General features: G+C 53.8%; 3 protein-coding genes across 3 annotated transcripts in view; 2 read left to right on the top strand and 1 right to left on the bottom strand.

The window, feature by feature from the left end:
• Positions 1–7,344, bottom strand: part of ALAS1 (5'-aminolevulinate synthase 1) — a 14,028-nt gene extending 6,684 nt beyond the window's left edge. Inside the window, exons 1-5 of the mRNA XM_052636887.1 lie at positions 7,216–7,344; positions 5,993–6,211; positions 2,002–2,250; positions 1,090–1,239; positions 58–280 (exon numbers count right to left, since the gene is read on the bottom strand). Coding sequence (XP_052492847.1) covers positions 58–280; positions 1,090–1,239; positions 2,002–2,250; positions 5,993–6,191 — 821 coding nt within the window. The 5' untranslated portion in view covers positions 6,192–6,211; positions 7,216–7,344. The remainder of the gene's footprint in view (positions 1–57; positions 281–1,089; positions 1,240–2,001; positions 2,251–5,992; positions 6,212–7,215) is intronic.
• A 27,594-nt stretch (positions 7,345–34,938) lies between these two features.
• On the top strand, positions 34,939–111,621 carry POC1A (POC1 centriolar protein A). The gene is made up of 11 exons (XM_052638970.1): positions 34,939–34,956; positions 43,265–43,349; positions 44,293–44,464; positions 44,848–45,027; positions 46,406–46,513; positions 47,508–47,623; positions 57,693–57,826; positions 67,563–67,631; positions 70,172–70,270; positions 92,937–93,080; positions 110,910–111,621. The coding sequence occupies exons 1-11, from the start codon at positions 34,939–34,941 to the stop codon at positions 111,006–111,008; spliced, it is 1,224 nt and encodes a 407-aa protein (XP_052494930.1). The 3' UTR covers positions 111,009–111,621.
• A 20,252-nt stretch (positions 111,622–131,873) lies between these two features.
• DUSP7 (dual specificity phosphatase 7) lies at positions 131,874–138,947 on the top strand. The gene is made up of 3 exons (XM_052638341.1): positions 131,874–132,390; positions 133,851–134,285; positions 136,917–138,947. Exons 1-3 carry the CDS (start codon positions 131,874–131,876, stop codon positions 137,222–137,224), a joined length of 1,260 nt encoding a protein of 419 aa, XP_052494301.1. The 3' UTR covers positions 137,225–138,947.
• Positions 138,948–139,628: the final 681 nt, after the last annotated feature.

Below are 139,628 nucleotides of genomic sequence, written 5' to 3'. Positions count from 1 at the left end.
AATGTCTTGCTAAGTCATGCTTATGCCAGTGGTATCTGAAAGCTGAGAGCTACTTACATGACGGCTCCACACACCCGTGGGTGGCGACTCATTCCTAGGTAGTCATTGCTACACCAGACAGACACTTGCTTTTTGCTGATGAGAGAGTCCGAGTAGTCATCTGCCATGGGGAAGGACTGCGCCTTCCGGTTCACAGTTTTGAAAACTCGATAGCTATGGTCATTTTTTTTCTCATCAATTTTCTTCTCAAAGAAATGATCATACTGAAAAGTGCAAACAGCTAAAAACCAAACAAAAGATGGTACAGTCTGATGGTTAAAAAGCACATCTAGGCTTTGGTGAAGACCTGGGTTCCCATCTCAGCTCAGTCACTTGGCAGTAGGGAGGTTCTGGACAAATGAAAGAAGTACTCATCTGGGCAAGTTTCTTGACGCCCTCATCTTAAGACTGTATATCTCAAAGGACACTGTATGTGCCAAGCATTTAACATAACCCCCACCCTGATAGCTCAGTTGGTAAAGAATCCTCCTGCAATGCAGGAGACCCCAGTTTAATTCATGGCTCAGGAAGATCCCCTGGAGAAGGGAAAGGCTACCCACTCTAGTAAAATGGTCTGGAGAATTCCATGGACTGTATACTCCATGGGGTTGCTAAGAGGCGGACATGACTGAGCAACTTTCACTTTTCACTTTCCGTGAGCAGACAGTAGGTGCTAAGAGAGAGGAGGCAGGCTCTCAACAGGACTGGCATTTACTATAGACAAGAGCACCAACCTGCATCAAGCAAGGGGCATGTTTTTTTTTAAATTAATTTGGCTGCACTGGGTCTTATTAATAGTTGCAGCATGTAGAATCTTCTGTTAGTTGTGGTATGAGGGATCTTTAGTTGTGGCGTGTGGGATCTAGTTACCTTACCCGGGATGCAACTCGGGTCCCCTGCCTTGGGAGTGCTGTCTTAACCGCTGGACCACCAGGGAAGTCCCAGGGACATGGTTTTTAATCCTCAACTCACCATGCAATGATATGTTTAATCTGATGTATGTTTAAGTTATAAACGGTCTTCCACTGGGCAAATATCAAGGAGACTTACATTTTGGCAAGTTATCTTGAAGAAGGTGGGACACTCCTTCTGGTCGTTGCTTTCGCATGATATCCTGAAAGTTCTTCAACAGTCCATTCAGCTCCCCTCCTTCGGTCTTCACGTTAATCACACTGGGATTCACTGAGGTTTGGACAACCTCTGGAATACAAGTAACAAGAGGCACAGGGGATCAGTGTTCTATTCTGAGTCCACAATGCCTTCCAGACATATTGTCAAAAATGGCTTACTGCCTAGTTCATAAAAATAGCCCATCATAACCAAAGTGAGATGTAACTGAATATATGAAGCCTCTCTTCTTTAGTTACTGTTTGGTTTTCAGAGCTACCAACCAGCTTTGAGGAACATTATAAACTCTGAAGCTTTTTTTTTTCCCCCTGGCTGGTTAGGATGCCTTCCCCATTGCACCCCCCAACCCTAACTGAGACAATTTTCTTTATAGAAAACAATTCCAGCCATTTGATCATTTCTGCTGGTGAGGTTTCTTGGGGACCTTGTGTGTTCCACGGATACAGCCACAAATGGAATAAAGGCTACTACACAGCTACCACCACTAAGACAGCTTGGGAGTCCTAAGACCAGCACTAACTGCAGTAACACTGTTTTTTCCCTTTTATCCCACCAGATGATGGGAAAGAAACACAGGGCAACCAGTTAACAGTTTATGCCTACGGGGCATTTTCAGAAATTAGTTACTGTAAAAGCTGGTCACACCCTACACAACACAGAGAAAAGAAACTCCCACATTTTACCACACAGTCCCCTATCTGGATGACCGCTCTCCTTGGCCCTAAAGAGGAAGACACGGTCAGAAATACTCCCCTAGTAATAGCTCAGACAAATCTGAGGGTCTGGAGAAGCTGAAGGACTTCTTCACCCTAGTGAGGGTCCCTGGCAGTTTACCTTCCCTCACGGCATGCATCTCCTGCACATCTTCCTGAAGCGCCAGGCTGGCTTTGCGGAAGACGCTGCTGCCCCCCTGGCTCATCTCGGCTGCCAGGAAAGGGCACTTGCTCCCAGTGCCCTGGCTTGAGGCGAGGGAAGGGTGTCCAGACGGAAGCTGTGTGCCATCTGCAGTCTGATGGGATCCGTCAGGAGCCTGCTGCGATCCGTCAGGAACCTGCTGCACTTCGGCTTTGGCGGTTTTATCCTCTGAGGGGGGAAACGGAAAAACTGAAGCATCGGATCTGGCTGCTCAGGACACGGAGGCCCACTTGTTTCTTTCTCTTGTTGCCTCAAAGACACACTTTATACTTCCTCTACCTCAGGATCTAGACACCAGTTTATTCTTACTGGGTTCTGCAAATTCAATTGCTTTCCCATCTGTCTCACTGGAAACAATGCTCCTGTGAAGAGTTAACTGGCACAGTCCACCTACTGCTCAAACCCACAGTACCTCTCACTTATCAATCCCCAAAGTAGTACTTTCGAGTTCTAGATGGCCCTGCATTCTTGAGTTGGATTATTTTCAGTAAATCTGCCCCAAGTACACGCAGCATATTTCATGAGAGGACACACTCTTGAAGGTATTTGGAAATGGTCATACAACTTTTTCTCTGCTAATATTTTCTAGACCAAAAACATTCACTGGTTTAGATTCTTGACCAAAAAAAGCATGCTGTTGCTTAACATATAAACTATCAGTTTTCTCTAAATGGCTCAAAGAAGTTCATGACTTAACATAGTTGGCTGGGAATTAATTTCCTAGACTTTCCTCTCCCCTTGAGCAAAGGTGGTCATCTTCCTTCTGGAAGTCTTTCATCATCCTGGGATACTCCTGTGAGTCACAGGCCACGCTCTCCTATAACTTGGGTAAGATGTCTCCATACAGTAATACAGTTTTTATTAAAATCTTCTAAAAGGAAAGTTAAAAAAAAACCCAGAAATGGGACTTTCCTGGCAGTCCAATGGTTGCTGCTGCTGCTGCTGCTAAGTCGCTTCAGTCGTGTCCGACTCTGTGCGACCCCAGAGATGGCAGCCCACCAGGCTCCCCTGTCCCTGTTAGGACTCTGCATTTCCATTACAGGAGGGCACAGGTTCAATCCCTGATCAGGGAACTATGATCTCATATGCCATGTGTCATGGCCAAAAAAATTGCTTTCATTTTTCATTCACTATACAAGTCATTAAATACATATTCAGTGTGGGAAGTCTGGAAAAATAGAGTTCTATCATTCAAAACATAACCATTAAAAAAAAAAAAAATAAACATTTCAGGACTTCCCTGGTGGTCTAGTGGCTGAGACTCCAGAATTCCACTACTGGGGCACAGGTTCAGTTCCTGGCTGGGGACGTTGCACATGCTGTGCGGTGTGCCAAAACAAAGATACCAGAAAGCCAACAGCCCCCCGCCATAACCACTGCAGACAGCTCGGCATATTAACTGTCTTTTCCCTTTTTGTGTGCGTTTAGAAAAAGTTTTACTTATTCTGTATGTTGTTGAAGTGAAAGTCGCCTAGTCATGTCTGACTCTTTGTGACCCCATGAACTACGCAGTCCATGGAATTCTGGCCAGAATACTGAAGTGGGTAGCTGTTCCCTTCTCCAGGGGATCTTCCCAACCCAGGGGGCAAACTCAGGTCTCCCCCACTGCGGGCAGATTCTTGAGCAGCTGAGCCACCTGTATGCTTGTTTTAATATGCCCTTTTCATTATCAAGATCTATATAAGCTAGTAAATATTTTGAGTATCATTTGGGATGGTTACATGATGGTCTATCAAGTGGACAAGTCACATTTTACTCAACCAGGAATATAAGAGGAATCTATTGCTAGGACAGACTGGTAAAACAGGGTTTTGATTGTTCAGTTAAAAAAAGCCATAACTAATTCCTAAACAATGGTACGGAGGAAAAAAGAATTCTACAAAGGATTAAATCCTTTCTACTAAAAGAAAAAACATTCCTTTCTTACAAGTTCACACCCAAAGAACATACCTAACAAACCTCTAGGGTAAATTATTCCCCAGAATTAAGTGGAATCTGAAAAGTTCAATTCTCTCCTGGAAAAGACTAGAACTAAATCTCTGATCTCTTTATGAAAAACAAAATTTTAAAATTAATATACAAAGATATATGTGTTAAAAAAAGTTACTACTTTGACAAATTCTGTATGATTCCATTTAAGTGACATTTCTAGAGTAGTCAGAGAGAGATTCTGTTCAATCATGTCTGCCAGGGCCTGGGGGAGGAAAATGGGAGGGGGGAGTTAGGATTGAGTTGCCACAGAGTTTCATTCTGGGACAATGAAAAGAGTTCTGGACATTGCATGGTGGTGATGGCTGCAGAACAATATGAATATACTTAATACCACTGTATAATTAAAAGTGGTTGCAATGGGAAGTTTTATATTATATGTACTTTGCCACAGTAAAAAAAAAAAAAATGTACAAAAGAGAATAAGGACAGCATGCTTGCATTTAGTTGGAGCTGTGTTACTAGTTCTGGCCAACAGCTGTTATGTGTTGCTCCCTGGCTAAAATACCCAAGAGCTGGTGGGGATCAGTGAGTATCTGATGATATTAGGAAGCTGCATCATCTTTTAGACGTGATAATGGTACTGTGATGGTGGTTTTAGAACTCGTGTCTTTTAAAGGTACAATACTGGTATTTACAGAGATTTCTGGAACCAGTTTCAAAACAGCACAGTGGGAGTAGACACGGTAAATGGGGACACAAGTGAAACAAAGCTGGCCCTCACTGATTACTGTTGTTCAAAATCGAATTCACTGTTATGAAAAGTTTTTAAAAGATGAGCTGATGTGAGACCTTCTCACTTTCCCGTCATGCAGTAGTGACCCAAAAGCCATTGATTTCAGAGGTAAAGCTGTAGGACACCAAAGTGTGAACCCCAGGTCACTGCTTAGAAGAAAATGGCCCTGATGACCCCAAGTGTGAACAACATGACCTACCTTGAATGAACAAGGTAGAAATCTTTTGTGTGTTAAGCCCGTGAGATTCAGGGGTTGCTGGATACCTCAGTGTAGCCTAACGTAACTGAAAAGCACACAGGCACAGTTGACTTTCTGGGTTTTCCTGGTGGCTCAGATGGTACAGAACCTGCCTGGAGAAGGAAATGGCAAGCCACTCCAGTACTCTTGCCTGGAGAATCCTGTGGACAGAGGAGAGTGACAGGCTACATAGCCCATGGGGTCGCGAAGCGTTGGACCCAACTGAGCAACTAACAGAGTTGACTTTGAAGATGGTTTAGTCTGGAATAGCCCACGTGGCCTGGAGCCAGACAAAAAGATGAAAGTATAAGATAAGTGACTGTCTGAGACTTCCCTTATGGTCTAGTGGCTGAGACTCTGCTCCCCAATGCTGGAGGCTTGGGATTGATCCCTGGTCAGGGAACTAGATTTCACATGTTGCAACTAAGACCTTGGTATAGCCAAATAAACAAGTGATTAAAAAAAAAAAAAAGGTGTGACTGCCTAAGTAATTAGCAGGAATTTGGGACGGTATAGCACAGAGAAAGCAGTTGAGGGCAAAAGACACAGATCAGGCAACATAGCAAAGGGAAGGAAAAAAAAGAAGAAAAAAAAAATCACAACTTTAGAAGTTACAGGCTTCCAGATTCCATCTTTACAGAAAGATTCCACATTCTTAGGCTTATATGAATGAGGCACTGACAAACTCCCAACAGATACCAACATGCAATCCATCAGGTGGAACACTGGCCACTGTTTCACCTTTAAAGATGTGAAAACTGAAAGTGCCTACTTTGTGGAGTTAGGATGATGATTCCATGAGATGATCTATGCAGAGAACTGAGCCTGGCACAGAGTAACCCCCTCAGCATGACCCTCATCAGCACTGTGCACAAGAACTGCTTCCAGGGTCTTGTAATGAACGCAGACATCCCACCACCCTCTGCTTCATTGCTAAGGACACTTACTCTCATTAGCTGGAGGGGTTTCTGTGACCTGCTGGCAGAGGACTGCTGAAGTGGACAGGGCCCGAGGGGCTGGCTTGGCCCCAATTTCCATCATCTTAGGGCAGTTTTGGGCATAGAACAATAGAGATTTGCCTGCCTTCTGCAGAAAGGCTTGAGGCACTCGGGATAAGAATGGGCAGCGACGAACAACAGTCTCCATCTCCCGGAGGTACACTGATCCTGCACAAAGATGAGGAGTGACACCAACACTTGTTAATACTCGTGCAAATACCACCCCAAGGTGACTGGATTGTCACCTGAAGTTTGTAGCAAGGGTACCCTGGGATACTAACGAGTCTCACTCAAAAATGTCTAAGGGCAGCACTGATGAGGGACTAAGAAGTGGTGATCACACGCAACCCAGATCACCATCTCCTTCATTCCCCAGCGCCCTACAAAGGCACCTGCAAAGCTACTTTACCAAATACCATAAATAACGATGATTAATAACCAAGGGGTTGGGACATTAGGGACAAGTCAGGAACAGGTCTGGGAAGTCAGAGGCTCCTTGAGGAAGATGCACAGTGCAGATAAGACACCTTGGCACCCAGGGGGTGAAGTGAGGCCAGGGAAGAAGCTACTGTCATCCATCCAGGCAGAGAGGACTCTTAGGGATCCTGATCTTCTCCTGGTCCCCACACACTCCCAAACCTCTCAAGAAGGCATCCAGTCCAGCCCTGGGTTCCTGAGGCCAGGATTTCCCCGAGGGTATGCCCCTACCGTTCCATGAACTGGGCATAACACAAAGGAGAGGCGTACAGAAGGCCAAGGGTACAAGGGGAAGTGCAGCTTGAACTAACTGGGAAGAAGCAAGGGTTAAAAAACCAGGGCCTTGGATCTGGCGGAAAGCGGTGGTCCTGGGCAGGGGAGGTCAGAAGTTACGGGTAGAGGTGGGGGAGGAAATGTCTAGGACTTGAGATTAACGAGGTGTCTGAGACAGAAATTCGAGAGTGGTTAGGGTTAGGGTTAAATGGGGAATGGCCATTCGAAAGCGGTCAGTTAAATGGGGAATGGCGGAAGGGGCCGATGTGGTAGGAGATCGGCCACAAAAAAAGTTGACCCTGAGGTGGTGGGTGATTAGTGCGGTGGGGGATGGGGTCCCAACGGCTAGGGCAGCGGCAGGCAGGGCACGCGGGGGTCGGGTTGCCCCCGGCTGCGCCGCAAGAGGAGCGCGGGGCCCTCACCTGCGCGGGGAACTCGGCGGAGGTGGCGGAGGCCGCAGGTACCCAAGTGGAAGCGTCGCACCAAGCCTTGCCCTTGTCTGCGAGGACCCTCAGGCCGCGATCCCTGTCGTCCTAATATACACCCGGGCGGGCAGCTGCGCTTGCGCCGTGGGGCGAGTGCGGCCTCTGCGCAGGCGTGCCACGGAAAGGGCGGGGCGAGGCGAGGAGGCGCTCCTCCTCGGACTTTGACTTGGTAGAGAGGGGTTTACCGGGACTGCCTGTAGCGGGGATGAAGTGCAGTGTTGTGGGCGGATACCTTCATCCCGCACCACCTTGCCGCTTCCCCCACCAAGTACCCCTATGCTTCAGAACCATTTGTGGGGCATAAAAGGGCAGGGGGCGGGGGGGCGGGGGAAAGCACCTCTAGGGGAACTGAGGGGTTCAGTTCAGTTCAGTCGCTCAGTCGTGTCCGACTCTTTGCGACCCCATGAATCGCAGCACGCCAGCCCTCCCTGTCCATCACCAACTCCCGGAGTTCACTCAGATTCACGTCCATCGAATCCGTGATGCCATCCAGCCATCTCATCCTCCGTCGTCCCTTTCTCCTACTGCCCCCAATCCCTCCCAGCATCAGAGTCTTTTCCAATGAGTCAACTCTTCGCATGAGGTGGCCAAAGTACTGGCGTTTCAGCTTTAGCATCATTCCTTCCAAAGAAATCCCAGGGCTGATCTCCTTCAGAATGGACTGGTTGGATCTCCTTGCAGTCCAAGGGACTCTCAAGAGTCTTCTCCAACACCACAGTTCAAAAGCATCAATTCTTCAGCGCTCAGCCTTCTTCACAGTCCAACTCTCACATCCATACATGGCTACTGGAAAAACCATAGCCTTGACTAGATGGACCTTAGTGGGCAAAGTAATGTCTCTGCTTTTGAATATGCTATCTAGGTTGGTCATAACTTTTCTTCCAAGAAGTAAAGTGAAAGTGAAAGTGAAGTCGCTCGGTCGTGTCCGACTCTTTGGCAACCCCATGGACTGTAGCCTATCAGGTTCCTCCGTCCATGGGATTTTCCAGGCAAGAGTGCTGGAGTGGATTGCCATTTCCTTCTCCAGGGGGTCTTCCCCACCCAGGAATTGAACCCGGGTCTCCTGTGTCATCTGCATATCTGAGGTTATTGATATTTCTCCTGGCAATCTTGATTCCAGCTTGTGTTTCTTCCAGTCCAGCGTTTCTCATGATGTACTCTGCATGTATACGCCTCTAAAAATAGGTACTATGGGAATAGAGGAGAGAGGGGAAACTAGGAGTTCCAGACCAGGGTCTTAAGCAGTATCTGACCCACCCAGGCTTATTTTTATGTGGGTGGGAGTGGGGGAAAGGGAGGGACAAAGGAGGCTTCCGGGAGGAGATGAGACTGGACTGATTTAAGCATGGTGTGGTCCTGCGTCCTGGGGGTGATTTCCAGGGACCTGGAGCGAGGGATTCTAGGAGCAGAAGTGCAAGGAGACCTATCCGTCGCACTTTGTGGTCTGAGATAAAGGGACTTAACCTGATGCAGAGAAGGAGCACAAGGAACAGGGCTGGATGGAACCCACGCACTACACACTCGGGGGCCGGCGGTGGAAGCATGGGGTCTGACCGGTAGCTGGGGTTTGGTACATATTGATTATTTTTATTTTCCATTGTGGGCTGTCCAAAGTCCCTTGCTGGCTGCCTGGTCTGGGCACCAACTGAGTGACTCAGGGCTTTCTCCCAGAGTTGAACTGGCCCTACCTCCTTCGAGTCTCTTCCAGACCACACCTGTAGGGTACAGCTTGATGCAGCCCTGTCAGGAACGCCAGCGTGGCCTCCTTGCTCCACACCCTTCCCAGCTTAACTTGGGCTTGGTTGAGCTGGGCCTGCACCAGGCTCAGGGGTGCTCTCCCCTTGTCCTGAGGAAAGGGCTGCCCAGGTAGCTCCTTCCTCAGGTGGGTGTTAATTAGAGGGACAAAGTCTAGAGTGATGGTGGTCAAGGTGGGTCCAGTACCTCCCAGTTGCCTCTCTCCGAGTCTCCAGCCAGCTGCCAGACAAGTGAAGGAAGTCAACCTGCAGAGGAGGCACCAGGGTCTGAAGTGGCACTGGGGCCAGTTCAGGGGTCCAAGATGAGGGCTTTGCCTGGGGATCTAGGGCTCAACTCTGCCCCATCCTGCTGAGGGGCCCTGTGCAGTGCCCAACAGCTGGAGAGAATGTAAGTGAAAAGATCAGACTCAAGTGCAGCCAGAACAGAGTAAACATGGCACTGGGCACTTTGCCCATCCCTACCTGAACAATGGGATCATAAACCCCATTCTGCCTACCTTGCGGGGCTGTTTGAGTGATCAGAGGCAAAGCAGAAGCTGGAAGAACAGGATATCAGAGCTGGACATGGGTTCTAACCTCAGCTCGATCTTTTTTGATCTCAGGTAGGCCACAACCACTCGAAGGCTCTGTTCTTCCTTGTAAAGCTCTCCAGCCTTGCCACTTGTGTTTGGCAGAGGGTCAGGTGAAGTCATGGATTTCAGAGGCCAATTGTTTAAACCAACAAGTTTCCAGCCCTCTGGGAATTTCCTGTTTAATAGAAGGAAAGGTTAGGAAACAGAAGACTCCCACAGAAAGTGAAATAGAATGTTGTAAATAATTCCAGATGGAGGAAGAGGCCATTACTCCAATAGGCACTGAGGAGAGGGGAATCCCAGCTACAAGGAAGGCTTCCAGAAGAAAGGTACTGGCTGGAGGGGTGGGTGTCTGTGGGACTGCGAGACTGATGGGTGAGGCATAGAGTGGGAAAACCCAGCTCTGTCCTGGAGGGCAGTGTGAGTCAGCTTGAATAGCTGGGCTGCAGGAATGCAGCTAGGTAGTTAGATGAGAAAGGTTACAACAGAGCTACATAGCTTCCCGGTATGGGGAAATAATCAGACCTAGGAATCTGCGTCTTAACCAGGCCTCCCTCCTGGTCATGTGGGGATAGGGTAGTTTGAGGCCACATCTTGGGAAATGCTGCATGAGTGGTTTCCAGATTGAGATCTTGCTTTTTTTTTCTTTTAAAGAACTTTATGTATTTACTTTTAAAAGTTTTGATGGCATTAAGTCTTCATTGCAGCATGCAGGCTTAGTTGTCCTGTGTCATGTGGGATCTTAGTTCCCCGACCAGGGGTTGAACCCATGTCCTCTGCATTGGAAGGCAGATGCTTACTTACTTGTTGGCTGTGCTGGGTCGTCCCTGCTGCGTGGGCTTTCTCTAGTGGTGGCGCGTAAGGTCTCCTCTCTAGTTGTGGAGCGTGGGCTTCTCGTTGCAGTGGCTTTTCTTGTTGTAGAGCACAGGCTCTAGGGCGTGCAGGTTTCAGAGGTTGTACTACATGGGCTCGGCCTTTGCAGCTCCTGGGTGGTGGCGCACGGGCTTAGTTGCTCCAAGGCATGTGGGATCTTCCCAGACCAGGGATTGAACCTACATCTCTTGCATTGGCCGGCAGATTCTTTACCACTTAGCCACCAGGGAAGGAAGCCCTGGAAGATGGGTTTTTAACCACTAGACCCCCATGGAAGTCCCTGAGGCCTTGCTAGAAGGGCAAAGGCTAAAGCCATGAATTCTAATCTTGAATGTGCTACATTTTGATTTTGGAGTCTTGGGCAAATTACCCCATGCCCTAAGCCTCAGTTTTTGCATCTGTGAAGTGAGAGTGCCCCTCTGTCTCAGTGGGTGGGCCCCATTTTGACAGAGTTGAGATCCCTCTCCTGAGTTCAGCCTTCTTGCTCTCCCCTCCCTCCCTCTGCTTTTTCCTTCCCTCTCTTTTCTCCCCCTCACTGCTGTCTTGCCTCCCTCCTCAGAGCTGTGGTGTAAAACACTCATCTTCTCACCCTGGTCCTGAGCAGGGGAGCCCAAGCCTCCGTAGTTCAGGCAAGGTCAGGCTCCATTCTGGGAATGACGCCAGGACCCAGCCTCCCCGACTCCCCTGTCTGTGTCATCTTCACCGTCAGGGGCCGTTTCATTGTTTTCCACTCTGTGTCCGAGGAGCTATTTTTAGCAGGGATCACGAAGCCCGGGGACCTTGAGCAAGCTTCGTGCTTTCCTCTGGGCCTCAGTTTCCACATCTGCCAGCCAGGTGAGAAATCTTACCAGTCTTCCTGGAGACCCCAGTGGACGTGGAACAGTTTTGAAGACAGGCAAAACCTTCAGCCTGTGCTACTGATGCTCAGTGTGGCCTTGGGCCCACAGTGCCCATTGGGGTGTCGGTACCTATATGAAGAATGGTGGGTGAGGGGCCAGCCTCGTAGAAGGGCTAGAGGTCCTGGAAACAGCTCTGCTCTGCTCTGGAGGGTTGGAAACATGAGCTCCAGGGTTTATAGTGATCGGGCCCAGGAGTTATGATAGGAATTTGGGGGTTGGCTGGGACAGGAAGGTTCTGAAACACCCACCACTTGCCTTGTTCTGGTCCTTCCAGGCTCTGGCTTACCTGGGGCAGGCCTGGGCCTGGGTTCGTGAAGCCATCTGTGGGGCAGGGGTGGGCTCCTATTGACTAGGGGGAGAAGGGGCCACAGTGGAGCAAAGCCATCAAATGCTCCAGGAGGCAGGTCTAGGGTGGTCCACAAGGAACAACACCCCGCACTCTTGTTGAAAGAGAGCAAGAAATGCCCCCAAAAGCAAACACTGATCTTTCCAGAGAGCCCCAGAGGAGCCCAGAATCTAACCTTCCAGCCTAGCACCCACAAACTGTGGCCCAGACAAGTTCTGTTTGACCTACACGGTGCTTTTAAAAATGTGAGTTAGTTGGCAAGATGTAGCAATCCGGAGATTGTTAAATTGAAACTCGGATTTTTAGCTTCTCTTGAGCACCCTGCAGGCCTGGAACCCCTGGGCTGGCCCAGGCAGGACCTGCTGTCTCCACTTTTCCACCAGTGCTCCCTCTAGGGATTTCCCAACCCTGAGGACACGTGATGTCTGACCTTGCAGACATCTGAGTGTGTGTCTGTAGCTCTAACCCATTTTAGAGCCCAGGTGACTAAGACCCAGAGAGGGGAGAGGACTTGCTCAGGGCCACACAGCAGATGAGGTTTGGGTTGCAAAGGGAACCAGATGTAATGGTTCTCTGCTCTCTAGCCCACATGCTGGGCTCTTTTGCCCTCAGCCTCTGGAGGAGGGTCTGGGGTGGGGGGCTAGGGGAAGGATCGGACTGGTCCAGAGGTGGTTCCCCTGAGCTTGTCCTCAGCTCCCAGCCCCGGCCTGCAGGTCAGGCCTGAGCAGGCCTGCTAAGGTGATGGAGCAGTGATGGGGTGATGACATAGGGTGGAGCGAAGGGACCTGACTGAGCCCACCTCCTCTGGCCAGTGCTGGATGCACAGTGCGAAGGAGCCTCTCTCCCTGCCCTGAGCTGCTGAGGACACACCCTAGGAAAGGGACCGCTACAGACTGTGACCAGCGTGGACAGGGTACAGGGATGGATGATGGCGGGAAGGAGGGGACCCACCTGGGAGCTGGGACCTGGTGTCAAGAAGATACTGCTCTGATGGAACAGCCAGGCTAAGGGCCTCGCAGAGAAGGCTGGAGGAGCCTAGTGTGGAGGAGGAAACTGGGGGGCGAGGGAGGCTAGAGGCAAGAGGAAGACAAGGGAAGTATGTGGGGTGGGGGTCAGAGTCCCAGCTGACCGTTACCAGAATCCCACTGTTACCAACTATGTGATTATCCTTCATTTCTCCCTGGCTGTGCAGGCATTTAAAGGCCTGTTTTGCTGCACTCTGACCAGAGGCGGGAGAAGCTGGGACAATGGAGGGAGGAGGAGAGAGTGAGTGAGCAAGGCTGAGAGCAGTGGGGTTGGGTGGACTGGGGCAGTAAGAAGGCTGGGAGGATGACACTACCATGAGCAAGTAGCAGCTCTGTTCAGATGTAGGCCCTGGTCCCCACGAGGAAGCCGTCTAGGCCAGGCAGTGATTAGCCACATACGCTGGATAGAAATTCAGGATGGTGAAGGAACTCGCCCAGGTCACACAGCCAGCAGGTGAACAGGGCTGACCTGCTGGCCTCTGATCCAGTGCCCCACCCCAGGGAGATTAAAGGAGCTGGGAGGAACGAGGCTGGGACTATGTCTAAGGGTTTTAGCTCTCCGTGGAAGCCTTTCTCTACTTCTGGGTGTTGGTCCACTTTGGTTGGGCAGATGGGAGTGCCCAGCCAAGGAGATGGCCCAGCCAAGGAGACGGCCCAGCCTGACCCTTAGAGGAAATCATCCACTTCCAGAAACCTCTGGGCAGCCAGCCACAGGCTCAGGAGGCGAGACTTCATTCTGACCCCACGCACCGGCAACACTGTGCCCCTTCTCTGTTCCCCGCACTTGGGTCAGAGGCTCTGGACTTGGCTGCCTGGTGCTGGGACTTTCGGCCTGCTGGAGGCTGCCTTCTACCCCACTCTCCTTGCTCCTTGAGGACCCTGGAGGCTGTAGGTTCTCTGCCCTTGACTCTAGAGCCCATCTCTGATGGGGAGAAGCAATACTCCTCTCTGCCTCTTCTCCCTGTTCCCGCACCATTCCATCCATCCTTTCTCAGGACTAACAGTGATTCCCTAAGACCAACCACCGCCCGTCTGAATTCTGGTCACAGGCAGTTCTGTGCCTTTTCCTATCTAATTCTAAGACGTGGAGTAGCCATCTGCCGCCCCGTTCTCAGAGCGAAGGCAGACTCTTGTTTGTGTTCAACCCCCAGCTCCATCCCTCCATGGGTTCCTTAGCCTTAAGCAATTGCCACAGCCTCTCTGAGATTCAGCTTCCTTATGCACAGAAGGAAGTAATACATTACGTGGTGATTAAATGTTATGTATCAGCCCGGCTAGGTGATATTGCTTGTTTGTTTAAACACCAATCTAGACGTGGCTGTGACGTACTTTGTACATATGATTAACGTCTGCAATAGGCTGACTAAGTAAGGGAGGTTGTCCACAGTAACGTGACTGGGCCTAACACAGTCAGCTGAAGGCTTTGAGAGGAAAACCTGAGGTTTCCTGGAGCTGGACTTTTGTTGCAAGCAGTAATATAGAAATTCTGCCTGAGTTTCCAGCCTCCTGGCCTGCCCTCCATATTTCAGTTTTGCCAGCCCTCACAGTCATGTGAGCCAGTTCCTTAAAATGAAATAAACCTCTCTTTCTCTCCCTCTCCATCTATGCTAAATATGTATCTTAGTGGTTCTCCAAGGGTGACAGGAGGACTCCCTGAAACACCACCCCCACCTGGAAACAGCATACAGTGTGAGCTACGAACAAGGGAATCGAGGTGTGGAGAGGTGACTTGTCTAGAGTTTCAGAGCTGGAGTCAGGAGTCGAGCAAGGCCTGTCTTCCCAGCTCTCTCAATGTGTCCTTGTCTTGTCACCCATCTCCTTGCCATGATCCTCAAGTCAAGGTGCCCAAGGGCCTCCGGTGACTCCCTCTCTCCTGGGGTTCCCTTTGGGTTTAATTAGAGCCCTCAAGTCCCAGTTGGGGGTGAGACCAGAGGCATTGTTGGGGCCTGTCTGGTACTGAGTTAACTGATTCTTGTGCAAGACTAGCAGTCTTGTGACACGTCAGCCATCACCAGCCTTTGAACTGTGGTAGCGCTGCTGTGGCTTTTAGAGTCGTTAGCAGTGAAATCAATCAGGGGTGATGGCTAAATACTCACCCCTTCACCTTGGGGAAGACTTCTCTGCCCCACTCCATACTCTGCAGACCTCCGTTCACCTCTTTGCAGCATGGACCTGGGTTAGCAGCACAGAGCCCCACAGGGGCCTGATGGGGTGGGGCAGTATGGGCCCTGTCCCCCCTGGGCTTAGGGACAGCTCCATCTCAGCTACAGCTGTTGTCATGCTCAAGAACACAGCCCTCTGTGGCCAGGCCTTCTTCCCATTTTTTCAAGAAAAGCCTCATATCCATATTTTGACATGAGCACTCTGAATTCTTGTCTTTTTTTTTTTTAATAGCAAAACCCTATTTATTTGAATAGATAATATTTGCATATGCCGAAAGTGCAAATAGCATGGTTCAGGGTAAACAAGGAAAATTCCCCTCATCCGGGTCTTTCCGCAGACACTGCCACTGCTCCTAGGTCCTCATGGGTCCTTCCAGAAAGATTCCACTCATTTATTCACATTATCCGTTGATCGTCTACTGCGTGTCCAGTGCTGCACTTACGGAACATAGTCCTTTTTGCTCTTTGTACTTAACACTAATAGCTTGGAGAGAGCCCTGTCAGTGATCAGGGAGTGCCCATCCTTTTCCACAACTGCGTGATAATACTCCACCGCACTGTTGCTCATCGTTTACCCACATAGCTCTTACCAACCGTTTGGTGGTTTTCAGTAGGTTGCACTTTCAGACATCCTCATATAGGGTGAGGGCGTCTGTGGGATATTTAGAAATGAAATCACTAGTTGATTTAGAATGCTGTGTTAGTTTTAGGTGTAAGCAAAGTGAGTGAGTTATACATATATATGTATTATTCTTTTTCAGATTCTTTTCTCATGTAACTTATTACGGAGTGTTGAATAGAGTTCCCTGCTTTCTACATCAGGTCCTTGTTGGTTATTATATGAATTATTATATTAATGTGTATATGTTAATCCCAACCCTCTAACTTATCCCTCCTCCACTTTCCTCTTTGGTAGCCATAAGTTTGTTTTCTTTCTTTCTTTTTTTTTATGATTTTATTTACTTATTTATTTTTGGCTGTGCTGGACCTTCATTGCTGTGCTTGGGCTTTCTTTAGTTGTGATACGCAGGCTTCTCATTGTAGTGGCTTCTCTGTTGCAGAAATAGGCTCTAAGGTGTGTGAGCACCAGTGGTGGCGGTTCCTGGGCTCTGGAGCGCAGGCTCAATGCTTGTGGCCCTTGGGCTAAGTTGCTCTGCAGCACGTGAGATCTTCCCAGACCAGGGACTGAGCCCGTGTCCCCTGCATCAGCAGCGGATTCTTTACCACTGAGCCTCCAGGGAAGCCCTCATATGTTCGTTTTCTGAGTCTAGCAGTCTGTTTCTGTTTTGTGAATTAGTTTATATGTATTGATTTATTTTTTTAGATTTCACATAAAAGTGTTATCATATGATATTTGTCTTTTTCACTTAGTATGATCATCTGTAGGTCCATCTGTGCTGCTGCAAACGGCATCGCTCCATTTTTTATGGCAGAGAAATATCCCATTGTACCACATATATGTATGTAGTATACACTTAGATATGTACCACATTTTATTTCCATTCATCTGTTGATGGACATTTAGGTTGCTTCCACGTTTTGGCTACTGTAAATAGTACTGCAATGAACATTAGGGTGCATGTATTTTATAGTTTTCTCTGGATATATGCCCAGGAGTGGGATTGTTAGGTCAAATGGTAGCTCTATGTTTCATTTTTTAAGGAGGCTCTGTACCGTTCCCCATAGTGGGTACACCAATTTACATTCCTACTAATAGTGTAGAATGGTTCCCTTTTCTCCACACCCTCTCCAGCATTTATTGTCTATCAGTTCAGTTCAGTTCAGTTCAGTCACTCAGTCGTGTCTGACTCTTTGCGACCCCATGAATCGCAGTACGCCAGGCCTCCCTGTCCATCACCAACTCCCGGAGTTCACTCAGACTCATGTCCATTGAGTCCGTGATGCCATCCAGCCATCTCATCCTCTGTCGTCCCCTTCTCCTCCTGCTTCCAATCCCTCCCAGCATCAGAGTCTTTTCCAATGAGTCAACTTTTCGCATGAGGTGGCCAGAGTACTGGAGTTTCAGCTTTAGCATCATTCCTTCCAAAAAAATCCCAGGGCTGATCTCCTTTAGAATGGACTGGTTGGATCTCCTTGCAGTCCAAGGGACTCTCAAGAGTCTTCTCCAACACCACAGTTCAAAAGCATCAATTCTTCAGCGCTCAGCCTTCTTCACAGTCCAACTCTCACATCCATACATGACCACAGGAAAAAACCATAGCCTTGACTAGATGGACCTTAATTGGCAAAGTTATGTCTCTGCTTTTGAATATGCTATCTAGGTTGGCCATAACTTTTCTTCCAAGGAGTAAGCATCTTTTAATTTCATGGCTGCAGTCACCATCTGCAGTGATTTTGGAGCCCCCCAAAATAAAGTCAGCCACTGTTTCCACTGTTTCCCCATCTATTTCCCATAAAGAAGGTCAAAATCTTTGATTCCAACTTTGCTTTTTCTCTCATATAGAATTGTATGCCCTGTTATAAACAACCTCAGATGCTTGATGGAACGAGGTAGTTTTCAGGAAATAGATATATAGGTTTACTTATTCAGTAAATACTTATTGTGCACCTATTGTTTACTGGGCATTGAGCTAGGTTCCAGGGAAGCAGCCCAGCTCTCATGGAGCAGGCAGTCTAGCAGGGGAGACAGATGTAAACATAAGCCCATCCAAACACATGATCAAATGAGAGTGAGAGCTCACACGGGTGGTCTGAGTGGCCAGAACAGGGGCTGCTTTATCTGGGGATTTGGAAAAGCGTCATGAGGATGGGCCATTCCGTGTAAGTCGTGAGGAATGGGAAGAGCCGGCCAGGTGATGGCTGGGGTGGAGCAGGCCCGACTGGGGGTCCACGACCTTGGTTGTCTCCGGCTCTAGTCCCTGCGCTTCACGATATTGTTGTTGTTCAGTTGCTAAGCCGTGTCCGACCATTTGCGACCCGAAGGACGGCAGCATGCTGGGCTTCCCTGTCCTTCACCATCTCCTGGAGCTTGCTCAAACTCCTGTCCATCAAATCGGTGATGCCATCCAACCATCTCATTCTGTGTCACCCGCTTCTCCTCCTGCCTTCAGTCTTTCCCAGCATCAGGGTCTTTTCCAGTGAGTCGACTCTTCCCATCATTATATGGGCAATCACCTGTTGATTGAAATATCACCTGTTGGTGAAAATATCACCCGTTGTGTCAGGCACCAAGGAGGTGTTGGATACGTCTCATCATATTACTGTTATTATAGTAAAATGTGAATGAGAAGGCATGGATGAGAAGTTGGGGCTAGTGGGCAGTGCTCAGAAGATGGCCTTGGACCCTTTAAGGCTTTGAGGACCCTGAGGAAGGTGGATGGGGAGGAGCTTGAAGGCCTCTAAGCCCTCGCTGAAGTCATAGAGGTGGGGTTGCTGGTGGGATGTGGCGTGGGGGGCAGCAGAGGCCATCCAGGCCCCAACTGAGAGGGTCCCCAGAGCTGGCTGAGAGGTGGACCTCTTCCCAGGGGGCCTGGGGTTAGGAAACAGCTGTGAAGCCTTGGGGTCAATCCTAGGTGAGACACACCCTGGTGTTCAGGCAGCATGAAGTGCCAGACCCCCAGGCAGGGGATTCTGGGGTCAGAGGAGGGCAGTCTTAACATCTACCCAACCTCCAGATCCCATCTGACTTGATGCTGAGGCCTGGTTGTGACACCAGCTTAGCGCTTCCCTCCAGCTAACGGCCACCATCCTACCCAGCCCGAGTTCCTCTTTTCTGAGCCCCTACATCAGGGTCCGTTGGGACTTTGCCTTCATTGCTTTGACTTGGGCGGTCTAGGGGGGCTAGAGGGGCTCAGCAGAGCTGTTGGCTCAGAGGAGGTCCTCCGTGAGCATTTGATGAATGAATGGATGAGTGAATGAATGAATGAATGAATGGAGTGGGTAAACAGATCTTCTCTGTGAGCTCTGTGAGTGCTTGTGTATGGTGAGTTCTCAGGCCCCAGAGCTGGGGGGAGTTTGTGGGCAGGTTGTGTCACCAAAGAGGCAAACGTGAAAAGTGGGAAGCTGATGGCTTGGCAGGAGAATCTGAACAAGGTCATTACTAGGCACCCGGTCGCTCAGGCATTTGTGCGAGTCTGCCCCTGGGGAGATCTGCAGGCACCCTGCCGTCGCACCCCTTTTTGTTCACACACGGGTCACAGGCCCCTCCCTGGGGTCCATGCCATCCTCTGTGCTCACCCTGGGCTGGCCGTCTCTGATCCTGGTCTGTAGACCATGAGAGGGCTCAGGAAACCAGCTGAGGCCCCGTGGAGCTGGGCAGGGTAGGGAGCTGCAGGACAGATGGGCACAGGGCAGGTGGCGTGTCTCCCCATCCCAGGCCCTGAGCCTTTCTCCTGGCCCTTGTCCCGCTGCCTCTGGCCAGCACATCAGGTAACCATGGCTCTGCGTGGGAGGGCTCCCACATTATGTCTGGGTAACTACATTGAGAAAGTAGTTTTTCCACCGCCTGCTCATGTCTTAGCAGACAGGAAGCTGCTGGCAGCTCTGAAGTCACAGTTTAGGTTTGGGAATTCTCCAGGCCAGAGCAGCCTGGTGGTCATTCTCAGGTGTACACACCGGATGTCTCTGAGATGCACACTTGGCCCAGGACCCACAGGTGCCAGAGTCACTAACACCCCCTGGTGCACAGCCACATGCCCAGCCGCTCTAGTCACGGGCTGGCACACTCACACTAGCAGCCACGTGTAGCTGCAGAGTCACATTTGCTACAGGCAGACAAGCAGGGACGGGCCGCTGTGCGCCACGGTTGTGGCGTGGTGCGCACTGTTGCACACACGGCCAGGCGGTGTGGCGCCACAGGGTTGCGCACTGCTGCTTCGCCCCCCACCGAGTGCCCACTAGCTCCCCGGAATGCGACATCACTGTTCCCCCACCTGCATTTCTGGTGAGGTCAGGGCTGTGAGGTCAGTAAGCACCCCCTTGGGAGCTTGGGAAAGGACAGTGGGTTTGTAAATCACCCGAGTCCAGTCGGGGTCATCTTGGGACATTCGTGCGCTTTCCAGAGTGTGTGGGTATTATTAGGCACTGGCAGGAGTCCAGAGAGGATACATCAAAGGACGCCACAGAGGTGGTACTGGTCAGTGTTCGGGCTGTTGAACAGGTGTTCTCTGGAAAAATGTCCTGTGGTCACATAGGTTAGGAATGTGTATTATAATTCAGCCGGGCTGAACAAAGGTGAACTGGTTTCTTGTTTGTAGGTTTTGGCAGAGCCGTGTGCTGCCAGAGCTCTTGGGAATGGAGTGGGATGGGTGGGGAAGCCATAGCGTGAGTCTCGTTGCCCAACCACACTGCCTTCTCAGGGCCTCAGGTGGGCTGGGGGCACCGGAGCAAGACTGCTTGGCAACACCAGCAATCCCTGGACCCTTCTGCACCCACCGAGGGGTTGTGGATACAGCCGTGCGCCCTAGAGTCTGCATTTCTGCCAGTTCTCAGGTGTTGCTGGGGCTACACGTGGAAAACCACAGACCTCAGAGGAGGCAGAGGGAGCTTTTCAAAGCAAAACTTGCCTGGGGTTGCGCCTCTGCTCAGAGCTCCCCCCCCACTCAGTGGAAGGCACGTCCTCACCATCTGCAAGGCCCACCCACTAGATGACCCCCCAGCTAGTTATTCTGTCCCTTAAGCCCACCCAGCAAATCCCTACCTCGGGCCTTTGTGTTGCTGCCCCTTCTGCCCTGAAACGCTCCTTCCTCAGATCTTGGTGGGGACCGGCCCTCCCCGCCATCCCTTCCTTCTTGCTCCTCCAGCCCCATGCTTGTACCCCAAGGCCTGCCAGGACTGCAACAGCACCTGTGGCCGTCTGCGTCCACGCCTGGAGGCCAAGGGCATGCCGTCGTGTTCTTGGCTCCATTCCCAGCACCAAACGTGGTGCTGGGGAAGGGGAGGGTCGGAAGGGGAGGAACAGAGCTGGAGGGGCCAGCGGGGCTAGAACTCCTCTGTCAGCCAGGCCTGAGCACCTGGAGCCCCCACACAGGAGGGCCCCAGGGGGACTCCCTGGTCTGATGCCAGCTCTGCTGCCCTGGGAGGGGGTGGGGAGGAGAGGACAGGTGCTCTGGCCAGGGCAGTGGGAAGTGGCCCTGAGGGCAGCCAGGCTCTGTCACCAGTAACATGTTCCTTATCAGCACTGACCTGTGTCCTCTCCTTGGAGCACTCGGTATCCTGACGTATCTCCCCAGGGGTCATGGCAGTGTGGATAAACTCCACTCACCTGCAGCGCACAGTGATGTGGGTGAGGTCAGAGGGTGTCCTGTGGCAGAAACCAGAAGGTTCTGGGGAGCTGGGGCCAGGCTTGTTTTCCCCCTGACACACCCTCTACTGGGTCTGGCCTGCCCTAGGGGTGTGGCCAGATGGAAGAGGGCAACCGGCAGAAGAGGAGTTAGCCCGGCCTGACTGCGAGTGCGGGTGACTGATGGGGAGAGGCTGGGGGGCAGAGCCCCTCTGATCTAGTCCTCCGTGGGGTCTGTGGGGTGGCCGCCCGGAATCTGCACCGGCGTCCCTGGGGCCTGTCTGATTGTGTCCTGCCTCCTTCCCGAAGCAGCTGTAGCCCTCCCCCAGCATGTCAAGGCTGTAGGTTGAAGCAGCCTTGGGTGTCGGGATAGTCCGTGAAATTGCTCATGATGTCAGTGGTGGCCTTGCTCGGGGCTCTCAAGGAATCCTCTGACAAGCAAGGCTTTTTAAATTTATTACTTTATATTTATCATTGTTTCTGGCTGCACTGCAAAGCGTTTGGGATCTTAGTTCCGTGACCGGGGATAGAACCCGTGCCGCCTGCAGTGAAGCACAGAGTCTTCAGCACCGGACCACCAGGGAAGTCCCTGACAAGCAAGGCTTTGACTTTAGGGTCCTCCTGCTCAGGGAGCGCATCAGGCCCTGAGGCTTGCTGAGTGGCTGTGCCTGGCGGATGGACTGCAGGCTGAGCTCTCCCGGGTGTAACTGTGAGCAGTGTCCTGCTTCCCACGTACCTGTGTCTGTCCATACACACACGTGTGCATGCGCAGCAAAGTCTGCAGTCTGCGTTCCTGCACTCCCAACCCCCACCCCTGCCTGCCTCTCCCCTAAGTTGACAAAACATCAAATTAATGTCAGGTGTACAGTGTAATGATTCAATATTTGTATGTATTGCAAAACAATCACCACAGTGAGTCGGTTGACATCCATCACCGTGATACACGGTTACATAAAAATTATTTTCCTTGTGATGAGAACTTTCCAGATCCACTCTCCTAGCTATGTTCAAATATGCAGGATATAGTATTATTACCTATGGTCACCATGCTGTACATTTCTTCACCATGAATTATTCATTTTACAATTGAAAATTTTTTTCAGGGAGCTTACTGTACGCCAAGCCTGTGGTTTCATCCTCCTGCAGCCCGATGCCATAGGGTTGTGTCTCCCCAAAGGTATGTTGAAGTCATAACGCACTGTATACCTGTGAATGGAACTTTGCTAGAAAATAGGCTTCCCTGGTAGCTCAGCCGGTAAAGAGTCCGCCCGCAATGCAGGAGGCCCCGGTTCAACTCCTGCATCTGGAAGATCCACTGGAGAAAGGATAGGCTATGCACTCCAGTATTCTTGGGTTTTCCTGGTGGCTCAGCTGGTAAAGCATCCATCTGCAATGCGGGAGACCTGGGTTCGATCCCTGGGGTGGGAAGATCCCCTGGAGAAGGGAACGGCTACCCACTCCAGTATTCTGGCCTGGAGAATTCCATGGACTACATAGCCCGTGGGGTCACAAAGAGTCAGACACGACTGAGCAACTTTCACTTTCAGGGTTGTTAAAAACATAATGAAGTTAAAATGAGGTCCTACTGGATGAGAGCATGCTCTAATGCTACTACTGGTGTCCTTTATAAGAAGGCCAGAGGCACATAGAGAGGAAGGCATGTGAGGAAGGAGGTGGAGATTGGAGTTGTGCTCCACAAGAGCTGAGAAACTCCTGAGGCAGAAACAAGGCGGGCGTCCTTCCCCAGAGGCTTTGGGAGGAGCATGGCCCTGCCAGCACCTCGATTTCTGACTTCTAACCTCCAAAAGCAGGAGGGAATAAATTTCCCTTGTTTTTAGCCACTGGGTTTGTGGTGTCTTGTTACAACAACCCTAGGAAACTAATACGTTTAGTTTCTGTTAGGATCTCTATTGTGCAGGAAGAAATAAGATTCAGAGATGTTAAGCTGTCGCCTACCCGTACACACCAAGTCAGTGTAACACCTGGGATTGGAGCCAGATCTGCACAACTCCACGCCTGTGAGCTCAGCCTCTCCCCATTGGACCTCCTTTGGCTCCATTCCTTGACCCACTACAGCATCCCACTCCCTGCAGCCTCAGGGGAGACCCCATCCCCTCCCTGTTGGGGGCCTCCAATGTTCTTCACTAGCTCCTAAAACTCTTCCATGTCCTGGCTTCCCCAAGCTCCCGTCTGACCTCCTTCCTTCCCTTCCCCAGCAGGCTTCAGGGGTGCCCCTCACCATCCCCCAGACCCTGCATGGCCTCGGTCCTTAGTTCTGCTGTCAGTTGTCCGCATGGGAGTTCTGGTACCCCCACAGCCTGGACCCCCGTGCTCCCGTGCATCTCTGTGCAGTCATCATCTCCCTGTAGTTGTACCCCTCCTTCCTGTTGCTCCCACGTCTCCATACCAGGACTCTGTCCCCAGACCTCTCCCCTTCCAGCCCTGCTCAGGATGGACCCTCTGTAGGGGAGCCCCGACCATACCCCCTCCCTGGCACCCCAAGCTTCCAACATGCCCCATTGCCCCCAAAGTGGCATTTGAGACCACTGTCCAGGCTCCTATGGACCATGAGGTTCAGACAGAGGAGGCCCCAGTTGCCTCCTCTGCAGAGGGCCTCCCCCATCTCCCTGCCCACAACCCATTTTGACCCCCAGCCTCTACCCTGGCCCAAGGGTGGAAGCTGCCACTGCCCAAAGTGGGTCCAGGTCTGTTCAGCCAAAGTTGGAGGCCCAGCATGATTTGTCAAATCCTGAGCCAGCCTGTTCAGGGAAGGGGAGGAGGGCAAGGCCAGAGCTCGTTTGATGTTGTGATGACCTTCTGTTGGTCCAGCAGAGGTTTGCACAAGGAAGGGTCGCTGGAGTCCGTGTGTCCATGTGATGTAACGGGGCATCAGCTTGTACACCGGTACATTGGCACGTGAGGTAACAGCTGTGGTTGGCACTCTGCCTGCTCCCTCCCACTTACCGTTTGGGGTACACAAACCTGAGCTCTTACTGCCAGAGACCCCTGCAGAGGGCCTTCTGTGTCCCAGAAACCCCTAGGCCTGATGTATAAGTGACTGAAGGTGCCAGGCTCTGAAGTGTGGGTGGCTAGGCCCTCACCCCAGGTGAGGTGACCCTGAGGAATGTCCTGTACTGGGTCCGGGCTCTCTAGCGACATCAGGCTCCAGTTGCCCAAGGTGGTAACTTGCTTAATAATACCCTTCATGGTTCTCCCTCCTCTGTCTCACGCTCACACTCCCTCCTGGTGTTCTCTCAAACACACGAATTAGCCTTAGTCCTTTCTCAGCTTCTGGAAGAAGCCAAACCAAGACATACAGGTAGACACATCAAAGTTATCCCGTAAGCGTGCAGGAAGTGCAGCAGACACACAATCCCATGCAAGAACTCAGAGGCACAGGTGGGTGCACACACAGTCACACACCTTCCTCCATTCCATGTGCTCTCGAGAGGGGCCTGGATGAACTGACAGGACCCTCCATCTAGAAGCACTTGGACCCTCATCCTGCTTGGCCTTCAGGTCCCCACCCCTGCCTTTTCCTGGAAGCCTTCTCCCTATCTTGCCAACAGAGGGACACGCTCAGTGCTGGGCCAGCAGCCCTAAAAGGACATTCAGAGGGCTCAGCCTGCTTGGTGGCCCTTTCCCTGTCTGATTCCTCTGGAGCCGAGGCTAGTTCATCTCCTGCCACCCCCACTGAGGGGTGCAGGGGCAGCTGTATACCTGACCCTCCATAATGCCCAGGGACCACGGAACAGAGTGGGGCATGCAGCTGGCATTCCACAGATGCTTGTGGAATAGAACTGTCTGCTCCCGCCTCTATAGCAAGCCCTTCTCTGAGCCCCAGCATCACAGGGACCCCTGGGAGGGATTTCCTAGTGTTCCTCAGGCCCAGTGGTTCCAGGGAGTGAATTGTCCAAAAATTTCGGCGACTATTCCTTGTGTCAAGCCAGGGCTGAATGCCCAGGACCCTCCTGTGATTAGCAGGGAGTGGTCGTCGCTGTCACGGAGTCATAGCCTAGGGGGAGATAGATGAGAAAACTCCAGCATATAAGGAGTGAGGGGTATGGAGGCATGAGGGATGCCTGGGGTGGGGCCAGCGGAAGTGGCTCCTCAAAAGGCAGGGGCAGGCTATCCAGGCCCTCCTGGTGCCCAGTGTTTATCAGTTCCCCAGACCACTACATCAGATTCACCAGAGGGGAGGAATTCCCTGGCAGTTCTGTGGTTAAGACTCCATGCTTCCAATACATGGGGCATGGGTTTGATGCCCGGTCAGCGAACTAAGATCCCACATGCCCATGGGTGTGGCCAAAAAAAAAAAAAGAATCACCAGAGGGTTTATTATAAATATGGGCTCCCAGCTCCACACGGCTCTATGGCTGGTCTGGGAACTGGCATTTAAACCAGCTGCACCCTAGATTCTGGAAAACCCCAGGTAGGCCTGGCCTTGGCAATCTCACTCCATTTAATGACCAGCTGAGTGACAGTTCTTTAGCCCTGCTTCTCAAACTGAGGGTGGGATGGTGGTGGTCATGAAACCACGGGGTAAACGGGTATATTTCTGAATATCAGTGTGACTTGGAGTTAACTGATCAATCATTAAAACACTAATTTGATATTTAAAAGATATTAAAAGGGAGTATTTGCTAAAATTCATGGTTTAAGATAAAATGAGACAACAAAGGACTTTGTAGTGTGGGATTGGACACCTTGGGACAGTTTCAGTCCCCATCTCTGTTGTTGGGGGTGAAATCTTGAGGCCCCCTTTTCTCTCCACCAGGGCCTGAACTGTTTAAGGGTTTTTATTCTTCTTCCTGTATACATTAGGATTAAGGGTCCAGGCTGTACAGACAGACTTGGGTTCAAATCCTGGTTTCCTACATATCGATACTAACTCTGTGCCTCAGTTTTCCCATCAGTAAAACACCGTACTGCTCCTGGCCTTGTAGTTAAAACTTCACATGGATCTTGCTGTACTCCTTCAGTTCAGTTCAGTCTCTCAGTCATGTCTGACTCTTTGCAACCCCATGTACTGCAGCACACCAGGCTTCCCTGTCCATTGCCAACTCCCAGAGTTTGCTCAGACTCATGTGTATCGAGTCAATGATGCCATCCAACCATCTCATCCTTTGTCGTCCCCTTCTCCTCCTGCCCTCAATCTTTCCCAGCATCAGGGTATTTTCCAAGGAGTCAGTTCTTCACATCAGATGGCCAAAGTATTGGAGTTTCAGCTTCAGCATCAGTTCTTCCAATAGATATTCAGGACTGAGTTCCTTTAGGATGGACTGGTTGGATCTCCTTGCAGTCCAAGGGAGTCTTCTCCAGCACCACAGGTCAAGAGCATCAACTCTTTGGCACTCAGCTTTCCTTATGGTCCAACTCTCACAACTATACATGACTACTGGAAAAACCATAGCTCTGACTAGGCAGACCTTTGTCAGCAAAGTAATGTCTCTGCTTTTTAAAATGCTGTCTAGCCTGGTCATAGCTTTTCTTTGAACGGGCAAGCGTCTTTTAATTTCATGGCTGCAGTAATCATCTGCAGTGATTTTGGAGCCCAAGAAAATAAAGTCTGTCACTGTTTCCACTGTTTTCCCATCTATTTGCCATGAAGTTATGGGACTGGATGCCATGATCTTTGTGTTTTGAATGTTGAGTTTTAAGCCAGCTTTTTCACTCTCCTCTTTCACTTTCATCAAGAGGCTCTTTAGTTCTTCTTCACTTTCTGCCATAAGGGTGGTGTCATCTGTATATCTGAGGTTATTGATATTTCTCCCTGCAATCTTGATTCCAGCTTGTGCTTCATCCAGCCTGGCATTTCATATGGTGTACTCTGCGTATAAGTTAAATGAGTGGGGTGACAATATACAGTCTTGACATACTCCTTTCCCAATTTGGAACCAGTCTGTTGTTCCATATCCAGTTCTAACTGTTCCTTCTTGACCTGCATACAGATTTCTCAGGAGTATTTCTGGTATTCCCATCTCTTGAAGAATTTTCCACAGTTTGTTGTGATCTACGGTCAAAGGCTTTCATGTAATCAATAAAGCAGAAAAACATGTTTTTTTGGAACTCTCTTGCTTTTTTGGTGATCCAAAGAATGTTGGCAATTTGATCTCTGGTTCCTCTGCCTTTTCTAAATCCAGCTTGAACATCTGGAAGTTCACGGTTCATGTACTGTTGAAGCCTGGCTTGGAGAATTTTGAGCATTACTTAGCTAGCATGTGAGATGAGGGCAATTGTGTGGTAGTTTGAACATTCTTTGGCATTGCTCTTCTTTGGGATTGGAATGAAAACTGACCTTTTCCAGTCCTGTGGCCACTGTTGAGTTTTCCAAATTTGCTGGCATATAGAGTGCAGCACTTTCACACCATCATCTTTCAGGATTTGAAATAGCTCAGCTGGAATTCTACCACCTCCACAAGCCTTGTTTGTAGTGATGCTTACTTGACTTCACACTCCAGGATGTCTGGCTCTAGGTGAGTTATCACACCATCGTGGTTATCTGGGTCATGAACATCTTTTTTGTATAGTTCTTCTGTGTATTCTAGCCACCTCGTCTTAATCTCTTCTGCTTCTGTTAGGTCCATACCATTTCTGTCCATTATTGTGCCCATCTTTGTATGAAATCTTCCCTTGGTATCTCTAATTTTCTTGAAGAGATCGCTAGTCTTTCCTATTCTATTGTTTTCCTCTATTTCTTTGCATCGTTCACATAAGAAGGCTTTCTTATCTCTCCTTGCTATTCTTTGGCACTCTGCATTCAAATGGGTATATCTTTCCTTTTCTCCTTTGCCTTTAGCTTCTCTTCTTTTCTCAGCTGTTTTGCCTTTTTGCTTTTCTTTTTCTTGGGAATGGTCTTGATCACTGCCTCCTGTACAATGTCACAGACCTCCATCCAGAGTTCTTCAGGCACTCTGTCTATCAGATTTAAGCCCTTGAATCTATTTCTCACTTCCACTGTGTAATTGTAAGGGATTTGACGTAGGTCATACCTGAATGGTCTAGTGGTTTTCCCTACTTTCTTCAGTTTAAGTCTGAATTTTCCCGTAAGGAGTTCATGATCTGAGCCACAGTCAGCTCCCAGTCTTATTTTTGCTGTACTCCTTGATAAATGAAAATTGTCCACACAGTTCAGTTCAGTCACTCAGTCGTGTCCGACTCTTTGTGACCCCATGAATCGCAGCACACCAGGCCTCCCTGTTCATCACCATCTCCCGGAGTTCACCCAGACTCACGTCCATCGAGTCCGTGATGCCATCCAGCCATCTCATCCTTGGTCATCCCCTTCTCCTCCTGCCCCTAATCCCTCCCAGCATCAGAGTCTTTTCCAATGAGTCAACTCTTCTCATGAGGTGGCCAAAGTACTGGAGTTTCAGCTTTAGCATCATTCCTTCCAAAGAAATCCCAGGGTTGATCTCCTTCAGAATGGACTGGTTGGATCTCCTTGCAGTCCAAGGGACTCTCAAGAGTCTGCTGGTGCTATACCACACCACAGTTTAGGGCTGAGAGTATTCTAATTTCTTGGGTATCTAGCCCTGTGTTCCCACCCCAGGTGCTTGGAAGGGCAGCCAGCAAAGATTTGTGAGGGGACCTGAGGAGCTGTGACCTGGCATCCTTCCATCTTGCCCAAGTCCCCTGGGTTTGGGTTGGTGTCTCCAAACCTCAGGCTTCCCAGGTGGTGCTAGTGGTAAGGAATCTGCCTACCAATGCAGGAAACATGAGATGCAGGTCCGATCCCTGCGTTGGGAAGATCCCCTGAAGTAGAAAATGGCAACCCACTGCAGTATTCTTGCCTGGAAAACTCCATGAACAGAGGAGCCTGACTGGCTAAAGTCCTTGGGGTTGCAACGAGTTGAACCAACTGGGCAACTGAGCACTCCAAACCCTCCTCGGCTGGGCAGTGGGACTTGGGGACAATGAATTGCTCTGGCTACTGTGGACTGGACACTGTGCCCCTCCCCCCGGCCTCACCAGGAGACCAAAGTCTAAGAGGCTCTGTGACTTGCCCAGGGCCATAGAGCCAGTCCCTATTTTAGGGCTGTGCAGTCCAGTATCGTAGCCACTAGCCACATACTGCTGCTTACATTTAAATTCATTAAAATTGAACAAAATTTAAAATCCCATTTCTTAGGCACAGTAGCCACATTTCAAGTGTTTGACAGTCACATGTGACCAGTGCTACCTTGTGGAACAGTGTGCATACAGAACATTTTCATCATCACAGAAAGATCTCTTGGTTCCACTCATCTCAAGAAGAAGTTCTCAGCTGTGGCTGCCCACTAGACTCACCTGGAGAGCTTTTAAAAAACACCGGTGCCTGGCCCCACTTGCAGAGGTTCTAAATGGCAGCCAGGGCTGAGAACCAGTGCTCTGAAGCCCTGTTCAAATTGTCTACTGGAAAGCTTTCTCTAGTGGAAAGGGTTCAAGTTGAATTTATACCTTTTGTGAATGTCTGCATCCCTCTCCCAGCTCATGTGTGCATAGGCAGGGTTGGGGGTTGAGCCTGAGTTTTGTGGAATTCCCTTTCCACATAGTTGGGCTGCCTGGCCCATTCCCCTCTCTCTGGACAATGTGAAATGGAGGTCCAGCATCTCTCTTGGCGTTTCTTGAGGCTATGGGAGAGAGGTCATGCTTCATGCTTGTCATGCTTATGGGGTGTGGGTAGAAGTACTCAGAGGCATCCCTATCTGGCTTGAGTGGATGGTGAGGAATGTGGCTACCGGCCAGCTCTGTCTTTCTGAAAACTGGCCCCAGAGTCCCCTGGGTCCACTGACCTTATTGTCCCAGGAATTGCCGTGGTGACTCTAGTCATGCTGCCCACTGTTTGCAACGTGCAGGGGCAGGCCGAAGCTGTGTGCATACCCAGAGTGGCCACTGCTGCTGGATGGTTGAGCAGAGCTAGGTGAGGTTGAAGGCTGGGGACTCCATGGATCCTCTCCCCACTTTGGGGTGGGCCTCCCCTATAAGAAGGCTGACCTGCAGGGGCATGCCAGTTTCACAATGGGTTCCCCTGGGGCTCAGGATTGCAATGGGTCTTCCTAGGGGGGATCATCCTGCAGGGGTCACTCCCACAACAGGGAGACCTGCTACCAGAGCGCCATCTTGGTTCATCCCTACCCTAGGAGGGCCACATGTCCCTTGTGGCAGGGGGTCTGGGAGTGATGACAGGGTGAAAGGCCCTTGCAAGGGGCCCTGTGTGGGGGCTGTGTACCAGGACAGAGACATGTCTGCCACAGGGGAACTTGGAAAAGAAGGTCTCTCCGAGCCTCCTCAACATGGAGATCCCCCCAACAACATTAAAGCTCTTCCAACGCTGAGCATCCCCTGCTCCCATGGAGTTCCCAGTCAGAAATGGGGTTCAGTCTGCTCCAGCAGAACATGGAACGTGGAGCCGCCAGTCTTGGTTTATGGAGACTGTGCTTGTGGTGGATCCTAGGTTGTCTGTGTGGTTTTCTCAGACCTCTGTGTTTTTATGGTGAATAAATGAGCAAGAGCCAGTGGGGTCATCCTCAGTTCCTCCTTCCTGAGGGGTAAGAATCGCAGACAGTGGGAGCCGGAAAGACCAGAGAGGATGAGTAAAATCTTCCACTGCCTCTCACTTTGAGCAAGCCTGACATTTAAAAATCATTTTACCGAAGGATTTTATAAATGCAGTTTTGTAGATTATGAACTCTTGTAGACCAGAGGTGTTCTCTAACTACAACTGACAAAAATAAAGCCAAAACTACCACCCAACAACAAGAATGAATGAATCTGTATGTGTAATAGATATGGTTTTCTGTATTTGTTTCTTTTTTAGTGTTTTCATTTTAAGTATTTGGCCAGTGGGCAAGAGAATAGCTGAGTAAGATGCAGATGTTGATGGAAAAGCTTGAAAACTGTCGTTTGAACAGTGCTGAACAATTTTGGGATGTGTGTAAGTGATACTATACATGTTTTAAGGAGAATTTCATAGTGTATAACTTAAGTGAGCCTGAACATTTCTAACATAGGAAGCCCCTTCTAACATACAGGAACCAATTTGAAGCCAAATCACAGTGAAGTTAGGTTAAAAAAAGTGAAAGTGAAAAGTGAAGTCGCTCAGTCCTGCGGACTCCTTGCAACTGGATGAACTGTAACCTACCAGGCTCCTCTGTCCGTGGGATTCTCCAGGCAAGAGTACTGGAGTGGGTTGCCATTTCCTTCTTAGGGTTAAAATATATCTATTTCTTGTGTCTGGCCCCAGACCTTCCAAGTCCAAAGAAGAGACTCATTCCTCCACATGCCAACTCCACCCCCCACCCCCTCACCACCCCCCACCTCCCCAGCCCCAACCCTGCCCCCTGACCCACTGTCAGTCTTTGAGTTCACTGCATTGGGCTCTGGTTTGCAGGTCCAGGCACACACCATCTTAGATACTTGGATATCATGAGAAACCTCAGGGGCCTGGCCAAATCTTAATCAGTGTTTGTTTTGTTTACGTTCATTTTCTCAGTTGTGTCTCACTCTTTGTGACCCCATGGAATGCAGCATGCCAGGCTTCCCTGTCCTTCACAATCTCCTGGAGTTTGCTCAAACTCATGTCCATTGGATGGCATCGGTGATGCCATACAACCATCTCATCCTCTGTCGTCCCCTTCTCCTCCTGCCCTCAATCTTTCCCAGCATCAAGGTCTTTTCCAGTGAGTCAGCTCTTCATGTCAGGTGGCCAAACTATTGGAGCTTCAACTTCAGTGTACATCCTTCCAGTGAATATTCAGGGTTGATTTCCTTTAAGATTGACTGGTTTGATCTCCTTGCTGTCCAAGGGACTTTCAAGAGTTCTCCAGCAGCACAGTTCAAAAGCATCAATTCTTTAGTGCTCAGCCTTCTTTGTGGTCCAACTCTCACATCCATACATTACTACTAGAAAAACTATAGCTTTGACTATATGAAGTGATGTCTCTGCTTTTTAATACACTGTCTAGGTTTGTCATTGCTTTTTTTCCCAAGGAGCAGGTGTCTTTTAATTTCATGGCTGCAGTCACCATCTGCAGTGATTTTGGAGCCCAAGAAAATAAAGTCTGTCAATGTTTGCATTTTTTCCCCATCTATTTGCCATGAAGTGATGGGACCAGATGCCATGATCTTCGTTTTTTGAATGTTGAATTTTAAGCCAGCTTTTTCACTCTTCTGTTTCACCTTCTTCAAGAGGCTCTTTAGTTCCCCTTTGCTTTCTGCCATTAGAGTGGTGTCATCTGCATATTTGAGGTTATTGATATTTCTCCCTGCAATCTTGATTCCAGCTTGTGCTTCATCCAGCCCATCATGTCACATGATGTACTCTGCATATAAGTTAAATAAGCAGGGTGACAATATACAGCCTTGACATACTCCTTTCCCAATTTGGAACCAGTCTATTGTTCCATGTCTGGTTCTGACTGTTGCTTCCTGACCTGCATACAGGTATCTCAGGAGGCAGGTAAGGTGGTCTGATATTCCTATCTCTTGAAGAATTTTTCACAGTTTGTTGTGATCCATACAGTCAAAGGCTTTAGTGAAGTCAACGAAGCAGAAGTTGATGTTTTTGTGGAATTCCCTGGCTCTTTCTATGATCCAGCGAATATTGGCAATTTGATCTCTGGTTTCTCTGCCTTTTCTAAATCCATCTTGTACATCTGGAAGTTCTTGATTCATGTATTGCTGAAACCAACTTGAAGGATTTTGAGCATTACCTTCTAGCATGTGAAATGGGTACAATTGTGTAGCAGTTTCAACATTCTTTGGCATTACCCTTCTTTGACTGGAATGAAAACTGACCTTTTCCAGTCCTGTGGCCACTGCTGAGTTTTCCAAATTTGCTGGCATATTGAGTGCAACATTTTAACAGCATTATTTTTAAAGATTTGAAATAGTTCAGCTGGATTCCATCACCTCCACTAGCTTTGTTCGTAGTGCTATGCTTCCTAAGGCCCACTTGACTTCACACTCCAGGATTCTGGCCCTAGGTGAGTGATCACACCATCGTGGTTATTTGGGTCATGAAGATCTTTTTTGTATAGTTCTTCTGCGTATTCTTGCCACCTCATCTTAATCTCTTCTGCTTCTGTTAGGTCCATACCATTTCTGTCCTTTAGTATGCCCATCTTTGCATGAAATTTTCCCTTGGTATCTCTAATTTTCTTGAAGAGATCTCTAGTCTTTCCTAGTCTATTGTTTCCTTTATTTCTTTGCATTGTTCACGTAAGGCTTTCTTATCTCTCCTTGCTATTCTTTGGAATGCTGCATTCAGATGGGTATATCTTTTCTCCTTTGCCTTTAGCTTCTCTTCTTTTCTCAGCTGTTTTGCCTTTTTTGCATTTCTTTTTCTTGGGGATGGTTTTGATCACCGCCTCCTGTACAATGTCATGAACCTCCATCCATATTTGTTCTGGCACTCTGTCAGATCTAACCCCTTAAATCTATGTCTCACTTCCACTGTATAATCATAAGGGATTTGATTTAGGTCATACCCGAATGGCCTAGTGGTTTTTCCTGCTTTCTTCTATTTAAATCTGAATTTTGCAATATGGAGTTCATGATCTGAGTTACAGTCAGCTCCCGGTCTTTTTTTTTTTTTTGCTGACTGTATAGAGCTTCTCCATCTTTGGCTGCAAAGAATATAGTCAATCTGATTTCGGTATTGACCATCTGATGATGTCCATGTGTCGAGTCCTCTCGTGTTGTGGGAGGAGGGTGTTTGCTATGACCAGTATGTTTTCTTGACAATAGTTAGCCTTTGCCCTGCTTCATTTTAAGTATTGACCAATCCATACTTCACCAGAAGAGGTGTTGGAAAGATTTCACAAATCTTGAAAAATGCCCAGTCTAGGTCAGGCCCAGCTTGGGGTGGGGGTGGGGGCGCGCGTCTAAGGACAGCAGAAAGTGAGCAAGGACGGCCTCTGGTGGACAGGTCCCGGCAGTTTCCTCTTTTAAACTGGTATTGTAATTTACATCGGGTACTCAGCGCTGAGGGTCCTGAGAGGGCCGGGCTGCGAAATACCCTCTCATATCGCAAACTGGGAAACTGAGGTCCACAGAGCAGGGTTACTTTTTCCCCGAGGTCACACAGCGAATCAGGGCAAGAACTGAGAATATATCCCAGGCCTTTCGACTCCACGGATGTGATTCCGGGTGACTAGTGTTCTTTTAAACAGACACTTGTTTTAAGCGCGTTCGGAGGAGCGAACCACTTAAAGAATTCATGAAGGGCCAATAATTGGCTCTGAATGGGGTAGAAAAGCCGGCCTCGCGGGCGCTTTTAGAGAACACAAGCACATCGAACCACACCCTCTACTTCCGGGATCCTTAAAGTGTTGGCTTCGGGTGGTTAATCCCGGCCCCACCCTCGTGGCATCATGGGAAATGTAGTCCTGGTACCCTCCAGACACAAGGATGAGGACCGTCTTGGAACTGCAATCCCAGAAGGCTCTGTACATGGTCTTTTTAGCCTGGCTACGGGTCGGTGGGGGAACCCTTTATTCCTGGACTTTTCAATTTCTCAGGGGGAATGTGTGACGGTGGACAGAGGCATTTGGCGCCGCCGTCCGTAGGTTGACTGGCCAAGTGGCGCTAGATGCAGAGACCGTGGACCCGGCCCTACAGCTTTCTTTCCGGTCGACGGGCAAAAACTTGAGGCACCGCGTCTCCTTTAACCGCGGTGGGCGGGGCGAGGTGCAGAGACCCGCGTTGCTATTGGCGGCGGTTGGGGGCGCGGAAACTGAACGCGCCGCAACGGCAGCCGCCGCTCCTTCACGCTCCTCCGGCGCCTTGGGCGTCCCCGGCCCCGCCATGACCGCGCACTGCCCGGTAAGTTTCTGTCAGCGGCGGCCGCCCGAGCTGTAGTCTCTCCGCGGGGACAGTGGGACGCGGGGTTCCGAGCAGGTCCTCTCTGGCCCCAGATTTCGGTCGGTGCAGGCGGTGCTGAGTTCGGGCACCTGGTGAACGCCTCTTGCGAGCCAGGCCCTGTTCGCGCTGCCGGGGCTAACAAACCAGTAGCCTCTGCCCTCGGGATTTGCTTCCTAGCTGGGCAGACACTAGCACGGCCTGACTGGAGGGAGGTGTGACTTGGGGTCAGTGCCGGGCCTCTCTAGTTTCAGTCTCCGTTTCCCTGAGCAGTGGGTGGCTGAACGGGGGGCTTGTTGAGACTGTATCCTGTTCCCTGTGTGGGAACAGCTAGGCCCCCGGGACGCCTGCGTCAGTGTGACAGGCTGCCTCTCCGCCCCAGGTCCTTCCAGAGGCCAGTGGGGAGCACTCCAAAGCCCCTATTTTTGAGAGGTTGTTTTGAAAACTCAACCTGCCTGGTACTCTCTGGCTGGGTTGTGAAAGTCAGTGACGCTGAGTGGTGGCTTGTTGGCTTTCTTAGGTGTCTGGGCACGTGAGCCAAGGGCCCGGACTGGGAAGCAGGCCTTTTGACCCCCTAATGGTGTTCCCCATCTTTGGGGGAAACGAGGAACCAGGAAGCCTGTGGCATTGGAAAAGAGGGTGCTGGGAGATTTCAGGGGCCCGCTGGCTCGGGGCAGATCTGACCGTGCCCTCGAGGGGGTACTGTTTTACCCTAGTTCTTTCTAAGAAGCTCAGGTGGAGCCGTTTCTGCTCTGTGCCCCGCCCTCCCCCAGCTGCCGTTCCCTCTCTAGGTGAAAGGCAGGTGTGTTGGGGGTGGAGCGGGGCATGGGGAACGGGAACCTTTGTTCTGGTTACAACTCCTTGGGGTCCTTCCTCTGCACCAAGGACGGGTTTTCCCCAAGAGGAGGTTTTGCTGGGCTCTCTGGTCCCCCCAAAATGCTTCGTTGAGGTTACTGATATTTGGGATAAGGAGAGATTTTGCGTGGCTGGGGTGTAACTCTCTAACACGAATTACTGTTGGATGGAGAAGTCTCTGGAATATTATCTCCATGTCTTCCTAAGCTACAGCTTCTCTGATGTTGGGTGGAGTGGAGGTGGTGGTAAAGCCTCAAGGGCTTGTTCAGGGTGGACCTTCGGTTTTACTAGTCAGTCCACAGTGGGATGGAGGGTATGGGATCCAATTCCTGAGATGGTGGTTGCTGAAAGTCCCCATTTTCTCTCCTTGGTCTTTGAAAAAATGATTTTGATGAGATGTTACTCACATACCATAAAATTCACCCTTCTGAAATGTAAAATTCAGTGGTTTTTAGTACTCTCACAGTATTGTGTTAGCATTATTGTGTTTCCAGAACATTTTGATCACCCCAAAGGGAAACCTGTACCCATTTAGCAGTTGCTTCCCTTCTTCCCCACTTCCCCTGCGTCCCCTCCCTTCGGCCCCTTCAGTCCCTGTCAGCCACGAATCTATTTTCTGTCTTTATTCTGGACACTTCATATACATGGACTCAGACAAAATGTGGCCTTTGGTGTCTTTCACTTATAGCATAATGTTTTCAAAGCTGTACCTGTTTCCAGTTCATGGCTGAATAAATATCCTGTTGTACAGATGTACCACATGTCGTTTATGCATTTATCTGTTGATGAACAGTAAGGTTTTCCCACGTGGTGCTATTATGATTAATACTGCTGTGAAAGTTTTTGTACAAGCCTTAGTGTGAGAATGCTCTCAATTCTTACGGGTATTTACCTACAGTTGCTGGGTCATTTGATAACTCTGTGTTTAAGTTTTTAAAAAATGATTTGTTTCTTTTTATCTTTAGCAGCACTGGGTGTTAATGGCTTTAGTTGTGGTGAGCGAGAGCTGTTCTTGTTTCATTGTGCGGGCTTCTCAATTTGGTGGCTTCTCGTGGCTGAGCATAGGGTGGGCTTGACTGGTTGGAGCACGTGTGCTCAGTAATTGGGGCTCAAGGGCTCTAGAGCTCAGGGGTTGTAGCACACAGGCTTATTTGCTCTGTGGCATGTGGAATCTAGGGGTCAAACCCATGTCCCTTGCATTTGTAGGCAGATTCTCAACCACTGGAGCACCAGGGAAGTACTATGTTTAACTTTTGGAGAAACTACCAGATTATTTTCTATAGTGAGTGCCCCCCCCCCCCTTTTTTTTTTTTAAGATTTATTTATTTTTGTCTGTGCTGGATCTTCGTTGTTGCGCGCAGGCTTTCTTCAGTTTCCGAGATCGGGGGTGGTTGGTCTTCTCATTGTATGGCTTCTCTTGTTGCAGGGCACGGGCTCCAGGGCACATGAGCTTCAGTAGTTGCAGCAAGCAGGGTCAGGAGCAGGTTCCTGGGCTCTAGACTACAGAATCGGTAGTTGTGGCGCGTGGGCTTAGTTGCTTCTCCGTGTGTGGGATCTTTCCGGAGCAGGGATCACACCCGTGCTGCCTCCACTGCAGGGTAGACTCTTCACCGCTGACCACCAGGGAAGCACCCCTCTGTTTTTATACGTTATTTTTACTTTAAAGCCTTTATTAATTTAACCGAGTAACGTATTTTGGGTTGTGCTGTGTCTTAGTGCTGCACATGCGCTTTCTCCAGTTGCTGTGCGCAGGGGCTGCTCTAGTTGCGTTGCGCAGGCCTCTCACTGCGGTGGCTTCTCCTGTTGCTTAGGTCCGTGGTGGGCTCGGTAGTTGTGGTGGTAGTTGTGGTGCATCGGCTTAGTTGCCCTGCAGGATGTAGGATCTTACCGGACTAGGGATTGAGCTTTTGTCCCTGCTTTGGTAGGCAGATTCTTCATTGGATCACGAGAGAAGTCCTTTTTTTTTTTTTTTTAATATTTTGTCTATTCTGGCTGTCTTATATTTTATATGCATTTTAGGATTAGCTTGTGAATTTCTGCAAAAAAAAAGTACCTGAGATTTTTATGAGATTCTATTGACTCTCTTTAGATCAACTTGAGTATTGCATCTTAATATTAAGTTATCCAAACTATGGACATGGGATGTCTTTCCATTTATCTGTATCTTTTTTAAAAATTAATTTATTTTTAAATGAAACAAGGATGAATATTTTTAATGATGAAAGGTATGATTCACAAACAAGATAGACATCATAAACCATTACACACCTAATAACAAGAAGCAAACATAAAGCAAAAATCGAAGAAATAAAGGAAAAAGAAAAAATATATATAATCATTGTGAGATATATTAACATTTGTCTGAGACTATTTTATCAAGGGCAGAAAAAATAGCATCTTGAATGATGTCATTAATAATTTAAATATAGATTTCTATTTATATTAATTTAATCTTACATCCTACACAAATATATTAAAAATTTTGTATCTCATACATAGGACAATTTCAAAAAATAGAATTCTTTTTTTGTGTGTGTGATTCAGTTATACATATACACATACTATTTTTGAAATTATTTTTATTATGTTATTACAAAATATTGATTATAATTCCCTGTAGAGTACTATACAATAAACCTTTGTTGCTTGTTGCATATCTTTTTAAAAAATTAGATATATTGCGTTACATTTCATACTAAGTCAAACAAGTGGAATCAAAATGTCATAAATTTTTTAGTTAGGCAAAAATTCCTAAGTTTTCTAAAATATATATATTATTTATTATATGTATACAAGAGCTTTTCTACTACACCTGATAACTTGATAAAATCTTGAGAAAAACATCAAAAAATGAAAGAGTTGGAAAAGTCGGAAAACGTAATCTAAATGACATGGGAGCACTGAATATGAAATAGAATAAGTGAAACAAACTAGAAAAAATTCGTAAGTTTTCTTCAATATATATATTATACATTTGTATATATTTATATATGTATATAAAAGATTTTTTACTATACCTGATAAAGGCTTCAGAAAGAACATCAAAAAAAAAGAGATGGAGAAACTGGAAAACATAAACTGAATGAAATGGGAGCACTGAATATGAAATAGAAAAATGAGACAAACCAGATAGAAATAATATATCATCGTATAGTTCAGTTCAGTCGTGTCCGACTCTTTGCGACCCCATGGACTGCAGCACACAGGCTTCCCTGTCCATCACCAACTCCTGGAGCTTGCTCAAAGTCATGTCCATCGAGTCGGTGATGCCATCTAACCACCTCATCCTGTGTCACCCACTTCTCCTCCTGCCCTCAGTGTTTCCCAGCATCAGGGTATTTTCCAAGGAGTCAGTTCTTCGCATCAGGTGACCAAAATATTGGAGTTTCAACTTCAGCATCAGTCCCTCCAATGAATATTCAGGACTGATCTCCTTTAGGATGGATTGGTTGGATTGCCTCGCAGTCCAAAGGACTCTCAAGAGTCTTCTCCAACACCACAGTTCAAAAGCATCGATTCTTCAGTGCTCAGCTTTCTTTATAGCCCAGCTCTCACATCCATACATGACTACTGGAAAAACCATAGCTTTGACTAGATGGACTTTTGTCAGCAAAGTAATGTGTCTGCTTTTTATTTTTTATTTTATTTTTTTTGTGTGTCTGCTTTTTAAAACGTTGTCTAGGTTGGTCATAGGTTTTCTTCGAAGGAGCAAGTGTCTTTTAATCATGGCTGCAGTCACCATCAGCAGTGATTTTGGAGCCCAAGAAAATAAAGTCTGTCACTGTTTCCATTGTTTTCCCACCTATTTGCCATGAAGTGATGGAAATGGATGCCATGATCTTTGTTTTTTTGAATGTTGAGTTTTAAGCCAGCTTTTTCACTTCCTCTTCCACTTTCATCAAGAGGCTCTTTAGTTCTTCACTTTCTGCCGTAAGGGTGGTATCATCCGTGTATCTGAGGTTATTGCTATTTCTCCCTGCAATCTTGATTCCAGCTTGTGCTTCATTGAGCTTGACATGTCACATGATGTACTCTGCATATCAGTTGAATCAGCAGGGTGACAGCATACAGCCTTGACGTACGTCACGTATGTACTGACGTTTCCCAGTTTGGAACCAGTCTGTTGTTCCATGTCCGGTTCTAACTCTTCCTTCTTGACCTGCATACAGATTTCTCAGGAGGTAGGTAAGGTGGTCTGGTATTCCCATCTCTTGAAACACACTTTGCTGTGATCTACATAGTCAAAGGCTTTCATGTAATCAATAAAGCAGAAGTAGATGTTTTTCTGGAATTCTCTTGCTTTTTCTATGATCCAGTGGATGTTGGCAATTTGATCTCTGATTCCTCTGCCTTTTCAAAATCCAGCTTGAACATCTGGAAATTCACGGTTCACGTACTGTTGAATCTTGGCTTGGAGAATTTGGAGCATTACTTTGCTAGCATGTGAGATGAATGCAATTGTGCAGTAGTTTGAACATTCTTTGGCATTGCGTGTCTTTGGGATCAGAATGAAAACTGACAAAACAAGGTCATATAGTCCAGTTATTTTTAAACATGACTGCTCATTAGAAACATCTGGAGCTGGAGAAAAAAAGCACTACCTGAACATTTGTGTTTTTCAAAAAATTTCAAAGTAATTCTGATATGCATCTGGACTTTAAAAAGTGGATTTTACAGGTTTTTCTATTAGATCCTAACTTGGTGGTAATGTTCTGTTATTTTTCTGTTGACCAGTCGTGATACAATGGTATTGGAAGTGCATACATGGCCTTGTTTTCATCCACCCAGCCAGTCTGTGTCTTTTGGTTGGTGCATTTAATCCATTTACATTTAAGGTAATTATCAATGTGTATGATCCTATTACCATTTTCTTACTTATTTTGGGTTTACTTTTGGTAGGTCTTTTCCTTTCCTTGAGTTCCCTGCCTAGAGAAGTTCCTTTAACATTTGCTGTGAAGGTGGTTTAATGGTACTGAAGTCTCTTCACTTTCGTTTGTTGGGAAAGCTTTTGATTGCTCCATCAAATCTGAAGGCGAGTCTTGCTGGGTAGAGTGTTCTTGTAGGTTCTTCCTTTTCGTCACTTTAAGTATATCAGGCCGTTCCCTTCTGGCTCGTAGAATTTCTGTTGAGAAATCAGCTGTTAGCCTTATGGGAGTTCCCTTGTATGTTATTTGTCATTTTCCCTTTGTTGCTTTTAGTGTTTTATCTCTGTCTTTAATGTTTGTCAGTTTGATTACTATGTGTCTTGGTGTGTTCCTCCTTGGGTTTCTTCTGCCTGGGACTCTGTGTGCTTCCTAGACTTGGTTGACTATTTCCTTTCCCATGTTAGGAAAGTCTTCAGATAGTCTCTCTTCAAATAATTTCTCAGGTCCTTTCTCTCTTCTCCTGGGATTCCTATAATGCAAGTGTTGGTGCGTTTAATGTTGTCCCTGAGGTCTCTTAGGTTGCCTTTGTCTTCATTCTTGTTTCTGTATTCTGTTCTGTGGCAGTGATTTCCACCATTCTGTCCTCAGATCATTTGTCGGTTCTTCGGCCTCATGTATTCTGCAGTTGATTCCTTCCAGTGTACCATGCACCTCTGTCTGTTTGTTCTTTAGATCTTCTAGGTTCTTGGGAAACATTTCTTGGACCTTCTTAGTCTTTGCCTCCATTCTTTTCCCGAGATCCTGAATCATCTTTACTGCCGTTATTCTAATTTCTTTTTCTGTAAGGTTGCCTATGTCCACTGCATTTAGTTGTTTTTCTGGGGTTTTGTCTTGTCCTTTCACCTGGGACATACCTTTCTGCTTTTTCATCATGATTGACTTTCTGTAATGTGGGTTTTGTTTTCGTTACTGTGGGACTGTGCTTCTTGCTTCTGTCTGCCCTCTAATGGTGGAGGCTAAGAGGCTTGTGTTTTGTTCCGTTTTCCCCCTTCATTTTCAGACTGAAAAATTTTCAATCTATTTTCAAATGCTTTTCTCAACTCCACTCTGCTTTTAAGCCATCCAGTGAATTTTTTTATTTGTAGGAGAAGGCAGTGGCACCCCACTCCAGTACTCTTGCCTGGAAAATCCCCTGGACGGAGGAGCCTGGTAGGCTGTAGTCCATGGGGTCACTAAGAGTCGGACACGACTGAGTGACTGCCCATTCACATTTCACTTCATGCATTGGAGAAGGAAGTGGCAATCCACTCCAGTGTTCTTGCCTGGAGAATCCCACGGACGGGGGAGCCCGGTGGGCTGCCGTCTGTGGGGTCACACAGAGTCGGACACGATTGAAGCGACTTAGCAGCAGCAGCAGCAGCAAGAGGCTTGTGTAAGCTTCCTGATGGGAGGGACTGGTGATGGGAAAAACTGGGTCTTGCTCTGGTGGGCAGGACCTTGCTCAGGAAAGCTTTGTAATCCTATTATCTGCTGATGGGTGGGGTTGTGCTCCTTCCCTGTTATTTGGCCTGAGGGCACCCAGCTGTGGGGTCTATAATCAAGTTAAGGTGACCTCTAAGAGGCTTCACCCCAAGGGGAACCTTCCCAGACCGCTGCTTCCAGTGCCCCCATCCCTGTGGAGGCCCTCCAACACTAGCAGGTAGTTTGGGTTCAGTCTCCTGTGGGGTCATTGCTCCTTTTCTCTGAGTCTTGGTTTTCTTTTGTTTTGTTTGTGACCTGCAAGACTGGAGTCCCTGATTGCCCCAGTCCTGTGGAAGTCTTGTAGTCAAATCCCGCTGGCCTTCAAGGTCAGATTCCTTGGGGATTCCCAGTCCCTTTGTGGGATCCCCATGCGGGAAGCCTGATGTGGGGTTCAGAGCCTTCACAACAGTGGGGAGCTCGTTTGGCATTACTGTTCTCCAGTCTGTGTGTCACCCACGCAAGGAGTACGGGATTTGGTTTTATCGTGGTTGTGCCCCTCCCACTGTCTCGCCTCGGCTTCTTTGTCTCTGAATGTGGGATATCTTTTCTGGTGGGTTCCAGCGTCCTCCTGTGGATGCTTGTTCAACAGCTAGTTGTGGTTTTGGTGTTCCTGCAGGAGGAGATGAGCACAGACACTTGTACTCCAGCTTGAACTGGAGCCTCTTATCTAGGTCTCCTCCTACTTTTTTCAGTGATTTTTTTTTTTTTAGTTCTCACTGTGTTTTACACATCTTTTGTTAAGTTATTCCTAAGTTTTTTCTTTGTGTATCATAAATGGAATTGTTTTCATACTTTTATTCTTCACAGTGTTCATTGTTGATATACTTGATTTTTGTCTATTTTGTATCCTGTAACCTTGCTGAACTTGTTTATTAACAACAGTTTTTTAGTGATTCCTTAGAATTTTCCTATATAAAGGATCATACCTTGAGCATTTAAAAACCCTCCTGGTTGTTCTAGGAAGTGTCTTGGACCTAGGGAAGCCCCTTCCTCATCCAGGCTTCACACATTTGACCCTGGCTCTCCCTCAGGAGGACCCTTCGCTGGAGAGGCATTTTAAGGGCCATCGAGATGCAGTCACCTCTGTGGACTTCAGTCTCAACACAAAGCAGCTGGGTAAGAGGAGGCATCTTGGACTGAGAAGGTTGAGTTTCTGCCTGGGAGGTGTGGCATGAGGGGGCAGGGCACAGTGAGAACTCAGGTGCTTTCTCTAGACCTGCAGCCTGCTTCAGCAACCAGTGCCCTGGGCACTAGGCTTTCTGAGTTCCATTCTGCACTTGGAGTGTGAGGCTCAGAGAGGTTGGGGACCTTGCTAAGATCATACAGCCATTGAGAGTAGGACCTAGTTCCGGGCTTTTCCTTCCATACCCCATCTACCTCTGAGGTCTGGCCTCAGAATGAGCCTAAACGGTGGCATTTCCTTGGGTCTTTACTGATTCTGCTGTCCACAGTGCCATGGGCACGCCTTCTTATTGAAGATGCCCACCAGCGAGAAGGCTGTGGAGCAGAGCCGGGTGTGCCCTCCCCCCACTGCTCTTAGGCTGCAGCTGAGTGCCCCGTTCTTGGCCACCTGACGGTTCAAACACAGCTATCACGGCTGCAGCTTTCTTGTTTCTATGGATGAGCTTCCCCCTTCATCCCATCGTCAAGGTCCCCTGCCAGAGACTGCTGGTTTCATGATACACTAGAGGTTAAAAGGAAACCCAAGTCATTTGGGGTCTGTTTTGGGGCCCTTCTGATGGATCCTCTTAATGGTAATAAGCCCACTGGGTTGAGCTGACTCTCCAGTTTTAGGAGGACTTGCTCTCTAGAGCCTCACAGTGTGTCTCTGGGGAGACCTGGGTCCTTTGCAGCCCAGGGCTGGCTTGTGATGGGTATCTCTTGGGCTGGTTTCTGGGGTCTCCAGACCCCTGCTCAGCAGTCACTGGAAGTGTGACTGAAGATGGGGAAGATGGAGCTGCCTGTGAAGCTGAGTTTCCCTGCTCCCCACCCTGCCCCAGCTCCTGGTGGAGGCTCCAGCCTGCTTGAGCTGAGGGTCACATGTCCACTCTCGCCTCAGCCAGTGGCTCCATGGACTCGTGCCTTATGGTGTGGCACATGAAGCCCCAGTCCCGTGCCTACCGATTTGCTGGCCACAAGGACGCCGTAACCTGTGTGAACTTTTCCCCTTCGGGACACCTGCTTGCTTCTGGCTCCCGCGACAAGACTGTCCGCATATGGGTACCCAACGTGTGAGTTAAAGACATGAAGGGGCTTGTCTGAGTCTTGGCCCTGGTGCTGGACTGGTCACAGTAGGACGTCTGCCTCACTTCTGAGGGGCTGCTGTTAGAAGCTGGGCTTCAGTCAGGGCCCTCCCCTCAGGGTCAGCAGGGAGATTCTGGGCTGACCTCAGCCATCCTGGGAGGATCCCACCTGATGGCTGCTTGCACGTGGGTGAGGTGGGCTGGGGTTCTGCTCCTGTGGGGGAGGCTCTTGCTTCCCTATTTGGGGACTGGGGCACTCAGGCCTGGATTGATTTTGGGAGGGTCCTGAGGAGTGGGGAGAGCTTCGATGTGCCCTTATGTTGCTGTTATGGGTTTATGGATTTCCTGACTCTGGATACCCATCCTTGTAGCAAAGGCGAGTCAACTGTGTTTCGTGCACACACGGCCACAGTGAGGAGCGTCCATTTCTGCAGTGATGGCCAGTCCTTCGTGACAGCCTCTGACGACAAGACAGTCAAGGTGTGGTCAACTCATCGCCAGAAATTCCTGTTCTCCCTGAGCCAGCATATCAACTGGGTCCGCTGTGCCAAGTGAGTGTAGTCCTACCTGAGATTGTTGGAGAGACCTCAGGGGTTGGGGGTACAAAAAAGATGCCAGGTGTCTGCATCCTGACCTTGAACAAGTTACTTAGCCACTCTACTTTTTGCGAGCCTCAACTTCCTTATCTGTGAATAAGAACATTAATAGTTCTCATATTGTGAGCTGTCAAATCTTCACTGAGCTAATGCATGAGGGATAAGTTAGTTAGTTGCTGGCCACAGTTGACCCCCTGATATCTGTGCTGATGCAGCCCAAAGTGGGTCATCAGGGCCACTTATTAGCAATAGCAACAACAACAAGATAACGTCATACCACCCCTAGACATTTTCTTCTAGCTCCTCGTGGCAGTCTTGCAAGTTGGTGGCATCCTTGCCATTTTGCAGATGAGGAACCTGAGGCTCAGAGCAATGCAGCATCTTGTCCTTCGACACAGAGAGTAAGTGGCAGAGCTGAGCTTAGAAGCTGGGCCCCTGTCACTGAGGCTTGCCTCCTTACCTCTTGGATGCTTTGCTCCTCAGAGGTGGGTTTTGCTCCAGAGCTGCCTAATGGGGGCCCAGGCTTCTGATGGGTTGGTCTGGAAGCTGGTTTTCCTTTTGGTGTAGGGCCAGTGCTGTGGGGATGGGGCCAGGTAATGAAAGCACTTTTCAAGGCCAGCTGTGTCTGCAGCTATCCCTACTTCTGGTTTATTCTGTTTGTTTCAACAGATCTCACATGTCAAATCTGTGTGCTTCAGGGGAAGAGGTTGGGGTGTCTGGGGACCCCGGGAAACCATGGGAGTCAGAGGTTGGGGACTGTTGAGCTGTGCTTTTCTGGGGACCCCGAGAAGTTACTTGTCCTCTCGGGCACTTGGCTCCCTGTCCTGGGAGGTCTCTGGCTGTTGTGAGAGGCCCGCACCGTTGGGCTTCTGAGAGCAGGAGCAGCCCAGCCAGCAAATGAGGGCTGAACTCACACCGGGCCTTTGGTGGTAGGTCTCCAGAACCTCCATCCGTTTTGGTTGGCACCTGGTTTTGCTGACCAATTCTGAGTTGCACATGGCCTCAGGGCTCTGGGGGCAGGATGGCGGTGTCCACAGTGAGCTCTGGGCCACTTTGATGCTACAACACTGGAGTCGGCATGCACGTTGCCATGTGCGGTGTCGGGGGCCCTGTGTGTGACCGTGCTTCTTACCTGCTCACCAGAAGGTGGGCACCCTTCTGGTCCATCTTGCAGAGAGAAGAGCATTTGCCCAGGATCACTTGGGGTCAGAGCAGGGTGTGTGGCCCCAGCGCGTTCCTGTGCTGGGCAGCTCAAGAAGAGTGACTGGAAGGCTATGTGTGGCGCCTACGATGTCTGTTGATTGGTGGTGTGACTCCTGTCCCCCCGGTTCAGGTTCTCCCCGGATGGGCGGCTCATCGTATCCGCCAGTGATGACAAAACTGTCAAACTGTGGGACAAGACCAGCCGGGAGTGTGTCCACTCGTACTGTGAGCATGGCGGGTAAGTTCCTAGATCCTCTCCCCTACCTGTAGGCCCCCGAGAACAGCACAGACTAGGGCATCAAAAGGCCGTAGGGGCCTCCGGTGGTGGCCTTTGGGGCCCTCAGCCATGTCTCTGTTGCTCCCTGGCTGTGCGTGCGTGCATGCGTGTGTGCGTGCGTGCGTGTGTGCGTGCGTGCAAAGTTCTGCCTCATTCCCATCCCCACGAACAATAAGAGGCTTAACCTCAAGGCATGAAACTCTTGGGGCTCTCTTTTCCCTTCATTTTCTAGTTCTCAGAATTGTGACGTGTGTGTCTGAAGAAGTTGAACCCAGACCCCAAAAAGGATGTTTGTATGTTCTCCGTGGTGACGACTTTATAAATGAAAGGCTAATCGGTTCTTGTAGTAGATGGTGGCCGTTCGTATTGTGTTGCATCATTGAGAGGGAGGAGCCTGTGTTTGAGCAGGGACTCACCTGATCTGGGTCCCTGAATCAGCCGCAGCTTCTGCCCCCAGTAGGCTGAGACCCCCCCCATCAGGGCCCCTCCCGAGGCCACAGTACTGTCCTGAGTGTCCCACAGGAGTCTGTCAAGGGCCCTTGGCTTATCTCCTAGGAATAGGTGAGCAGAGGGTCTGGAACCTGCTGGCCCCTCTCGTCTGGGCCTCAGTTGTCTGGACCTGCCCTGCCTCTGGCTCAGGTCAGGGCGCCAGCTCTGACTGAAAGCCTGCAAACAGCTGGCTGACCATTGGTCTGAAGAGCAGTGTCTCTGCCCGCATTTAGAGGTTTGTGCTGGGACTTGCTTCTGGAAGTCCCCCCAGGTCACTCCTAGCTCTTTCCTCACCCTCTCCTTCTTGCCTTCCCTTGGCCGCCCGCTAAAGACACAGGGCAGCAGGGAGGTGTTCTGCGCTGAGGGGAGCAGCATGAGCAGATGCGTGGCACGGGGAAGCGCTGGACGCTCTGGGGTCTGCTCTGAGTCAGGCCTCCTACAGCACTCGGTGGCCCCCTCTTTCCAGCTTTGTCACCTACGTGGACTTCCACCCCAGTGGCACGTGCATCGCTGCTGCCGGCATGGACAACACGGTGAAGGTGTGGGACGTGCGGACTCACCGGCTCTTACAGCACTATCAGTGTGAGTGTCCCCGGGGGGCTGCTGTGGGACTGTGCTGCGCCAGGTGTCCAGCTCATGGCTGCGGGGCTGAACCGGGCCTGAGGACAGCCCTGGCTAGCTGTGGGGAGTCCTGGGTCTGTTGGGATCTCCAGGGGTGGGTCATCTATGGCGTGGCTGTCTGGAAACTTGGCTAGGGGATGGAAGGGGTTGCCACCTGGCATCCACCAGCCCTCTGGTGGCCATTTGTGACGTGGCAGAGCCTCACGCACACTGCAGGGCAAATGGGGGCTCTGGCCAGGACGCCTCTCGAGGGGCACTTCCCAGGGGTTGCACGTGCCACTTGCCTCCGCCTGTAATGAACGCTCTGTGCTCTGGGGCCAAGCTGATAGCTCTGGAGGTGATGAAGGGGACAGGTTTGTCAAAAGAGGTCCGTGTTGGTGGGGCCTTGGCCACCTCTGGTTCCATGGTGTCCTCCACAGATGTGGAGCCAGGAGCTGTTTGGAGGGTCCATTTGTTAGGGGCCAGGCTGGTAAACACAGCCGTGGTGCTGTGTCTCCTTATTTAATTGTAGCCCTTAGAAGGCAGGGTGGCAGGCTGTCAATATGGGCTGGTGTCAGGTTCCAGGAGGGAGATGGGGTTGGGGTCAGACTTGTGTGAGCTCAAGATGAGATAGCTGAAGCTACTAGGGTATGGAACTGGCCTCAGGGTAGGTGTGACTGGGCAGAACTGTGATTCACCACAGTTGTGGGGATGCGGACCCAGGAAGGGAGCTGGTGAGATGCCACAGGAGGTGCTGGGAGTTCTGCCGGAGGCTGAATGGATAGGCAGACCTGGGGGTTTGGGGCGAGTCCAGGAAGAGTCAGAGCTGGAGTAGTTTGAAGAACTGTGGTTGTGAATTTGGGACTAAGTTTCAAGTTCATGGGATCACTTGCAAAATTCACACCCGAAAATGGGAAGGACAGTTCAATTCAGTCGCTCAGTCGTGTCCAACTCTTTGCAGCTCCTTGAACCACAGCACACCAGGCCTCCCTGTTTATCATCAACTCCCGGAGTTCACTCAAACTCACATCCATCGAGTTGGTGATGCCATCCAGCCATCTCATCCTCTCGTCCCCTTCTCCTCCTGCCTTCAATCTTTCCCAGCATCAGGGTCTTTTCAGATGAGTCAGCTCTTTGCATCAGGTGGCCAAAGTATTGGAGTTTCAGCTTCAACATCAGTCCTTCCAATGAACACTCAGGACTGATCTCCTTTAGGATGGACTGGTTGGATCTCCTTGCAGTCCAAGGGACTCTCAAAGAGTCTTCTCCAACACCACAGGTCAAAAGCATCAATTCTTTGGTGCTCAGCTTTCTTTATAGTCCAACTCTCACATCCATACATGACCACTGGAAAACCATAGCCTTGACTAGACAGACCTTTGTTGGCAAAGTAATGTCTCTGCTTTTTAATATGCTGTCTAGGTTGGTCGTAACTTTCCTTCCAAGGAGTAAGTGGAGAAGGACATATCTGTACAGAGTTGTGGGGTGCGGGGTTCAGAGTTCTCTCCTTGCACCCCCAACAAGCTGTTCCGAGTCTTAGATGTTTGAGGCTGGCATTTTCTTGGGGTGACTAAAGGAACAGATCTTCCAAGAAGGGAGAATAGATCCTGGTCTTGAAAAGCACCTGGTGGAGGTAGCTGGGTGAGTTTGGGCAGGTTACTTGACTCCTGTGTACCCTTGATGAGACGTGTTTCATAGGTGGTGTTGGTGTAATGAGTTGGTCCATGACAGGAACTTAGAGAGTGCCTCTCTGTGTTGCGTCAGTGCGGTGTTGGTGACAGTGATGGTGATGCTGCTGCTGCTGCTGAGTCTGTCCTGGAGTCTTGAGGGCTGGTTTCCTCGCAAGACTGGCCCTGCTGGCCCAGGCCTGCAGTACTGCACACCACCACCAGGTGGTAGGGGCCAGCCACCAGAGTGGTTCTTGCCTGGACCGGAAACCCTGGAGTTTGTCACTGATGGCTGTTCCAGACAGCAGCTTCTAGAACAGAGCCCCAGCGGGGTCTACCCTCTCCTTGGAGACCACGCCTCTCCTCTCCTTCAGCCTTAGAGGCCTTTCTCCTGCCTTGGGCCAGGCCCAAGTTGCAAACTGGGTATATCAGCACACTGATGTGGGGAGGTGGGAGGAGCTGAGTGGTGCTGGGCGGGAATGCTGTCTCTGAGTGTGAGGTCAGGGGGCGTTGGGCAGGGAGGTGATGAGGCAGAGCAGTGCCTGGACTCGGCTTCCTGTCTGTGCAGAGGTGGTGGTAACCTGCCTGATGGGGTTTGTGAGGATCTGATGGGAGAATCCAAATGAGGATTACAGTCTAAAACTGGATATGTGGTTTTACCACATAAGTCTTCATACTGATGGGGAGAATCTCCAGGTGACCCTGGGAGAGTCCAGGCACACCTCTGATGGATCAGATGCCTGGTGTTGACGAGGTACAGCAACAGGTGCCCGCAGGGAAGGGCCTGGAATGCCGTGCTGTAGCCCGTGTCCTGGCTGGACATGCTGGGATGAGGTGGAGAGGTGACAGGCATCTGAGAGGATAGCGTGCTGAGAGCCTGCTTGAGTAGGAAGCCACGTGCCTGGTGGGAGGGCTATCCATGCCCGATGTTGGGTGAAGGCTAGACGTGAGAGTGAGGCAGGGGTCAGGCCCAGAGGATGGGTTCTGGAGACTGGATGGAGGCAGAGCTGATGCTGTGGGTGGAGGGGCCAGGTGAGCCCGGGATCTGGGGTTGCATCCCTGAGCTTGAGGGGCCGTGGGAGAAAAAGACCCACAGAGCATCCAGAGTGACGAGTGGGAGCCTGGTCTCCCCACAGTGGAGGGCTGAGGAGAGCGGAGGAAAGTGGGGTGTCCTGAAGAGGGTGCTCAGGGTGTGGTGACCCACAGCAGTGGAGGAGAGTGGAGGGTGCTGGGGAGAGGTGCCTCGGCTTCTTGAGGGAGCAGGCTTGGCAGCAGGTGGGGGTGGAAGGTCCATGACTGGCAGGGCTGGGGGGCAGTGGGTGGACTCAGGTGGCATCCAAGGTCGAGTCCTGAGGGGGCCTGAGGTGCGTGAGGCTGACAGGCTCCGCAGAGGAATTTCAGCCTGTTAATACAGCTGTCCTTTCCTCTCATGACAGCCGCTCAGCAAGCCTGAAGCATTTGATTCCTAAGCACCATCCCCCCTTAGGGACCAGAAACCTCGTGGGCCTGGAGCACCCCGCAAACAGCTGGACCCCCCTGACCTCCCTGCCCAGTATGTGGCACACGGTGGCTGGTCACAAGGCAGCAGGCTTATCCCAGCACCCCTGGGCTCAGCCTCCAGGGCTCAAGGAAACCTCAAGGGCCCGAGCTCACTGGTAGGGGGTCCACCCCTCCCCCTCTTCACTGGCAGGGAGCTGGTCAGGTCTGCTCAGGTCCAGCCGCTCCCCTAGACAGTGCTGTGGCAGCACCTTCGACCTGAGAGGTGCTCCTGGCTCCTGAGTAGCAGCTGTCTCCCCACCCCAAGAGGCAGGGGCACCCCTGGGAGGCTGGATCCCCGAGAGGGCCTCCCGGCCCCTTGGCAGCAGGCCTCTTGGCAGCAGGCGGAAAATCCCAGCAGAAGACACCCAGGGGAAAGCTTTTAAGGCCAGTGGCGTCCAGTGTCTCCCCTGATTGGGGTTTGAGTACCTAAGGCTGTTGTGCTTTTCTGAGAAATTGGTTCGTGATACTGCAGTGTGTGGCCAGCGAGTCCAGGCCGCCTGTGGCCACCCACCAAAATCCTGCTCTGTGGATGGTACTTCCCGTCCCCTGTTGGTGTGTTAGAATCACTTTGGGCGACAGCAGGTGGCTGGCACCCTTTGTCTCAGGCGAGGAGTGTCTTGCTCTGGCCTGTCACTGCGGGGAGCAGTTCTGATTTCCCAATTCAGCAAGGAGTTGGTGGGGCGCTGGAGCCCCGGGAGTGCCAGTCCCCACGGAGGTGGCTTAGGCGCCATATGCTCGAAGCCCACACTAAGACTGTTCAGACATCTGAGCAGCCTTGTCCCAGATCCCTTCATGTGCCTTGTGCTTTCCAGGCACGTGTGTGTTCGATATCCAGGGACAGGCCTGGGTGGTCAGCAGCGCAGGGCTGCTCCCCATTTCACAGATGGGGTGTTTGAGGCTTGCCTGGGTCGTGCAGCGAAGAAGCTCCGGGTTCCTCACACTGTGTTGATTCCAGTCATTTATTTGCCCAAGGCCTCTGAGAGGACTTGGCTCTCTCCAGAAGCTCCAGTTAGAGCTCAGAGTCCCAGCTTCTCTGTACATTGGTCCTTAGCAACCCCCTGGATGCCCCACCCTACCCCAGACATGGTCATAGAAGGCTTTAAAGCTGCTGTGTAGCCAACAGGGCAGGTCTGCACCCTTTTTGGGTTTTGGAGACTGAAAGGGTTGATTGTGAGGCCAGGCGCTGTCCCACCTGATCTGGCCAACACACTGCCTCTCCCCCGCCTTCCCTGAGCCAGCGTTCACACAGCATTCCTGCAGAGCAGTGTTTGGAGCATCTTTGCTGCTGCTATCAGAGCACCTTCATCGTGTGAACCCATAGCTCTTGTAAGCCCACAGCCTCTGTGTCACTTGTGATGCCAGTTGTGTTGTGAGAGCCACCCTGGGTGGTAGGTGCCGAGCCCCTTGTGGTGGGGTGGGGAATGTGGTGTGGCTTGGCACTGGTGTGGCCTGTCCCTGGAAGGGGCCTGCTGGGGTCCCTTGGCCAGTTTGGAGCCCATTGGACAGGGGGGCAGGTTTGCTGAGGATTCAGCAGGAAGAGCTGTGCAGGCAGGTTGGGAATGCCCAGGTGTCTCCTTAGGCCGCAGCTGTGACCTGTTCCACTACTGGGGGCAGGGTCTGCAGTGACCTCAGGCCCCCTCCTTGGCACCCTGGTGACTTGTAGGACCTCGAGCTGGTACATCTCTGACCTTGAGTTGGCATCCCTGCTCTGGGGTAGTGCTGGGGGTGGGGTGTAGCACACAGCTGTGCCCGATGGGCAGCCTGCCATCAGCCGTCACTCATGTCTGCCGTGGAGCCAGGCGGAGGGCCTGCAGCTTTGGCCTTGGTGAAAAGTGGATTGTTTGTGGGCCATCACTGCTCAGGGTTTTGTGACAGGAGGCTCACCCCCTCGTGGGGCAGCTGGGCCTCCATCGTGCAGGGGGACTGTCATCCAGGGCTAATTCTTATGAGGCCTCCCTGGCACAGTCCCACCCTCTGCAGAGCTGGAGAAGCTGCCCCAGGCTGACGGGGCTGGGGGATGAGGCAGCTGAGCAAGTGGGGAAAGGGGGTTGGTTGTGGGGTCTGGCACATCTCCAAAAGCCTGGCTTGCTGGGCTGAGCCCTCTTCTGGAGTAAATGGTTCCAGGTATTTCTACTCCAGCCAAGAGGCCTTTGCTACTCCTGCCATTTATCGTGGAGCCAGGCCTCGGGCACCCTTCCTCCCTTGGGTGGGCTTGACCAGGCGGGAGGCCCCGGCGCGGCCGGTGCTGGGCAGCCCTGTGCTCCCTGAGCCTGCCCCCTGCCCGATGCTGCTGCTGCTTCTCCCAACGTTGCCTCAGGTTGGGGCGGGGCTGGCACGCATGCCAGCGCAGGCTGCCAGGGGCTGCAGAGACGAGAATAGCATGCCCTTCTCCAGGCTCAGGGAGGCAGAAGTGCCAGGAGCAGCATTTTGAGGCTGCCCAAGAGGAGATGGGGTATGGTGAGGTGGGGGGGTGCGGTGCGCAGCGGACTCTCCACGCCGTCTGCTGTGGCGCGGAGGGTGCGGGGGATCTTGCTGTGCTTGCCTCCCTCAACCCCCAGCCCCGACTTCACCGCGAGTGTGAAGCTGCCTTCTGGCGAGCCCAGCCCCTCAGGAGCAGGCTCGCAGCCTAGAGACGCACTGCCTAAGTGCCAGCACGACCCTGTCTCCTGCCCCCCAGACTTGACACTCTTTCAGGGTGAAGGAAGGATTGACTTTTTAAGCATTCACTCAGTCGTGTTATCATAGTGACTATGGTCTAATGTTGAAAAAATACATTCTGGAGGTATGTAGATGAACAGTTAAAGGTGCCCCTGTTCCTGTCCTCCTCAGAGAGAAGTCCTGCTCTGTGTCAGGAGCTTCAGTCCACGCTGCTTCCGGGTCTGCCCATGTGGGTGCTCCCCCCACACGTGGGCGTCTTGGTCACACTCTGCGCTATTCGTGTTCTTTCTGCCGCTGTGTGTGGCTGGTGCCTGTTCAGTTCTGCTGGGGTTGCTGTGACTTTGTTCCTCTGCTCTCCACGCCCCTGTTTTTGGTGAGCACTGAGGGCGCTGCCCCCTTTCCCTTGGCCCTGGCTGTAGCAGTGTGTTGGGCTGTGGGGACTCTGGGCTCTGGTCCCAGGAGCCAACTCTGGGGATCCTGGCAGCCCTGCTCCAGGCCATCTCTTGGAGTTCCTGGTGCTGAGAGTGTTCAGACCTAAATATCGTGTTACGTAAGGTCCTGGCTGTCTCCCCTAAGTGTGTGCTCAGGACTGTGCATCCACAGTCCCCGGCGTCTGGCCAGCCTGCAGTTTGAGGGGCTCCCTGCACCTCTGTCGGCTCTGTGGAGACTAGTTCATGGTGGGGGTGTTTATGGGCCCAGCAGTTGCTCCTGCACGCTAACGTGCCAGGGTGAGGGGTTGGTTTTAGAATTTGCCTCTATATTTATGGCTGTTCTGGCGTGATGGGTTCATGGTTACTGTAGTCCCGCTGATCGCCGCCCTGCCCCACCACCCGCCCCCAGGCCAGTAGTAGTGGGTATGAAGGCACCAGGTCTTCTCAGCAGTTGCTCTAAGAAGCTGTGATGTGGCTGGCTGGTCCTCGCATTGCCCATCCCCATGTGTCCTGTCTGGGTCCCAATCACCAACTGCTTTTTGAGACCCGTTCAGTGTCAGGCCTTGAGCCAGGAGCCAAGGACCCAGCGCAGCCCCTGCCTGGTGAAGCACATGGTCTCTAGGGGACCCAGTGGGGAATGAAATAACTGCACGTAAATGCAAAACCCTTGCTTTGAAGAGGATCATGGTGATTCAGGAGGCTAAAACAAGGCCCTGATGGAGAGGTCAAGGGAGGCTTCCCTGGGGCGGTAACTGAATATTGAGCTGCAGGGTCTTCCCGGCCCAAGGGGAACAAGGGGTAGGAAGGTCTTGGGGCTAGGGAGCCGACAGGGCTGGGGGTCAGATCTTGGAGAGAGGGACACCAGCGTGGATGGTGGGGCTTGGGCTAGAGCAGTGGCGAAGAGGCACGGAGGGGCTGGAGCTGTTAAGGGGGTTAAGTGGCAGGACCTGGAGTAGCGTCCGATGCCTGGGCTGGTGGCGGGGGCATCAGGGCTCGCTCTGCACAGACGCCTCCCAGGCATCAGCTGGTAGCATCCCCACAGCACCCTACGGGGGGTGCTGTGCCGCAGAAGGAGAGCAAGCTCAGTGTGCCAGGGTGGGCCAGTCGGGAGGCTGGGATCAGAACCCCAGCCTAACTGGCTCCTGAGAGCTTGTCTTCACTGGCTTCTCACCCACCCCACTCATGTTCTTTCCCTAGACCAGGAGCTGACTGTGGCTCAGATCATGAACTCCTTATTACCAAATTCAGACTTAAATTGAAGAAAGTAGGGAAAACCGCTAGACCATTCAGATATGACCTAAATCAAATCCCTTGTGATTATACAGTGGAAGTGAGAAATAGATTTAAGGGCCTAGATCTGATAGATAGAGTGCCTGATGAACTATGGACGGAGGTTCGTGACATTGTGCAGGAGACAGGGATCAAGACCATCCTCATGGAAAAGAAATGCAAAAAAGCAAAATGGCTGTCTGGGGAGGCCCTACAAATAGCTGTGAAGAAGAGAGGCGAAAAGCAAAGGAGAAAAGGAAAGCTAGGCATCTAAATGCAGAGTTCCAAAGAATAGCAAGAAGAGATAAGAAAGCCTTCTTCAGCGATCAATGCAAAGAAATAGAGGAAAACAACAGAATGGGAAAGACTAGAGATCTCTTCAAGAAAATTAGAGATACCAAGGGAACATTTCATGCGAAGATGGGCTCGATAAAGCACAGAAATGGTCTGGACCTAACCAAGGCAGAAGATATTAAGAAGAGGTGGGAAGAATACACGGAAGAACTGTACAAAAAAGATCTTCATGACCCAGATAGTCATGATGATGTGATCACTAATCTAGAACCAGACATCTTGGAATGTGAAGTCAAGTGGGCCTTAGAAAGCATCACTACAAACAAAGCTAGTGGAGGTGATGGAATTCCAGTTGAGCTGTTTCAAATCCTGAAAGATGATGCTGTGAAAATGCTGCACTCAATATGCCAGCAAATTTGGAAAACTCAGCAGCGGCCACAGGACTGGAAAGGGTCAGTTTTCATTCCAATTCCAAAGAAAGGCAATGCCAAAGAATGCTCACACTACCGCACAATTGCACTCATCTCACACGCTAGTAAAGTAATGCTCAAATTCTCCAAGCCAGGCTTCAGCAGTAAGTGAACCGTGAACTTCCTGACGTTCAAGCTGGTTTTAGAAAAGGCAGAGGAACCAGAGATCAAATTGCCAACGTCTGCTGGATCATGGAAAAAGCAAGAGAGTTCCAGAAAAACATCTATTTCTGCTTTATTGACTATGCCAAAGCCTTTGACTGTGTGGATCACAATAAACTGTGGAAAATTCTGAGAGAGATGGGAATACCAGACCACCTGACTTGCTCTTGAGAAATCTGTATGCAGGTCAGGAAGCAACAGTTAGAACTGGGCATGGAACAACAGACTGGTTCCAAATAGGAAAAGGAGGACGTCAAGGCTGTATATTGTCACCCTGCTTATTTAACTTCTATGCAGAGTACATCATGAGAAACGCTGGTCTGGAAGAAACACAAGCTGGAATCAAGATTGCCGGGAGAAATATCGATCACCTCAGATATGCAGATGACACCACCCTTATGGCAGAAAGTGAAGAGGAGCTAAAAAGCCTCTTGATGAAAGTGAAAGAGGAGAGCGAAAAAGTTGGCCTAAAGCTCAACATTCAGAAAACGAAGATCATGGCATCCGGTCCCATCACTTCATGGGAAATAGATGGGGAAACAGTGGAAACGGTGTCAGACTTTATTTTTTTGGGCTCCAGAATCACTGCAGATGGTGATTGCAGCCATGAAATTAAAAGACGCTTACTCCTTGGAAGAATAGTTATGACCAACGATAGCATATTCAAAAGCAGAGACATTACTTTGCTGACTAAGGTCCGTCTAGTGAAGGCTATGGTTTTTCCTGTGGTCATGTATGGATGTGAGAGTTGGACTGTGAAGGAGGCTGAGCGCCGAAGAATTGATGCTTTTGAACTGTGGTGCTGGAGAAGACTCTTGAGAGTCCCTTGGAGTGCAAGGAGATCCAACCAGCCCATTCTGAAGGAGATCAGCCCTGGGTGTTCTTTGGCAGGAATGATGCTAAAGCTGAAACTCCAGTACTTTGGCCACGTCATGCGAAGAGTTGACTCATTGGAAAAAACTCTGATGCTGGGAGGGATTGGGGGCAGGAGGAGAAGCGGACGACAGAGGCTGAGATGGCTGGATGGCATCACCGACTCGATGGACGTGAGTCTGAGTGAACTCCGGGAGTTGGTGATGAACAGGGAGGCCTAGTGTGCTGCGATTCATGGGATCGCAAAGAGTCTGACATGACTGAGCGACTGAACTGAACTGAAATGAGGGGCATCGTATTGGCATGTCAGGGGTTCTCTTTTCCATTTGGTTTCCCTGAAGTGGCAGCATGTGAGGCCTAGTGAGGGTCATGTTCAAGCACTCTGTCCATCTCCAGCTTGATGGCTTGGTGAGGAGGGAGAGGCAGAGGGATGGCTTGATCCCCTGGCCTTGCCCCCTGGGCTCCCACCTGCCCTGCGTCTCCCGCGGCCTGCCCTCGGCTCTGGGTGCGCGTCTTCCTGTCCTTTGCTTGTGCTGCCCTCCTGGAAAGTCCTTGGGAGGCTCCTCACGGCAGCTTGGGATGCTGGCTGCCCTGGCCCAGCCCCATGTGGAGCCCTGGCTGGCCCCGCGTGCTGTCTTCTGGCTTCACGGGCCTCCCAGCCTGCGCCTGACTGCCATCCTTCCCCCAGTGCACAGCGCGGCGGTGAATGCCCTCTCCTTCCATCCGTCGGGGAACTACCTGGTCACGGCCTCCAGCGACTCAACCCTGAAGATCCTGGACCTCATGGAGGGCCGGCTGCTCTACACACTCCACGGCCATCAGGTGAGGGCGTCAGCCTGGGCGGGGTGGCGTGGCATGGGCTGAAGGGGCCACCTCAAGGTGACCCTTCCCTTGGCGCCTGATGGGGGCCGTTGGAGCGTTTTGCATCCCTCCACAGCCTGGGCAGTGGGGTGAGGTGCAGAAACAGGTGTCCTACCCATGAGAGCTGTGACCTCTGCAGAAGCGCTGGGCCTGGGGCAGCAGCTGAGGAGGGAGCACAGGGCTTCAGTTGGATGGGGGTGGGGAGGGAGGCGTCTGGACGTGGTTGGCAGGGTTTCTTTAGGCTGAATGGAGTCTGTCCCAAGTGACCTCCAGCCTCCCTTGGTGGTACGGTTGAGGAGAGCCCTGGGACCCATTCCGTGAACAGCCATGAAGCCTCCTGGAGCCCTTTGGAGGCAGAAACAACAGGTGCCTCGTGGAGGTGGGCATGAAGGAGGGAAGTCTCCCCACACATTTGCTGAGGAGTTCCCGGAGCTGACTCGAGGAGAGGGGCTTTCTCTCCGAGCCCCTTTTAGCAACGTGCCTGTGCCTCGGCTCCCTGTGGGGCAGTGACTGGGCACCGGCCTCGGCGGGTGGGCTGTGGGAGGCGGGCTGGGTGTGGCTGAGTGTCTCCTGCTGAGCAGAGTGGTCAGCAGAGTGTCTCCTGTTGGGGCAGAGACCAGAGCATTTCCATCTGTCCACTTCTCTATTTGTGAGCAGGCGCAGGCAGGATGGAGAGTGGGGGCACTCTCGAGGGCTGAGGGAGGCTCTGCGGTGCTCATGCCTCTTGGGCCAGCAGCTGTGTTGAGGTGCCTACCCCAGGGCCCTCTGGATCCCACTGCCACCTGAGTTGTGTATAGGGCCTTGGCTGGGTCTTGTGGGGGCACAGGCCTTTTCTTTTGCTTCCTTGGGACGTGGAGGCCACTTGCCATCAGCTGTGGTGATCCCTTGTCTGTCAGAGACATGTCTGGTGTGCAGGAGCTCGGACCTGTTCCTCTGATGTTGACACATCTGGGCGTCATGTGCGGCCACTGGGCTGAGGTGACTGCTGCTCTTGTCAGCCTGTGGGGGAATCACCTTGGTTATCCCTTTGGCGATTTGATTACTTAGATTCATGCGTAACCAGTTTTGGCTGGAGTTTCATAACCAGGAGGGCATTTGGAAACCACGTGAAGGCTGCTGCCTCTTGTGTTCTGATGATAAAGGAGAAGCCATGCACGGAAATACCGTGCAGACAGGTGCACACCAGGTGACCACCCCATTCTTTCCTTTTTCTTGTGAGCGCTCTTCAGACCGCTGACTCAGCTCTGAGCCTGAGAAGCCTCGAATGCAGCATCTACAGGGGCATTCCTGAGCTCAGGCCCAGTGTCAGAGCATGGAAGCCTGTGGATGTTGTTCTCCCAGAGAAGCAAGACGGGGCCACGATAAATCACGTGGTTGCCTGTCTGCTGTTGAACCTGGAATGTGGGAGCTAGGCTGAGGACAACTGGTAGTTCTGGGGTGTGGAGAATGGGAAATGGCTCCAGGAATCACCAAGCTTGCAGTGCCCAGAGGAAGGGGGAAGAAAGAGAAGCAAGCTCACCACTATTCATCTTGCTGTCTGCCTGTCCATTATGTCATCCGCTCCCCAGCTTGCTGGGCTGGGCGTCATGGGTTTGAAATGGATGCGGTGGCCCCATCCCCTGGGGCTCATGCCTGGCAAGCAGGGGACTCCCTGGGGCCATCAGCAGAGCTGAGGTGGCATGAGATGCATTACGAAACGAGAGGCAGGTTGGGTCTTGGGTGGTACTTGGAGGGTTAGGTGAAGCAGTGTGGGCTTCTTCCCCAGAGTGCTGCTCAGATCAAAGTGAGACTTGGAGTGAGAGGCTCACATTTGTTTCTGTTCTGACCCTTGAAAATTCCCACCAAATACAGACACTTAGCACTGGTGTGCTGTGGGCTTTAGGGGCCTGGGTTTGGGGTGATTCACAGTCAGCTAAGGGTGCCTTCCTTAGAAAGGATAGTGCGGTTGAGCAGCCTTGATTGGGGCAGTTATTAAAAACAGCCCAGCAGCCACTGAATACCTAGAGCAGGTGACATCTGGGCTGGGAGCAAGAGTGCCTTTTCTCTCCCTGAGGGGACAGACCTGTGGAGGTTTGACCTGTGTTGTCACTGGGAGCCAGTGTGCTCCGTAAACGTCCCTGACCTGTGAGGGTCTGTGCGTGCTATCGGGCCAGAGTGGTTCCACCCTGGAACAGTTCTTGGACACCTGTGTTGCCCTGTTGGAGAATGTATTGCCCTGGCCAAGCCCCAGGGAGAGGGCCTGTACCGTGGCTGAGGAGTGCAGCTCTGCCCGCGTGCTCTGTGCAGCATCTGGTCTTAGGCTCCCCCCTCATGAAGTGCCACCGGCCCTGTCCTTCCAGTAAAGCGCGCAGCTGAGCTCCTTGGCGACTTGAGCTTCCACATTCTGTTCCGGGAGGTGACTGAGGGCCTCACCCAGCACAGCTGTCACTGGCCACTTCCTAAAGCCTGTGGCTGAGCAGCCCCGTGGCTCCCTAGTGGCCCCAGATGCCCAGGGATTCTGTCCCACAGAGTAGTTGGCAGATTTGAAAGCACCTTTGAGTCCTGGTTGGGGAACCGAGGCCCAGAGAATGGTGTAGGCAGCTTATGGTTGTTGAACGGGGTCAGTTAGCCATATCGACAGTTTCCAGCACACCCGCTGACCCCATATGTATGACTGTTAGAAGCTGAGTTGTAATCTCACTCTTGTTCTTAGTAATAGATCACTGGTCTGTGTAGGAAACCAGCAGGCCTCATGGCTTCTTGTGTTCCAGCCTCACTGTTGGATGACAGCATTCTGGTCAGTGGGAGAGGGATCCCCTTGAAGCTTTGGTTTGGACTTGAGGACTTGCTTGTGATTGCCCTCAGGCAGAGCCCTGAGGGAGCTTTAGAGGGAGGGCTGTTGAGTTACTCTGCTCCATGGAGCAACAACCCCCTTGGGCCTCCAGTTCCATACCTGTGAGAAGGTACAGTGCAGGCTGGGGGTCAGAGGCCAGCTGAGAGGAGTCAGCCGCAGGGGGCTGGTGCTGGGGTGAACCAGACCCTGACCGAGAGGCGGCTCTGTGTGTGCCAAGGAAGTATCTCTGTGTCCTGCAAGAGGGCCGGCCTAAACCACCTCTAATGGGGCAAGAGTGAGGAAGGGTCAGAGTGGAGAAGGAAGGGTCAAGGAGGCAGAGCTGTTGGGCAGAAGCTGTCTTGCCTTGGGTTGAGGCCAGAAGTCTGCCATCTCCTGAAGGCACAGGAGCACCAGGATGGCCACATGCCAAGCGCAAAGCTAAGATCGGGATCACCTGAGGTGGCCTGGGTCTCCTGGGCTAGGCCCACGGGCAGCACCCAGGGCAGCTGGTGCCCCAGGGGTCTGACCCTGCTGGCAGTTTGGTGGTTCTCTGGTGTGTGACTGGCCACACTTCCATTGGCCCCTGAGAGGCCGGCTGACTTGTGGGTTTGGGGGCGGACATGAGTTACTAGTTTGTTGTGAGCCTAAAGGATTCTGGGGCTTTCTCCCTGCAGTCCCGGCTTTGGGATTCTGAGCCACAAAGGGCCATTCAGGGGGTGTGACTGGTGACTGAGCGAGGCTCCTGCCTCATGGGAGCTGGCATTACACATGCTGTGCCCCTGAAACGACTCCTTGGCTGCTACTGGGGCTCGCATGGCTCTTGAGAGACTTCTTTGGGGTGAGTGTCCGCAAGTGATTTGGGCATCAGGCCAGAGAGCTGGGCAGGCCCATTGCTGGCTCCAGCCCAAGTGGGCCCTGGCCTTTCAATAGCCCTGCTGCTTGAGGGCAGCAGGTCTGCAAACTCCAGCTGAGCAGACAGTGCCCTTTGCCAGGGCAGGGGTGTGGGATGGGCCAAGGAGCCTTTTGGGTCTGAGAGATGGGGTAGCCCTCTGCCTCCACGTGAGTCTGCCATTCAGGTGGAGAGTGGACAGAGTGGAGAGGCTCTGCCAACCTGGGGATGGGGCACTGTCCTCTTTCCTCCGCCTTCTCCCCTGGGGACACTGGGGTGATTCCTCTCTCAGTGATCTGGTGGAAAGGAGCCCTCATGGTCACCTTTGCCAGCTGCTTTGACTGAGGGCAAATGTCTGCTATATTTTATTGGGGAAAGTTCACAGCCTTGTCTGATGCCGAGCTTTCTAAGGAACCACCCCAGTATTTCCAGGACTGAACCGCTTATACCCACCTGTTTCTGGTTTAGAAAAGACGCCGGGCACTCTCTCATCTTGTTCAGCCAGAAAAGCATGAGTTTTGGGGGTCCACAAAAGGGAGGAAAGGGCTTGGGTGTTGGGATCAAACCATTCTGGCACCATCTCTTACCCTTTGACAGTGGTTAAGACCTTGCCTTTGCCAGCCTTTCCTCCTCTGTAAGAATGACACCTGTACTTGTCATAATGGGAGAGGATGTCTGTGTTGCTCAGCACCAGACATAGTAGGTCCTCACAGGGGTCAGTCCCTTTTCTGTGCAGCTCTTGGAAAATGACCCCGTGCTGTTCTAGGTGAGAGCTCTTTTTTCTAAAATATTTATCTATCTCTTTTCCTGTGCTGGGTCTTAGTTGTGACACTTGGGATCTTTGGTTGTGGCATGTGGCAGTTTGCTGACCAGGAATCAAATCCAGGCCCCCTGTATTGCGAGCTCAAGTCGTAGCCACTGGACCAGCAGGGAAGTCCCTAGGTGAGAGCTCTTTAACAGGCAGTTTACAGTTTCTGTTCTGGGCATGGTCCTGGCACCATGGGTGGACAGTGTTTGTTAGGAAACTGAGTTCATGGTAGGGGCCTCTGATGGCCGTCACCCCTTTCCCGTCTGGGATGGGATGTGTCCATTTCCCCTCCTCCCATTCACCCCCAGAATCTCTGTAGGGTTTGTCTGGCTTCTTCTTTTGCTCCATATCATCCTCTCACTCTGACTTGACTTTTGTCCACAGCTCCTAAAATCCATCCCCCAGTGGGTGGGGTACAGTGATTCCCTGAGCCAGAGTCCTTGTCCCACCGCTGCCCTGAGCGGTCTGTCCCACTGCTGTTTTGGTCTCCAGGCCTGCTTGCATGGCCCTTCTTTAATCGGGTCTTTTCCGGGGCCTGACCCCTGGAGGACAGCGTGGTATCTGATGGCACCGGGCTGTCTGCGGAAGACAGTGCCCTCTCTGAGGCTCTGGAAAGTCTTGCTCTTGGAGACCCGCCTAGACTGGGACACTTAGGCAGGAGGGAAGGGAGTCCTTGCTTCTTGCCAGAGCCAGTACAGACTTCGGGTTGTCACTGCACGGGAGCCTCCTCATCCCACCGCACCCCTCACTTCGCAGTGGAGAGGGCTTTCCCACCAACTGCCCCGAGCAAGGCCTCCCCCTCGCCCCCCCCCCCCCCGCCCGGAGTTCTGTGTGGCACACGTGGGGACAGTGTGCTAGAAATACAGGTTTATTTTTCTGTATTTTCCGAAACATAATCTCGAGCCATGCTCATTTGGTTTTCGTCCCCAGAGCTATTTGGGAGAGGATGGTAGGTGGGGCGTGGGTGGGGAGTTAAATCTGGTGCTTGTGGCTGTGCAGTTGGAGTTTGTGTCTCTGTGGAGTGATGGAACCACACAGGGACCAGCAGGCCCGTGGTTCCCCACACCACAGCTGGCCCTCGGTGGGGCGAGCACCCATCACCCGAGGCCCAGAACCCCATACTGGGACAGCGTCTGTCTGTGCCAGGGGCTGAGCTCGGTTGCTGAGAAATCACAGGCTTTGAGAATGGGTCAGCTGATGCTCCTGGCAGCTTGTGCCTTGCTGGGGCCTGGGCTGGAGCTGGGGGAGTGGTGTTAAGTGGGGCTCACCTCCCAGGAGGAGCCGCAGCAGCAGGACAGAGTGCCTGTGCATTTTGGCCCGCCCCGGCTGCCCCAGGCGGGAGGAAGTCCTCCGAACAAGCCCCTCCTGCCTGTTTCTTTGCACCCTGCAGCTCTTATGTAGTCGGTTAATTTGGGGGATTCGCTTTGCTGCTTGAGAGGCTTAGCTCTGGCTTCGATGGCTGGGTTCCTCCTGCAAGAGGTGAGGGAACAAAAGAGGGAGGAGAATAGTTCATGAGCGCCAACGGAAGTTAACAGGAACTCAGCCTGATCCTCTGTTCCCTGCTGGCAGCCCAGGTTAAGGGCTGGGAACAGGTGTCCTTGGCTAAGGTCAGGAGCAGCCTAGGAGCTAGGGGGCTGTTCCTTGTCCACGGGGCTCCCTAAAAGGACATCCACCAGGCCACAGCAGGTTGAGTGAGCCAGTGTAGAGCCTCCCTTTCGGAGTTTTGTGGAAGACACAGTCTGGTGGGCTGGGTTACGGTGCCTCTGTCTGAGCACAGGGGTCAGAGTCAAGCACCCACGCCAGAGGCCTCCTTGATCTCTGTGTGTGTGTTTGATGGCCATGCTTCTATCTCTGGCGTGGGGCATGTGGTGTGACATTCCGTTGTGTTTGCTGGAAGCCAGTGAAAAACATCAAAACACTTGGGTAGTGGTGATGGGGGTGCCTGGCTGGCCTTGCACTGTAACTGTTGTTGACACAATAGCCAGGGTTCAGGTGTGCAGGGCCTCCGGCTGGAAGGTGAGGAGTGCGGAGAGGTCTGGACAAGCTGCAGGGGCCGCGGGGTGAGGGTCATCAGAGCTGTGGGATCTAAACGCTGTGGCATCCTTTGTTTTGCCTCCCTACCGCTGCCGTTGATGCTTCGCTGTATGAATGCGAAGGAGCTAGCCAGTGTGGGTCCCTTGGATCTAGAGGTTGTCCAGGCAGAGGCAGTGTGTGGTGAAATGACTGGGTGTGAGTCCAGCCAAGCTCGAGGGCCACGTGAAGCTGGGTCAGTGGGGAGAGGGAGGTGGGGGCCCTGGCTGCATCCAGTGCTCCCGGTGATCATCTCAGAAAAGGCTCCAACTGGCCAGATCCGGGGAGGGAGCAGGGAAGGAGCTGGTAGAGCCTACGCGGCAACCCCGCCAGTGGACCTGGACCCTGGATGGGCACCCCCAGTGGCCGGGGGACAGGTTGGGTCCACACTGCCGGGGCCCCAGTGAGAGCTGCTGCTCAGACTACCGCTCAGGAAGCACTGGAGAAGCCCTGGGCCTTGCCTTGGGGAAGAAACAGCCTGGCGCCATGCCTGCCCTGAGCCGGTGGATGAGTGTTTCAGGAGTGACTAATTGACTGAAAGGAGCCAGTTACTGTGAAGGCAGGGCAGTCTCAGAGAACACACGTCATACCGGGCCCCTGCCAGGGCTGAGAGAGACTCCCCAGCCCCCAGGGTTTGGAAACCAGAGTATGCTCCTGAATAACTGCTGGACTTCAGAGAGTCCCAGTGAAACGGGACACTGGGATGAAGGACAGGAAAATACCGCATAGTGGAAGCTTTGGGGATCTAAGATCTAAGGTGGTGCGTGCTCAGTGGCAGTCAGAGGCAGATTTGTAGCCTTAAATGAATTTACTGAAAACCAAGAAAAATTTGGGTAGTCTGGGTCTCCAAAGACCTCCCGAGGCTTGGCATGCGGATCATCAGCAGTGGAGAGTTGCGTCTGCGCTGCAGTCCATGATGACTTTGGCCCACAGCAGAGCCCAGGGACAGCCGTTCTCCGGGCTGTGCTTCAAGTGCCCCGGACTGTTTGCGCACCCCGGGTGGAAGGGTAGGAGCCTTTGTGGAAGGAACACCGAGGGGCCTGGCATAGGAGCTGTGCCGTCCTCTTGGTAAATGGGCACCAGTGGGGAGGACCGTGGGCCTCCACCCTGAGGGGTCCTCAGAGCACCCGTGTCGCTTGCACCCTCCCTGGCGTTTCCTGGGACCTGGACCCTGGGGGTAGCTCTAGCTCTTCTTGCCTGGAGGACTTCCAGCACCTGCTCTCTGGTCCTGATGCCCCTGCCAGACTGGGCTGCTGGCCACGTTCTTCAGTGGTCCTGCTGCCGCTTGGCCTTCAGCATCTTGTGCCCAAGCTGGCATCTGGTGTTGAGTGACAACAGGAAAGGGGACTGACCCACGAGTGTTGGTTCGGTTCCTTAGTTGCTGTGACTTCTTGGAAACCCGCCCTTCCTCAGCGAGCTCTGGGCAGGCAGAGAGCCCGGCTTTTCGATACACTCTGTACTATTTTCCTTCCCTTTTCTCTTTCCTTTTTGTTTTTCCTCAGAGTGAAAACAGTTTTGTCATTTTATCTTTGTATTCATGTAGTGTAGCTATATATTCATCAAAATATTGAAAGTATGGGACAGTTGAGAGATTTCTAAGACTCAAGTAAACTTGCCACCTGAAAGTGCCCCCCTGAAGTCCTGTCAGCCTGTGGTGACTGTCCTCCTGGAAGGCTATCTGGGCGATCGTAACCTGCTCCCACCCTGCACCTAGACCCTGCACCTGCAGCCGTGGTGCTCCGCTCCTGGTGGCGGTTTCTCACCCGGGCAAGTGGACGTGGTTCCCGCCAGGGAGAGTGGATCTGCTTTGTCCTGGTGGATGGCTGCCCAGCACTCCTGGGTTCTTTGACCCCAGCCCCTGGGCCCCACCTGCACAGGAGGGCAGTGAGAGGCACGGCTGGAGGCTTCATACCCGACCCTCAGCCCTGTCCTCCAGGGTAAACATACAGGCCGCGCCTGAGGATCGAGTGTGTCAGGGCAAGTGGAGCGCTCCAGGCAGCCTGAGCGCTTGGCGTTAGCCAGCTTGTACTTCTTCTTCACCCCCCTTTATGGGCAGCTCAGGGAAGAGGAGCTGTGGGTAGATTCCAGAGACAGAGGCAGACGTGCGTTCTCCTGCAGCTCTGTCTAACCTGCCTTCTCTTCCGGGCAGGCTGCAGCTGCCCTTGCTCCGTGACCTCGGGGCCCTTTCCAGCCTACAACCTGTCTGGTCTTTCTGGCACTGAGTGGAAGTGCTTCCCAGTGTTCCTGTTGTCCTGGGTGTGTCGGCCCCACTGACAGAGGCCCCTCCCACGGGCAGCAGGGGTTCCCGTTGCTCCCTGTGCTACTCTAGAGGGACCGAGGTGGCCGTAGGCAGCGGCTGCACCGTCGTCCTCTAGGAGAGAACCTCCTTCATCTGGCTTTGCTTGGGGAATGCCAGGTAGAACTACATTAAAGTTTGGCCAGAAGGAAGCAATGGTTTGCGGTAGTGTGCTGAGCTGACTCTTGCTGTGTGTCTTTCTGCCATGGGTTGCAGGCGTTTGAGGAAGAGTCCTCGCTCCTTACGGGAGATCATGTCCCCTACCTCAAGCCTGGATGTGCTCACTGGCCCTCAGGGTGCGGCCAGGGATGGGCTTGGCATCATCCTTTGGACAGTTGTGAGGACCTTCAGCATCTGAGAAGCCAGAGGGTCAGGTCTCCTCCCAGGGCCCCAGCATGAGGAAAGTGACGCACTCATTAGAGGGACATGAGGTGGGGCATGGTCTGGTCAAAGGGACCAAGTTCTGGCCCCAGTGCTGGGCCTGCATAAGTCAGTGCACCTCTCTGACCTCTGGCTTCCCCTTGGAAGCTGAGGACAGTGGTGTCGGCCTAGCAAGGCTGTCAGCACAGACGGTCTCGCCCATCCTGGCCTTGGCCTCATGGCCGCCGTCGTCAGTGGTGCCCGGGACAGAGCCTCAGCGGTCGTGCTCGTGCATCGGCCCCTGCCAGTTCCTCCGCCCACAGTTCGGGGGAACATGCGCTGGGTGAGGTGCTCAGCCCTGAGGCCTGCTGTCACTGTCACTCGTGAGATTCTGATTTCTTCCAGTGCGTTGAGGATCTAGAGTGACCTTTCGTGCTTGTTCTTTTTGGCTTGTTCTCACAGGGTCCAGCCACCACGGTTGCCTTTTCAAGAACGGGGGAGTATTTTGCTTCGGGCGGTTCAGATGAACAAGTAAGTAAAGAATGGTCCGAGGGATCCCAGTGGATACTAAGAACAGACAGCGGGCTGAAGTGCCGCAGGGGTGGGGGTCCTGGATTTCACCAGCTTCCTTGGGGGCTTTCAGCAGCCTTGGAGGCTGGATCCTGGGGTAGGGTGCTCAGAGCAGCGCCCTGCTGCCCCAGAGCCGGTGTGCTGCAGGCGCCCACCATGGCAGCATCGCAGAACTCCTGCTGCTCAAACCAGTGTGGGCTGGGAGGAGTCTGGGTTAGTGCTGCCATGAGAAAGGTGAAGTAGAGGGCGTTTTGTTCCGGTTTCTTTTTGGCCATGAGGCATATGGGATCTAGTTTCTTGACCAGGCATCACACCAGTGCCTGCTGCATTGGAAGCATGGAGACTTCACCAGTAGACCACTGGGGAAGTCCCCAGAGTTTTTTAGGAACTTCTTTTTCCTGATTCTAGGTGAATAATTAGATAATTATTGGATGCTTACTGTGGACCTGGTAACGTGGGCAACACGGAAAGAGTGTGACCCCTCACTGAGCCCTCGGGGCAGCCCCCGGGGACCTTCTTCAGCCGTTCTGTGGGTGAGGAAGCTTGAGTCTGAGCTAGGACTTGGCTGGAGGCTGTGCTCCACTGTCTGCCGGCCATTGCTCCCTGGCCTGCTCGTGTGCTGTCTGAGGGACGGCATTTTCCAGCTCCACGACTGCAGAGCTAGAACATGTGTGAGGAGGTCCTGTCCTGCCTTGCCACCATGTCCCTGGGGTCTGGCCCGAAGTCTGGGGCCTGGTAGGCCTCCCACTGGAAATCTTTCTCCGGGTTCTGGTGCAGCGCTGCTTGGCCAGAAAACCATACTTCCCAGACCTGGGGAGGAAAGAATGGCTGTTCTGAGGCAGTGTGACCTGGTAGGTTGCCCAAAATGTCCATCCTGCTGCTCCGAGCCTTACAGCTCTCCTGGCTTCACCCAGGACAGTCCCACTGGCTTCCCAGTGAGCTCCAGCCCTAGCTGATTTCTGTTCAGTCTGTCAGTAAAGCAGAGGGTGGTTGGAGGCACAGCAGCAGAGCTACGAGATGGCAGGTGTCTTCCCACACCAGCACCAGTTCCTGTGCTGACCAGACAAGGCAGGAGGAAGACCAAGGAGATTCCTGAGCCTTCCCTGGGTGTGGAGTCCTGGCTCATTGCTTAGAAGACTAGGGAGACTAATAAATCCACACCATAAGTAAAGTCCTGGTAAAGGCACAAGAGACACCCTGGTAGGAAGTAGGGTCCCCACCCTGAGCCCTCCATCGGCAGCTCCCGCTGTCCGCTCCTCAGCTTCCTTCTTATTGTGTGCTCTGAGAGCCTTTTAGGAATTGCCTTTGACATTCTCTCTCCACATTCCTGGGAGCCATTCCTCTGCTCAGGATTATTCAACAGTTAGACTGGTGCATTGCCCAGAACCTTATAAACAAGGGGGTGAGTGCCACCGTTCTTTTTGTAAAGGGGACCAATGAGAGACCCTGGATCCCCATCAGCTGGGGCTGATGAACAGTGCTGCTCTGTGGGTGGTGAGCAGCTTCCCGCAGAGCCAGGCTTATGGCTGCATCCTGATGGGGGAAGCATCAGGGGACGTTGAGTTTCCATCTTACGAGGATCCGGCAGTTTTCCTGTGGCCTCAGTTGACTGCTGGACGCGATTCACAATTCCTGCCGTCCTGGAAGTGGCCTTGGAGGAGTGCTGACACCCTCCAGCAGGGAGCACTCTTACGCAGCTTTTGTAAGAGGAACCTCAGGGCGTGAAGATCCTCCCAGTGGGACGTAGAATAATGGATGTGTTAACCACTTCTCTCTGGGGCCAGACTTCTCCCTGGGGCCAGACTTCTCCCTGGGGCCAGTGTCTGAGTTTTACAGCAGCCCTGTGAGGTGGGAACTACCATTCATCCCCATTTCACAGATGCGGAAACCAGGGCACAGAGAGATTGAGTCCCTTGCTTAGAGCCACACACTAAGGGCTGTAGCCAGGATCTTAACCCTGGGGGTATGGCCTGGAGTCTGTATCTGAACCACTTCTCACAGTGAGGCTGGCCAGGCTGCCACTGTAAAGAACTTCTGTTTTGCTGGGGAGATAGGTGATAAACATGGGAAAGCGGACAGAGATTTAAACAACGACTGAGTGATGCCTTGGAGGAAATAGAGAGCTATGATCAAAACTAGCAAGAGGGCCAGGGAAGGCCTCTCTTAGAAGGTGGTGTTAGGGCAGACATTTAGCCTGATGTGCTAGGTATACAGAGCCTGGACCTGGGATGCCCCAGACACAGGGAGCGGCCAGTGCGGAGGCCCAGTGGTGATGGCGACTCTCCACCCTGACGGAACGCCCGATCCTCTCGGGGCCTGTTCAAAGAGTCTGCTCTCCAGGGAGGTGGAGCAGGTCCAGAGATGAGTGGGGTGCCAGGTGGGGACCACAGTCCCACCATTGGCCCAGAACTTTGGCGGTAGCCTCTGGGCCCATTTTCTCCGTGAGGGATAGGTAAGGGGTATTTCTCCTCCTGACTCTATGCTCTTGTCGGTCTCGACAGGTGATGGTTTGGAAGAGTAACTTTGATGTCGTCGATTATGGAGAAGTGCTAAGAAAGCAGAGGCCCCCGGCCACGCGGGCCAGCTCTTCTGGGACTCTGGTAAGTAGCCTGACAGGCGTTATCCTGACTGAGCCCTGTGGCTGGTTGACTGGGTTATGGTCAACAGCACTGGGCTCAGGGACAGTGGGGGCGCTGCAGGCTTAGGCAGGCTCCAGGAAAGAGACCCTGGTAAGATGTCATGATTTACCAGAAACTTCTTAGGCGGTTGTGGTGCTTTGTTTCAAATCCGGAGTGAACAAACAAGATGTGAGGAGGCTGTCAGCGTAGACTGCCGGATGCCTAGGCCCCGTGTTGTCTGCTGGGGGATTGTTTCTGTGGTTCAGGCCACTGGCTGATTGAGGCCTAAGGAGAGGAAGGACCTCTCTGGTGCCGAGCCTTGGGCGCACTGTCAGATTCCTAGAGGGTGTAGGGCCTGAAGCCACAGCTAGGACGAATGGGAAGGGCCCCAGCCTTGTTCTCACTTCCTTTTCATTTTAAACCATGGAAAGGAAGTTCCTCAGTCACAAACCATTTTTAGTACCTTTGTTGGTAAAAGGGCTTTCAGTGTTCCTGAATTTAAAATATTCAATAGTTACAATATTTTTTGGACAAATATTTGGGGTAAAAAAGATAACCAATATGGTCTCACGCTTTGAAGAAGGTAACTTTCAGCTTTGGCTGAAATAAACAGTGATCCAAGGAGGTAGAGCTGCGCCGATTGTAAGCTCTGGTGCAGGCTGCTTAAATCTCTCCTGCCTGGACCTTAGTGGCAGCTTGGTCTCTCCCACATGCAGAAGCTGGCCTGAACAACAGGAAGCGGCTTGCCCAAGGCCCCTAGCGAGTCAAGGTTGGCCCAGAATAGAACCAGGAAGCCTCTAAGTCCATCCCAGGGCTTTCTTTGGCTCCAGCAGAGGGCCCCACCCTGCCCATGGCCCGTCCTATGTGTGGGACTCCCTCTAGGAACACGCCAGGTTGGGGTTTAAAGCTTTTCTTCCAAGAGTTGCCCTTGGCCCAGAGGTTTTGTTCTCCCTCCGCATTTGCTAAAGGAGCGTCCAGTTCTCAGCTTTTGGTTTTGTTGGGAGAGTGGTGGCGGGGTTGCCCAGTGGTCTGCTTGCCGCTATTTCATCTTCCACCTATAAAAGCATTGTCTGGACTGGGGGTTTTTCCAGTGGGGTTGGGATCCCTTGGGGTCCATGCCCACCTCCTCTACAGCTTCCTGTCTCTTGGATATTTATGGTGAACCACACCCTGTTGAGGCCTTGACGTGTAGTGCCCTGTGTATTCCTGAGCTCATCACGATGAGTGCTCTGAGTGATTGTTCTCGTTCACGGTTGAGACACCTGGGGCGTAGTCACCTGCCACAGTGTATAGTCCTGGGAGCCCACCATGCTGGCCCCCCTGAGCAGGGCTGACTAAGCTAGAAACTGCAGGTGGTAGAGCGCTGGCTGGAAGCTCTTCCCCATCCCAGGAGAGGGGTCTGCTATCTGTCTCTTGGGAATGGTTAGTATCAGCAGCAAGGGGAGAATCCCATGCTCCTTTTCTGGTAGCTTTTGGGAAAGTAACTTAGACAGCTGCCCCATGTCCCTTAAGTCTGGGCCAGAGACAGGGTATGGGGCACCCTTGCTTCCCACAGCTGCAGGGCCTGGTCATCTAGGATGGAGGGTGTGGGCCGGGAAAGCCAGCAGGACAAGGCAGGGTAGGGTCTGGCTGAACCATTAGCAGGCCTCAGAAAAAAATTTGTTCCCGAACTAGCCTCAAGCCCTCTGCCCAGTGGGCATTACCCCGTGGGGCTCAAATCAGGAAAGGGGTGTGGGATCTAGAGTCTGCACCCTGGCTCCGTGGTCCGAAAACACTCACTCTTCTCAAACCTCCATTTCCATAGTGGGACCCAAATACCCCTACAGGCAGGCTCCCAGGACCCCACGTCTGATGTAGGTGACTTCTGCTAACCCAGAAAGTGACGTGACTTTTTAATCCTAAAGTCATTGTTTCAGGCTCTTCTCCCCGTTTGTTACAGGCCCCTTTGAGACTCTGGAGTTGGCGTGTAGGTCCTCCTCCAGAGATACCACGCCCATACGCACACACCACCAGCGTGCGCTTTCAGTGGCAGCTCTGACCTCAGGACTCCCAGGCCAAAGAGGAGAGCTTGAGGGGTTTGTTTGGTTTGTTTTATATATGTAACATAAAATTCATCATTTTGCCTATTTTTAAAAAAGTATATGTATGTATATTTATTTGTCTGTGCTGGATCTTACAGCATGGAGGATCTTTGATCTTCATTGTGGTGTGTGGACCATTTTGCCTTTTTTTTTTTTTTTTTAAGATTTCTTCATTTTTGGGGGCTATATAGGGCCTCTCTCGCTTCTGGAGGACTTTAGTTGCGGTGTGTGGCCTTCTCATTGCAGTGACTTCTCTTGTGCAGCACAGGCTGTAGGCTCGCGGGCTTCAGTAGTTATGGCCCCTGGACTCTCGAGCCCAGGCTCAGTAGCTGCGGTGCATAGGCTTAATTGTCCCGTGGCATGTGGGATCTTCCAGACCTAGGGATCGAACCTGTGTTCGCTGCACTAACAGGCAAATTCTTTACCACTGAGTCACCAGGGAAGCCCCCATTGTGCTTATTTTTAAGTGTACAGTTGAATGGCATTAAGGACATTCACACTGTTGGGCAACCATCACCACCACTGTACACAGAATTTTTTCATCTTCCCAAACTGAGGTGAGTTAGTTGGTATAGTGCAGCTCAGTGGCTAGGTTTCCCCCTGAGGTGGGGAGGCAGGCTGACAAGTGTAGTCTTCCTTTCTTGCCCATGGGCTTCCCAGGCGCTGAGGTAGTGCTGGTGATTGATCCTGTGGCCAACCAGGGTGTCTCAGCTCCTCAGGCACCCCCCACCCCTCTAACTCTGTCCACATACCATTCTTCCAGCAATGCAGGGGTTCTCTGCCTTCGTGCTGTTGATCCCTTGGGCCAGATGAATCTTCACTGTGGGGGCTGTCTGTGCCTTGTAGGGTGTTTAGGAGCATCCCACTGGCTTGCCTGTAGCACCCCCCACCCCTAGTTGTAATGGTCAGAAATGTCTTCAGACACTGCCAGGTGTCCCGTGGGGAGCAGCACTGCTCCTGGTTGAGAGTCACTGCAGTGACTCCGCCTTGGGAGTGAGCCCAGAAGAGGGGCTTCTGCAGCAGGGCTGGCTGGGGGTGGGAGGGGCTTGAGGATGCCACTAACTCTGGAGCCTGTGATCCTGCTTGATGGGCCAGGTCTGGGCTCTCCCCCAACCAAGCAACTGTGGCCCAGGTCTCTTAGTCTGGCTTTGTAACACAAGCCCATTTTGTAGAAATGTTTGGCTTATCAAACTTTGGAATCTCCAGGGGTGATGGTAAACAGCAGAAAAAGACCTTTAACAGTTTGATTTTCCTTACTACACTTAAAGTGTGTTCTTGCCCTTCCTGCCTGCAGGCTTTCCCTGGCTCTGAGGTGTAGTGCCTGGTGAGGATTTGGTGGCTTGGCTTCCCAGAGAGCCTTGAGCACCACCGCCGTGCCAGGGAGCTCTTGATCCCGATGTCCACCTCCCCCCTTCTCCCCCAAAGCCCTGTTTACACTCTGGGTCTCAGATTCAAATGCCACATGAGTCACCCCTGGGCATTTGGGGATGTTAGAAGCACATTGGGCCAGGTGCTGGATCTTGAATTCTGGACCACATGCCTGTTAGAGTTTGGCATTCTAAAGCCAGAGGGGCAGACCATGGCAGGGGCGGCCCTGTGATCCTATGACAGCCCCTGGCCTGGACCCCTGCTCTGGCTGTGGCTTCAGTGCTTGCTCTTGGAATGAAGGCCATCCTTGAGCCCACTGTGAACAGAGCTCTGTTCAGTGCCGGAGCTATTTTCAACCTCTGGTTGAAATTCACAGCTTATTTTTAGACACATTTCATGTTGAAAAGCAAAAGCCATTTCCCAGCCCTTCAGAATGAGAATAATGGGTTCCATTTTCCCTCTATTCTTGGCTGAGTTGTGATGAGAAGGGATCTCGGGACTGTGGCTAAAGAGCTTTCTCTTCTTGGAAGCCTGCAGAGGCAGGACTACAGCCCGTGCCCTGGGCTGAGAATGGGCAGGAAACACCACGTTCTGCCCTGTGGTGTGCTGCGTGGTGGAAGAAGGTTGGGAGGTTTCAGGCAGGTGAATGCCTCCAGAGGGGCCTGTGGGGTCCCTGCACGCTGTCTGTGGCAGGGGCTTTACTGGCGTCGTCGGGGGACTGTATCGAGCTCTGTTTCCTACCCCAGCCCTGGCTACCTCGCCCTCTCTCACTCACTCTCAGGGTTCTCACTCCCTCCTGTGTTTTCTGCTCAGTCCCTGCGGCTGTTGACCACTGTGTCTTGGCCGACCTTGGATTTGGCACCTGCTTTCCAAGTCCCAGCCACTGTAGCTGACTTCTGCCTCAACCACAGAAGCATCCTAAAATCGTTCTTCATAGCAAGGATGCATTTATTCTGATAACAATCTTACTCTTGCCTCCCTCCAAACATCTGAGAGCCTGTTGTGCAATTAGGAAGGAAGGTTGTGCTGGGTGGGGCGGGAGGTTAAGAAGGCCAAATTCTAGGTAATTCAGTAAAACTAGAAAACCACTTCCTGAGTTCTCTGAGCTGGCTGCCCTCCAGTTCAGAGAACCTTGAGGTCTCGGGCCAAGGGCTTTTCTCCAGTCAGCTCAGGCGGGAAGATGCGGACTCCTCCTCCTCTGTGAGATCGCATGAGGTGTTACCCATCAAGCAGGCACTTGAAACCATGCCTAGCACATGGCAAGTGCTCACCAAGCTCTATTTTTAAATTTTGTTTTCCTTTTTTCTATTTTTAGAATGTTCCTTTTCCTTCCTCTGTCTGACAGAACTAGACAAGCCCCCTGCCCCTGCTGTGATGAGGGACAGCAAGCCAGGGCCTGGGGCGCTTCTGACCAGGTCATCTTGGAGGTTGACTCTGCTCAGCAGGCTGTCCCTGTGAGGGCTGGTGCGGCTTCCAGACTCTTGCAGGTGTCAGTTATACATCCTGATGAGTAGCCTGAGTCCTCTCTGCTCCCACACATGAAAGCAAATCTATGAGCTGGGAGGAAGCAGCCCTCCTTTCCCCCTTGCCTCCGCAACTCCTTGGGGCACAGTGCCTAGGACCCCCTGAACCTTAGCCCTCCTCTTCTGTCCCCAGGAAGAGGAGGCCAGGTTAGTCGAGGCTGTCTGTCCAAGGCCTCAGCCTTCACTCAGGGTGGTCCATTTCTTCTTCTTAGTTCCTTTGGTCCATGGAGCCCCTGACACCCCCTGTACCCCTACTTTAGTTCCCACAGTTTTTGTTTGCAGACTGGGCTTGACTTAAGGGTTCTTGGGCCCTGATTCCTGGCCCAGAGAGCCCTGGCACTGGATCTTGTCCCACGCTGAGGATCTGGGAGTCCTGGGTGGCGTTTGCTCAAGATCTGGGTTCTCATGCAGGGCCCTGGCCTGAGGAGTCATCAGATCAAGGTAGGGAAGGTACCCATCTCCACCTGTCTCATAGATTTGCATTCTTGCTCGGGAACTTGGGAGACTTGGGTCTCTTGGTGAGAACACACATTTGTGGCCAGCATTCACTTTTCATAGTGAAGAGAAGTATGGATCTGTAGATGGGGCATTGTGAGTAATTAGAGCAGATGTGAACCCCAAGTTTCTATGTCTTAGAGAAGAGCCTCTCCTTTCTCTACTTGAGGCCAATTCTGGCTCAGAATTTTCCAAGCTATTAAAGGGGGTTCTTGGCAGCAGATCCTCAAGCAGTTGTCTGAGGCCATGCCACCCTGAAAGTGCCCAATCTCTGATCCTAAAGCAGTCAGAGAGTGCCAGGCGCACGGGCATCGAGAGCTCGGTGAGAGGCACAGGAAAGCAGAGCCTCCCCAACCCTCCCAGCACCTGCTTGCCTGGTTTGGCCATTGTTGGGCCTGGCAGGGTCTGGACTTTGTTTTCATGTTTCCTGGGACTTAGTGGATAGGCCATCTCTGTGTGACTCCTGTGGCATAATTCGTTCCCACCCCTGGTGCTGCACAGAGGAGAAACCTGAGCCCTAAGGTCACCTGCTGGTGAGCAACCCAGGCTCGGATGAAGCCTGTGTCCCTAGGTCTCAGCCTTTCTGTTAGGAAAATTGAGAGACTCTTAATTGGAAACAAGCAAGAGGTATTCTCCCCATTTCTTAAAGGGGCAAAAGCATCCTGTCTTCCTCAGCCTCCGGGCCAGATAGCCGAGCCCTGCGCAGCACAGACTGGTGACTCAGAAACACAGCCCTCTGTCTCTCTTGTGTGTATGTGCTTGTTGACCCCTGGCAGTTCCCCTGGGGCCTCTGGTGTCTGCATGCCCATCACCCTCGGTGAAAGTTGACTTCCCACTGCCCATCCCTGTTATCACCCAACTCTAAGACCCCAAGGTTCCTCTTCTGAGAGGCATCTCCAGATCACCTGAGATGGGCTGGGCACCGTATAGGACAACCAGAGACCTGGCTGGCCAGGCGCTTCCTGGGGTGAGTACAGCACTCTTACTAGGATGGGTGCCGGGGAAAGATTCTTAGGCAGCCCTGCTGGGGAGGGGGGTGATGCTGGAAACGTCTGACTCTGGGAGTCCCTTTAAGAGCTTGGCTGGCAGTACTGCCCCTGTGTCCTGTCCCCAGCCAAGGCTGAGGCCGCTTCTGTGACCTCAGGCAGGTCATCTGGAGTCTCTGTATCCTGATTTCTCCCCACCAGCCTACATTACTCCTTCGGGCATGTTCCATTTTGCGAGCTCACTCTGCAGAAGACCATCCGGTGGGGTGGGAGTGGGGCGGGGCAGCTGCAGCAGCCTTTGCTGACTCTGGTGACAGGCCCTCACACAAGATGCCTCACTCCACACTGGGATTGCATGTTCCCCCACCTTTACCTGAGTGGAAGTCCTAGAAAGTGCTCCAGGTTTCTAAGTTTCCTTGAGAAGCCAGAGGATCCTAGAAATAAAGAAGCTCAGTGTTTGTTCTGTCTTTTTCCAGTAGTCATGTCTAACTCTTTGCAGCTCCATGGAGTATAGCCCACCAGGCTCCTCTGTCTATGGAATTTTCTAGGCAACAATACTGGAGTGGGTTGCCATTCCCTTCTCCAGGGGATCCTCCTTACCCAGAGATCGACCCAGATCTCCCACACTGCAGACAGATTTCTTTACCATCTGAGCCACCAGGGAAGCCCCCAGACTCTAATTATTAACTTGTTTTGGGCTTCACTGGGTCTTTGCTGTTCCCCGGGCTCTTCTCTGGTTGTGAAGAGCGGGGGCCACTCTCTAGTCTCTGCATTGCAATGGCTTCTCTGGTTGTGGAGCACAGCTCGCAGCACGCAGGCTCAGTAGCTGTGTCTCCTGGGCTTTAAGTTGCTCCGTGGCATGTGGAATCTTCCTGCATGAGGGATCAAACCCATGTCTCCTGCAATGGCAGGTGGATTCTGATCCACTGTACCACCAGGGAAGTCCCCAAGCTACAATTTTTAAAGAAAGTTCCCTGCTTTGGACAGTGGCTGATGGGTGCCATGACTGTGCAGTGTCTAGGAGCGCCAGAGATCCCGATACACGCAGCAGAGAGCTCCCTGAGGCCAGCACACTTCCCTCCGACCTGCTGTGTCCAGTTCTGGGAAGCAGGCAGGATCCCCCCTCCTTTTCCTTCCAAAGGCTGCACTGACTGACTGGGAGGTGGGTCAGGGCTGCCGCCAGGCACACGTTAAATAATTACTACGCTTCCCAGAAGGGACAGGTTGTTTTTCCCCAAGAAGGAGAAGGATTTTGTGGAAGTGCATTGGGAGAAGTTACTTGGCTGCCTGGCCCTGTAGTGAGGAGACAAGCCTTTTAACATTTGACATTTACTGCAGCAAGCCTCTTGTGGTGGTTCTCAAACTTTGGTATGTATCCGAATTTCCCTGAGGGCTTAAAATTCACCTTGTCCCCTCCCTAGAGTGTCTGATTCAGTAAGGGAATTTGCATTTCTAACAAATTTCTGATGATGCTGATGCTGCTGGAAACCAATAGATTGAGACCCTGGCATGCTGGGCAGGGAGATGGCTGGAAGGAGAGAACCTTTGTCCATCTTAGGAAGTTTCTACGACTTGGGAGAGGCGCCTGGAGAATTGGCGCCCCTTCAGCCCAATTTGGAAAGAGGTGTAGTTGGTTCTGGTCTTTGTGCCATGTTAGAAGAAATCCCAGTGTTGCCCTGTGGTCTCTTTAGACCTAAAGGCACTCTTTAAACCTGCGGGGCTCTGTTGACAACTGAGCAGGCAGATATGCGGTTTTATTATCGGTCAGTTAGAGGGGGGGTGGGACCCCAGGCAGCCCTCTGAGCTTCTGCTGAGCCCGTCATCCTCTGTGGGCTCCTGTCCTGGCCCCTCGTGCCGCTTCGTCAGTCCAGTCATCAGTGCTTGAACCCACATTCTCCACGCCAGCTGCCTCCTGCATTGTCCTCAGTGTTCACCTCTTACCCTGCAGATGGGGGTGCCTAGGTCACCTCTGGTCCTCCAGGGCCTGCAGGGCCTTTAGGAAAGTTGGTGGGTGAGTCTCTGGTGGGCCACCTGAGCTTGAGATGGCCTCGGTGCTTGTGGCCCAACATTTAAACCCCCAGGTGGAGGTCGTCTTTGTAGAGCCTTTTGGGGAAGTGCCTCCAGATAACAAGAGCAGGAACAAGCCCTGAAATGGCCCTGACAGCTGTGACATCCAGAGGCTGGGGTGGTGGGATGGGCAGAAGCTGGACTCCCTTCTCCAGCTGCCCTCTTAAGGGGATGATGGTAGTTTCCTGCCACTGAAAAAGTCCCATCTATGTCACAGGGTCCCTATCCAGAGGAGAAAGGCACAATTCCTAGGAAGGAAGGCCTATTAATGACTAAACCAACGGGGGTGTAGTCTCCGAAATCCAGGGCAAGGCACATTAACACAGTCACAGTGCCATGAAGATGGGTGAACTTGACTCTGGAATCCAGTCAAAGCCTGGATGCCCTTGTGTCCCACTCTGAGTGTGTCAGAATACACCTGGTGCAGGAACCTGGGCGTGCGCTCACACCTTAGAGAGCTCTCTTACCTCTTTCAAGGGTCTCAGAGCTATTTTGGGTTTCCTTTCCCTCTGGCAGCCAAAGCATGGGTTCAGGGTCAGTGGAGATTGCACAGTTGCATGCGTGTGCTAAGTCGCTTCAGCTGTTTCCAGCTCTTTGTGACCCTGTGGACTGTAGCCCGCCAGGCCCCTCTGTCCTTGGGATTCTCCAGGCAAGAATGCAGGAGTGGGTTGCCATGCCCTGCTCCAAGTGATCTTCCTCATGCAGGGATGGAACCTGTGTCTCTTTTGTCTCCGGTATTGGCACGCAGGTTCTTTACCACTAGCGCCACCTGGGAAGCCCCCACAGTTGCACATGTGAGCCCAAATCGCAGGACAGTGGGTTCTTGACATTGTGGCGCTTTGCTCTGAGGTTAAAAGGTCCCAGGCAGGCACAGGCCCCATGCCTTGGGTGTTCTATTTCACCTGTGGGGCCGCTGCTGTGATGCTGCCATTTTGGTGGCAGTGCTGATGAGCACCCACAGCCTGGTTAGGCGATGCCGACAAGCCTCCTCTCCACAGAAAGCCAGCAGAGGCCATGCACACAAAGCAGGGAGGGTGGGCAAGACCTGAGGCCGCTGGCATCTGGAGCCACGGCCTGCCTGCCTCCTTTCACCCTTTCCCCCCTTGCTTCCTTTTTCCATGGAGCTTTCAAACTCAGAAACCTGAAAATGGAAGAAATGATAGACTCAGTTGTTCACATCTGACTGTGGTTCTTCAGCCCCACCCTCTCTGTTCCCCAGCAGAGCTGCGTTCATCCTTTCAGTCTCTTTCCAGATGGCACCTCCTCCATGCAGCCTTCCCAGAAGGAAGGCTGCAGACTCTTCCTGCTCTGCTCACCCAGAGCACTGCTTACGAGAGCAGCCCCTCTCTGCTGCAGTCAGTTATTTGGAGGCCTAACTTTTTCCTCTGTATCCATGTGGTGCCCAGCATGCCTCTGGAACAGGAAATCTGAGTTCAGTGGACACATGCCTGCTGTCTGTAGGCAGCATGGGTGGAGTGTGTGAGGCTGGAGGCAGGCTCTGGCTCTGGGCTTTTGGCACGTTTGATGGTCCCAGGCTAAAGGAAGGAAACCACTTGTTGGCCTGGTTTGTCAGCTTAGGGTTAGGTGGCATGGGGTGGTGTGGGTCGTGGAGGGTGGGAGAATCCGCATGTTTGGACTATAAGTTTTAGTCTTCCTTTCATTTCATTCCTTTTCATTTTCAATGGAAAAAAGCCCTTTGCAGCTTATATTTTCCAGATTGGATGGCAGCATGGCCCGTGTGGTATAAGGGTGTTGAATAATGCTTATGTTTATGTTCTCATTGGTTACCATGGAAAAAAATCAGAATAGATGGTTTCCATGGAGATTATCTTAAAATTAGTTTCTTTGAAGTTCTGGACACTGCTGCAGGGTTCACCGAATGCTGTTGGTGCAGTTGGGGCTTTCTCTATGGTTGTGCCAAAGGCTATCCTGGATGTTTGTAGATTTAGCCAAATTTGCCTCCTGTGCTTAAAAGTGTCAGGACACCAGAGTGGGAGAGATCTTGTACCTCACCTTCCTCCTGGGGTCCCACTTGCTTGGCTTCGGCTCCACAGCTCATTCCTGTCACTTGGAAGCTTTTTTTTTTAACCTCCAAAAAAAAACCTTTTGTGGAAATTACTAAGCTAGAACAAAAAGAATGTAATATAGTGAACCCCACCATGTACCTGTTACCTCACTCCAGCGTTTTGCCAACCTTGTTTTTTGTCTCCTCCCACAGTTTTTAAAAGAATTGAAATATTTTTGTTTAATCCAGCTATTTTATTTTACCCTAAATAAAGACTTCTTTTTGATTAAATAACTGAAGCTCTTACCACATCCAACAAAATGAATAATTCCTTAATATCAGGTGCCTAGTGCATATTCACATTTTTGTTCATTGGGTCAAGAATGTTGTTTTGTGCTATTTGTTCAAAGAAGGATGTGGGAGTCTTTGAGAAACCCCACATCTTCCCTCCCAGCGTGGTCCTGGGACGTGGAGAGGCTCAGTGCTCCTAGCTCAGAGCTGCAGGTGGGCCAGGCCAGGCCGGCCTCGGGGCTCCACTGTCATGGACAGTTGTGTGCTCTGAGCTCTGGGAAGCCCTTGTCCCCAGCGCCAGCCCCCGGCCCCCCCCCCCCGCCCCCCGCCATGCATCAGCACAGGTGGGCCTGCCACCGCCAGCTGTCCTAGGGCAGGCGTCCACTGGGGTGCGCTGTCCCCCTTCGCAGCCTGCAGGGGGAGGGAGGTGGAGAGGTGCTGTAGCCTTGATTCACAACAGCTGTGTGCAACTTCATTTTCCAGGAAAGGGGGGCTGTGAGACCCCAGGTTGGGAGGAGGCCACCTCCCATGGCTCCTCCCTAGGCAGCACCAGGGTGAGGGCTTTGGCTCATTGGAGGCCCACAGCCCCTGCTGGGCAGGCAGGGCCAGTCCTGGCTATCTGTCTCACAGGCTTTGCTCACGTCCTGAGAAGCTGCACAAATATGAATTACCGAATGGTGGGAGTGGTGCCTGGGGACGATCAGTGTCTCTAACTCTCTCTCCATTGAACCAAGTGCAAGGAGAGTTTAAAATAGCCAGTCTTTGTTCCCGAGGTTTTAAACATTCAACTCCAGTAGTTACAATGAGCTGTCTTCAAGTGGATCTATAAATAAACTGCTACTGTTCCTCTTTGTCACCGAGAGCTTCGGCGTCTTCCAGAGACGTCGGCTCTGCTGCTCATCTTCATTAGATGCCTCTCATCTGCTGGGCAGCTGCAGCCATCAGCAAGCTGGGCTGACACACACAGTGCGTAATGACAGCCACACGTTCCTTTTTAAAAAGCCACAGTCCCCCTTGACTGACTGCACAGGGAAAGACATAGCTTTGCATTGGAGAAACCTGGCAGCGGGGTCAGCGTCACCACTGATCGAGGTCAGTGTCGCTCATACAGAAGACCTGTCCCCATGAGCCCTGTGATGTCATACACATGACTTTTGTGGTGCTCTTGTCGAAAATGCATAACCTCATTCCAGCTGTGAGAAGACATCAGACAGACCAAAACTGAGGGGTGTTTGACAACGTAACTGACCAGTAATCTTTCTAAAGTGTCAATGTCATGGAAAAGAAGGGAAAGCTGAGGAACTGGACAGATTGCAGGAGACTAAGGAGAAAAAACTAAATGTGGAGGGAGATGCTGGACAGGGTTCTGGAACGTCAGGATTCAAGGATATTAATAGGTAAACTGGTGAAGCCTGAGTGGAGCCCTTCCTTGGTTTGGATAATGGAATTGTCTCCGTGTTCATTTCCTGGTGTGACCATTGTACTAATGATTATGTAAGATGTTAACACTGGGGGAGGGATATATGGAAATTTTCTGTACTATTTTTTGCAACTTTTCTCTAAGTCTAAAATTAGAGCAGTTTAAAAAACAAAAACTGCCGTTGATGCTTGAGCTTTATCGGAAGCCTTGATTTCCCACCCAGGGTGTCTCGGTTCAGGTGTTCGTGGTGTGGAGAGCAGGTTTTTCTGTCTCACGGCAGGAGGTAGCAACCGTAGGGACTCTGCACCCAGCCTGAGGTGAACTGAGCGAAAAACTTCAGAGAGCACTCCTGCAAAGGTGTCAGTCACCCCCTGGGCACTGCACAGTGGCGTTGTCTGCTTCTTGATGTTGGTTCTCAGAGTGCTCCAGAGGTGCGCCTGCTTCGGGAACTCCGGGCAGACTGGCAGCAGGTGCTCCACTCATAGCGCCCTCCTGGCACTTCCCTGGGCTGCGTGGAGGACCCCACGGCCTGCCCCGCCCTCTTCCTTATCATTTGTGTCCCTGACCTTGGGCTCTGCCTTGCTGCCTGGCAGTGTGGGATTCTATCTGTACCAGGTGTGATGACCTGGGGGTTTCCGCCCCTGGAGGCCTGATTGGTCTCCTCCAGCCTTGGGACCAGGAGAGGGCCAGGATCTCCCCTGCACGCAGGCGCGTACTCCCTGCGCGATGGTCTGCTTGCTTCCTGGCTGCGGCTACCAGTTTGCAGTCACTTAGCCTCTCTCTCCCCGTTTCATCCTCGCTCCCTTCTCCCCGCAGCTTCTCTCATGGGTCAGTTCAGTAGGACAGTCCTACTTTTTGCTGCTGGAGGCATATCTGGACATTGGAATGGCTTTCCATTTCCTGTGTATAACCAAGGCCCTCCTTTCATACCTTTGAGACATTTGGCTTCATAAACCAGCCCTCTTGTGTAGGGGGAGATACTTGGAAACCCTTGGACAGCGCGGCTGGGGAGTCAGCAGGAGATGTCTGGCTTTGAGCCCAGGAGTGGCTGACATAGCTGGGGGTGGGGGCCTCAGTTTTGCTTTGGGCCTGACTGAGAAGAAGCGGGTTCCCTGGTTGTACATTTAACATCTCCCGCATGCCAGGGAGGCACGTGACCCATGCAGGGGTAATAGGAGGACTGAGGCGGCATGGTCTTTGCCTCAGAGGGTGTCTCAGGAGGGGACTGTGAGGTGTGAAAGTGGGCCAAGCCGCCTGCTGTCCTGCCATTTGGACAGCACCGGTTCTGAGTGAGGAGGTGTGGGTCAGGCATGTGGATCCCTCGTCCTCCATGTTAGACCCATCCTGCGACCTCTTCACAGGTCACAGATTCTTAGTTCAGAGGACTCCCTGTCTGCTTCCCATTGGTGGGAGCCTGGGGTCACAAGGTGGCTCTTACACTGAGTTGGGATCTGTCATTTTTTAGAGTCTGATTAGGTTCAGAGGATGTCGTCCAGCCCCTTGTCGCTGGGGGCCTCTTGGCTCACTCAGTGCACAGAAGACCCAGGGCCCCGCCCTCTTGGGAGTCTGGTGTGGCGGACTCGCAGCGGCACCCTGCATGCTGGTACCCGACACAGAAGCCAGCAGCGGCAACCAAACTCAGTGCTCGTGCTTGGGCTGGCTTGAAAGAACATTGGCAAGACTGCAGAACAATTAGATGATTTTAAGAAGCCAGAATTCCTCTTGGGTTCAGGGCTATGTTTAGAACCAGAAGTTTCCTTTCTTGTTGGACTCCAGGCCGGAACCCTAAATTACAGGGCAGACAAGACTGCAGTAGGTCTAGTCCACAAATACGTGCGGGGACACAGTACCAGCTTTCTTTTGCGCTTTGACTTGAGAAAACAGCTGTGCCTGTTCCCACTGGAGAAGCCGGAGCTGAGGGGAGCCCGAGTGAGCTCGGCTCTGTCCCCTGCTCCCCTCGCCAAGGCCAGGTTTAGCAGACAGGGAGACAGGCAGACTGGATGACTGTTAACTTTCCGTGGGGCCAAGTGTCAAAGCCAAAGGCATGAGGTGAAAACCAAGAAATGTCTGTGTGTGTGAGTCTATACCCTTGCTTCGCAGACTATGTGATGAGCAGTTGGATGAGAGATTAGGTTGAAGAGATTTAACCATGGTGTGTGTGTCTGTCCATTTCTTCCAGCTTTGCACTCAGGGTCTGTACTAGGAGGGTACCAGTGAGCCCACCCAGGTCACTCCCATCTCCCCTCTCTAGTCAGACCCAAGCCTTGGGCAGTAGTTTCTGGATACTTTGGTCTATTACAGAGTTTCTGTTTCTGGAGCAGCCTGGGCAGAGGACAAGGTCCAGTGTTAGAGATTAGAAGAAAAGGAGAAATTTCAGCCTTGAGCAAATGTTAACAATTAACCACCCCACCCAACCAGAGGGGGCCATTCTGTCAGGTCAGCTTGTGACATCTTTATGGTAAAACTCCAGCCACTCCTGGCTTCCAGCCAGCTGTACGCAGACCTCGCTCGCTCGTGACTGGCAAGCTGTGTATGGACCCCGAGCAGCTGAGGCCAAAGTTCCATAGACTGGGTGGCTGCTGCTTAAGAAACCCTGCCTGGGACATCTGCTAACAACCAGGGACGTCTACATTTGGAAACCATCACCCGCAGACCAGTGGTGGCCCTCACAGACCTCACCTATGGTCTTCAGCCTTAGGTCTCACCCACTGCTAATGTCCCCTGGCCGGGCAGGGATTTTCACCTTGAGAGCAGAGTGGCAGTGATGGGTAGCGTCAAGCGCAGTGTCGTGTGATGGGCTGGTGGGGTCCCAAGGACATTTCAGTTGTAACTGCATCTTTTTAGGTCAGACTTATTAATATACAAATAGTAACATTCACCATTTTTAAAAGCGAACCATTCTGTGAGTTTCAGTAGTTATGTAATCACTACCGTGATTATAATATTCTATACTACTATAGCATATTTCCATCATCTCCCAGATTTCCTTGTGCTTCTTTGTAGCCAATCCCGTCCATCCACCTCCAGCCCCAGGCAACTACTAATCTGCTTTCTCCATTTTTCAGAATTTGATATAAATGAAATCATACAGACATATATTCCTTTTACTCTGGTTTCTTTCGACCTAATTATTTTGACAGTCACCCATGTTGTTACATTTATCAATAGTCATTTCTTCTTCTTTTTTTGAGTATTTATTTATTTGGCTGCACTGGAACTTAGTTATGGCATATGGGATCTAGTTCCCTGACTGGGGATTGAACCTGGGCCCCTGCTTTGGGAGCACAGAGTCTTAACCATTGGAGCACCAGGGAAGTATCTTCTTTGCCGTTTTGAGTGTCTAATTTTTTATTGAATGCCAGTCAACATGTTGAGGATGGCAGAGGCTGACGTAAATAGTCTTACCAGGAGTTGAGCTTAGTTTAGCATTACCTTGCATTTAGGGTGAGGTCTGGGTGTTGGAGAATTTTTCTCAGTGTTCCTGCTTCACCCCAAGCTTTCAGTCTAGCCTGGGGGCCTGCCCCTCAGAGAGTGTCTGTGTCCGTGGTCTTGTCCCAGCCCTGGCAGTAGGCTGTTACTGCTTGTTGCCTGTTGCTCGCTAGCTTTGTTGGAGGGATTCTCTGTGTCCTGGGCCAGCTTCAGGCTTAGGCTCCGTGTCCATGGGTCTCGGGAGTAGGGCATTCTCAGTAGTGCTGCCCCTCCCTCAGCCTTTGAAGACCTCAGTGATCTCTCAGGATGGTTTCCTGCCTTTCCCACAGGAATAAAGGGTATTATCTCTTTTTGCTCTTCTCATAGGTTAAGAGTTGTGTTCCACAGGTGACAAGGATCTTGGTGGGGCTTCGTGCCTTTTCTGTGACTACTCTCCTCCTCCAGGCCTGCACCCTCAAGGATGGTCTTCTTCCATCCCTGCACCCCACCCTTCCCACCCCATCTTTCTAATGAATGCCCAGTGGAGGTCTGTGGAGAAGACCATTCAGTTCAATTAGCCAGTTCAGTCACTCAGTCTTGTCTGACTCTCTGCGACCTCATGGACTGCAGCACTCCAGGCTTTCCTGTCCATCACCAACTCCTGGAGCTTGTTCAGACTCATGTCTATCAAGTCGGTGATGCCATCCAACCATCTCATCCTCTGTCATCCTGTTCTCTTACCTTCAGTCTTTCTTAGCATCAGGGTCTTTTCCAGTGAGTCAGTTCTTTGCATCAGGTGGCCAAAGTATTGCAGTTTCAGTTTCAGCATCAGTCCTTCCAATGAATATTCAGGACTGATTTCCTTTAGGATGGACTGGTTTGATCTTGCAGTTCAAGGGACTCTCAAGGGTCTTCTCCAACACCACAGTTCAAAAGCGTCAGTTCTCCGGCACTCAGCCTTCCTTATAGTCCAACTCTCACATCCATACATGACCACTGGAAAAACCATAGCTTTGACCAGACAGACCTTTGTTGGCAAAGTAATATCTCTGCTTTTTAATATCCTGTCTAGGTTGGTTATAGTTTTTCTTCCAAAGAGCAAGTGTCTTTCAATTTCATGGCTGCAGTCACCATCTGCAGTGATTTTTGGAGCCCAAGAAAATAAAATCTGCCACTGTTTGCACTGTTTCCCCATCTATTTGCCATGAAGTGATGGGACCAGATGCCATGATCTTAAGTTTTCTGAATGTTGAGCTTTAAGCCAGCTTTTTCAGTCTCCTCTTTCACTTTCATCAAGAGGCTCTTTAGTTCCTCTTCACTTTTTGTCATCTGCATATCTGAGGTTATTGCTCTTTCTCCCGGCAATCTTGATTCCAGCTTGTGCTTAATCCAGCCCGGCATTTCGCGTGATGTACTCTGCATGTAAGTGAAGTAAATGGGGTGACAGTGTACAGCCTGGATGTGCTCCTTCCCCATTTTGGAAGGCCCTCTGAGCTGTGTAGGCTCCCCTCGTCCCGGGCTCTCCCCTCCACCGGCCTCCGCCTTGCAGCTGCAACATGGAACCTGATGGCACTTGGTGTCCCACTTTTGCAGGCTTTGCCGGAGGTGACCGATGCTCACTTCCTGTTTTTCTTGGAAGAGTCTGTCTTTACTTACATTCCAGGCTAGTTGTTTGCTCTGTGATCTCAACACTCTGATTTAAGATAAGTCAACTGTCAGTCGTAAAAGTTGGACTATAAAGAAAGCTGAGTGCCAAGGAATTGATGCTTTTGAACTGTGGTGTTGGAGAAGACTCTTGAGAGTCCCTTGGACTGCAAGGAGATCCAACCAGTCCATCCTAAAGGAGATCAGTCCTGGGTGTTCATTGGAAGGACTGATGCTGAAGCTGAAACTCCAATACTTTGGCCATGTGATGCAAAGAACTTACTCATTATGCTGGGAAAGATTGAAGGCAGGAGGAGAAGGGGACAACAGAGGATGAGAAGGTTGGATGGCATCACCGGCTCGAAGGAGATGAGTTTGAGCAAGCTTCGGGAGTTGGTGATGGACAGGGAGGCCTGGCGTGCTGCAGTCCATGGGGTCGCAAAGAGTCAGACACGACTGAGTGACTGAACTGAACTGTCAGTCATGTCCAACTCTTTCCGACCCCATGAATGTAGCCCACCAGGCTCTTCTGTCCATGGAATTGTGCAGGTAGGAATACTGGAGTGGGTTGCCATTCCCTTCTCCAGAGGTAAGTTCAGACCCTTTTCGATTGTCTGTCTCTTTCTTGTTAGGAGGGGGTTATCTTGGGCGGGAGCTCGTTATCCATGTCTGCTTCTTGATGATGATGGAAACGTGAGACCAGAGTAGTCAGTGCGGAGAACAGTCAAGAAGTTACCCCGATGGCTTGACTTCTTGTCCAGGAAGGCCCTGCAGGCCCTGCTCTTACTTGGTTTTATAATGAAGATACATGGGTTGCTTACCTGTGTATTTGAGTGGCTGACAGCAACCACAGATACTATGCAGTTCCTACTGTGTGTAGTGCTGAGCTCCTGGTAGCATATGACAGGCTGGCAGCAACAGAAACTGAGGCAAGCAGGTTAGCTTACTGTGAGAGCCCAGGATCCTGCGGCAGGGTTGGGACACCCGCAGAGCCCAAGTGAGGTTTCCACAAAGTTAGATTGACTCATATATTCGAGCATGAGATGGTTCAGTAGCATCATTGATGCCATGAACATGAGTTTGTGCAAACCCTGGGAAATAGTGGAGTACAGGGAAGTCTGGCGTGCTGCAGCCCATGGGGTCACAAAGAGTCGGACATGACTGAGCCGCTGAACAGCAGCATGATTCTGAGTCTCACCTTTTTTTTTCTTGTAATGTTAAGATATTTTTATTTGGTAAGAGTAAAAGTTGTTGACTTGGTGCAGCTCCCTACATATGTATGTGTGGCATATTGGAAATCAGAGACATTACTTTGCCAACAAAGGTCCATCTAGTCAAGGCTATGATTTTTCCAGTGGTCATGTATGGATGTGAGAATTGGACTGTAAAGAAAGCTGAGCGCCGAAGAATTGATGCTTTTGAACTGTGGTGTTGGAGAAGACTCTTGAGAGTCCCTTGGACTGCAAGGAGATCCAACCAGTCCATTCTAAAGGAGATCAGCCCTGGGTGTTCTTCGGAGGGAATGATGCTGAAGCTGAAACTCCAGTACTTTGGCCACCTCACGTGAAGAGTTGACTCATTGGAAAAGACCCTGATGCTGGGAGGGATTGGGGACAGGAGGAAAAGGGGAGGACAGAGGATGAGATGGCTGGATGGCATCACTGACTCGATAGACGCAAGTCTGAGTGAACTCTGGGAGTTTTGATGGACAGGGAGGCCTGGCGTGCTGCCAGTCATGGGGTCGCAAAGATTTGGACACGACTGAGTGACTGAACTGAACTGAATGCTGTTACAATTTTACTTGTGATAGACCTAGCTGAGGACCGCCAGGCAGGGCCCCTAGTACCCTTTGATGTTGAACAGACAACCCCTTAAGCACTGCTCTTGATGTCCCGTCACTGTCATTACCCACAGCCTGTCACGTGCGCCTCTCCCTACTCTCGCCCATCCTCTTCTTATCTCTGCTTTGTCACTTACTTGCCAAGCTCTTGAGGAATGCCACATCTGCAAAGTGCTCGAGTGCAGGTGAGCAGCTATGTGGGGCGGAACTGCTGGCCCTTTGCCTTGCAGGGAGGTGTCGTTCCACAGGAATGTTGTCATGGTGGCTCTTTGAGGTGTCATCGAGTGTGTGTGGAGGGCCTGCCAGCTCTGTGTTCAGCTCTGCCATGCAAGCATTCCAGGGCAGGTGGGGCTGGGGAATGACATAAAAAATATTAGAACCAGGAGCTGGGAGCCTCCATGAGGATGGAAGAGAGGCACTGGGCATGTGGAAGCAAATCCACAGGTGATGTCCCCTGTCAGAGGCTGCTTCCTGTCAGGAACTGCCTGTACTTTGAGTTTAGATCCTAGCTGTAATTTCCTGTATTAGAATAAGTTATTTAACCTCCGTGATTCTGCTTCCCCATCTGAAAGTGAAGGCCAGTGATGCCTGCTGTGAAGGGTCACTGTAGGGATTAAGTTAAGTGGCCTCTACAATGCTGGCTCATGGGCGACAAGTAAACCCCAGCAGAGTCCTTTATGTGCCGGACTGGCAGTGTGGTAAGCGCTGTAATGTCTGTAGTCCTGGTGAAAGCAAGAGCAAGAGCAAATGGTGTGGCTGGAGGGACAGCCCAGGGCAGGCAGAACCCTGGACTTGTGAGCAAGGCTGGAAGCTGGGTACCTTCTGGCAGTTACTTCCTGTCTGAGCTCAGGTTCCTGCAGCCTCTCTTCCTGAGGCCGCTGCCCTGTTTGTGGCATGTGGCTGCTGTCCTCAGTCTTCCTTTGGAGTGGCTTGGCTTGGGCTCAGAAGGAGGGTTCCTGTTGCTGAAGTCAGTGGCACTCATCCCCACCCCTGCCTCCAGAGGCTTGGCTTGGCACTGTCCGTTTCTGAGCCATTTTGCAGAAACACTCAGAATTTCCATCCCGTCCTTCCCAGGCAGCAGGTAGCGCCCAACTGGTCACTCCTTGAGGACACTGGTTGTCAGGACAGAGGGCTGCCAGGTTCCCATCCTGCTTCTGGTGGTCTTTCCTGAGGGAGCCAGGGGGACTCAGTGACAGAAGGAAGAGAATGCGTGTCTGAAACGGGGTTCTTTGGAAGCAGTGGGCATAGGCTCCTCCCTGTGGGTGATTTGTAGATAAGCGTTCCTCACAGTCCAGCCCTTGGAAGTGCAGGCCCAGTTGTCACCCCCATTTTGCAGATGAGGAAGTGGAGGCCCTAAGAGGGACTAAAACTCTTGCCCAGGCCACCTAGCCTGTCAGGGGTAGAGCTCAGATGCTGGCCAGGGGCTGTCTGAGTCCCTGCTCTTTCTGCTGCACTCTGCTCTGTCTCCCCACAGAACTGCCTGGGTCTGGGGGCCGCTGTGGTGAAGGCCAGTCCAGGCTTCTGAAGCATTTCCCTTTGGGATGGATGGGCTTTGAGAGCTGAAGTGTAACAACTTGTAGAGGACTGCAAGACCCCCACGCCGCACGGGCCAAGGTCTTAACAAGGCCGCAGCAGACAGCAGGCGTGTGGATGTGGTACTGCCCCTGCTTTCAGTTATGCTCCGCAGGTTTGTGTCTCACATTCAAGTTCTCTTTAAGCACTGGGGCCTGCATTTTTCCAAGTCCAAACTGACGTGCACTTGAGAGTTTGTTAGCTATGAGATTAGAACACTTTCCTAATAAAGGGAAATATACAGGTAGGGGCCATGTGCTGAGCTGCCCTTCTTTGCTGGTCGGTACTTGTCTTCTGGGCGGATTTTTTTCAAGGATGCTGAGGCCTGTCCAGGGGAGCATGCCCAGCGCAGAGCCACTGGATTTGTCTCAGAGATGGGCCAGCTCAGATGAGATGCCCGCTGGCTGCTGATCCTAGGAGAGCTGCAGTCGTAGCTGGTATTCTGCAGTGGCCATGGCTGTGAAGGATGGGGTAGTGCTGGCTGGAGTGCCCTGGGCTCTGTTGTGTTTGGGGAGTTGACAGGCTTTGAGCCCAGTGATGTGTCCTGGGTTTAGAAGGGAGAGGAGTGATGCGTGCAGGCAGGAGACAGGGAGAGACACGGACACGTGGGCAGGTGGTGGGCGTTATGGCTTTGATTCTTCCCGCTCATGTGTCCTGTCTCTGGAGATGCAGTGGCTGGAGGAGCAGGATAGGGGTAGGGCAGGTCCAGGTGTGCAGGAGCACAGAGGAGCTTCTGGTTGGGGATGAGGGGTTGCAGGGTGAGTGGAGGATCAGGATGCTTGGAGCAGGGGAAAGAAAGGGTGGATGAGGGGACCCTGGGAGCTGGGCACAGAGGGCAGAGGTGGGAGCAGTGCTGGGGAGGGAGGCAGGCTAGAGCAGGGTCCCCTGTCATGGGGCTTGAATTTTCTCTCAGAGCCTGTGGCGAGCCCTGGAGGACTGGCAGAAGCCAAAGAATGACATGTAACATTTTGAATGTCTGTCAGTCAGATTGTGGTTGAAAACATGGAGTCCTAAGGGTGGCTGCATTTACGAGTTACTGGGGTTTGGGGCTGACCTCAAAACTGACACTGCGGAGTGTCAGCCTCGCTGAGCATGTCATTCCCACAGGGAACAAGTCCATAGAGGAATTGTATCTTCCTGAGGCATCTGCCACTATGTCCTTGGGAACCAGGTGGTTCCCAGCATCCTGCTCTGCTGCACACGTGCACGATGCTTCCGGGGTCTGGAAAAGCCTTTGTGTGTAGGGCAGTGCCTAACTTTGGGGAGATACGCATTGGGCTAGATTAGTCCATTTAGGAAATCACTTGTCCAGTGATGGTGGTGGCAGGGGAGGATGGCTTCTGCATTTGGGGACTGAGGATCTTAGACAGGAGCACCAAGTCCTTCAGGTTCCTGGAGTCTTCTCTGAAGCAGCATGGGGCACCTGTCCTGTGGATGCTGACTCCGCCAGCCATTGGACCAGCACTTTCACATAGAATCTGTCTCCCCAGGGGATCTGTGCCAGGGCAGGGCCGGACCCTTCCCTTAGTTCTGGGCCATCCCATCCCTGGGGTGGGGAGTGGTCGTTGGGCTAACTAGGAGGAAGGGTGACTTCAGGGTCCAGCATAGACTTCAGGGGCCCTGGACTCTGAGAGGCGTCACACTGAAGGTTACAGGTCTTGTAAAGAGCTGGCAGCCCGTGGCCTCTCTTGAGGACCTCAAAGAGCCCAACCTGATATCCCTCTCAGGGCCCTGCAGCCTGGACTGCCAATTACTTTGATTCTGCTCCTTGCTCTCAGTCTCCATTTGGAAAGGAGGGCCCAGAGGTGGAGTCCCGCCCTTGCTCACCAACATTTGGAACTCGTCTTCTCAAGTTTGCTGGTGATTTTCCCCTTGATCCTTTGAGGGGCTCTTCTTTTCCTCATTGTCCTCAAGACTAAAGGGCTCTCTTTCCTTTCATCGTCTTCAGCCAGAAGTGGACCCCCTCGTCCCGCCAGGCAGGGGCAGAAGTCAGGAGTCGATGCAGAGCCAATCCCAGGAGCCCGTGAGCATGCCCCAGTCGCTGACCAGCACGCTGGAGCATATCGTGGGCCAGTTGGACGTCCTCACCCAGGTAGGCTGTGACGTGACTCCCCCCATCTGCACTCGGCCTGGCATTCAGGCCATTTGAAGTTGGCCTGCCAGTCCTGGGTTTTTAAAAAAACATAATTATAGTGTACTTACTCTTCAGCCCAAATGAATGAAATGGCAGTGCCTGCCCTGGGATCCTGTCTCTCAGAGCCATTCAATCCCTGACCAAGCCATTGGACCCCAAAATCACCAACACTGAATCCTGTCAGGGAGTGCCCACCCAGTGTTGGCTTGGGTCACAGCAGAGCTTTGAAAGAAACACTGTCCGTTCATTCGACTCTTCACTGGGTGGGCACTCCGGGGACATGCAAGAACTGTGCACAGAGAGTCAAGGCGCCAAGAGGCAGCCAGGCTCTGGGTTTGAGCTGGCGCTGCTCCTTGTCCTCCGAGCAGCCTTAGAGATACCCCTGTGGCTCTCCAGGCCCCAGCGTGGTTGTCTGTCACGCATTTGCCATGTCTCATTTGTTTGCTGCAGCAGGTCTTAGTTGCAGCACGCAAGATCTTTAGTTGTGGCATGTGGGATCTAGTTCCCTGGCCAGGAATCGAACCCAGGGCCCCTGCGTTGGGAAGTGTGGAGTATTAGCCACTGGACCACCAGGGAAGTCCCGAGCCTGCCCTATTTGTGGTCAGAATTAAAGGCAATGAGTCTCAAGCAGTGTTGGGCCTGTGCCTACCCCTGGGTAGCTGCTCCATAAATGTTAGCTGCGGCACTGACCACCCTCATCCCTGAGGTCCATGTGGCCCCCCCTCCACCAGGCGCACACATGTACCTGGCTGCTCATGGACAGCGGTCTGTGCAGTGAAGCAGAATGCCCTGGCGAGAGGTGGCAGCCAGCACCGTGGGCATACCCAGGGGGCCTCTCGTCCTGGGGCAGAAGAGCAGTTCTGCGCAGGGAGCAGCGGATGCCTGCAGGGCTGGGCTGGGGGTGGAGGTGGGGACCACGAGCGCATCCAAGCAGTGGGCAGAGTCCAGCACAGCCAGCGTGAGGCATGTAGGTGGCGTGGCGCCTGGGCGACCGCAGGATGTAAAGGTCCTCAGGCTCCTGCCCATCTTGGCTTTGGGTGTAGACCCCTCTCCTGTGCCAGCTCACAGGTAGAGGGAGGGCGCAGGAAGGAGGCAGAGTACCCTTGAATCTCTGATGGAGATGGGGGTGAAGTGGCATGGTGTCTCTTCTGTACCGCTGGCTCCAGGCTAAGTTCTAAGAGCTCCTCCACGTGGCGTCACGTGGTCCACGTGTCACAGGATCCCAGCTAGTACGGCACGCCTTGGACCCACTGCCGAATGGACATTTGAGGGGAAATGTCAGGCGTCGGTGACTAGGGGGGATGGTGAGACTGTGTGCACATCACACTGACATCCCTGAGCGCCCTGAGCCTTGAAAGAGAAGGCCTTTGCTGAGAGGGGGAGAAGCAAAGACTTAGAAAACACTCCCCACCGCAGAGCCGTCAGAAAGCGCCCAGCCTGCCTCGTGTTCTTCACAGCCTCGTCAAGTGAGAGATCAGGGGAGGTGGAATGAATTAGAACTTTATAGGATAAAATTGGAAATCAAGTCTGAGAGGGTGGTTAAAAATAGCCTCATTGCATCCAGAGGAGTATAACACTAAAAACATTTCCTGTCACTGTGTTTTAAAGGCGTACACGGAAGGTTCTGTTATGTGTTAGCAGTCAGGAGTCTGATAGTAACTTCGTAAGAAACTGGCATCCCAGGGAAGCAGTGAGCCTCTCTGCCTTGGCCTGTGGCTGGGCTCACACCTTTCAGCCCCTTTGCAAGTCCAGACAGCGCTGCGCCTGACCAAAGGCCCAGCCCGTCAGCCAGTCACCCGCTGTGCTGGGCAGTGTGCGTTCCTGGAAGTTAGAGTGTGGCTTGGGTTCCAAGGTGAAGTCCCCATCGAGGTCTTAGAGTGCAACCCGTTTTCGAAATGGTGTGTGTTGGGGGAGTGTCTGCACTAGATCTCATGCCACCTTGGGCTCGGTCGTCGGTTGTTTTCCACGCTCACGTCGTCTCCTGGAGTTGAGGCTCTCACTGAGGTGTTCAGCCCCAGCCAGAGCTGCCCCATTCAGGCTGGAGGGTCCCTGGCCCCTCCTTTTAGGACCAGCATGGCCGTGGACTATCCTTTCTGGAGGCTCCCCTCAGATGTAGAGCTGGATGACCACTGCCATCCTTGTTCCTGTGTGGATATCTCAGCCGGGCTCTGCGCCTCCTGTGGGTACTGGCCTCAGATGCTGCCCCTTGGCAGTGCTTCTCACCATCTGATGCACGCCTGTGCTCTGGAGGAGCCAAGGGTATCTCGGCCACCCCAACACTGACTCCTACTTAGTTCAAAGTCCCCTCTCCCTTATCTCACTGCCCCTCCCCTCCCCCACAAGGAGGTCTACTTCTGAGCAGCCTCTGAGAGGGACAACGGGCTTCTGTCCTGCTGAACATCCTTCAGGGAGGAAGCCTGGGGCTGCAGTGGGCAGTGGCCAGGATGTTTAGTGGAGTCACAGAGTCCCAGGTGACAGCCGGCACCCCGCTGTGGAGGTTCATGGTCCTCAGCCTGCCTTCCTGCGGGTGTGACCCGCTGAGTTTATCTGCAGGCCAAACCTCACCTTCCTGAAGGTTACAGTTGGACGCTTTTGCTTAGTGGTCTGTGGTTACAGCCCAGTGGCCCAGCGTCTGAGGCCACTAGCCAGAAAGCATACCCCCTTGTCCTGGCCCTTCTTTGTGTTGGAGAGAACCCCTGCTTTTGCCCCTGTAGAGTTGCTGTTTGGGGTTTCACTGCCACTGAGCTCCTCAGGACCTTGATCCCACCTGGCCACCTTACACGTCCCTGTTACCTGTGGTGAGCCGTGGTCTACCCTTGGGTGTCAAGGCTGCTCTGCTCAGTTCAGTGAGCCACTGCCCATTAGCCTGGGCGTACCTGCTCTCCTGGACTTGGGGGCGAGCTCCAGTCGCTCATTACCTTGGTAACTTTGGGCAGGAACGGGGCTTCCCAGAGCCTCAGCCTTCTCGCATGTGAAGTGGGGACAGCCCAGCCTGCTCGTGTCCTCTGAGCGCAGTGGGGAAGCTCCAGGTTACCTGGGTGCTAGACTGGTGCTGACTGTTAAGCAGGACTTGAGGGAGATGTTCTCGGGATCCGAGTGGGAGCGCACCAGTGTTGTCAGGTGACCCAGGAGTAGACATGCCACAGGCCTCTGTAACTGCTGGAGTCCCAGGAGTGCTTTTGAGCTGCCAGGAGGCTCTAGTGGTCTGACTAGGCATTAGGATGGGAGGGAGATAAAGCGGAGGTCTTTCCCCAGGTCCAGGAGGTGGCAGGAGGGACCGGGGTGCCTATTGAAAATCAGGTGGCTCGGGGTGGGGGGTTGGCACTAGACGGGAGCGTTGTACCCAGATCCAGGCAGCTGGGCCAAGACTGAAGCTCTGCAAAGATGTATGTACATCTTTTGACAGCCATCCTTTGAACTGAATCATTGTAATGGTTGTTGCGGAAAATGTATTCCCTAACAATGAGATTTAGGTTTTTCTTTGGGAGACTTCTTGTTTTTCAAAACCCCTCATGGGAATTCTCAAGAGGAGCTCGGGCTGAGGTCATGGATGTGGCTGCTGTGTACCATGTATGTGCCCTCCCCCTCCTTCTGGGAGCCTGTCCTGCCCCCCACCCCCATTCTGTCCTGCGGCCACCCTGTCACTGTCCTGCTGGGCCTGCTCCAGTCAGTCGTCTCTTCCTGAGATAGATGGCCTGACTGCAGAGGCCCGCGTGAGGCCAGAGCAGAGCTCCAGCCAGGAGTCGGAAGCCCCGGATGCCCTGGCACAGCCTGGCCTCTTTGCATCTGTGTGGACTTGGGGAAGCTGTGGTTTCCTCCTCCATGGAGGGGAGACATTAGACCCTGCCCATCTATCTGTCCTGGAGGTGGGCAGCAGGGGTTAGCATCTCAGGTGGGGCCTGAGACTATTATGGCCTTCTTTCTGTGAGTCTCCGCTCCCTGCTGCCCCTGGCCGGGCCCCTCCCCTTGTGGCTACTCCGAGAGGAAGGGCTCCAGGTAGACCCCTGCCAGCCCTGCCTGCTTGGTGACAGACATTCAGTGAGTGTCTAGACAGAGGCCCTGACCTTTCCCTTTGTGTTCTTGTGGGGGTGCTGCCAAATGATTTCAGGGTCCCTTTCCCAGGTGCTGGGAAACTAACCAGTGAGCAGGGAGAAGCTGTTTTCACAGTCAGCGTCCTCACCTACCACCCTGGCACCCTTTGCTTCCTTCTGAGTGACAGAGGGTAGGTGGTGTCTGGAAGCTGTGGAGGCCCTGCATCTTCCTCAGGGGCGAGGGCTGAGGCGCGGCCGTGTGGACAGTACCTGGGAGCAGGGAGGCTGCAGTGAGGGGCCTGGGCCCAGCAGGCGACCAGTGGTCTCGCCTCAGAAACCCACAGCAAAGTTATTTTTGACTCCAGTTTCACGTCTTGCTGCTTTTTAAAAATATCAAGCCATGAAATTCCTGTCCCAACTGTGTTTTTTCATGGCAGCCGTGCTCAAGACTGTGATGTCAGACATTTAGGTTCCTGTGAGTCACGGGGCTGCTGGGCTCCAGGACTGGAACCCAAGCCGTGGGAAGCAGGCGGGGGCAGGCCACCCAGCCCTGCTGGTTAGAAGGTCCAGGTTGTTGTGACTCTGATGACCTAACTCAACGAGGATAAGGATTTTGGCCTGTTTGCTTTGGGGAATTGGATACAGTGGCACATTGCTTGAGCCCCCTGCCCGCCATGGTCCCTGCAGTTTCCTTTCTGATGGGGTGCTCAGGTGGGGTTTCTGGTTCTACCCTGGTGGGAGGTGTGGGACTCCTGGGCCCTCCTGCCATGGACTGAGCTGCCTGACCGCTCTTAGGGGCTCTCAGAGTCCCTCTTTCCTGGACAGACCAACCGTTGTTTGTGGAAACAGACTCCAGATTTTAGAGCAGTTTCTCCATTTTATCTGGGGGCGGGTCCTCCCAGGGGTGTGTAGATGGAATTTGTTGGGAAGGTGTACAGTGAAAGTGCCAGCGACCCCTGTCTGTGGGGTGTGTGCATGTTCCCCCGACCCCCTCCCCCACGGCACACACACACACGGCCACGGGGATGACTGTTGCTGGTTTCTGCCAGAGCAGGCCCTCCCTCAACTGCATGCCTCCACCTTGCCTCGCCTGTGTACAATCCCGAGTGGGCTTGCCAGCCTCTTTATGGATATTTAAGGGCTGCCCTGGGGCCACAGTTGAGTTCAGGACAGCCGGGGCTCCTGCCTCTCGGGATTGGGAGACAAGAGACTTGTTTTTCCTGTTAAGAGGCTACTTCCTGGGGACAAGGGACTGAAGACACTCTGGTCTATTGGACACTTTGGGTCCCCCTCCAGATGGTTGCAGAGCAGCTGGCCCTGGCCCTCCCCCAGCCCTGTTGCTCGTTCTGGCAGTTTGTCCACAGGCTTCTCTGGCTTTGCAAATACAGAGGCCTGGGGAGTACCAAGTCAGGGCCGGCGCTGCTGGCCGTACTCAGAGACGGGCTGTGAAGGGGGCTGGGTGGCAGCTCTGTGTTCTGTCCCGTCTGTGGTTGTGGCAGAAGCACCCCCTCCCCAAAGAAGCTGCAGATGGAATGCTCCCGCCCACCACATGGGCTCGGGAAGGCTGCGGTTACCTCTGGGCCTGGGAGTGTTCACAGTCGTATGAGATTTCTCCTGGGAGGCCCCAAGCGGGCTTGGAGCTGCGGTGGTGGGCGGGGGGAGAGCAGCAGCTGGAGCACTGGCCTTGAGCAGGGACCTCTCATTCCGCCTGGCTCTGGATAGTTCTCAGAGGACGGAGGAAGGGGACCCGGGCGATTTGCTCTGGGGACCCAAGGGCCCTCCCAAGAAGGGTCAAGCACAGGTCATGAGAAGGGGCCCATGAGTCTTCTGGTTGTGACGGGCAGCCCCAAATGGGCCTACGCAGCTCTGAGATTAACCAAGCCCTAGCTGACCGCTTGGCCCCTTGGTGCCCTCCTGAATGAAGCACCACGGGAGCTGCGAGGGGCTGCTGTCGGGCCTGCCATTTGTCTCTGCCTCTCAGCAGAGGGCCCTGTGGGCCTGGACTGTTGGTACAGACCCTCATTCTCCCCATGGTAGCCATGGCTGGGTGGAGGAGAAAAAGCAGAAAGGAGCTTTCAGCTGAGCAGAGCATGGCATTTGGGGGAAATGGTTCTGTAACCCCTATTCTGAACAGTACCTAGCTGGTGGCTTTAGCAAACTGCCCAAGATGAGAGGCTGGGTCTCCCAGCATGGGCAGTGGGCACTCAGCAGGGCAGGGGGAGCCTGTGAGTCCTGTATGCCTGTGGCGGGCCTGTTGGATGAGGGCCACAACCTGACTTGCCAGGCTGTACTGAGGTTTTCAGACCTCTAGCAAGCTATCGAGCAATCTCTCTGACTTGTGACAGTTGTGTTTTATTGGGTGTTGGCTAATTGACTATTGTATATGGACTGCTAAAAATCTGAGTATCTGAAGGAATGGGATACTGAAGGTGGCCAAGGTTCATGCCCTGTTTGGACTCTCCCTGGAGCCAGAGCGCAGCAGAGCCTGCATAGTGCCTGGCATCCTGCCCCTTGGGGTCGTGTCCCTCCCTGACCCTAGGCTTCCCAGGTGGCCTCTTCATGGCTGGTGGAAGCCAGGGTTGGTGGAGAGTGTATGGCTCAGGTCTTCCTCCTGGTGGGGGTTGCACCTCATGGTCCCAGGAGCATCCAGTTTTATGGATGGTGGTGAGTGGACCTGCTTTTTACAGCCTCTTCTTTGGGGGTAAGCAGTAATATGGAAAAGCCTATGTTTATTTAAAAGGAATTGTTATAAAGTCACAAGGAAGGTAAATTAGCCAAGATTCTCTAATCCCATGGCTAATCCACCAATAGAAAATAGTGTTCCGTGTACTTCCTGAAGAGAACTAGTCCTCATTGGGGGGGGGGGGGGGAACGCCGGAGAAATCCTATATCCCTGAGATAATGTGAAGCAGAAATGTGGACTAGAGGGCTCAAGGGACAAAAGCTCATTTTGTGATGTTGGCAGCAGGCTGCGGGATGATGAGGAGTGGTTAAAAAGACAGTTGCTGAGCCCAGGCAGCTTGGGGGGAATGTCTTTAGAAACTTGTTTTTCTGTGCATCAGCTGTGTGTGATCTGGACGAGTTAACCTATCAGACATCAGCATGAGCGGGAATCTCCATTCCTTCACCTTTAAAGTTCAGGCCTCGAAGCTTTCAGTCCCAACAGGTCGGGCATGGGGGGCGGGGGAAGGGGAGGAACTGGGCTGCTTCCTGGATTTCTGTCCTGCTTTGCACACCCTCACTTCCTGCTGAGGTCAGGAGGCTTCCTCCCGCCCCAGGCCAGCTGACAGCAACCCCTCGGGCTCCAGGCTGTCTGCCCTCCTCTCCCTCATCCACCGCTCCCTCAAGCCTCCCCAGATCCAAACCAAGCTGGGGGAATGTCCCTCAGCAGCCAGGCAGGGTCATCCTCAGGTGCCCCGGCACATGGACCTGCCTCCTCTGCATCCTCGCGGCACTCAGGGTCTGGCGTGTGTCCATCCAGCAGTCAGTGTGCACCTGTGACATGCCCAGGGCTGTGCCTGGGAGCAGGAATAGACAGAAACTCTGTGCCTGTGAGGCTGGCACTCAATGGCCATCAGCCGGCTGCTTGTGAGCGGGCGTTCACACCTCTGACTTGAAGGCCTCTGGCCCACAGACCTTCAGGCGCCAGTCTCAGGCTGGGGCCGAGACACAGACCTTTGGTGGTGGGAAGAGCCGAGCCCAGACCAGCAACCCTTCCCGAGGGAGATGGGTTAGCCCCTTCCGCCCCCACTCACCTCTGACATGTGGCGGCTGGCTGGCCAGGGTACCATTGAGTTAGAGCCCTGCATGTGTACACACGGACGTGTACCACCCTGAGAGCTGGAGCTGGAGCTGCCAGGAGACGAGGCTGAGCCAGGCAGGCGCTGGGCCCAGCAGCCCTGTGCTGTTTTGATAGCTCACAAGACCCCACAGCAAAGAGATTCCCCTTTTATTGCATCTGTTTTAGATCTTTAAAATCTGAGTGAAGTCAAAAGCATGCTACAGGGGAGATTAATTCCACATGTTTCCATCTTTGCAGTGAAACCCAAGGAAAGTTAGACGTTCTGTGCAGCACAGTCGAGTCGGGGGCGCTGAGCCAATGGATGTTGCCCACAGCCTGACATGAGTGCCCCAGTGGCGTGGCTGGGTGACTGTGCCCTCTCCCTGAGACTCGGGGTACATGGGACCCTCCATTGCCCCCAGGAATCTGGTTCCTGTGTTGAGGGAAGGGGGCTGGGGTGCCCCAGCCCCTCTGGGGAGACTGCCTGGAGGAGCCAGAATCAACCACAAGCCTGGAAGTGATTAAAAGGAACTTTCCATCACAGGAGAACTTTAAGAAGCAGCCAGACCACCACGTGCCCTGATGGCTCAGACCCTGCGAGGCCTGACCACAGGCTGTCTTTGGGGCCTCAGCCAGGGCCCCTGTGAGCCAGGGGGCCATGTTCCCATGGTGAACCCCTGCCCAGAGCAAGTGCCATGTAAATGTTAGCTAAAGTGTTACGATGGCTCTACAAGATAAGGACTCTGAAGTCCAGGTCAGGTAACTTGCCAAGACCACTCAGCAAGGTAGTGGTAAAGTTCAGGTCTGAATGCAGGCAGTACAGCCCCGGTGCCTGTGCTCTCACTGCCCAGGACAAAGGGGGAGGCCAGCGTTTTCTAAGGCCCACACCCGGGTCAGCACCATGACGTGCTGAGAGAGGAGGAGGGCAGGGACCGGCGCTGGGGTGGGGACAAGGAGCACTTCTTAGGGGCACAGGGCTGGAGTGGGGCTTTGAGCAGGCAGGGTGGGGCAGGAGAGCAGTGGTGATGGGCAACACAGGCCTTGAGTGCCAGGCCCAGGAGCCTGGCCTTTCGTCCTGTGCTGTTGAACAGAAAAGAAATATAGCAGAAGTGGTGTGGAGGGCAGGGGGGTGGGATGTGTCCGGGAAGCCAAGGCAAAGGGATGAGGACTGAGGAGTGGTCATCCAGGCCTCCTTCCATCCGGGGATGGTCCTCCATCTGCGTGGGGGGCCCACAGCACTGCCTGTGTGAGGGGGGTCCTGGGGCCAGGCGAGGAGGCTCTTTGGGCAGAGTCCTGACAGCGCTGCCGCGCACAGCCACACATGGCCGCAGAGGGGCCCCCTGTGGCAGCCCTTCCCAATGCCTCCCCGGCCCGCTCAGCGCCCTGCATGCTCCCCACTGCCCTGCCCTCCCCCACCCTCTCCCCGGTGGCGCCTCTGCCCTGCATGTCTCCCTTCTCAGCCTGACCGCCTTCCCACTCTGTAGCAGGTGTGTGCTCATGTGGCTCTCCTACCCCCAGCCCTCTCAGCTTTCTTCCCTTCCAGACTGGGAGACCCCCAGTCTCCTGGTTTCCCATGAGACTGCCTTCCCAGGGCGATTTGAGCTCCCCTCGCCATAGGTCAGTGCACTGGAGGGGACATGTGGCTGAATGTCAGCTCTCTTCCTCCGTCGTCTGTGTGGGCTCAGCCACGGTGTCCACCTCTGAGCCACCTGTCTCCCCTGCTCCAGGGAGACACAGGAGGGCCTTTCAACCATAGAATCCAATACCACTCTCCACAGGGGGCCCCGAGCACCCTGGGGCTCTGCTCACAGCAGAGTGTGGACAGGGAAGCGCCATGGCTGCGGGTCGAGGGCTGCGGGAAGAAGGGCTGTTCCCGAGCTGGATGGCAGCGGGGAGGATGGCGGGGAAGCCTGCAGTGAGTCACCTGCGCACGGGAAGCTTTGTAAGGAACTCGCCCAATAGCTGAGAAAAATGCAGAGAGAACATCCTCATTCTTTCCCCTCCTTCAAGGTGGTGCTCACTGTCAGTCGCGGCAGCTTTGCCAGCAGCCTGCCCAGATAGGACTGGTGCTGCAGCGCTGCAGTGCCTGGAGCCCCCAGGAGCCGGCGTCTCGGTTACCGCCGGGGATGGGCCCCCGATGGGCGTGCGAGGGCCTGATGATGTCAGAAGGGCTCGTGGTGTCCTGAGGCCCCTCTGGGCTTTGCAGAACTTAGGGTGCTAGTCGTTTTCCGGCTGCATTTGCACACGGGAGTGTGCAAGAGGTCGTCAGTCAAGATGGTGGCAGTGGTGGCTCTGGACAGAGCGGCAGCTGCTGGGAGGGACCTGGCTTGGAGGGTGCAGCTAGGTCTGTGCTCTGAAGTGCCAGTTTACTCAGCCCGCTTCACTACCTGTTGTGAAACTAAGAGCCGTGGTTAGCTCCCGAGCTGAGCCTCTGCTCCCAGGGTCCCCTCTGGATCCAGCACTTGGAAAACTGGCCACAGGAGCGCCATTCTCCCTGGATGGACCTGCTCAAATTTGAGTCTGCTGAGGCAGTGCCGGGGAGTGGAGGCTCCCCAACGCCTGTCCCTTTTTGGCTGAGGGCCCTGGGGTCCCTCCTCCACTTTCCTTGTGGCCACCGCTCTTTTTTCCCTGTTGGGTAGCTCCAAACCTACCGCTGTGGCCTCTTGGCAGTGCCACGAGAGTGCTGTGTTCTCTGCCTTGGGACCTTGCCCCTGTGCACCTGGCGCTTGGCCTGTCTTGCGCTGTCTCCTCGCAGAGGCCTTGGGGCCTCCTGTCAGGGTTGGCACTCTCCTTCCCACGGGGGCTGGCCTGGTCCCTGTGGGCCAGGTCAACACATGTCTTCTTGCGTTCTCCCTAAACACAAAGTAAAAAGAGAGATGGGAAAAGAGGCTTAAGAAGGAGCCAGAAATGAGAGATGGGGGAAAGAGCTGAGGGAAAGTGCAGGACAAGCTCACCTGAGAGGAAACCAGGCCAGGGAGTGTGTGTGCCTGAAAGGACCGCGCTGTTCCATGAGGCTGCAGGTAACTTGAACCTGTCCTGCTGTGTTCCATGGCTTCCCAAGGTGGGGGATTATTCTCCCAGGGAGCACTGATTCTCGCCTCCCCCGTGTGATGCCCACAGAACTCTCCCCTGGACCGGAGCGGAGCCCCTGGGAGTACAGCTGCCCAGCCGCTCGCGGGCAGAGGCCCCACGTACCTGCTTTGACTTCTCCCAGCGTCGCAGATGTCCGAGGCCCCGTGGCAGGAGTGAGGGTTGAGGCTCCCCTTGGCCACCTTGGAGGCCAGAGGAGATAGACACACCCAGGTTCTGTCCCTGCAGTTTGTGCCCTGAGGGGGCGCAGACACCTGGTGGCTCGATGCCAGCAGAGAAGAGGCATCTGACCGTGTTGCGTTCCCTCCCACTTGGAGTTTGGGGCCCCAGGTGCCAGACTTCGCACCGAGGACTGGCATTTTGGTGCAACTCCTTCGGGCGTCACTATAATTCATAAGGGACTAAAAATAAAAGCCTGTCTCTTTAAAATTGGTTATTTTTACACCACACTCAGAAGGCCCTTCAGGGTGTTTCGTAAAGCATCACAGTTCACTGTTGAACTGTGAGCGAGAGGAGCGTCTCGCCCTGTCAGTGTCGCCCCCGTAGGAGACAGGTCACAATGTCTTCTCCCCCCTCAGCAGGAAAATTAGGATTCAGAAGATTCAGCCTTGCTGAGTCTCCCCCAGGGGGTTTTCCTCAGCGGGTTCTGACCAGGTCATGACAGGAACCCCACCCATTGGCCCCAGCTGGCCTCTCCCATGCTCTTGGGTTTGGTCCCCAATGCCTCCAGCATCCTGCTTCCTATGGGGTCCCTGGGTTGGGTGGTCCTTCAGTTGGCACCCGCTGAAGGGGCCAGGCTCTTTCCAGGGGTTTTCAGTGCCATCACTGACGTGGTCCTGCGCCTCGGCCAGAGTCCCTGGCACTGCACCGGCTTCTGCTCTCCAGTACCCAGGGGCTTGTGGATTCAGTGCCCTCTTCCTCTCCTGTCTCCCCTGGCCCCCTCTACCCCCATTAATGAGGATCATCTCAGAAATGCAAAATAACCCTGCTGCTGGCCCAGGCTTCTTCCACTGCCTCCTATGCCTGCCTGGCCCTTTCGGAGGGGCCTCAGCCTGTGCCCGCTCTCAGCCTGTGTTCTCGTTTCTCTCTCCCCATCTGACTCACCACCAGGCGGTGGTGGGTCATACCTCGTGGCTCTGAGTCTGTCCATGTTCGTCCTTAGCCCACCTACCACCACCTCCAGACCAACCCACCATCATACCTAATCATAGCCACTCCCAGACCATCGCCATGGAGCAGCCAGAGGGGCCTCACCCAGCCTCAGGCGCCCAGCCCCTTCCTGCTGCTCTGAGGCTGAAGCTGGGGCTGCCGGGTATGGCCTGCAGGGCCGACCCCATCTCCTGCCTCCTCCCAGGCCCCTCTCCTGCCTCTTGCCTTCCCTCCTACCTCAGGGCCTTCCTGCCCCGCTCTCCTGGTGAGCTCCTCCTCGGTCTTAGCCCACTCACTTCTAGGGCCACCTCCCCTGGTTCTGACCAGGCAGCACCCAGCAATCTCCCAGCACACACTGCAGTCCCGACAGCTGCTTAGCACTGGCCTCCCACTCTCTGCGCATCCTGTGGGGCCAACTGATCCTGTGTGCTATGCGCCATTGTCACCCTGAACCTGGCAGGGACCAGCACAGGGTGATGCCCCAGATGATCTGAGTGAAGAAAGTGTCTCTGGCAAGGGTTGGCAAGCTTTTTCTTAACAGTCAATATTCTAGGCTCTGTGGGCCATAGAGTTTGTCATAACCACTCCACCTGCCCTTGGGGCAGCCATGGACAAATGTAAGCACGTGGGCATGGCAGTAAAACCTTTTTTTATAAAAACAGTCCGCAGACTGAGTGTGCCAGCCCTTGGTCTAGAGAAACAACAGAATTCTTTGAACAGCAAACAGGAGTGTTTCTAAGGGAATGCTTTTCCTTAAGGACTGTGGCTTCCTGGAAATTGTTGGTAATAGCAGGAGAAGGTGTTTCTGGAACAAGCCCCCAGGTGATTCTCTGACAGGTGTGACTTTGAAAGTGAAACTTCTGGTTCCCCGATGGCTGTGACCCTGGGAGGCAGACGGTGTTGGGCAAAGAGTGATACTGTCCAGGCATGGAGTCCGAATTCTGTTTCCTATTGCTCTGATTCAGGGAGGAAGGTGCTTCATTTAAAGTGGGGCCCAGTCTTGTGAGGGGTCGGGTGCCAGTGGTGACCTGGGCGAGTCCCACAACTTAGTTGGGGTCTGACTGACTGTCTTGTAGGGAGAGCACCCCAGTGAGAGATAGTATCTAAAATAAGGGTGTTAGGGTCGCTTGTCATTGCATACATATTAAAATTAAAAGGTTTTTGTCGATATATCCCTATATTACTGCCTTTTCATCGGAGAAGGCAGTGGCACCCCACCCCAGTATTCTTGCCTGGAAAATCCCATGGATGGAGGAGCCTGGTGGGCTTCCGTCTGTGGGGTCGCACAGAGTCGGACACGACTGAGCGACTTCCCTTTCACTTTTCACTTTCACGCATTGGAGAAGGAAATGGCAACCCACTCCAGTGTTCTTGCCTGGAGAATCCCAGGGACGGGGGAGCCTGGTGGGCTGCCGACTGTCGGGTTGCACAGAGTCGGACACGACTGAAGTGACTTAGCAGCAGCAGCATTGCCTTTTCATAGCTCAAAATTGTGACTTTCATGATAATTCCAAACCTAAATGTTCAGCTAGATAAGAGACTGCTTCGTGGGCATGGGAGGCGTTTGAGGCCTGGGAACCGCCTCAGAGAGTAGCCAGATGATGTGAGGACAGTGCTGGGTGACCGTCGGGGGTATCCCTTCCGGCTGCTTCTGCTCATTTAATCTAGAGCCACCAGACCAAGTGGCCTGGACAGAAGGTGGCTACCACTGGGTGGAAAGAGAGATCCATGGCTGTGTCCTCAGGCAGCTTGAGCTTGGGCACAGGGCGAGGGGCGATCAAGGCTGCTGGGGCCCAGGGCCAGTAGTCCTCAGGCCCTGCCACAGTGAGCCAGGGGAAGAGGACTAGGCTGGGGCTCTCCTTACACATGGATGGGGATAAAGTAGATGTGTGCAGTTCATGGCACGCTAGCCCTCACTCTGAAGCCAGGCCACCAGGGTTCACAGTCCAGGTTTGTCATTTGTATGCTGTGTGACTGTGGGCAGGCTAATATCACTGTGTCTTGGTTTCCTCTTCGGAAAATGGGACGATAAATGCTCCCTCCCTAAGGGGTCATATTGGGGTGCTCGGAACATTGTGAGCACTCCATGTCAGCTGCCAAGAACAGCCCCTGGAGCTGTGTGTGTCAGGGATGAAGACGGGGCTTCCCTGGTGGCTCAGTGGTAAAGAATCTGCCTGCCAATGCAGGGGAAGACGTGTTCAGTCCCTGGTCCGGGAAGATCCCACATGCAGCCAAACAGCTAAGCCCACATGCCTGCAAGCCGTAGAGCCTATTTCTGCAACAGGAGAAGTCACTGCAATGAGACAGAAGCCCGCACAGCAACAAAGAGCAAGCTCAGCAGAGAGTCAGGATTGCCTCACCCCCACCCGGAGCCCATCCTGGGTCTTCCCTCAGGTCTGGGCTTCGGGGGCCTCGTGTCTGGATGGCACAGGGCTAAGGAGAGTGTATGAAGCTGCCTGGTTTCTCCAAGGTCAACAGATGGGAGGGCCCTCTCTGTGGAAGAATTTGGACCCCAGAGTCCCGGCTGATGGCTGTCTTTTTTTTTTCTTAATATTCATTTATTTGTGTATTAATTTGGCTGTTAGTTACTGCGTGCAGGATCTTTTCGTTATGGCATGCTAACTCTTAGTTGCAATGTGTGGGATCTAATCCCTGACCAGGGATCAAATCCAGGCCCCATGCACTGGGAGCGCAGAGTCTTAGCCATTGAATCACGAGTTCAGTGATGGCTATCTTTCCCAGACACTTTGCCCAGACCAGTCTGCCCAGGAGCCAGAACCCTTGACTCCTCAGCCCCTTCTCCCGTTTCCCTTGGCCCTCCTTAAAATTAAGTTGCTAATCCTATGACACCACGTCCAGCTGGACCATTTCCTTCTTTGGAACCTGCCACAACACCCGACTGTCACCCCCGTGGGGGATTTGTGAGAGGCTGGGACGAGGTCATTCACCCTTGAATAAAAGGAAAGTGAGGTGACTGGGCTGGGAGCATGGACTCAGAGGGACTGCAGAGGTGTTTGCCTTTCCAGTGCTTCTCCTCACCTTCCAGGGCAGGTTCGCCTTGTCTCCAGGCCTGGGGAGTATGGGCACCAGGTGGCAGGAGGAAAAGTCCCAGGGCTGGACCAGGGCATGAGGTGGGGTAAGCTGCGAGCAGCCTGCTTGGTGTGGCCCCAGGCGCACAGGACTGAGGGCAGGGCTCTGCCCTGGATGCCGAGGCAGCACGTGTTCACGGAGGCATGCTGAGCCCACAGGTAAAGGTCACAGTGCAAACTGGGCACAGGACATGGCCCAGAATCTCATCTGTCCCTGTGAGGGTCTCTGCTGCCTCCTCACTGCTGCCAGCAGCCGGGGAGTACAGTGGAGGCCTCGCCGCTCCCTGCAGGTGGCCTGCCTGGCCTCTCACTGCGTGTGCTGCCAGCCCTGAGCACGTCTGACTCCTGCTACTTGGCTGTCCCCATCGGAGCCTTTCCACCACTGGGGAAGCCCTCTCTCTGGTGGAAGGAAGGCGCATCAGCAAATCAGAAATCAGGGCTTCCGGGCTTCACGTTATCAGAAGGGATAACTGTTTCCCATGAAAATGAGGTCCCATGCTCTAGTGGGATAGGATTATTAAGACAGATTTGTGAAGAAGAGATTGTTCTGACATACAGAATTCCAAAGCTGTGCTGGTCTCACCGGCCATTCCTCCAGCTCAGAAGGGGTTTGATGGGATCCTACATGACTGGGAAGAGTCTGGTGGACTAGATCAGCGCCTGGTGGCTGCCAGCCAGCATCTTGGCAGATTAGGCTGGGCACACCAGGAGTGGGGGAGTGGAGACCAAACAGAGATGATGCGGCTCTTCCAGAAGCTTGCCTGGGGGAAGGGGAGACCCTGCAGAGTTGAGAGGGGTGGGCTTTTTTTTTCCCAGCCCATTTGTCTATAACATGGTATGAAACACCCCCTCAAGCATTTATAGCTCCCAAAGGAAGGACCTCCCAACACCCTCCATTTCAGTGGCTTGAGGTGAAATAGATAATGCTTTTTTGTTCAAAGAAGTTTAACATCATCAAATTTAATGACCATATTTCTACTGAGCTTGAGTAACCCCCGCCCCCCTACCTGCCATGGAACACTCTACTTAGTTAGCCCCATGAAATGCGTGGCACCCCTGATATTGACATTGGCCCAAAACCCACTGCCTCCACATTTGGCAATTCAGTCCCTATGGAAAAACATTTCTTTTAAGTGTGTGTGTGTTGGGGGGCAGTGCTGGCCAGAGGAGGACAAGCTGGCTGGCTCCCCACTGCGGCCTGGAGTCCAGGGCCATCGGAAAAAGTCTGGATGAGGAATGATTCTGGAGCTTGGCTCAGTGTGGGTTTTGCAGCAGCCAGTGGAAACTTCCAGGAATGCTACTCTGGGCCAGCCGGGGGCTATTTCCGCTGCCACTTTCACGAGCCGCAGACCCCCTCCGTGGCTGGCCGGCCAGTAGAGGGGAATGTGATCGTCTCTTTCAGCTCAGCTCTGCCTCTCAGGCTGCCAGTTCGTATTCCACAGGCAGCAGCCTTTCAGGCTCTGTCCTGTGTCCTGGGGCTCAGAGCCCCTGCATCCCAGCCAGCTTGTTTAGAAGGGGCCAGCCGCCAGGAGGAGCAGCCTCCATGAGGCTGATATCCGTGTGGGATGCTGCGAGAATTTATAGCAGCCTTAGAGGGGAAACTCCCTCCCCAAATGTTTCAGTGTTTTATTAAATATGTGAAAGGAAAGTTTCCTTTCTACTGGACCAAGGCCCAGAGCCTCCATGGAGCCTCAGGGAAGGTGGCAAAACCTCTTGGGAAAGCCCACAAATGGGTGAAATTAAGAGAAAGTCTTGTTTCTTAATCTGAGCCCTTTCTAATGCCTGTAGGCTACAAGGCAAGGAACCAAGCCTGCTTCATTCCTGGTGGACTCGCCCAGGCCCTGCGTGGGCCTGGACACTCCTGCCTTTCTGCCAATGATCTGTCCAAAGGCAGAGCGGGGGGGCAGGTTTTGCAGCCTTGTCTGAGGGCCAGGTTGGCAGAGCAGCCATCATGCCGGGTGTGCAGGAGAGGCCAGAGAGTCAGTCTCTGCCCCCCAGAGGCCAACATGATGAGCATTGTCGCCGTGGCCACATGGGCCAGGCTGACACGTGCTGGGCACCCATGCTGTCACCTCACAGTCTCCAGGACTGCTGTGAGCTTGACATTATCATTCCTGTTATAGTGGAGAAAATGAACTCAGAAACAGGGCGTTAGGGCCTCAGCCCCAGACAGCACATTCCTGCAGCGGTCCCCAGTGGACTCGGACAGGCAGTGGCCCTCATGGGCTCAGGGTTCTCACCTCCAAGCCTGGGAAGCCTCTCCAGTTGTACAGATGAAAGGCCTGGGCAGGGCCCAGGTGGAGTCCCTTCATTGGTGGGTGAAGCTTTCTCACCTTCGGGATGGAGATGGTTGATGGTCTCTGCAAGGACAGAGCCTGGCCCAGATGAGCAAGTGCTGCTGCTCTGTAACTCAGCCTAAATGTCAGGCCACGAGGCCTGCTGTCCCTCACTGTGCCCTTCTGCTGCCCACAAGCAGCAGAGAACCACCTTTCCACACCAGCAGGAGCAGACATGAGGACCCAGGGACAGGGCACCAAGCAGGAGCCTGGGTGGGAAAAGACGGCGTTTGTTCCGGGGCAGCTGAGCAGGCCTGGCTGAGGGCAGCCCAGGGGCCCCTCCGTCCTGAGCCTGACTGTTTATTTTGCAGACGGTCTCCATCTTGGAGCAGCGGCTGACACTGACAGAAGACAAGCTGAAGCAGTGTCTGGAGAACCAGCAGCTAATCATGCAGAGAACAACACCGTGATCAGGGGAGCGAGAATCAAGAGCTCGGTCGATTCGGGGGGTGGCAGGTCGGGGATTGTACTGGACACGTGGGTAAATAAATAAGATTCAGCCCTGGGAACCATATCCACCCCAGAGCCCAGGGGCTGTGCACCTATGCCCTCCACCCAACTGTCTGCACCCAGAGACTCCACCTGGTGATGGGAGACCCCCATAGGCCAGGCCCACGTATGCACAAATGATATGCCTAGTTTACTGTGAAGGAGCCGCTTCACATTAATGTTTGTTATCTTGGAGTCTTAAGGAGCCCTGAGTTGGAGCTCTCCTCTGGAGGCAAGAGCCCCAAGCCACCTTGCTTTTCACTTGTCCCTTACTGACCTTCCTGCCATGTGACTGGCTTTGTCCTGCATTCCAGAGTAGAGGTGGACCACTTGTTGGTTGGATGAGCCAATAGTTGCCTTTAAATCTGACAAAAGGCCCAACGTGGGCCCATCTTTCCATTTTATCCAGGAACAAGCCCTCTGGAGGGGATGGTGGCTTTGCAGTGGCCTTGATTTCTATCCCACATGTTTCCTGGGGCCTGGGGGCTTCTTCCTCTGCATCCATGAGGGCAAAGGAACCTGAACATTAAAATGAACTTGATGGAGCTTGTCACTGGAATGGCTTGTTCTGAGTGAGACCTAATCAGTCCCTCCATCCCCAGGATCCATAAAGGGAGAACAAAATAACATCTGGGGAGGGCCCCTGCCAGCATCACCTCCAGAGCCCTGCACACCTTGCTTGCCGCCGTTCAGGGTCTTCAGGAGCAAGGACAGCTAGAGTCCCTCTGGCTGGCGCGTCCGGCTGCTTCAGCTGGGACCTGGAGGCTTCAGGCACCTGCTTGTCCCCTTGCTCATGACGGTTCCATAGGCTGCTTCCCTGCGTCCGTGCAGGAAAGCCAGGCAAGTGTTCCCCATATGTCTGGGTGTCGTCCATATCTCTGCATTCAGCCTCTTGGGGCCCAGCCAGCCAGGGAGGTATTTACCCTCCAACATACCTGCCCGGCCCAGGGGCCTAGGGGAGCGGGTGGTGGTAGAGTCCCAGGAACTGTCAGTACCAGGCAGCTAGTGAGGTTCCCAGCCGCTCCAGGTGGGAGCAGAGGCTGAATGCCTCAGAGCTGAGGCTGGCAACAGGCAGCCTGTGTTGAGTCCTGGTGAATGAGCCTGGGGGAGCTGCTTTGCCACCTGGGTGGGAAGAGAGCTTCAGTCTGGAGTCAGGCCTCAGGCTCTGCCTTTGGCTGAGCTGTGTGACCTCCACATGGTGATATGACCTCTGAGCCTCAGGGTCTTGTGTCAGGTAGCAGTGGTGACCACCCCACCAGGTAGGCACTCGACAGGGCCGTGCTCCCTGGCCCACCTGTCCCTCCAGGAGGATGGAGCTTGCTGGATGGGCAAGAGGCTGACGACTCAGGACGTTTCAGAGCCCCAGGAACCTGCTGCAGTCCTCCACATGGCCCTGCTAGTATGTAGAAGAACCCGGAAGTCTTGCTGGTCTAAACTGTCAGGTAAGCTCCTCAGCTGCCTCGGGAGGTCATGGTTCCCAGTCTCTGAAGGCTTTTTTATTTTAAAGGAGATATGGTTTATCTATTTAATATTTATTTGGCTGTGCCCAGTCTTAGTTGCTGCATGTGGGATCTTTCGTTGTGGTATTCAGACTTCTGGTTGCATCACGTGGGGATCTATTTCTCCAACTAGGGGTCGAACTGGGTCTCCTACACTGGGATCATGGAGTCTTGGCCACTGGACTGCCGGGGAGGTTGCCCTGGAGGCCTTTAGGGAAAGTCCGAGTGGCCCCAAGTCAGCTTGCTCAGGGGGGACACAGCTTGTGGGCCAGGCTTGTCCGTCCCTCCCAGGCTGGCTGCCCTGCCCCTGACGAGACATGGGCGGCCTTGTTGTGGTTGGTGGAGCCGGAGCTCCCAGATGTTGGGGCTGTGGCGATTCGAGTAGCCTGTCCAGGCGAGGTCCTCTCCAGAGGAGAGGTGGCCCTTGCTGGGGACAGCAGGACCGGAGCTGGGTCTCCAAGGCGTTGTGTCCAGCTCTGCTCGCAGACCAGGCAGGGTTGCTGCCCATCATGCCTTCAGTTTATACCAGGACTGAGTTTTTAATTTTTCTCTGAAATATCCCCTCCTCGGTGAGAAAAAATGGGTTTGAGAGTCTGTTAAGGATTTGGGAAATGGCCTGGGAGGCTGTAGTGTGGTATTTTCCCCACCATCATTATCAGATATGAACAGTCTAGACAGGGTTGCTTACCCCCACCCCCTAAGAGCACACAGCTTGTCTGGTGCCAAGGTATCGGCGTGACCTGGGCTTCCCCAGATGGAGGGAGACAGAGCTGTGCCCACGGGCTGTCTGGGAGGGCTTTGCACGAGGGGTTGGACCAGGGCCTCCTGAGGGCTTTCCTGCCACCCTCACCTGCACTGATGGAGTCACCAGCCAGGCCTGGGACGGGGGAGGAGGATGGTTCTTGGAGAGCTGTCTTTGTCTTTGAAACATCACAGAGACCTGCCGCCCCCAAGCCGGGGGGTCAGTGTGAGTGACCAGGCTGAGGCGCAGTGCGAGGCTCAGCTAGGTGATGCTGGCTGTGCTGGTGGCTGGCAGGTCTGCTGGGGGGTTCTCACAAGCGGCTGGCGACGGGGAACGTGAGGTGACTTGGCCCGGTTGGAGGCCCCGTGACGGCCTTTCTTGTCTCCCCAAATGACACTCCCTGCTAGCCCACCCCAGCAGCTCCCCTGTGGCTGGGGCTCTTACCAGTCCCCCAGTTGTGCTGCCAAGCTCAGAAGCAGTCCTCTAGAAATGTAAATGCCTCAGCTTAGCTGTCATCTCTCCTAATTTTGGATTTTGGTAACTGAGATTCCAGAAAACCAAATTGCAGGGTTTTTTTTTTTTTGCCTAGGAAGATGTTTTTAGGCCAGGGGGCTTTTGTTAGGAAGTACGTCTTCATGGCAGATCCCAACCCCACACCCCCATCCCTTCATGCTCTAATTTTCCTACCATGCGGAATGAAACAAGCGTCTCTGACTTAAGTTGCAGCCCCCTACCTATCCTTTGCCAGATTCCGGGAATGGATCTGTACTTCCTGCCAGAGAAAGAGAGAGGCAGGTCAGGTAGGCTCCAAACCAAGACGGAAAGCAGCAGCAGAGTCCAACCCCTGCCTGTGGCAAGCCCACCACCCTTTCCTCCTGAGGCACCACTCCCAGGAGCCCAGACAGGCTAAGTGTCAACGGGTCCCCGCAGACCTGTGTCCCTCCAGAGACTTGAGGAGCATGAGCCAGACTGTCCTGGAGACTGCCATCCTCACATCCAGCAGCAACCTTGTCCCTGGTCTCCTGATCTCCACAGGGGTGTGCTGCTTGAGAGCAGGCGGGTGAGGGCCCCTGACCCAGCACCACAGTCCGCTCTGCCCCCTGCTAGCTCCGTGACCTTAGGTTCAGTAACCTTGTGGAGATGGTTTGTGAGCTAGTTCCTGATCCATTGGGCACAGAAGGTGCCCAGAGCAAGTGTGCTCAGTGTGTGGATGGAGAGAGACTTCTGGCGGTTCAGACCCCTTCTCCAGAACTTGGCCTGTGTCCAGGAGGACGCAGTCTGATGGTCCCAGAGTTGTGCTGGCTCTGAAGTTCTCCGTGACCAGAGTTCTGGTCTCTTGATCCCATGACCGCTGCCATGGGCATCCCCAGTGGTGGTGAGGGAGCTGGGCTGGCAGACAGCCCCCCCAACCCCCACCCGAGAAGGCAGGCCCTCCAAGGCGGCCACTAGGGCCAGCGCAGGCTTGGGGGTGGGTGTTTGTGATTGCCGGGAATCCCGGAAACCCAGCCCGCTGAGCAGGCTCGAGGGTGGTGAGTCACACTGTCCTGGCTCTTTGTCATTAGCCTTGTCTTCCTAAATGATCTGCTCAAGATGAGCCCGTGATGGCTCCAGCCTTCATGGGTGTGTGGTCATTTAAGGGGCACAGACATCAGCCCCAGAGTTTTCTCCAAGCATCCCCTCCACCCTGCCCTGTTCCAGGCTGCCAAGGGAACCACGTTGCCAAGGCAGCAGTGGCAGACTGAAGGCGCTAGCTCACTTCCTGTGAGCGTCACCACCCTGACACCAGGCCATGTCCCGTTGTTGGGTGGGCTCCAACCCACCCCAGCTGTCACCCTAGCACCCCAGGCTCACTCTCAGTCACTCTGGGGAAGTCTCTAGAGGCCCAGCGCGTGGGGCCCTCACATCCAGGTTCAAGGATGAGACTGGAGCCAGGCCAGACAGCCTGGGGCGAAGCCATTAGGAACCTTTCTGTGCCAGCCCCTCCGGCTGGGAGCTGCTGTGTGGAAACACTCTCCCAAGAACCTATTTATAGAGCAAGGCTGAGCATGGTCTCACTTCAGGTGAGGCCACCTTGAACCCCCTCTGCCTGGGCGTGCTGCTGTGACAAGAACCTCGACCCCTGCCCCCCAGTCTCCTACCACCTGTGAGAAACCTGCACCGCTAGATAAGGGCCCTGGGCAGGAGCGGAAGTCCTGTCCTGCAGCTTCCGTTTCTCAGCCCGAAGCTGCTCTTGCAGGCACGAGCACTTGCTTCTGAAAGCGGGACTTTGACTCTCCCTCGGGTGCTCGGTGTGCAGAGGCCGGGCCTGGAGGAGCCAGTGGGCTCACGGTGTCCCTCAGCCGCGCACACTGATGTCAGCTTCTGGCCTCCGGCCTTCTCCAGCTAGGCAGCTGGCCTCAGCCCTGGTGTGGAGACCGACTGCAGAGCCGTGGCCGTCCCCAGGCACCTGGGGCCCACGTTCACCCAGTCCGTCTTGTTCTCCTGGTCTCAGGCCTGGCTGAGGGCACCGGTGCCCTGCAGATGCTCTGCTCAGCTGGCCTCTCCTCCAGACCTCTGCCCTGCCCCTGCCTTTGCCCAGCTAGGCTCCGCCCAGGGACGCGCCTTGACCTGGCAGGTCCCTCTGGAACCAGCCAGCTCCCCCAGAAGCTCCTATGACACCCCAGCCACCTCTGCTCTGAGCCCCTCAAACTGACCCCAGCCAGAGTCACCCAAGGACACACCCTCACGCCCAAGGTGGGGCTGGGAGCGCTGATTGTGTTCTGCGGGGCCAGCGCCCACCCCCACCTCAGCTCAGCCCCCAGAATTGTTCCCCATGACAGCTGCTCCTGGATTGGGTCTGCTAGAAGCCTCTGGGACTTGGAGCAGGAGAAGCAACGTAATTAGTCTTCCCGGACCTTCCAGGCTGCACCTCACAGGTGCCTGTTAACTAGAAACAGAAAGTGCTTCCTGTCGTGGAGGCCTGGGCCGGCCCAAGTCTGGGCTGCTGCAGTGCAACTTCTTGGCCCCAACCGTGAAGTTAACCTTTGCTCCCAGGGTGGCCTTGGTCCTGAGGTTGGGTCCAGTTCACCCTCAGCTGGGGTGTGCTTAGGAATAGGGCCGTTTGTGAGGTTCCCACAAGGATGCCCATGCCCCTTGAAACATATCCCAGAGTCTTCTTTTTTTTCCAGTTCTAATATTTTCTTAATGAAGTAAAGTTGATTCATAATGTGAATATCTGCTGTATAGCAAAGTGATTCAGTTATATATATTCTTTTTTTCCATTGTGGTTTATCAAGGGATAGTGAATATAATTCTGTGTGCTACAGTAAGACGTTGTTGTTTATCGATTCTATATACAAAAGCTTATATCTGCTAACCCCAGCCCCTTCCCCCTTGGCAACCACCGCTTGGTTCTGTATGTTCATGGTTCTGTTTGATAGATCAGTTCGTCATATTGTAGATTCCACACAGAAGTGACGTCCCGTGGTATTTGTCTTTCTCTGACTTGTTCACATAGTAGGATAATCTCTAGTTGCGTCCACGTCGCTGCACACAGCATCATTTCGTTCTTTTCTAGTATTTATTTATTTGGCTGCACCGGGTCTTGTGGCATACAGGGTCTTCTAGTTGCAGCATGCAGGATCTAGTTCTCCAACCAGGCATTGAACCAGGCCCTCTGCATTGGGAAGACAGAGTGTTAGCTGTTGGACCACGAAGGAAGTCCCTCGTTCTTTTTTGTGGCTGAGTAGTAGCCCCTGGAGTGTGTGTACCGCATCTACCCATTCACCTGTTGATGAACATTTAGGCTGTTTCCACGGCCTGGCTATTGTGAATAGTGCCGCTCTGAACACAGGTGGTGGTGGTGGTGTTTGTTTAGTTGCTGAGTTGTGTCCAACTCTGTGCAATGCCATGGACTGCAGCCGCCAGGCTCCTCTGTCCGTGGACTCTCCAGGCAAGAGTACTGGAGTAGGTTGCTATTTCCTTCTCCAGGGGACCTTCCCGACCGAGGGATCGAACCTGCGTGTCCTGCATTGCAGGTGGATTCTGTACCACCGAGCCACCTGGGAAGCCCAAACAAAGGTTTGCATGTGTCTTTTTGAATTACCAGAGTTTTTTCTGGATATAGGCCCAGAGAGGGATTGCTGGATCACATGGTAATTCTTAGTTTTCTGAGGAACCTCCATACTGTTCCATAATGGCTACCCATTCCCACCAACAGTGTAGGCGGACTTCCTTGTCTCCACACCCTCTCCAGCATTTACTGTTTGCAGACTTTTTGATGATGGCCATTCTGACTGCTGTGAGGTGATATCTCATTGTGGTTTTGATTTGCATTTCTCTAATAATCAGCAATATTGAACATCTTTTCATGTGTCTGTTGGCCATCTATATTTCTTCCCAGGGTCTTCTGTTGGGTTCACTGCCTCTGGTTTAGGGGAACCTCAGCTCTGGTGGCCCCTCTTGAAGGGCCAGGGGTTAGTCTGAGGCAGGTTAGGTGAGAGTCTGCCCAGCACTTGGAGCAAACATCCCTGAGCAGCCAGACCTGCTGCGATGAGGCTTGCTCCTTTCCTGCCTGGCCTGCTTCTGCCATTGGCCCACTCCATCTGTTCTCAGCATAGCAGCCAGAGTCAGCCAAGCTGTAAGATTAAAAAATAATAAATAATAAAAAGAAAACTTGTAAGCTAGCTCATGCCAGCCCTGCTGAACCCCTGCCAGCAGTTCCCCAGCCTCCTTTAAGTACAGGCCACAATGCTCACCGCAGCCAGGAGGCCCTACTCAACCTTGCCTGTTGCCCGACCCTCATCTCCTACCACCCTCCAGCCACCCCTCAGGCCGCTCTGGACACACCAGGAACATTCCGGCCCCAGGGCCTTTGCACCTGCTCTTCTGCTGCCAGGAGCGCTTTGACTTCGCCTGTCTGCCTTGGTCTGCCCATCCACAACATGGGGTAAGAACAATAGAGGCCGGTAGAGGTGCTGGAAAGATGTGCTGAGACTATTCACACAAGGCTGTAAGAACAGGCTTTGTCCCAGCAGGGCTCCAGTGCGTGGCCTGGGGAGGTGGCTGTAAGTGGGAGGTAAAGGGCCAGGCCCCCATCATCCACTCCTGTGGGCCAGCTTAGCTGGCTACAACACCTACTGCAGGCCTGGCCCTGGTTGGCCTGCTGGAAACCTGGGGCTCAACCAGTGCTTCTGGGAGGGAGACCCACTGTACCCCGTGAGGCCCTCCCATCTGCTCCCTAACCGCCGTCTCTCATTAGACACCCCACTCCACGTGCCAACATGGACCCTACAGAGCCTTTTCCTATGAGGCTTCTAGCCACCAGGCCAATCTGAGTGCCCAGGCATGGCCCCCACTGGACAGGGAGGGCAGGAGGAGCAGCCAGCCCACATGCCCAGCCTCCTTGCCTACCCCTGAGCCTAGAGGACAGAGCGGACAGGTCAGTGGCCTTGCTGCACCCAGGGCTCTCCAGTGGGGTCAGGGTAGCTGGGCTGGATCTGAATGAGCATCTTGCTGCTGGCCAGCTGTGGAGGGGCTTCCTCACACCCCTGTGGGCCCTGCCACCTACCTGGTTCTATCCTGCTCTTAATGGCTCAGAACCCCAGTCCAGAGGGTCAGGGATTTGGGGCTTTTTCTGCCTGAAGGAGAGAAGTGGGCCCTCTAAGGGGTCTCCCCTGCCGCTGCCACCCTTCCCCACTCCACCCCCGCAGACGGCTGGCCTGGGCCCTCCTGCGGGGCTGGGAGCCTGGCAGTCACCTTGTGCAAGGAGGGCAGCAGGACTTGTGAGGATAGTCTTCCCTCCTCTGGCCTCCGCTCTCCCTCGCTGTCCCCCTTCTCCAAACACATGGTTCCAATCCCCTCTCAGGCCCCTTTCCCCCTCCCCAGCCCCTTCCCATTTCCTCTCAGAGGCCCTCACTTGCATGTGGAACTCATTAGAAGCCCCTCAGGCCTGGTAACACAACTCTTGGGGAGGGGGCCTTGTCCACAGCCCCCATGCTGAGAGGAGCAGCCTCCCTGTGCAGCCTTGAGCTGGAAACCACGGGAGCTGCACTGGTTAGGGGAAGTGTGGCCAGGCATCCGGCTCAGCTCTGTCCGGCGCCCGTTTAATCATCCTGGCCTCCCCAGGAGCTAGGATGACTTCCGGTCCCACTGCGGCATTGGACCTGCTGGTGGAAAGCAGACCTCAGAGCACCTGGGGCGGATCACGGGGAGAACATGGGGTTTTGAGCAGCTCTTGATGACCTTCAGCCTCTCATCTGAAGATGGGAAGGGAAGTGCAGGGAAGAGAGCGTGGTCTGAGCAGCCGCTGGGCAACATAAAGCCATTTTCTCTCCTGAAGGACAGGCTGAGGGCAGTGCTGTGGGCTGGGAGTGAAGGTTATGATGCCAAAAAACGGATGCTGTGGTCCATATGGCCAAAATTAAGCCTGCTGTATCCCTGCAGGACTTCTCAGAGCCTGTAGCACACCCTGATGCTCTGCAGCCAGGGCCAGAGTTCAGAGTGTTTCTCAGGCATCTGACCACGTGAGCCTCTTTCTCCAGGTTCGCTTGGTGAGACTAGCATTCTGTGAACCCTGCTTTGGACAGCTGTACAGGCAGAGCCCTGAGGAGGCATGATCGAAGCCCCCTGCTAGGAAAGGCTCCCCGAGGGTCAGAACAGGGGCTGCTGTCTGCCCAGACTGAGCAAAGGGTGGGGACTGAATGGCAGCCACAGCTAAGCAAGGGTGTGCGGGGGCCAGTGTGGCTGAGCCTTGGAGGGAGGGCCAGGCGTAATGCCCAGTCCCTCCCTGCCCTTCCCCATGGGAGCTCGGCGGGCTGCTGTGGGCACCGAGGCATGAGGCTGGGGACAGGGCCTTCCCCGCCCACATCAGCCGCAGCTCAGGCAGCTGCCCGCTCCAGGTTCGGGAGAGTTGCTGTCTCCTGTCACCCTTCCTGCTGGTGCCACAGCCTCTCTGCCGAGTCATTGCTGCCCGCACTCCACAGCACAGCTGCATCCCAGCCCCAGGCCCGAGCCTCTGCTCCAGGAGCCCTTCCCACAGGGGGCGCCGCCCGCCCCCAGGGCCCTCTCCCCACTGTCCAGGCACAAGAGGGCTGAGCCGGGGAAACACGTGCTCGGCCCTGGGCGGGACCCTTCCCAAGTGCTTCTCTCGTGCCTCGTGTGGTTGTTCTGTATGGACCCCAGTGTTCAGAGGAGGAAGCAGGCCCGGAGTGGGGAGGCTGCTGGTGGAGTCAGCATTACGGCCAGGCCCCTTGGTCAGGCTGCCAGTCTCCACTCCTCCCGTCCCTGCTGCCCGCCATGCATGGGGCCGCTTGGGAGCGCCTTAGGCCTAAGCAACCCTTCCCTCTGATAGTCCAGGGTGGAACCCGCCCGGCTGTCCCGCACCCCTGAGAGTTAGAGTAGTAAGCCGAGGTATTGCCCCCCGCCCTTTAGATGGAAAGGCTGGGCACCCCCGGGAGCCAGCCAAGTCCACAGCAGCACCCCAGATCTGAGGGTCCCGGCCCTCCCACAGTGCGTGCTCCGTGTCCCACCAGAGTTCATGGCCTGAGGAGTCCAGCCACTCCCCAGCCTGAGTTCTTGGCCTGGCCTGGTGGTTCTGGGGAAGGTTTTTATTTTGTGGTGTTTTAATTTGGCTTTGCCAAAATTTTTTCGGGGTCTTTGTTGCGACATGCGGGATCATTCATTGCGGCATACAAACTCAGCTGCGGCATGTGGCATCATCCCTGACCAGGCATTGAACCCGGCCCCCCTGCGTCGGGAGTGCAGCCCTAGCCACTGGACTGCCAGGGAAGTCCCGCTGGGGACGTTTTGACAGGGGGCTCCAGCTCTGGCCAAACTGCCCTCAGTGCCTCACCCCCACGAGCCCGTCTCAGAGCCACCACTCTGGCTCAGGCCAGAGGGCTGTGCCATCAGGGCACTGCTGGCTTCTCGCTGGAGACTGCATAAGCCACGGCAAGGGGCAGGGACGGGAGCAGGGTCCCGTAAGCCAAGCCGGCCCCAGGTCCTCCCTGTGACCACCTCCGAGGGCCCCACTAGGAGCCCCGAGACTCCACTGGTCCCTCCTCTTCCCAGGGGACCCTAGTCTTTGCACGGATGGAGTGCCCCAGGTTTGGGGGGCATGTGCCCCTGTGGCAGGAGTAGGGCTGGGTGAGGCCACATCAAGAAGAGGAGTTGCCCAGACTGTTGCCTAGGGCAAGCACCCACGCCTGCCTGCCTGTGTGCACAGGACATTCAGCACCAGGCGGCCAGCGGACAGCTGAGCCCACGTGGAAACACTGCTGGCCATGAAACCTGCAACGGGGCTGAGCACTGAGGCCTCAACCCAGCGGCCTCGTCATGGTCACGTGACAGTGATCGCCGTCACTGTCACCGCCAGGGCCTCATGGGAGGGATTCCTGAAAGACGGTGTGTGGGCCAATGGGGAGTGGACCAGACAGGCCCAGGCTGGCAGCAGGCAGATGCTAATGAGGCAGTTGGGCCTGGCAGCTACAGAGAGACCTACCAGGCACCACCCCTTGGCCCACCAGGAGCACCCATCCCAGGCCCCTGGCACATCCGCCCGCCAGGTGCCCTGGGAATTCCCGGCCACCTCCACCCTCCCAGCCTGGAAGGTTGGATTGACTTTACTGTCAGGGGCCTGCCACTGCTAGCTAGCTACTTGAAAAACCACAGCTGGTTTGCGCAAGACAGAGAGCACCACTCCAGACTCCATCACTGCTCCTTGTCTTTGCTCTGGCTGGGAATGCCTGCCAGAGGCACCCTCTGGCCACCTCCCCCGCAACCCCACCCCTTGCCCCAACAAACCATTGGAGCTCCAGGCCCTTCCTTGCAGAGGTGGCTTCAGAAAGAATCAGAGGAGTCAAGCAGGAGGCCAAGGGTGACAGGGTGGCTGCTCCACCCCCAGAGCCCTGGCTTCCATCCCTGAGCCCCAGGCGGGCTCATGTGGTGCTGTCCACAATCCTGAAGGGGAGGATCAGCCCATGGCAGAGGTTTTGGGGAGAGGTCTGTGAGAGGAGAGGGCTCGCCTTCACCCACAACTTTAGGGCAGAGGACTTGCTGAGCCCTTTTCTTCTCCTCCACCTTCCTCCAGACTGCAAGGAAATTGGAGCTGGCCGCTGCTTTCTAGGGGCTGTTGAGCTGTTTCTCCTGGGCCTCTAGAGGTGACCTCAGTTTCAACATAGGGGGCTTCCCCACCCAGTCCAGCCCCTCTTCCAGGCTCGCAAATGGTGGTGTGCAGGACTGGAACTCAGACTTGGGACTTGAGGGACCCCCTGGGTCCACCGCGAGTGGGAGTTTGCGCTCAGTCTACAGAGGGAGGATGAGATGCCCCTGGTCAGGTGGGGGCCTGCGCTCTCAAATAGGGAGACCGAAGCCACCAGCCTGAGCACGGGGAGGACGGCCTGCCAGGCTCGGTGGGAGCAGGAGCCACCCTGTCACAGTAAGGAGACTTCCGACTCCAGGCAGCCCATGCAGGACAGGCTGAGGGCCAAGTGAGGAATGAATGGAAGTGAGAGGTTGCTGGGATCCTCCAGTGTGGCAGAGAAGGGCCAGAGGCATTTTAAATCACAGGACCTTGCTCATGGCTGGTGACCCAGGAGTCCAAAAGGAAGTCAGATCCCTATTCAGACTCAGCCACCTCTGGTGCCCACACTGGCTCTGGAGGCCGGGCGGGGGTGGGGGGGATAAGCATGCAGTCAGTCAGACCAGTGAGTGCTAAGGCCCTGCGGAGACAGCAGGCGGGGTGCTGCAGGGGCCTGGGCTGGGGCATGCAGACAGACAGACCAGTGAGTGCTAAGGCCCTGCGGAGACAGCAGGCAGGGTGCTGCAGGGGCCTGGGCTGGGGGACCCTGGACCCTGAGGGGAGGCGGGAGAGGGGCCGCGCCAGATCACTGAGGCCACGCTGGTCTGTAAGCAGGGAAGGACCAGGTCTCATTCTCAGAAGATCCCTCTGGCCGCTGGGTGGGGAATGGACTGTGGGGATGGAGCAGGGGGCAGGGAAGGAGGCTAGTGAGATGGTCCCGGGGAGACTGTGGAGCCGCAGTGGACAGGGTCTGGGTCGTGGGAAGAATGAGCCGTGGAAGCACACTGGATAGCACACGGCTCCTTGCACATGCCCCACGTCTGTCCCCCACCCTGCCAGTGAGGGCCCCCTGCCATTCCAGTGATGGGAGAGCTGGTAGAGCAAGGGGCTCCCTGCGGAGGCCAGAGCCACCTGGGCACCACTGGACAGGGGGAGCGGAGCTCTGGTTCTTAGTCTGGGGCCCAGCCCCCTGCCCAGTTGGGTCTGTAACCATGGGCCTTAGTTTCCCCACTGGTCAAAAGAGTTGACAGCCCTCACAGGGCTGGTGCAAAGCTTGGACATGAGACCAGAAGGAAACAAGCCTTGAGAATATCAGGCAGGCCCCTGATCAGGAAGACGACAGGGGCCTGTGTGTGGGAGCCCCAGGCAGGCATATCTGCCCGTCCCACTTGCCTGTGTTTGTGTGTCTCCTTTCCATCACCTTGGCCACCGTGACTCACTGTGCTGTGGGTAAGTGAGTTAACTGGTTGGGGTTGGAGCCAGACCCTTAGGTAAGGCATTCCCTTCCTAGGCCTCGGTTTCCTCATCTGTAAGATGGACAGACAAGCCCTGCTTTGCTCACCTCACTGGGGAACCTGGGGTGGTGCAGGGCCAAGGAGGTGAGTGCTGCACTGGCGTGAGGGCAAGCGGTCCAGCCTTTGTGCGGGGACCAGGCCTGCTGGACGTCAGTCCCAGGTCAGCCAGCCGTGAGCAGGGCTTGAAGTGTTCAACTTGTCTATGCTGACCAGCCCAGTGGAACCTCCCTTTCTTGAGGGGAACCCCAGGCCTGAGAGAGCTTGGAACAGAAGGCAGGTGGGATCATGGCAAAGGCCTGGCTGGGCCCAGGTCTCTGGGTGACCTCATGGGGGACTCTGGTGATGCAAGGAGGCTCACACACGGGAGGTCGCAGAGGCAGGATACCCAGCCCTGCTGTACCCCAACTCCTGCAAGCTTAACCGCCCATAAGTAGGTAGAGAGCAGGGGAGGAAGTGTGTGGAGGCAGGGGTTCTGTGTCTGGGGCACCGAGTAGGAAGCAGGAGGAGGTTAGGGAGAAGCGAGCTGGGCCGGCTATGAATTGGGAATTCAGCAAATAGGTCTTGTCTCCCTTGACTACCACAGGTAATCAACTGGTTTTGAGGCCTGAGGATAGTGCAGCAAGTGCTGTGATTGACTAGTAATGCCTGCCCGGGAAGAATCATGGCCGAGCTGCTGACTCTCAGGCTGACTCTTTGGGCTGGTATTTGGCCAGGAAAGCCACACTCTCAAAGGAGTAGCCCCAGGAATCCACCTGGGGAGGCTGGCCGAGGGCCTGCAGTTGCTGCTGGGTGGGCAGCTGGGGAAGAGAGGATGACGTCCGTCTAGTCTCCCTCTGAGGTTCCCACGCTCCCTTGTCCAGGGCAGGTTCTCAAAAAATGAGCCCACTTGGGAGGAGAGGCTCCCCACCTCTGCCTTCTCCAGGCTCCCTGGGGAGTTCCCAGAGCTCTGCCCTGGCTTCCATCTGCTGGCTTTTGTCCTCTGGTTCTCCCGGGTGTGAGCCACTCTCCCCCCTGCTCCTCAGGGCCTCAACACCTGGGCCGTGCGGGAGGAGGCTGGATAGGCTGGCTCTGCAGTTGCAGAGCTGTCCCAGGCAGCAGCCTGTCCGTGCAACTCTGCCATCACCGGGGCCTGGCGTTCCCCGCGGGGAGGCAGGCAGGGATAGATCCTTCCACTCCTTCCAGAACTAGTCAGCCCAGAACACCCCAACCTGGGCCAGTAGGGAAGGGTGGGCCTGGGTGACGGTGGATTCCACCAGCCTGTAACAACCCCTCTGGGTTCTCTGTGGGCACCCCTCTTAACTGGGAGGCAAGTGCCCAGACATACTCTGTCCACATGTCACAGAGAGTATGTGCACATGTGTACTGGATATTTCTGCACGAGTGCACTTGCACTCTCTACCTACTTATGGGCAGTTGAGCTTGCAGCAGGCTGAGTATCCTGCCTCCGTGACCCCCTGTGTGAGCAAGTGAACATTTCAAGCCCTGCTCATGGCCCAGCCAGGCCTTTCTCATGACCCCACCTGCCCTCTGTTACAAGCCCTCTCAGGCCTGGGGTTCCCCTCAAGAAGGTGGGTCTGCCGGGCTGGTCGGCCTGGGCAACATTTCAAGCCCTGCTCACGGCTGGCTGACCTGGGACTGACGTCCAGCAGGCCTGGTCCCCGCACAAAGGCTGGACCGCTTGCCCTCACGCCAGTGCAGCACTCACCTCCTTGGCCTTGCACCACCCCAGGTTCCCCAGTGAGGTGAGCAAAGCAGGGCTTGTCTGTCCATCTTACGAGGAAACTGAGGCCTAGGAAGAGAATGCCTTACCTAAAGGTCTGGCTCCAACCCCAACCAGTTACTGTATTTGTGTGTTTTTTTTAAATTATTTTATTTTTGGTTATGTCAGGTCTCAGTTGTGGCACGTGGGCTCCAGAGCATGTGGGCTCTGTAGCTGTGGCTCACAGGCTTAGTTGCTCCGCAGCATGTGGAATCTTAGTTCCCCCACCAGGGATCAAATCCTTGTCCCCTGCACTGGAAGGCAGAGCATTGGATCACCAGGGATTGGTGTTCTGTTCTTCTGCACACACATCTGTGCCTGTGAGCATGTATGTGTGAACACATAGATCTGTGTGTTTGGGCCTGTATTGTGTCCTTAAGAGTGTGTGTGTGTATGTGCACACACACAGATGTGTACAGCCAGGAGTTCTGTCCGGGACAGGAGAGTTGCCAGGCCTTTCACAGTCCACTCCTGGCCTGGCTTAAACACTAGCTGTTCTGACTGCAACCCAGACAGGCACCTCACCAAGGTATGCGGGAGAAGCTATCAAGGTTCAGGGGCAAGCAGAGACTGCTAGTCTGGGTCTTAGGCAGGGCTCTGGATGGCGCATCTCCTCCACCCTGTGGAGTGGTCCTGGGTAGAGACTGGCTCTGCACCATGCACCAGAGCAGACACCCTGGACAGGAGTGCCCAGCCCCTGCCTCTGCTCAGCTCTCACAGTGGGAAAATCTGCCCTCGTGGAAGCTAGCAGGAGCTCACCCCAAATCTGTGCTAGGATGTGAGGGGCAGGAACGGACAACCCTCCCCCCTCCTGCCCGTGCCATTGAAAACATGGTGGCTCACCTCTAAGAAATCCAGGGGCACCAGTGGGAAGAGGGAGACTCACTTCCAAGATGCTGATGCTTGGTGCCAGTTCCTGGGTCACCATGCCACATGGACATGGGGCGGGGGGCGGTTGGGGTGGTACACACCAGTTCTATTCAGTTCACATCAGAGCTCCTGCTGTCACAACCAAGCTTTACCCCCTGGAAAGGCCTTACAAATAGCTGAGAAAAGAAAAGAAGTGAAAAGCAAAGGAGAAAAGGAAAGATACAAGCATCTGAATGCAGAGTTCCAAAGAATAGCAAGAAGAGATAAGAAAGCCTTCCTCAGAGATCAATGCAAAGAAATAGAGGAAAACAACAGAATGGGAAAGACTAGAGATCTCTTCAAGAGAATTAGAGATACCAAGGGAACATTTCATGCAAAGATGGGCTCGATAAAGGACAGAAATGGTATGGACCTAACAGAAGCCGAAGATATTAAGAAGAGGTGGCAAGAATACACAGAAGAACTATACAAAAAAGATCTTCACGACCAAGATAATCACGATGGTGTGATCACTCACCTAGAGCCAGACATCCTGGAATGTGAAGTCAAGTGGGCCTTAGGAAGCATCACTACAAACAAAGCTAGTGGAGGTGATGGAATTCCAGTTGAGCTATTTCAAATCCTGAAAGATGATGCTATGAAAGTGCTGCACTCAATATGCCAGCAAATTTGGAAAACTCAGCAGTGGCCACAGGACTGGAAAAGGTCAGTTTTCATTCTAATTCCAAAGAAAGGCAATGCCAAAGAATGCTCACACTACCGCACAATTGCACTCATCTCACACGCTAGTAAAGTAATGCTCAAAATTCTCCAAGCCAGGCTTCAGCAATACGTGAACGGTGAACTCCCTGATGTTCAAGCTGGTTTTAGAAAAGGCAGAGGAACCAGAGATCAAATTGCCAACATCCGCTGAATCATGGAAAAAGCAAGAGAGTTCCAGAAAAACATCTATTTCTGCTTTATTGACTATGCCAAAGCCTTTGACTGTGTGGATCATAATAAACTGTGGAAAATTCTGAAAGAGATGGGAATACCAGACCACCTGACCTGCCTCTTGAGAAACCTATATGCAGGTCAGGAAGCAACAGTTAGAACTGGACATGGAACAACAGACTGGTTCCAGATAGGAAAAGGAGGACGTCAAGGCTGTATATTGTCACCCTGCTTATTTAACTTCTATGCAGAGTACATCATGAGAAACGCTGGGCTGGAAGAAGCAACAAGCTGGAATCAAGATTGCCAGGAGAAATATCAATAACCTCAGATATGCAGATGACACCACCCTTATGGCAGAAAGTGAAGAGGAACTAAAAAGCCTCTTGATGAAAGTGAAAGAGGAGAGTGAAAAAGTTGGCTTAAAGCTCAACATTCAGAAAACGAAGATCATGGCATCTGGTCCCATTACTTCATGGGAAATAGATGGGGAAACAGTGGAAACAGTTATATTTTGGGGCTCCAAAATCACTGCAGATGGTGATTGCAGCCATGAAATTAAAAGACGCTTACTCCTTGGAAGAAAAGTTATGACCAACCTAGATAGCATATTCAAAAGCAGAGACATTAGTTTGCAAACAAAGGTCCATCTAGTCAAGGCTATGGTTTTTCCACTGGTCATGTATGGATGTGAGTTGGACTGTGAAGAAGGCTGAGCTCCGAAGAATTGATGCTTTTGAAGTGTGGTGTTGGGAGAAGACTCTTGAGAGTCCCTTCGACTGCAAGGAGATCAGCCCTGGGATTTCTTTGGAAGGAATGATGCTGAAGCTGAAACTCCAGTACTTTGGCCACCTCATGCGAAGAGTTGACTCACTGGAAAAGACTCTGATGCTGGGAGGGATTGGGGGCAGGAGGAGAAGGGGACAACAGAGAATGAGATGGCTGGATGGCATCACTGACTCGATCAACGTGAGTTTGAGTGAACTCCAGGAGTTGGTGATGGATAGGGAGGCCTGGTGTGCTGCGATCCATGGGATTGCAAAGAGTCGGACACGACTGAGCGATTGAACTGACCTGAAGGCCCCTCCACCATGTGGTTCTGGGGCTGAATGTGTGCAGACAGGGCATATGGCTCCAAACGTGTCTATGGGGTTCAGGCCTGGCAACTAAGGGACGGGGGCTGAGACAGAGGTGGCAGGAGGAGTGGACTTGGGGAGACAGGCCGCTGGACATACAAAGGGGGAGTGTGGGGCGGGGGGGAGGCTGTGACTATGACTGTGATAGAGTCCAGAGCAAAGATGGGGGCCGGGTCCTGGGATCACCTGGCCTAGAGAATCTAGAAGCTGGGATATTCTTCTAGAAGATGGACAAAAAGTGAGTGCAAAAACTCCAGGCTTAGGAAAGTGTGTGCAAAGGCTTGAGGCATGTGGGAGAGGGGTCCGTTCAGCAGAAAACTCCACACCCCCCTACAGCTCCCCACTCACCGCCAGGGACCCACCCTGTCCTTCAAGGAGACCCTAGTGAGTGGGGCACCTCTTCCAGGGGCTGCAGGTGAGGAAGGATCTGAACCTGGAAGGGCAGGAAAGGCCACATTCCTGAAGAGGAGGAATGCCTTTGATCCCAGGCCTGGCTCAGGCCACCCGGTCCCCTCTTCCAGGATCCCTGAGAGGCTCACAATTGTAGAGCGAGGCCCTGGGCAGGGGCAGCTCTGGCGTCTGCAGTCTGACCCTAAGCAAGATCCTGTCAGGCTCTGAGCCCTGTATGTGCATCAGAGGGTTCTGTGTCTGTCCACCGCCCCTTCCCCCAACACTCAGGGGCAGCCCTGCTGGGACCACTGTGTGCATTGTGCCCAGCTGTTCACGGCTGGAGGCAGGGCTTCCACTCAGGAACCAAGGCTTTGGGCTCTTCTCCAGCCAGGGTGACCGGGCCGGGACCAGGCTGCACGTCAGGTGGCCAGGCTGATTTGCTTCCACTCTACCTCCTCCCTCCCCAAATGCTGCCCCTTGTCCTGTACTACAGGAGGAGGCCCCCACCCCCAGGGAGGCTTCCCAGTTCCATGCGTCGTCACAGGCTTCTGCTCCAGGGTGGCTGTCCCTGAGAGGAGTCCGGAGTGGGAGGGAGAATAGGGAGCCATCACAAGCTACTTGTGGGGAGGTGGGGCTCTCTCCCTCTCCTGGGAGGGGCACAGAGAGGCCCCTCTCCGTTGGGCCCCCACTAATGAGAACACTGCTGTAGTCCACACTCCAACAGGCCCCCAACAAGCCCACTGAGGAATGCTCATTAGCGAGGAGGTCCTCTCCCATGTGTGTCTGCTCAGACCTCTTTTTTGTCTATTACTTGGCTGCACAGCCCAGCATGTGGGATCTTAGTTCCCTGACAAAGGGGTGGCACCTGTTGCCCCTTCATTGGAAGCGCAGAGGAGTCAATCCCAGGACTCTTCGTTTGAGCGCTGTCTCCATCCCTGCCGACCAGCAACGGGACTACCGCCTTCTCGGGGTGACAAACTTGGGATGGACTACTTGGGTACTGTCGGGCCCAGCACCCTCCCACATGGGGAGACCTGAGGCCCAGAGAGGTGAGAACCATCACAACTTATCAGCAAGCAGCAGAGCAGAGTGTGCATCTGAGCCCCTCAGGCTTGGCGAGCCCTTTCCACGCGTTCCGGATCCCCAGGCAAGAAGGCGCTGCCCAGCAACCCTAGGACAAGCCTGCGTGGGAGGCCAGAGACCAGCTTTTCCTATCACCTCCCTGGGCCTGGCATCTCGGATGCTAGGACCATCTATGTCTGCAATACTCTGGTCTTTCCGGAAGTGTAACCGTGGAAGAGATCCCTGCTCCTCTGCCACGCAGCCCTGCAGTTGGGATGAAACCTGGTAGACTCCCCTCCACGAGGACAAAAGGGCGTTGGTGGGGAGGTGGGTAGCGGGGAATGCCGCAGGGCCGCTCCTCTACCTGGTCAGAAAGCTCAAATCCTGCAGGTTCCAGAGGCACGCACTCTGGCAAATCTCAGGCACCGCCGCCATTCATCTCTGACCCTGATTCCCTCCAGGATGTAGAGGCAGGGTGGCGAGGAGCCGCCCAGCCTCGAGCAGAGTGGGAGGGGTAAGCCCCAAGGATGTGGGCGCACTCCGCCGGGCAGGGAACGGACCGGACGGACTCCCCAGCGCAGACAGCCCTGACTCCGTATGGGAAGCGCGGCAGGCCCCGCGCACGCGCGCCGCGCTAGTGGAGCCGCTTTGTTCCAGGGCTACCTGCGGCTCCATTCACCTCCGCCGAGCCAGCCAGCCTGCCACCCGCAGCCAGTGCCGCTGAGGCCCCGCCCAGCCCGCGCTGGGTGGAACTTTTGGCGGGCCCCGCCTTCCCCCTGCCCCGCTCCTTCGGCTGCGATTGGCGCTCTGCGTGGTGCGTCCCGCCTGTCATTAAAGTTGATTCGTGAGTTAGGAAAGGTGGGAGGAGAGCAGATTACAGAGGGGGCCCCCTCCCTCCCACCCCGGGCCTGTGGAAAAGTCACGTGGCGCTTCACTCCGCGCCTGTCACCACTCCGCTTGTAAAGCTTAAAGGTCCCGCTGTCTCTTCCCAGGGCCGGTCCTTTTGGGGATTTCTACAATCTAGCCCGCGGAGGGTGGCACGGCCCTGGGCCTTCCGACCTTCGCAGCTGCCTAGTCCTGCTTTCCCCCTCGGACCTGCTGGAGTGAGACGACCCCTCAGGTCTCCAAACGCAGAGCCCTCTTTGGGACTGTGCAGCCGCCTGAAACGGTGACAGCCTAGGTGCCCAGGGAATGGCACGGAGTAGGTGTTCAGTTCCCGTGTGCTGAACTCGCTGGGAGTTGTTCATGAATCAGTGGAGTCGACAGGACTTCGGCTCAGCTTGATCGCCCCTTTCCTCCGCTCCATCCCCGGGAGACTGCGGGAATGTAGGGGAGAGGATCCCTGGAGCGGGTCCCCCGAGGACAGCTCTTGGGACAGGCACAGAACTGGGAGCTCCGGCATAGGGACCCAGGAGTGTCTTGGTTGGGCCCCTGGGAGAGTTGTAGTGGGTTCTGAGCGGCAGCGCTGAGGCCGAGCGAAGGCCAGCGGGCTGGTCTCCGGGCTTAGGGCACCGCTCGCGTGCCCGCAGACCCCGTGGGGAGGGGCGGCGGAGCAGCGGCGCCTTTAAGCTCGGGAGCCGCGGCGCGGCCCCGCCCCCCCGAGGGCGCCTGGGCGCGCGGCCGCCTGAGACGCTGTTTAATTGGGGCTGTCAGGCCGCGGAGCGCGCGGAGGGCCGGGCGGGACGGAGGCCGGGAGGCCGGGGCGGCGGGCGAGCAGCTCGGCGGGAGGCGGGCGCCCGGAGACGCGGCTGGGGCCCGCGCGGCCGGGGCGCCGTCCCAGGGCAGGGCTGCCCGGCCCCGGCCCCGGGCCGCCCGCGCTCCCCATGAAAAACCAGCTCCGCGGCCCCCTAGCGCGGGCGCACATGTCGGCCTCGGGGGCGTCGGCGTCTGGGGACACCGGGGCGGGGTCGGAGCCCGGTGCGGGATCTGGATCTGGCGCCGGCACCGGGGCAGGCGCGGCGGCGGGCGCAGGGGCCATGCCCTGCAAGAGCGCCGAGTGGCTGCAGGAGGAGCTGGAGGCGCGCGGCGGCGCGTCCCTGCTGCTGCTGGACTGCCGGCCGCACGAGCTCTTCGAGTCGTCACACATCGAGACGGCCATCAACCTGGCCATCCCGGGTCTCATGCTGCGCCGCCTCCGCAAAGGCAACCTGCCCATTCGCTCCATCATCCCCAACCACGCCGACAAGGAGCGTTTCGCTACGCGCTGCAAGGCGGCCACCGTGCTGCTCTACGACGAGGCCACGGCCGAATGGCAGCCAGAGCCCGGCGCTCCCGCCTCGGTGCTTGGCCTTCTCCTGCAAAAGCTGCGCGACGACGGCTGCCAGGCCTACTACCTCCAAGGTAAGGGCGGCAGCGAGACCCAGTCTGGAATTGGGGCGCTCCCGTGGCTCCCGGATGCCCCCGACGGAGGCGGCTTTCTCTCCCCGTGCCCGGCCTGTCCAGCCGGCGCCACGTCTCCCCCGCTCGCATCCTCCCCTCCAGGGCTCCCGGCCCAAGCTGTGCGGGTGTAGGCTGGTACAGTAGCCCCCTCTACATCCCTTTCCGGGCATGATCTGAGTGGTCTGAACAAACTTTTCCCCACTTGGGCTTTCCTTTTTTCCCCATTGTTGGGGCCATGGTAGCTCCCAGGTTCCCCCCTGAAGCCCGGCAAAGGAGGGAGGGTGCCCTCCTGGGCACCAGTTCAGCTCCTCCAGCCTGGAATGGGTGTCCCTGGAAGGCCAGAGTTAGGACAGGAACCTTGAATCACCACCCTCAGCCCTGCCAGGGCAGAGGGAGAGTTTGGGGGACTCGGAGGATCCCCATGTGGGGCTTGTCACTGGGGAATCGCCACCTCTTGGAAGTGCTTGGGGCAGGGCTGTAAGGAGTGTCCCTTGCCCCAGCTCTGGTTTTCCGAGACCCCCAAGTCCTTAGCCAGCCACCCCAGAGGTGGTGGAAGGGGGAGGCAGCCCTGGGAGGCGAGTGACTGCAGCCGGTGTTTCCAATTAACATTCCAAAATGGCCTCTTGCTGGCAGCGGGGCGGGCAGACGGGAGGGGAGGGGAGGCCTGCGGCACCCTCGGGCGCAGGGCCCATGCTTAGCTGCAGCGCGCTCCCCATTTCTTGTCCCTGTATAGCCCCCAGCAGCCTCCCCTTCTGTGGGTCCAAGGCCAGGGTCGGGGTACCTTGAGTTCTAAGGTGGGTTATGGAGAAGAGGAGCCAGGACCCCTTTTATGAACTTGCTCCTGCTGGGGGACAGAACCAGCTGATACCTTCACTACCCTCCCTGGCAGTGGTGGGGAGTGGGGGCAAGCACCGGATTCCCAGTCGAAGGCCCAGGCCCTCTGCCTCGAGCTGACCCAGATGCGGCTCTGGCCTGTGATCTCTTCTGTAAGAGGGTTTGCAAACCCAGAGGTATTGGCCTGAGATGGGGTTGTTTGCTTTCCTTTACTGCTTAGCAATTACTGAGCACCCATGGGTGCCTGATGCAGGGGAGCTGTCGAAGAGGCATGGGCTGGATTCTGTCCTCAAGTGCCCTAAAGTCAGTGGTGTGGCTGGCGCCCTGAGGCCCTATGGGTTAGGGTATGGTGCTCAGGCACGTTTCTGTACCACTTGGGGTGTCAGTTTCCCCGTCTGTAAAGTGGGCCACAGGACAGATGAGAAAGCGGGAGAGAGGGTACATGTGTAAATACTCTGCACTGCCTGTGTTGCCCGTTGCTGGTGGCGGGCCCTTGCTGTGGGGAGCCCCGTTTGGGGACACTGGCCAGTGGCCCTGTCGGCCTCACGCGGGCCCTGTCCACCCCTACCCCCCGCCCGGGGCCACAGGTGGCTTCAACAAGTTCCAGACAGAATACTCGGAGCACTGCGAGACCACCGTGGACGGCGCGTCCTCGCCCAGCGGCTCGCCGCCCGCCGCGGTGCTGGGCTTGGGGGGGCTGCGCATCAGCTCCGACTGCTCGGACGGGGAATCAGACCGAGAGCTGCCCAGCAGTGCCACCGAGTCGGACGGCAGCCCCGCGCCGCCCAGCCAGCCGGCCTTCCCTGTTCAGATCTTGCCCTACCTCTACCTCGGCTGTGCCAAGGACTCCACCAACCTGGACGTGCTCGGCAAGTACGGCATCAAGTATATCCTCAACGTCACGCCCAACCTGCCCAACGCCTTTGAGCACGGGGGCGAGTTCACCTACAAGCAGATCCCCATCTCTGACCACTGGAGCCAGAACCTCTCCCAGTTCTTCCCCGAGGCCATCAGCTTCATTGGTAAGAGCTCCTGCGCTCAGGCAGGGGGGCAGGCGTGCGTGTCGAGATGTGTGGGCTCTGGGTGTCGCCCGTGCCTGGCTTGGGTACCTCTGGGCCTGTCGAGGCTTGTGTGGAGCCCTGCGTGTGCCAGCCTGTGCCAATGGGTGTACCAGGGCCCACTGTGAGTCACCGAGGCCCTCGGGGCCAGAGCGGGGCCCCGACCTGCGGGCTCTCCACAGCTGCTGGAGCAGTGTGGACTCTGCTGTCCAGACACCTTGGGTTTTCTGGCTGTGCTGTTTGGAGCTCAGACCTCCCACGGTCTCACTTGCCCTGCGTCACACCTCAGACGTGTTTCTTGAGGACGGGCTGTCACAGTGCCTTGGGGCTCTACTGTGCACCTGAGGGGGCTGAAGGGTAGTCTGGAGCCAGAGGCCCACCCCGACCTGGCAGCTCTTGGGATGTGCTGACCCAAAGAGCCTCAGGGTGGCCTCAGACGTTCCCGGCAGCCTGTGGGGCTGGCTCGGTGTCCAGGCGGCGAGGGGAGGCAGGGGAAGGCCTCCCCCACATCAGCGTGCTCTGCCATCTAGCTCTGCGCCCTCTGAGCCCCTGCATCCGCAGCCTCGGCTGACTCGGGCTCCTTATCTCTGACCTCCCTGCCTGCTTCCTCTCGGCCAGCTGGAAGCTATCAGTCGGCAGGTCACCGTCCCTGGCTCGGCCATCCCCGGGATTCAGGAAAGGGATACGGGACGAGAGGGTGAATGTAATCTCTGAGGCTGGTGACCAGTGTTCTGCCCAGCCTCCGGGCAGCGTTTTCCCGCTGGCGGCCGTGTCCAGTGGAGGGCGTTTTGGTGTCAGCTGGGCCGGGCTAGCTTTAATAACAGGAAGTGGGAGGCTTCCCCGCCTCATCCGCTTACTGGGAACCAAAACTAGGTGCCTGGCTGGGAGGAAGGAAGGAAGCTGGGGCGGGGGAGGGGTTGTGTCAGGGGCTATCCGGAGCTTCCCCGCTCTGCCCTGAGGACGTGCCCAAGAGGGTATGGGTGCCACCTCAGCACTCGTGGTCTCCCCAGCGAGGTGTGGGGTGAAGGGGGTGCCGCACGACTTTCCAGGGCTGAGCCTGATTTGTAGGTGCTTTTATCCTCCTTGAAGGCCCCTTTACATCAGGGGAAGGGAATAGAACAGGATGTAGAGGTGGGGGGAACCGTGCTCCCTGTGTCACAAGAGAAGGAAGTGAGGCTCCAAGATCCCACAGGACTCGGGGATGGCGGGGGCGGAGAGGGGATGAAGCACCGGCCTCCCCAAGACCCAGCCACACCCCTTAAAGAGCTAAAAATAAAGCCAGCAGGAAGTGGTTTTACTTGGGATCACCTGGGTTTGGGGACCAGGCTTCCCCATTATCTTGGTGTATCACCACCACTGGAGGCTTTTCTCCACCACCCCCCTTATCCTGCCCCAAATTTCAAGGTCAGACAACGTGTTCCACGTGAATCTGTGGCGTCTGTCTCTTCCCCTGCTGGTCTTACCCCCAGTCGGTCTCCGAGTCTGGATGAAGCACCTACTGCATCTTCAGCCCTGGGAATCCTCACGTTGGGTTGGGAAAAGGGATGTCGTGCCAGGCCCGAGACAGTGTGCGCCCCCGGGGAGCAGTCTGTGAACCTCTGCACCTCTTGCAGGAGTGGGCCTGGCTCCTGGGGCTCAGGCGGGAACCCCGCGGGCCCCAGGGCTGCCTCTCATTCATATCTGTCCCCAGCACGGCCTTGGCACAGCGCTGCAGCTGCCCTCGGGTCTGGTGGGGAGAGCATAGGACTGAGCTGGTCAGTGGCTCAGCCAGCATGTGAGCTCCGACTGCGTGTCAGTAGCCTGGCACCACACTGGGGAGGGTGCAGGGATTGCTGACGGAACTTGAGTGGCTGTGTTGGGAGGTGTCACTGGCACATGGGCCGGGGAACAGTGGAGGAAGTGGGCTGGGTGGGCCCCACTTAAGATCCACTGGTGAGGCTAGGCGTGGCCCTGGTCCCCCATCTATTCAGGAGCAGGACTCAGGTCCCCAGGGACTGGCTGGGCCCAGTCCAGAGCTGAGCGTTGCCCGCTGGTCCCTTGCGGAAGGGCCTCCATGACGCCCATGGCCCGAGGAGGCTCTCGGGGCACCCCTGGAGCTGCCCCAGGAGGTGGGCTAGCAGGGGTGAGTGCTGCGTGTTAGCAGGAACCCTTGTGTGGCCTTGTCACTGCGTGTGTCTGCCTGTCTCATTTACAAGATAACCTTGGTAGCCATGCTGCAGATGACCCGAGAGGACGCAGGTGACTCCTCGGCACGTCACACGTAGCACACAGTTCCAGCAGCGGGAAGACTGGCAGCAGGCACAGGGCTCGTGGAGCCCTCCCTGGGCTCAGATCTCTCTAAGGGCCCAGTGAGTAAGCAGGTCCGTCCGACAGAGCAGAAACCGAGGTGCAGGCATGTCAGCTGGAACTGTGGCAGAGCCCCGCCACGGTCACGCTCTTGACCTCGACCCCAAGTTGCTGTCCCACCCGCCTGGGACTTCACCAAGTCCCTCGAGAGTCGGGCGGCACCAGTCCCTTGCCATGCCCCTCTCTGTGCCCGCCCCGCGGGAGCTCCCTGGAGGAGGCACCAGCCTGACCCATGCCCATGTATTGCAGATGAGGCCCGCTCCAAGAAGTGCGGGGTCCTGGTGCATTGCCTAGCGGGCATCAGCCGCTCGGTGACCGTCACGGTGGCCTACCTGATGCAGAAGATGAACCTGTCGCTCAACGACGCCTACGACTTTGTCAAGAGGAAAAAGTCCAACATCTCACCCAACTTCAACTTTATGGGGCAGCTGCTGGACTTCGAGCGGACGCTGGGGCTGAGCAGCCCGTGTGACAACCACACCCCCAGCGAGCAGCTCTACTTCTCCACACCTACCAACCACAACCTGTTCCCACTCAACACGCTCGAGTCCACGTGAGGCCGGGGGCATGGGGCGACGGGCCAGCCCCCCCACCCCGGGCCCCCACAGGGCCCGCCGGGAGGGCCCAGGCCTGCTGCCTCTGGCCCGAGGAACCCAGACATCACCTGTGCCCAGAGGTGAGCTCCCCTCAGCGTCCCACAGCCAGGCCTCCGCCGGCAGGACTTTCCGGAGGGGCCCGAGGCGATCAGACACATGGCTTTGGGAGTCCCTCGGGGCCTCTCCTTGTCCCAGGACACTCCTTTCTGCTGATGGCTCAGCCAGTTTGGCTGTTTTTTTAAAAGACACACCCACGGACCTGAGTTTACTTTTTACTTTCGGCAGGTAAACCCAAGCTCCCTGGAGCAGAGAGCGTGTTGAAGCTCTGCTTGATTGTTCCTTTTTGTAATGGAAAGTGTTATTTTCAGGCTATGTGCAACAGTGGATTGTATAAACCAGTATTTCATCCCTTTCTTGATCCAGTGAGAGAGAGAGAGAGAGGTGTTATCAGTTTGTTTTTCTTCCTATTTCAAACAGCAATTCTTGAGTTTTTGTTTCTGTTTTAATGGAAAAGACAAACCCCACGTTGATCTTGACCAAATGCACTTTGCACATGTGTGAAGCCTCCGTTTCTGCAGCGGCCCTTAAAGGGGTGGTTCACTCCTCCCAGCAGGGGTCTCCCAGGCCTGGCTGCATCTCCTGCTTCTCGGAGCCCAGCCTGGCGCTGCATTCGCCTGTGATGACCGCTGTGAGTGGTGGGCTGGACGGGTAACCTTTGCCTTCTCTGCCCACCCACTTGCCCTCTGGTGGTCGCTGCAGACCACCCCAGGCAGAAGAGGAGGCCACAGGGGACTGCCAAGCAGTAGCATTAACCCTCTGGGCTCAGCCCCGAGGAGGGCCCCAGGCCCTTTTTATCCGTACCCACTACTTCTGTCTCTCTCTCTCTCTGTTTCTAGCTGAGGGTGCAGGCCCAGTGGCTGGGGAAGTTTAGGTGGAGGGCACAGCCCCGCCTCCCAGGTCTCCTCCCCACCCCTGGTTGTTGCTTGGGTTCCAACCGCCACTCCCAGCCCCTCAACCCGTGGGAGCCGGCCCTGTGCTTGCTTTGCCCATGCCTTGGATTAAGAAGCTCACATCCATTTCAGTCCCGGGGGGTGGGGGCGGTGGGGCAGCAAGGGCAGACAGGGAAAGGGTTGTGAGGCCTGTCCATCCCGCCACCCAAGCCCGCTGTCCGCAGAACAGAGCCACGGGTTCCGGTATCCTCCCCAGTTTTGTTCCTTCTCCAAGCTCCGTTCTCCCGGATGGTAGAGCTGCGTGGGGGCCTCCGGGAGGGCCGGGGTCCCTGAGCGAGCCAACACTCGGCATGTGAGCGAGGCCACGGAAACCCTGCCCCAATGCATCTTACCTCACAGGGCTGGTTTTCAGGGATTCTTCAAGGCAGCAGGTGAAAAATCTTGCCACAGTTAAGAAATTGACAAGAAGCTTCCATGCTGTGTACATGGTTCTCTTTCTCTCTCTTTTTTACCTTTGAAAAGAAAAACCCAGAAAAACGCACCAGATTTGTGTAAATGAGGGTATGCCAACAAGGGTGGCCAGTTTTGCTTTATGATCTTATGAAGGAAGATTTGTGACCCTACATATACACACACACACACAAACACACACACACATACACATATATATATATATATATTCCCGAACCAGCAACGGGACTTTGTTTATATTGCAAATAAATATTATTTTTTCTTTAAAATGAGTGGTGTCTGATAAGGGCCAGGGCAATGAGGAGAAGCACTATGGCCATGTCCAGGGGCCTGCTGGGCACTTACTGGGACTGGTCAGAAGCGCCCAAAGCTGGGAGGAGCAGCTGGGGTGTGGGTCGGCAGGGACACTGGGGCTTTGGCCCGCTGGGTGACAGGGAGCGAGGTGTGGAGACGTTCTCTGCACCAAGGTCACACAGCAGAGCCCCTGCTTGCCCAGACACACCCAGTGTTGCCCACCTAGACGCTGCCCAGACTGCCCAGCCGCCCCAGGTCCTGACTGGCCCCCACAGCCATGGCCCTTACTCTTGCTGCTCTTGGGGATGGGACATGGGCTGTGCATCTGTCAACCTCACTCTCCCCCGCACCGTCCCTAGGATGCCTGCAGGACCTGATGCCGGTCAGTGAGTGGGCCAGCCCTGTGGGAGCCAGGTCCCTCAGCCCCCCGAGCCACAGCATCCATTTCTGTGCGGTGGGGCCAACACACCCCGATGCCCAGTGCACTCCCGTTCAGGCACAATGAGCCCCTCACCTTCATTTCCTGGTCTTGACCTGGGCCTACAGGGAGGCCTGGTCCATGCCTGGCTTCCTCAGGGCAGCTGAGTGGCAGCCCTCCAGGCGGGCCCCTCTGGAGGCTTCAGACTCAACCCTGGGGGGAGCAGGGGACA

The sequence above is a fragment of the Budorcas taxicolor genome, chromosome 1 (genome assembly GCF_023091745.1).
Source record: "Budorcas taxicolor isolate Tak-1 chromosome 1, Takin1.1, whole genome shotgun sequence".
Lineage (NCBI taxonomy): Eukaryota > Metazoa > Chordata > Mammalia > Artiodactyla > Bovidae > Budorcas > Budorcas taxicolor.
This window is presented reverse-complemented; position numbering and strand designations above follow the sequence as displayed.

Bases quoted from the DNA above. Each gene is read 5' to 3' on its own strand.
- DUSP7 (XM_052638341.1), top strand. From the start codon at position 131,874: ATGAAAAACCAGCTCCGCGGCCCCCTAGCGCGGGCGCACATGTCGGCC. The intron at 132,391-133,850 runs GTAAGGGCGGCA...CCGGGGCCACAG, and splicing joins CCAGGCCTACTACCTCCAAG to GTGGCTTCAACAAGTTCCAG. The intron at 134,286-136,916 runs GTAAGAGCTCCT...CATGTATTGCAG, and splicing joins CGAGGCCATCAGCTTCATTG to ATGAGGCCCGCTCCAAGAAG.
- POC1A (XM_052638970.1), top strand. The intron at 43,350-44,292 runs GTAAGAGGAGGC...CTCTCGCCTCAG, and splicing joins TCTCAACACAAAGCAGCTGG to CCAGTGGCTCCATGGACTCG. The intron at 93,081-110,909 runs GTAGGCTGTGAC...TTTATTTTGCAG, and splicing joins AGTTGGACGTCCTCACCCAG to ACGGTCTCCATCTTGGAGCA.